Consider the following 144179-nt stretch of genomic DNA (forward strand, 5'->3'; position numbering starts at 1 on the left):
GGGAGATGCTGGGAGACCACTGCAAGTTCAAGAAAGCCATCAGAACAAGGCAGTCTTCCGTGACTAGTGGAGTTGCAAGAATTGGAGTTCCCGTCATGGCTCAGTGGTTAATGAATCCGACTAGGGACCATGAGGTTGCAGGTTCCATCCCTGGCCTTGCTCAGTGGGTTAAAGATCTGGTGTTGCCCTGAGTTGTGGTGTAGGTCACAGACACAGCTCGGATCTGGCATTGCTGTGGCGCTCACGTAGGCCAGCGGCTGCAGCTACGATTTGACTCCTAGCCTGGGAACCTCCATATACCAAGAATGCGGCCCTAGAAAAGACAAAAGAGACAAAAAAAAAAAAAAGAATTTCCTCAGGTTGTTGGATGGGGGTGGGATGAGGCCTGTGTTCAGATTCAGACCAAGGGCAAGAGTTTGAGGACCAACTGCCCTTCAGCTGATTTGAATACACACCTTACCGGATACTAAGGAGGAGCTACTACTCCCAGAAGGGAAGAGGTGGGCCTTTCCGACCCCCAGTCCCCTTGGATAATAAAACTGTGGCCCAACGGATCCTTCAGGCAGAGCTTCTTTGCCTGCCTGCTTGCATCTCTCACAAGTGTTCTATCCCAGTAAATCTGTTTCTTGCCTATCACTTTGTTTCTTGCTGAATTCCTTCTGTGTGGGGGCATAAAGAAACTGAACCTCAGTGAGTCCAGACCCAGGGTGAGTAATTCTAATTTAAAACTGGGGGAGTTCCCGTCGTGGCGCAGTGGTTAACGAATCTGACTAGGAACCATGAGGTTGCAGGTTCGATCCCTGGCCTTGCTCAGTGGGTGGTTGCAGGTTTGATCCCTGGCCTCGCTCAGTGGGTTAAGGATCTGGCATTGCCGTGGGCTGTGGTATAGTTCGCAGACGCGGCTCAGATCCCGCATTGCTGTGGCTCTGGTGTAGGCTGGTGGCCACAGCTCCAATTGGACCCCTAACCTGGCAACCTCCATGTGCCATGGGAGCGGCCCTAGAAAAGACCAAAAACTAACAAACAAACACACGAAAAAAAACCCACTGTGGGGTTAAGTGCCAATCTGGGTTTTGGCTGGGTTCAAGTCCAGGCACATGGGTTTTGGTTGTGTTCAAGTTCCAGCATGTGGGTTCAAGTCCCAATCTGTGTTCTGTCCAGGTTCAGGCCATTAGTGCTGTCAATTTCAGTTGGAAATGCAGAATAAATATTTACTAAACTGTACTAGGTCTTATCAACTCACACAGGCTTTTTCACTAATTGACCCTTCCATCAAACTGGCTAATTGTATCAATAAATGCACTTTTCCCTCACCTATTCACCACATGTGACTTGGGTTTTTTTTTTTTTTAATTTGAAAATTGTGCTATGTCCTTAGATTAAATGACCAGAATTCTGATGGGACACACTACTCCTCAGTTTGAGCCAAGTTCAAAGACTGGATAATTTTTTGCTACATTCTCAGTTTTGGCAGTAAGTGTTCCACTTTCTCTATTAGCAACACTCATGGATGATAACACCAAAAATGACCTGCTATGATGGTTACTTTTGGAAAGCGAATTTGAGCATCGAAATGGCTCCTAATTGCCCATCAGCTAAAACACTGCCCCTCACATGGTCCCATCAGTGATGGTACATAGCCAAGACGTCACCTTCACACAGCGAAGGGATGCCTTGAAGACATGGTTTGCATTGATCTCAACTCCCCTCTTCAAGGTCCTCTAGTAAGAGGAAACGTCAAACCTTTCATCTGAATGATCCAGAACTAGTGTCTTGTTTGATTAAATGTACCAGAAAATTTCTAGTCAGCACTGAGCAGTAATCCTATTGCGCCACCCAGATGGCTGAAGATGCTATGCCAACATCCTTTTTCTTGCTACCAGACATAGCCTGATTATTACCTTGAATTTCAATAGGCTCGCATGCAAACAATATGAAGTGTTATATAGTTGTTATTGTTTTTACAGCAGGCAAGGGAATTATCCCACTCGAGTCTTTATTTAAGTGATTGTGGACCAACAATTCCTGCTGACCACTAGAGTAGCATTTTGTATGCATCACCAGTAGGTGGATCCCATTCACATGAAAGCGTTAAAGTGTTTCTAAAAAGCGTCCGTTGCTAGTTGCAGAAAGTCAATTATGTCCAGACCACCAGATGACAGGGAAATAAGATCACATTCAAGTCTAATGATAAAATGCATCCAGGTTAATTTTGCACTGGCTGGAATATAAGGATTTTTTTTTCCCCAGAGAATGAGGTCTTTTGAAATAAACCACATTTCTTGAAATATGGGCCGCTGTTTTCAAATATATCGTCCTCATAACCCTCCACTGCCTTATTTCTCTCAATTACAGAGTATTTGTAATATAATGATCTGCTTTGTTCACTTGGAGATTGGTGCAATATGTATGCTAAACTGAAAACGGTTACATGAGAAATATGAATGAGAAGATGGACTCTCATGAGAAGACCATGTAAGATGTTTTTTCATCACTTTTAAGTGAAAGACTCTGATTGGTGTTGTGTTTGTTAGAGACTTGTTATTTATACCTTTTTTTTTTTTGGCCATACCCACTGCATTTGGAAGTAGCTGAGCCAGAGATTGAATCTGAGCTGCAGCTGCAACTCGGGTTAAAGAGCCCATGCTGTGATTCAGGTTCCTATGCTGCAGCTGTGGCAATGCCAGATCCTTTAACCCACTACACCAGGCCAGGGATTCAACCCACACCTCCGCAGAGACCAGAGCCACTGCAGTTAGGTACTTAACCCACTATGCCAAGCAGGAACTCGTATTTATATCAGTTTTTAAAATATTTCCTCCTAAGTATTTTTGGTACAGGCAGAAGAAAGAAGAGCACACGTTTAGATGCTAAAGACCTCCTCTGTTTTTATGCAGCTGATGTCTTCTTGATTTGACAGTGGGCTCTGATGCTGGTAAAGCTGTGGCATAAATACATTCTACTGTCTAGTTTATGGTGCCTCATATCTTTGGGTGTCCTTCATGTTTAAGATTTTTGTTTATACACATAGAGCTTTGGAATGATGTCATTAATAAATTGTATCCCTAGTTCTCTCATGAAAAAGGTCATGTCTCTACTAGCCCATTGAGTCAATTGATTGAATTAACTTCACATTCAATTCACTTCAATTATGAAAGCTCAAACGGCCATGATTAACCATTTCTCACTGTGCGTCTGCCATAGAGGAGAAAAGGATAATCGAACAAAGATAATCATCACACCCCATTTTTCTCAAGGAGAACATTCAGTGTATGCACATGGCAATAATTAAAGGGGGTAAAATTTTATACATTTAGTATGAATCATAAAATAATAGTCTCACAATTTAAGAATCTACCATGAAAACAAAGCCCTTACCCACAAACAAAAGAGTTCAGGTAAGAGATGTCGATTTCTCTAAATCTGATTTTAAGCAAATGTATGAGCAAATGATTCCTTTTTTATTTTTGGCCACACCCACAGCATGCAGAAGTTCCCAAGCCATGGATCAAGCCCAAACCACAGCAGTGACAATTCCAAATCCTTAACTGCTATGCCACCAGGGAACTCTATCCCTTTTTCTATCTGTGCTACCATGAAAAGTTATTTCACACCATTGGACCTGTGTTCCTCAGTGCCCTCATCTGTAAAATCAGAATAACAGCACCTGCCTCTTAAAGGTTGATGTAAGATATTTAAGGTATTATTTGATTACGATATTATTATTATTGCTTTTAGGTCCACATCCACAGCACATGGAGATTCCCAGGCTAGGGATCTAATCAGAGCTATAGCCACTGGCCTATATCGCAGCCACAGCAACGCCAGATCTGAGCCACGTCTGCAACCTACACCACAGCTCACAGCAACGCCGGATCCTTAACCCATCGAGCGAGGCCAGGGGTCAAACCCGCAACCTCATGGTTCCTAGTCAGATTTGTTTCTGCTGCGCCACAGTGGGAACTCCTGATTAAGATATTATTAAGATATCATTTAGAGCACTTAGAAAAATGATTGGTGCATATTAAATTCTCAGTAAATGCCAGCCATTACTAGTTGTGGAATTAGAGGGGAAAGAGCCTAAGAAGACAGGTAAAATGTCACTGCCCCAACACCGACTGGAGAGCCATGGGAACCAGTGAGTCCCAGGGATCCATGGCTCCCTTAGCTCTGTTAGTCATGACATTTCCTGTTTCTCTTCCTGACATTTCCCTTGCTTTTCCTCCCTTTATGGAAACCCACAAAGGTGCTCCAACTTCTAAATCCCACTCGTATTTTCTTATTAATCACAGATGTCTGGGCCTCAGCCTGCTTTCTTCTCCTCTTCGTAACCACACTACCCATTTCCCCCTGGATGTCCTGTTCCTTCCAATCTGCTAGAATAAGGGTATGAACTCCCCACCTCCTTCACTCATTTCTCACCTGAAAGTATGAGGCTCCTGCCGTGGTTCATCAACATAAGGGAGGACAGCATATTTGGGAAAGATAAAAGTAGGTTAATGCGGCTGGCACTGGAGCACAGGGGCAAGCGGGGAGAGAAGGGGTCAGACTGTGGATGGCCTGGAAGTTTCTGCTGAGAGGCTGGATTTTATCCTGAAGCCAAGCATAAGTCAATGAAGTACAATTTAAGCCAGGAGGGACCCGATCATTTGTCCTTTCTCTAAGGAAGACTTGGCCTATAGCATTGAGAATGGATTGGAAGGTCAGATCAATTAGGAAGAAATAACAGGAGACTCTATAAAAGCAGTGGGAACAGGAATGGAGAAAAGAAACCAATGTGAGGAGATATTAAGGAGGCCAATTAGCCAGGACATGGTGGCTCACAGGAAGTGAGGGACAGAGGGAGGCAAGGACTCTGGGGTTTCTGGTTTCTTTGTCTAAGTGAATGACAGACATCCTAAGAGGATCCAGCTCTGGGGAAGAGAATAAACCGGAAAAGGCAAGCAAAGGAACACGCATGGTCCTGCTGACACTTTGATTCATGAGATTCATTTTGAATTTCTGAACTTCAGAGCTGTAAGATAATAAATTAGTGCTGTGTTAAGCCACTAAATTTGTGATAATTTGTTATAGCAGTAAGAGGGAATCAATACGGGCCATTTTAGCTCCAGAGCTTTCTGTGGGGTCAGGCAAGGCTGCTCTGGGACCTGCATCATAGCGTGACTTCTTCCTCTTTCCATGCTGCTTCCTTCATCTCCGTTTCACACCTGTTGGGGTACAAAGGACACTTCCAGGTAAGCATTCTGCACCTGAAACTCTGTCTTGGAGTCAACCTCCAGAAAACCCACCCTGGGACAGATTGCAAAAGCTCATGGTAACTTCTCATGCCTGTAAATATAGGAATAACAAATATATAAATGTAAATTTTATCATTGTTTTTGCTTTTCAATGTCACTCAAAAAGTATAATGCCTCACGTGATCTGCACTGACCTTGATATTAAGATAATTTGAAGTAAATAAGAACATGTATTTGACAGAAACTAAAAGTTCAATTCCAGCCCCTTTACTTGATCACATTGCTTGAACTTTTTGGATTTAACTCCCCTCCTTGCCCCCCTCTACCCCATAAATAGGAATGATAAATACTTTGCCCCACTAGGCAGCATTAAGGTGGAGCATTTAGACTGCTGACCTGTAACAAGGGCTCCATGAAAGATAGTCAAGCTCCCTCAACTGTACCGCACTGTTACAACTGATGCTCTGGTGAGTTCTGTCATGGCTCAACGGTAACAAACCAGACTAGTATCCAAGAGGATACAGGTTTGATCCCCGGCCTCGTTCAGTGGGTTAAGGATCCAGCATTGCTGCGAGCTCTGGTGTAGGTCGCAGACCCAGCTCAGATCCTGTGTTGCTGTGGCTGTGGCGTAGGCCGGCAGATACAGCTGATTGGACCCCTAGCCTGGGAACTACCATATACCCAAGGTATGGCCCTAAAAAGGACAAAGCAAACAAAAAACATCTGAGAGACGAGTTCCCACTGTGGCACAGCAAGTTAAGGATCTGGGGTTGTCTCTGCAGGGCTTGGGTCACTGCTGAGGTGCCCGTTTGATTCCCAACCCAGCGCAGTGGGTTAAAGAACTGGTATTGCTGCATCTTCAATGTAGGTCACAACTCCAACTTGGATTCCATCCCTGGCCCAGAAACTTCCATATGCCGCAGCCAAGACAAAACAAAAGAACACCCGATATTCAGAAAAGTGAGAGAAAACCAGAGAGAAGGCATCATAGGGGTCCTCAGTCCAACTCCAGCGTGTAGTACTAGTTCAGGTAAACAGAATTTGTACCAGTCAAATTTGCACAGTGCTGCAATTGTTTTGGTTGTTTTAACTGGCAACATTAGACACAGAAGACAGTATATCTTACAATGTATATACAAGTGTAGTTTGATATGTACAACATAAATATGAAGTGTTAGTATAACCAAGAGGAATCTAAGAAGGAAAAAGTTGGATGAGGACCACAGTGTTAAGCTATCTACTCATCACAGATAAATATACAAAACCTTTGAAATTATGACATAACCAGTCCTCTGAGATTTATGGCTGGGGTATTGCTCTCATTCCAAGCTCCTGCTTTACATTTATCATCTTTATATTCATATGGCATCTCTATTTTCAAAGTCTTACAGATGTTTCCCTCTCCTAGTAACCTTTTCAGCTGAAATTTTATATGCTTCATATTCGCTCAGAAGCAAATTCTTTTCTGAAAGGTTAAATCTCTCTGTTCGACCATTTCTGGTTACCCAAGCATGAACAAATGTTGTTTAGGAAATTTGTCAAGATCCACTTTTTATGTGTTCAGATTTAATTTATGAGCTGTCATGTACATATTCTCTCAAAAAAAAAAAAAAAACCCACACATTTTTTGCTTTAAGATACAATTGGTTGAGGTTGACACTCCACTTTCTGTATAGAGTGTGGTTATAAAGAGATCTGGTCCTATCCTGGATTTTCAGACCCTCCTTGCATATTTATAAGAATGCTTTTTTCTTTTGTTTTCCCAAACTATCGATTATTTAGGAGAGCTTGAGGGTAACAACTCCTGTCTGGGTGTTTATTGTCAAATGACAAGAAAAGTTTTATTCTGTGAAAAATTAGAAAAATAAAGATTTTACATGTTTATTGATTGAAACAGGCATTGGTCCTCATTCTGTTATGGACAGGAATATCTATATTGATAATAGTATCTTTTAAGCAAATAATATTGGGTATATTGGCAAGACTTTTCTAAGATGGCATACTGTTCATCTTAAGATTATAAGTGTCCTGAAATACGGGGCACTTACAAAATTAAAATGAACTAAAGTAGGAATGGGCGGATGGAGCAGAAACAGGAGAACAGAGGGCAGAGACACTTTGCTTCTGAACTGGCAGACAGTCTCAAGACGTATGGACATATTCCAGTTATTGTTGTGTGATAAATCAGCTCAAAACTTAGTGGCTTAAAACCCAATCCTTTTAATATCTCTGGGCGTTGGCTGGGCTCAAATAACTTTTTGCTCAGGGTTTCTCATGCAGTTGTGACAGGGCTAGTATCCTGGGAAGGGCTAGTATCCTGGGAAGATGCACTCACTCGCTCACTCATGTGTAGCACCTGGGCTGGAAAGCCTCACACCCCTGAGGCTCCTAGGGCATTTCTTTATGTCTCTACATGGTCTCTCTATGTCCCAGTGATAGAGCCAAATTGAATCTCTATTGTCTTTTCTAACCTGGCCTGGGAAGTCAAGACAGGCGCAAAGGTCCTCTTGGGTTGGAGGGGAGGCGACAGACTCCACCTCTTGATGAGAGATGCACCAAAGAATCTGCAGATGTGTTTTAAAACTACCGCAGGATTTCATAACCTCTGGCAGAAAGTCTGGGACAGAATAACGAGTCATTCATGGAACCACAAATTGGCTCCTTGTGGTTCCCCATCTGCTGTGGTGGAAGGATACTGCCATGTTTAAGGGCTCCTGTTCTGGAGTAAGACGGCCAGCCTAGCCTGGCCTTTGTCCTGACACTAAGCCCAGAGCCTTAAGTAAGTTCAGGTGCCTCAATTTTCTTATCTGTAAGTTGGAGATAATGAGAGCTAACATTTATTGATCACAGTCGGTACCAGGCATTGCCCTAAGTGCATTGTATACGGTCTTATTTTATAACCAAGTCAATTCTATGAGATACTTTACTAAGTCATAAGAGTTGACAATAATAGACATCTTTCAGGCCTTTGGTGTGGATCAAGTGAGACTTATTAGGTTCCCTTTTGATGTTATTTAACCTGATGTGGCAAATTCTAGCCATGTCAGGAGAGCGTGCCATTTCCGGAAATGGACAAACGTGCACAATGCCACGTAGGAGCGCAAATGATCCTCGGTCTAGTGCGGGAGACCTAAGGAGGGTCAGATTTCCTGACAGGTGTTAAAAATGAATTTATAAAACTAGCCAATCCGGGTTTCATTTGGGGCTACAGAATTCAGCGCAATCCAGCAGACAGGGACCAGGAGTTCGCAAAAACGGCAGTGTTTTTCTTTATCTTAAAAAAGAGATCCACAACAGGGAGCAGTCCAAAGAGTTCTGCCCAGAGAACGCCAGCCCTCCGCCCGAAGCCTTCCCCAGGTGTCAGGGGCCCGCGTCGTAGCCGGAGACACTGACCTGACCACCTTCCCGAGGGCCTCCCCTCGCGTCCCCATCGCCACCCTCACTTCCCTGACTCCACGACCCACCTTCCCTCCTCCCTCTCCCCTAAGGTGTCTACTCCCGCGACTGCAGAGCGCCCATCTTCCAAGCCCGGGCAAAACCCGGAGAGGTGGAATCCCTCTCCCGGAGCGCCCCGGCGGCCACTGGGCATGCTCCGTCGTCAGGCAGGTTCGGGGCTGGAAGCAGCTTGTGCGCCTCGCGGATTCCTCCTGCGGCCGCGCGTCCTCCGCCTCGCGAGCAGCGAGCGGACGCATGATGGCGGCCGCGGCGGGGAGCGCCAGCGGCGGCAGTAGCGGCGGCGGCCGCGGCGGCAGCAGCAGCAGCGACACGTCCAGCACGGGCGAGGAGGAGAGGATGCGGCGCCTCTTCCAGACATGCGACGGCGACGGCGACGGCTACATTAGCAGGTACTCGGGGAGGTCCGTGAAACCGGATGCGTCGTGATGAGCCTCTCGGCGCTGCCCTTGACCCCTCCTCCGTCCCCTCGCCCCAACTTTCCGCAAGTTGCTCAGAAGCTCACGGGAAGAGTTGGCTGCGACTCTGAGAGCGCGTCGACAGTTCGGCCACTGAGGCGGGCCGAGGGGGCTGTTCTGCTCGTCTTCTGGGGGTGCCAGTTGATCCAACTTTTTCCAGTGCCGTCTTTGTCTGGGCTTTGGGAGACATCTCTTTGGGATGCGGGTCCTTCCCCCGGACTCCTGCGCTCTTACTGGTGGGCAAACGTGTTCTGGCTACTTGTCCCACGTAGAAGGTAGAAGAGACTGCACTGCAGCCTCGGGCTTCTTTCTAGGTGTCAAGACGCTGTGGCCTCTGGGCAGCGATCTTGTCCGGTTGCTCGGTGGGCAGACCCTTGGCTGGACCAGGATAGGGATGCGCTCTGAGCAACAGAGTTGAATATGAAAACAGGCTGTGAAAAACTTTCATGTGACGCAGAGCCCCTGCGTTCCAAACTTTGGAACCCAAAGAACGGGCATAGTTTGCCACTCGGTGCAGATTGAAACGTATTAACCTGAAAGGAACGAAGCGCTCAGGCGCAGACTGGGGGTTTAGGGGTGAGGCTGGCATACTCCCTACGCCGGCTTCTCGCTGTGACCAGGTGGGCCCGGGAGGGGTCTCGCAGCGTCTGTGCGCGACCACTCGCTACCCTCGCAGTGCTTGCTTCCAGCTCTCCTATAGGGGCGGTGTTGCAACATCAAGCCTCAGCGCTTGGCAAAATAATTACTTCTACCCACATTTTTGTCACCTATCAGACACTGATGGTGAAGAAGGCCCTGTTTTACGGTGTGCGTGTATGAGAGAATGCCACAGGGCTCCCATGACTGTACCCGCCGAAATTTGAATTGCCTTCAGGGGAGTAGGCAGTCTAAATTGTGTATCACATGTTTCTTTAGCCTTTGTCTTGATGATGCTGGAGATCTTCTGAAAATCCCAGGATACCTCCTGCTAATTGTCCTTGGCTACCTAGAGAGAGGGGAAAAAAAAAAAAATGGGGAATCCTTCCCCACCCCCAAATGTTTAAAAATCCGAGATGATTTGACATGTAAAATAATTTAACATTTAAAAAGTAGTTATTTATTTGGGAGTCGACTCAATTATGCTAATTCTTATTACTTTTATGAAGTAAAAATGTTATGAATTTTCTTACTTTTCTAACGTTTCATTGGGAAACGTTAGAAAGATATCAGAAAACTTCATGGAGTAATTCTATTCTGAAATGAAAAAAAATGTAACTCTAGTTGATCACATGTAGATTTTTATCTGAAAAGTCTTTCTCTGTTTTTCTAGGATAAAAATTTCATGATCTAGTTTAGATTATTATTGTTTTCCTACTTGAAAGGCCATTATCTCATCTGCAATAAGAAAGACTATTTTTCATGTTGGAATGCAAAGAGAATTTAATTTTACGTGGGCAAGAGTGCATACAGGAAACTAGCAGAATTTGCTCCTTCCCTTCCTCTATTCCTATTATTCCTAATATTATTCCTATTAATATGTTGCTTCATCTGAACTACATTATATATATTAATGTATCCATGAGGACATGGGTTTGTTCCCTGGCCTTGCTCAGTGGGATAGGATCTGGCATTGCCGTGGGCTGTGGTGTTGGAATCAGTTATGCTAATTCTTATTACTCATGTTATTTTGAATGGGGGCTGTATGAACACTGAAGGATGATGACAATTTTAAGCATGGGTTGAGAATTTTGTTTTGGAGATTGAAGCACTGTAAGGGCATGATGTTAAAGAAGGAATTTTAGATGAAGGTTGGGCAAAAGTGGGGAAAACTGTTATTATTCTTTGAGCCACATCTCCTTAATATAACTGCTTAAAAGTTGGATGGTATGTGCAGTTGTGGACCCAAAGCCAGAACTTTAACTGTGGGTAGAGTTGCTCTGAAAGTTTTTTTTAGGCTATGACGAAATTTCCATATAGGAGGTCAGGGTGGCAATCTTATTGAAAGAGGCACACACACAAAAAATTGTTTAGAACTGTGTTTACATAGCAAGCACAGTTTTACTGGAATATATGTTTATTTGGTATGGCTTGAGGAATGGGGTTAATGAAAATAATGACTCCCTCTCCAATGTCACTCCTTTGTGCTGTCCCTGTTTAATGACTTTACTGACCCCTCTACAGTGGGAAGTAAGGTGTGGAATGTGGTGAATTTTCTCTTTTAGTAAACATGAGCATTGGGCTTTCTACTTTAAAACCTTAAAAACCTTGAATTCTTCAATAGATGTCAAGTTTATACTAATGGTAAATAGCTGTACCCACTTAGGATTTTGGTTTGGCTTTGTATAACAGAAATCTAATCACACTCAAATAAGGATTGACTTTCACACCTAGAAGCCTGGAGGTGGGCCAGCCAGACTGAGGCAGCAGCTCCACAGCGGTATCAGTGGTAGCAAATCCAACTAGTATCTATGAGGATATGGGTTTGATCCTGGCCTTGCTCAGTGGGATAGGACCTGGCTTTGCCGTGGGCTGTGGTGTCGGTCACAGATGCAGCGCAGATCCCGTGATGCTGTAGCTGTGGTATAGGCTGGCAGCTGTCGCTCCGATTTGACCTCTAGCCTGGGAACTGCCATATGTCACAGGTGTGTCCCTAAAAAAGCAAAAAAAAAAAAAAAAAAAGAAAGAAAGAAAGAAAAAGAAAGAAAGACAGAAAGTTAGGGTTTTTGTCTTGAATATTCTCTTGGCTCAGCCTTCCCCGTCAGGCTGCCAAAAAAAGGCATTAGCTAACTAGAGGTTTCTGGAACTGCTGCTCTGCCCAGGAACTCCCAGCCTGCCAGAGGGACCCAGAATCACTCCCATGAATGCTTTAGCTGGCACAGACAACAACCATCAGGTGGAACCAAGCCACAGCCTGTACAGGGCAGGATTTTGGTTGTGCACAGTGTGACCACAGCAGACTCTTCTGGTGCATTCATCAACCTTACGATGATTTAACCCCACCTTTGTAGTATTGAGTTTGGGGATCCCTATTTATTATGTTATAGGAGATGGTGGTTTTATTCTATTTGTTGAAATTAATTTCCTTTTGGAATTTTAAGGTGTCTCATTCTTACCCTTCAGGTTTTTTATTTTCCTTTTTCTTTTTTTATGGCTGCATCTGCAACACACGGAAGTTCCTGGGCTAGGAGTCAAATTGGAGCTACAGCTGCCAGGCTATGCTACAGCCACAGCAGCACGGGGTCTGAGCCCCATCTGCAACCTGCACTGCAGCCTGCATCAATGCCACATCCTTAAGCCATTAAGCAAGGCCAAGGATCGAACCTACCTCCTTGGCAAGACAGCATCAGGTCCTTAACCTGCTGAGCCACAACAGGAGCTCCTTGTTTTTATCCTTCCATTTAAGAAAATATTTATGTTGAACATTTAGGCAAATAGCTAACAATTACATTTATATTTAGCCCCTGAGCCTCAGCTCAAACATTGTCCGCCTTAGAGAGCCCTTCCATGAGCACTGTGTCAAAGTGAGTTAGCTCTACCCCAGCATTACTCTCCCTCACCGTCCCAGTGGCCTTCTTCCGAAGCCTTCCCTACACCTCGTAATTACATTTCAGTTTGCTACCTCGTTTGCCCATTTATCATCATTCTCCCACTAGATGTAGCCTTCATGAAGGCCAAAATCATGTCTGTTTTGTTAAACCAGTACCCTCAGGATCTAGCACTGTATTTGCCATATAGCATCCAATCAGTAAATTCTGAGGAATAGATAACTAAAAATAAAACAGCAATATGTTCATCTATATTGAAAAATCTTTCAAGTATTTTCATTTCTAAGCATATTCCATGTTTATGAAATACTTGAAATGTGAGGATATTTAAGTATATAATATTTTCCTTTAAAAATAGCTTCTTTCCAGTTATATAAAAGATGTTTTTGCTGCTGAAAATTTGGAAAATATGGAAATATATAAAAATAAAGTCAAAATCATCCATTATCCCATAACTGAGGACTATCATTTCTATTTTCCTGGTGGCATGTCCACATCATATCCTTCCTCCAGTGCTTTAAAAATGATTGGATAAAAGGGAAGACATCTCACTTTCATGAATAGGGAGATTTAATATTGTTATGATGGCAGTATTCTCCCACACTGATCCATAGATTCAGTATAATCTTTCTCAGAATCCCAGCTGACAAAGGAATAGACATATAGATCAGTGAAATAAACTGAGAGTCCAAAAATAAACCCAAATGTCTTCAGTGAATTGATTTTCAACAAGCATGCCAAGACAAAATTATCAGAATCAAGGGAGAAAAAATAGACTTTTCAACAAATGGTGCCAGGACAACGTGATAGCCACATGTAAAAGAGTGAAGGTGGAATACTTTTCTCACATATAAAAATGTATATTCCTCATATACAAAACGTATGTATTCCTCAATTCCTCATATACAAAAATTAATTCAGATGGATCAAAAAGTTAAAATGTAAAAACAAAAACTATTAAACGCTTAGAAGAAAACATAGAACAAAATCTTTGTCATCTTGGATTTGGCAACGGATTTTTTTTTGTGTGTGCCTTTTTTTAGGGCTGCTTATGGAAGTTCCCAGGCTAGGGGTTGATTCAGAGATATAACTGCTGGCCTACACCACAACCACAGCAATGTGGGATCCGAGGTGTGTTTGCAACCTACACCACAGCTCATAGCAATGCCGGATCCTTAACCCAATGAGCGGGACCAGGAATCAAACCCGTGTCCTCATGGATATTAGTTGGGTTCATTACTACTAAGCCACAATGGGAACTACATTGGCAATGGATCCTTATATGTGATACCAAAAGTGTAGGCTGCATAAGAAAGCTAGACGTATTGGGCTTCCTGAGGTTTTTAAAACAATGCTTCAAGTGACTCTATCAAAAGAATGAATGACAGTGTAAAAGATGGGACAAAGTATTTGCAAATCATATATTTGATGAAGAATTTGCATCTAGATTATATAAAGAAATCTTGCAACTCAGCAATGAAAAGATAAATAACCTAATTAAAAATGGGTAAAGGATCTGAATGGACTTTTCTCCAAAGAAGATATACAAATGGCCAATAAGCACATTAAAAAGATGTTCAACATCATTAGCCACCAGAGAAAGGAGAAATCAAACAAATAATACAACGCTACTTTAAACCCACTAGGATGGCTATAATCAAAAATGCAGAAAATAACAAGTGTTGACAGGATGTGGAGAAATTGAAATCTTCAAATACTGCTGGTAGGAGCATGAAATGGTGCAGCCACTTTGGAAAGTAATAGCAGTCCCTCATAAATGTAAACACAGAATTACCACATGATCCAGCAATTCTACTCCTAGGTATATATTGTAAGAGAACTGAAAACATATGTCCTTACATAAACTTGTGCGCAGATATTCAGCAGCATTATTGAGAATAGTCAACAGATGTAGACAACCCAAATGTTTATCAGCTGATAAATAAATAAATAAGATGTGGTGTACTCCATGCAATGGAATATTATTCACTCATAAAAAGGAATGAAGGAGTGAAATATGCTGTGATGTGGATAGACTTTGAAAACATTATGCTATGAAAGAAGCCAGTCACAAAAGACCGTACATTACATGTTCCCACATATATGACATGTCCAGAATATATAGACAGAAAGAAGATTAATGGTTGCTAAGTGGTGTGGGTAATGGAGGGATTGAAGGATGGTCGTTAGTGTATAGGATTTCTTTTTCGATGATGGAAATCTGCTGAAGTTGACCATAGTTGCACAACTTTAGGAATATATATTTTTTTAAAAAAATTAGACTGTATACTTTACTTGAGTGAGTGAGTTTTATGTTATGTGGATTATATCTCAATAAAGCTACCACCCTCCAAAAATGATTGAAAACGTGATTCGTAATTATAATATTCTGTTATCCTCTTATACCCTTATTGTTTGGCATTTAGGTTGTTTGTAATTATTTACTTTGGAATTTCATTAAATCTAGGATGCCATATGGACTGGAACACACCATTTTATGTACCTATCAAACTATGTGAGGGTCTTGACTACAATTTGATGCTGCTTTGAACATTCATTTCTTTGTTTTTTGTTTTTTGTTTTTTTTCTTTTTTTGGATGCCCCATGGCATATGGAGTTCCCAGGCCAGGGATCAGATCTGAGCTGCAGTTGCAACCTACGTCATAGCTGCAGCAACAATGGATCTTTTAACCTACTGTGTAGGACCGGGGCTCAAACCTGCATCCTGGTGCTGTAGAGACGCTGCCAATCCCATTGCACCACAGCAGGAATTTTGTCTTTGGCTTATTTTTGAAGCAACTTTGTTGAGATAAACCTTGCATACAATACAATTCACCTATTTAAGGTATACAATTCAGTGTTTTTAGTATATCCACAGAGTTGTGCAACCATCATCATAATCAATTTTAGGACATTTCATCACCTTAGCTAGAAGCCCTGTACCCTTGAGCAGTTATTCCACATTTTGCCCCAACCTCCCCAGCCCTAGGCAACCATTAATCTATTTTCTGTCTCTAGAGAGTTGCCATAATGGATATTTCATGTAAATGGAATCATACATTATGCGACCTTTAGTTGCTTATGTTTTGGTGTCATATCCAAGAAGGTTTTGAACCCAAGGTCACAGGGATTCGCTTGTAAGTTTTCTTTTAAGAGTTTTTTAGATTTAGTGCTTATATTTAGGTCCATAATCCATTTCAGGTTTATTTTTGTTTATGGAGTGAAGAAAGGGGTCCAAGTTCATTCTTTGGGGTGTGAATATCAAGTTGTTTTAACATGACTATTGTTTCCCACTCTTGTCAACAATCAATTGACCATAAACCTAAGAGTTTATTTCCGGACTCTCAGTTCTTCTCCATTAACACATATGTCCAGCCTTATACCAGTACCACACCATTTTGAATACTGTTGCTTTGCTATACATTTTGAAATTGAGGAATGTGGAGTTATCATTGTGGATCAGTGGTTAACGAACCTGACTAGCATCCATGAGGACACTGGTTCGATCCCTGGCCTTGCTCAGTGGGTTAAGGGTCCAGCATTGCTGTGAACTGTGAAGTAGTTTGCAGACATGGCTTGGATCCAGTGTTGCTGTGGCTCTGGTGTAGGCTGGCGGCTGCAGGTCCTATTGGACCCCTAGCCTGGACGTGTGTGCAACCCTAACAAGACAGAAAAGAAAAGAAAAGAAAAGAAATTGAGCAATGTGAATCCTTCAGTGTTATTCTTCTTAAGATTGGCTGTCTGTAGTCCTCTGAGTTCCCATACACATTTTGGGATCAGCTTGTCAATTTCTTCAAAACAGGTAGTAGGGATATTTAATTGTGTTTGTGTCGAATCTATAGATCAGGTTTGTTCACATGCATTTTTTAATAACTGTATTTTTCAGGATTTTTTTTTCCCCATCAGCCCTTTATTTTTACAGTCTTTTAATTTGGAATCAGCATATTAGTGAACACCCAACTTAATATTAGCAAATGTTATAGATTTATAGTTTACAACCAGTTAGTCCATAAATTATCTCATTTAATTCTTGCAACAGGAATTAAATCTTTATTTTAAGACAAGGAGCCAAGATAACATAGCCTCTGAGGCACAGGAATGAACCTGTGGCCCTTACCACAGGCCCTTACCTTTTTTACCATATATGCTGTGCAGCTAACATAAGAAAACCTATGAAAACCCCAAAGGCCTTAAAGTTATTTTCTGTTTAATTTACCCAAGGTCTATGGTGCAGATGAATTTTCATTTTAACACTGGCTTCCTAGCATCAGTGGGAATGGCATTTAAATTCTTGGTACAGAAGGTGAGACATTTGCATTCTAAATGAATTTCCACAGGGGTCTCAGCTGGGGAGACTCTCTGTTGTTTGGTAAATTGAAAATCTCTTTAAGTGTTCATCCCAGAGTAGAAACCATATGGAGAGAAAGGGCATTTCCTTAGAGAACAGTTAATTGTCAGCTTTTCATTGTCATTTCAAAATGTCAGTTTAAATATGTAAATGAGTAATTACTAAATTTGTGCGGTTGATTATTGATGACTCTAATTGATGGGGGAAAGAGTTGGGTAGGCAGAAGGACTCTCTGGACCTCTTCATTTTTCAAACATTTGGATCCCCATCCTTTGACAGAGTGAAAATGTAAATGGAACACATTGCTAGACCAACCAATGTGTTTGTCTGATGTGACACTTGTTAGCTGAGTTTAAGTGTGGCTCTCAGTTGACTATTTAGCTGTAAAACTTTTGCTTGGAAAACTCTAGCTAGATGAGCTCTTTGTTTAATTTTTTAAGCGTTCGTACCATCATATAGAAGATACTTGAAAACGAATCTTAGACTTGATGTTGGTGTTAATTGGACGTCTATTCAATGTCATGGCAAGCGCTGTAGATTAAGACACCTGCTGTCCATTGTTTCATAGTTCAGCACACTTGGCATTCGTGATAGAGATGCAGGAAGTATAAACACAGGGTGAAGGAAGGCCTTTGCAAAAATGGAACTATGTTTCCTTTAAGTGTCAGGAATTTTCACTTACAAAAAAATCACAACTTCTTTCTGAGACTAACAAGCTTAACAGAATATTCTGCATTAGAGGTTAATGCTTCTTAGGCAAGAGTTTTACTTTGATAGTTTCATGTCCTGTAGAGTCTTCACCTGAGTGTATTTCACAATAGACAAGGCAGAAATCACTGTGAGAATGTTGTTGGGGAAGCATGTACTCTTCTAAAAACATGTTGGTGGTTTTATAGTTATTATAAGCAAAGGATGACATCATTGCTGCTCATCTCCCCTTTCTGGTTTCCTAAATTCCTTCCTCTTGTTGACTAAATGAGCATTATTATCCTAGGGTCCTATCCTGCAGGCTCGGCTCCTTGGAGCCCCTCTGCATGGATCCTGAAGTCATTTTTCTGTAACACAAAACTGAACAGTCAGCTCTTCTTAAAGTCTTTCAACAGTTGCCTGTGTCCCTTACACATAAGCTCAGATCCTCTAGAGCCATTAGATTTGAAGCACCTGGCCATCTGGCACAGTGACTCCATCCCCTCTAGCATTCTTTCACGCTCCCTCCCCCAGCATGCCCAGCTGTTCGAAAAGGCTGTGCTTCTCACCTGCAGCTCCTTCTGTAAGTCCCCTTCTCTCCCCCTTGTCTGCCTGATGAGCACCTTATTTCTTCTAGTCTCAATTCTCATGCAGCTTGGTCTTTCTGGAGACCTCCCCTCATGCCTCAACACCTTACACACCCTCCTCGGCCAGCACAGCTCACATTTGATATTCTCGCTGTTTCCACTCCTTTGCTCCCCACACCCAAAGGCAGAGACTATACTTTTCTTGCCTTTTGTCTTCACTAACTCAGCACCCGACATGTAATAGAAACTTACTAGGTATTCATCAAATAAATAAAATTGTTCGTGTGTAATGGTAATTTCAAACACTTTAGAATATTTAGAAAAAGTTTTTTTTTTTTCTTTTTCCTTTTTAGGGCTGCACCCATGGCATGTGGAAGTTCCCAGGCCAGGGATCGAATCGGAGCTATAGCTGCTGGCCTACACCACAGCTCACAGCAAGGCCAAATCCTTAACACACTGAGCAAGGCCAGGGATCGAACCCAAAACCTCATGGTTCCTAGTCGGATTCATTTCCACTGTGCCACGACGGGAACTCCAGAATATTTAGAAAAAGATTTATCAGATTTTGTCCAATTTAGAAGCTGGAAATCTAAATGTCCATTAACAGAGGAACGGATACAATGGAATATTACTCAGCCATAAAACAATGAAATAATGTCATTTGTAGCAACATGAATAGACCAAGGGATTATCATACTAAGTGAAGTAAACCAGACAGAAAAGCACAAATATCATATCACTTATATGTGGAATCTAAAATATGATACAAATGAACTTATTTTCAAAACGGAAACAGAGTCTCAAAGAAAATAAACTAATGGTTACCAAGGAGGACAGAGGGAAGGGGGTGAGGGAGGGATAAATTAGAAGTTCATGATTAGTGAATACAAAGTCCTCCTGTAGGAGTTCCCTCAGTGGCTCAGTGGTAACGAACCCAACAATTATCCATGAGGATGTGGGTTCGATCCCTGGCCTTGCCCAGTGGGCTAAGGGTCCATTGCTGCTGTGAGCTGCAGTGTTGGTCACAGATGCAGCTTGAATCCTGCATTGCTGTGGCTGTGGTGTAGGCTGGCAGCTGTAGCTCCAAATTGACCCCTAGCCTAGGAACTTCCATATGCCGCAGGTGTGCCGAAAATCATATTTTATATAATATATATATGGTTTCAAATTAATATTTATGGTCCTCTCTTCTTAGCCTATTCTGTGGTTATTGGGTATTTACAGTGAACAAACATTTGAAACCAAGAATAAAATAAAAATAAGAGAATTGCTCAATCCTAATTTGTACTATAGTAACTTTTTTTTTCTTTTTTCTTTTTTTTTTTTTTTTGTCTTTTTAGGACCACACCGGGGGCACATGGAGGTTCCCAGGCTAGGGGTCAAATCGGAGCTGTAGCTGCTGGCCTACACCACAGCCACAGCTACATGGGATCTGAGCTGTGTCTGCAACCTTGTACTATGGTAACTTTTATTTAACTTCTTTTGCCTACCAAATTACCAGCTTCATGAATGTTAACAACCATGCCTCAGGATCTCTCACACCCTCGTACATAGATGCTGTGTACGTAGATGTTAAATCAATGTTGAATGAATGAACTGATGGATTAATACTGCCTTAAGACAAAATTATGTTCCTGTTTCTACACTTGCATGATAGGATTTTGATTTTTCTCATTCCTAAAATAGAGAAAAACTTGTGCCCATGTTAATCTATCTCTACTTATTTGCTTACCTGCCTCTAGAATTACCATCAGTAAAATGACATGAAATGAGGAAAATACGAAGACAATTGCTGTGTAAATTAGTTTGTTGAAACCCTTTATTTTGGTCATATAAAATACAGGTTCCCTTGAAGTAATAATTTGTTATTCATACTGTTTTTTTTACATTATAAATTCCTCCTGAATCTTCCGTACTTGTAGCATCTGAGGACTGTTACACCAGATCAAGTTTAAGGATATTAATTTTTATTTTTAAATATTTATTGAGGAGTTTCCACTGTGGCTCAGTGGTAACGAACCTCACTAGTATCCTTGAGGGCGCAGGTTCGACCTCTGGCCTCACTCAGGGGGTTAAGGATCTGGCGTTGATGTGGGCCGTGGGCTGTGGTGTAGGTCGCAGACGCAGCTCGGAGCCCTTACTGTGGCTCAGTGTAGACCTATAAGCAGCTACAGTTCCGATTTGACCTCTAGCTTGGGAACTCCCATATGCTACAGGTGCAGCCCTAAAAAGACAAATATATATATATGGAATGCCCAGTATATGCAGAGAGGCATACAATGATGTGGGTATTATAACTGCTTTTAAGGAGTGTTTGGTCTAATGTAATAAGTATTCACAGGACCAGAAACAGGGAAATGTACCAAGCATTTCGGAGGGTTCAAGGGAGGAGGAAAACAACTGGGCTTTATAGGAGGATATTGTGCTCATAAGTTTGTTGCAAGGAATATGTTACTGTCCGGGAACTGTCATCCTAGATCATGACCTCTTTCCTTACTTCGGCCAAAGTGGCTCTGGATGATGGCCTCCCTGCTGGCCTGCTCCCTCCCACAGACAGAGGGGCCCAGAGCAGCCCTGACCAACAGGAGAGCCCACCATCCAGAGGCTCTGGCTTCCTGAGGTGTTCTACACTCACACCCTGTGACTGTAGAAGTGCCTACATTTGGAGATAAGGTCTTTAAAGAGATAATTTAGGTTAAATGAGGCTTTTGTGGGTGGACCCTAATCCAACACGTCTGATGCTCTTACAAGAGGAGATGAGGACACAGACACACACAGAGGGAAGACCTTGTGAAGAAGACGCAGGGAGAAGATGGCCATCTACAAGCTAAGGAGGATGACCTCAGAATGAAATCAGCACCTTGATCTTGGACTTCTAGCCTCCAGAATCGAGAGAAAATAAATTTCTGCTGTTTAAGCCACCTAGTCTATGGTACTTTGTTATGGCAGCACTAGAAAACTAATAAACCCTTGTCTGAATATCTGGGTTAATATATTACTAATTACCTTCTAGAATTTCCTTTGCCATCAGCAGTCAATAAAAGTGCCTACTTCCTCACATATTCAGTAGCATTACGTATTATTACCTTTTTTAGCCTTCATCAGTCTGACATCTGAATAACGGCATCACATTATCTAACTTTACAATTCTTTGAGTCCTAGTAAATTTGGACATCTTTTTCATTTATTTATTGGCTACCTGTGTTTCTCATTTGTGAATGCTTGTTTTTTTGTTTGTTTTTCTGTTAGAGAATGTATTTCTCTTTTTGGTTTATAAGAAGTCTTTGTATATTAGGGACATTAATTTTTTGGGGATTGCAAATGTTTTCTCTCAATGTCCGCTTCCTTTTAAAACTTCTTTGTGATATCTTTTGTAAAACAAAAATTTTAATTTTTATGAAACCGAATCTGTCCCTTTCTTCTTTTACTTTTGCACATATTAAGGTTCTATCTATTGAGTTCAGCAGGCAATATTGACCTTATTTTCCTATAGTTACCTTATGGTTTCATTTTAAAAATATCTAATTCTTCTGGAATTTATGTGTATATGGTTTACATAACGGGAGACATTATTTTTTCCCAAAATGGTTACTCAGTTGTCCTAATCTCGTTTGATAAATCTATCCTTTCTGTAATGATCTGAAAGTATACTTTATTATATGCTAACTTTAAAAGTCTGTGCATTTGCTTGTGTTATAGATAACTACATTTTCTTTCTTTCTTTCTTTCTTTTTTGTCTTTTTTTTTTGCCATTTCTTGGGCCACTCCCACGGCATATGGAGGTTCCCAGGCTAGGGGTCCAATCGGAGCTGTAGCTGCCAGCCTACGCCAGAGCCACAGCAACGCAGGATCCAAGCCGCGTCTGCAAACTACACCATAGCTCAGGCAATGCCGGATCCTTAACCCACTGAGCAAGGGCAGGGATCAAACCCGCAACCTCATGGTTCCTAGTCGGATTCGTTAACCACTGCGCCACGACAGAAACTCCACTACACTTTCTTTTTATTGATCTGCTTGTTCTTGTATTAATACTGCTCCTTCATAACATGGTTAAATATTCCACATAGACTGGCTTCCATCATTGTTTCTCCTCAGCCCCGAAAAAACATTTTGGCTATTTTCAGGCATTTTTCCCTTCTAAAAGAACTTTAGAAATTCCATTGACTTTTCCCACCCTCTACTTTTATCGAGATAATATGCATATAGCATTGTATATGTTTAAGGTACATAGCATAATGATTTGGCTTGTATACATCATGAAATGATTACTGCAATGAGTTTAGTGATCATGTGTCATTGCATATAGACAGAAAATAAAAGCAAGAGGAAAAACATGTTTTCCTTGCGATGAGAACACTAAGGATTTGCTCTCTTAACAACTTGCATATGTAACATACAACAGTGTCAATTATTCTTATCGTGTTGTACATTATATTCCTGGTACTTACTTATAACTAGAAGTTTTTTTGTTTGTTTTATCTTTTGTTTTTTTAGGGCTGCACCCGAGGCATGCGGAGGTTCCCAGGCGAGGGGTCTCTTCAGAGCTATAGCTGCCAGCCTACGTCACAGCCACAGCAACGCCAGATCCAAGCTGCATCTGCGACCTACTCCACAGCTCATGGCAATACCGGATCCTTAGCCCACTGAGCAAGGCCAGGGTTCGAACCCGAAACCTCATGGTTCCTAGTCGGATTCGTTGCCGCTGCGCCACAACAGGAACTCCTTATAACTAGAAGTTTGTACCTTTTGACCACCTCATCTAATTTCCCCTCCTTCCACCTCCATCTCTGGAAACTAGAAATCTGATCACTTTTTCTATAAGTTTGTTAGTTTTTGAAGTATATTTGAACAACAACACTATGTGAGTTCCTCCGCACAACGTAATGACCCAATCTTTCTATACATTATAGAATGATCACTACTATGTCTGGCTACCATCTGTCACCAAAAATATTATGTTATTATTGACTATATTCCCCACGCTGTATATTTTATGCTCGGACCTCATTTATTTTATAACTGAAAGTTTGTAACTCTCTTTTTTTTTTTTTGTCTTTTTGCCATTTCTTGGGCTGCTCCCGCGGCATATGGAGGTTCCCAGGCTAGGGGTCTAATCAGAGTTTTAGCCACCGGCGTACGCCAGAGCCACAGCAATACAGGATCCAAGCCGCGTCTGCCACCTACACCACAGCTCACGGCAATGCCAAATCCTTAACCCACTGAGCAAGGCAGGAATTGAACCCGAAACCTCATGGTTCCTAGTTGGATTCGTTAACCACTGCACCACAGACGGGAACTCCCCAAAGTTTGTAACTCTTTAATTTCCTCCACCTTTTTCTCTCATCCCCTTACCCTCCTCCCTGGCAACCACTGTTTATTCTCTGTATTTATGATTCTTTCTGTCTTGTTATGGTGGTTCATTTGTTTTCTTTTTTATATTAGGTATATGACTGAAATCATATGTTTGTCTTTCTCCATCTGATTTATTTCACTTAATAACCTCTAGGTCCATCCATGTTGTCACAAATAGCAAGATTTCATTTTCATGGCTGAGTGTGTGTGTGTGTGTGTGTGTGTCCATTCATTTATCAATGGGCACTTAGGTTACTGCCGTATCTTGGTTATTGTAGATATTGCTATGATTAACCTAGGGGTGCATATCTTTCCAAATTAGTGTTTTAATTTTCTTGAAATAAATACCCAGGAGTAGAATTTTGGATTATGTGGTAGTTATAATTTTAATTTTTAAAGGGCCCTCCATACTATTTTCCATAGTGGCTGCACCCATTTACATTCCCACCAACAATGCACAAGGGTTCCCTTTTCGCCACATCCTCACCAATACCAGTTATTTACTGTCTTTTTGATTGTGGCCATTCTGACTAGTGTGAGGCAATATCTCATTGTGGTTTTGGTTTGCATTTCCTTGATGATTAGTGGTATTGAACATCATTTCATGTGCCTATTGGCCATCTGTGTATCTTTTTTTGGAAAAATATCTATTCAGATCCTCTATCCATTTTAAATAAAATTGTTTATTTCTTTGGTATTGAGTTATATGTTTATTTTGGATATTAGCACCTTATATATTGTTTGTAAATCCTCTGCCATTCAATAGGCAGACTTTTTGTTTTGTTGGTAGTTTGTTTTACTGTGCAAAAGCTTTTTAGTTTGATGTAGAAATTTTATTGACTAAAAAAATTGTGTTATTAAAGTATAGTTGATTTACAGTGTGCCAGTTTCTGCTGTACAACAAAGTGATTCTGTCATACTTATAAATACTTTTTTTTTTATGGCTGTACCCATTACATGTGGAAGTTCCTGGACCAGGGAATGAACCCGAGCCACAGTTGCAACCTACACCACAGCTGAGGCAATGCTAGATCCTTAACCCATTGAGCTGGTCCAGAGATCGAACTTGTATACCACAGAGACAACAGCAGATCCCTAACCTACTGCACCACAGCAGGAACTCCCTAAACTCATTTTTTTTTAAAGTGTTATTTTCCATCATGGTCTGTCTCAGGAGATTGGATATAGTTACCTGTGTTATACAAAAGGACCTTGTTGTTTCTTCATTCCAGATGTAATATTTTGCATTGACTTGTGTGTGTGTGTGTGTGTGCGTGCACGTGCATGCTTTTTTGCTTTTTAGGGCCATACCTGTGGTATATGGAAGTTCCCAGGCTAGGGGTCCAACTGGAGATATAGCTGCTGGCCTATGCCAGAGCCGCAGCAACACCAAATCTGAGCTGTGCCTGCAACCTGCACCACAGCTCATGGCAACACCGGATCCTTAACCCTCTGATCAAGGCCAGGGATCGAACCTGCAACCTCATGGTTCTTAGTTGGAGTCATTTTCACTGTGCCATGACGGGAACTCCTCCTGCATTGATTTTTAATGGGACTTATGATACATTTCTAAGTTAATATGGGAAGAATTGATATCTGTGCAAGTCAGGTTTTTTTGTTTGTTTGTTTGTTTTTGTGGTTTTTTTTGTAAAGGGGATAGTATGCCTTTACATTTACTCACGTCTTTTTTTCTATCACTTAGTAGTTTTCTTTATAAGTGCACATTATTTTTTTGTTTTGTTTCTCCATCTTTCCCTCCAAATTTTATTGTAATCAGGAATGGAGCTTTTTAAAAAACCTTTTTGTTTTTCTAGTTGATAATCAATGGTATTTAGTAAAGCTATTCATTTTAGTTGTTCAAATATTTTATTTTTTCGACACGTATTTATTGAGTGCTCACTAAGTCACAGACACTGGTCTAATCACTGAGACTATAGCAGTGACCAAAAAAGACAAAGTTCTTTTCCCTCAAGAAACTTACATTCTTGAGGGTGGGTGAAATCAGTAGTTAACATAAAACAGAATATCTGTCCAATGGAGAAGAGTACCAGATAAAGCAGGGGAGGGAATAAGGAGAGTAGGTGCATAGGTTACTTTTCATATTAAATAGGGTAGTTAGGGGAGACCTCGCTGAGAAAATAATTTTTGAGCAAAGACCCAAAGAGTTAGGGAGCAGCTGTTTGTTAACATGGAGGATTAAAATTCCTGGTCGAAGGAACAGGCAGACCCATAAGCTGAGAGGTGGACGCTGGTGCATCCAGAGAACAAAGAAGTGAGAAAGGGAAGAGACGTGGATGATGCAGTAAGGAGGGCATAGGTTGTACAGCAACATGGGATCCGAGACTCATCTGCAACCTACACCACAGCTCATGGCAATGCCAGATCCTTAACCTACTGAGCAAGGCCAGGGATCGAACCTGCATCCTCATGGATGCTAGTCAGGTTCATTTCTGCTGTGCCACGATGGCAACCCTTATGAAAATCTTGACCTTGTCCTTGACACCCCTTTTCCATCAACTCCCATACTGGTTTCATTGCCAAGACTTACTATTTTACCTACTAAATTTCTCCTATCTGTCGGCTTCTTTCCATCTGTTCCTCCCACCCTAGTCCTTTCACTTGGAGGACTGCAGATACTCCTCAGTGACTTTCTTGGGTCCCTTCTGGCCCTCCTCCCGTCCAATCTTCCACGCTGTAGCCAAAAGAGAGCTTTCTAAAGTGCCAGGCTGCTCATGTCCTGCCTGAGCTGAGTGTAAATTCCTAACATGGCCAGCACAGGCCCTGCCTGGTCCCACCTCCTCCTCCTCCTGCCTCATCTTGTTCTCTCCGCTGGTCCCACCTCCTCCTCCTCCTGCCTCATCTTGTTCTCTCCGCTGCCGGCTCTCTGTCCACCAGCCTCTCCAGTCCTTGAATTTCGGTTTCTCCATTAAGTTCTGTTCTCGGTTCCCATCTTGTTCCCATGTAGCCGAGAATATCCAGCTATTCTCAAACCTCTGAACTCAGCTTCAGCTTCAGTGTCTCTTTTTCAGCCTTCCTTGGCCCTCCCATCTTTCTTGCCTTCAGAGCCCATCAGTTTGTAACAATGTGTTTGTTTGTAGGCATTTCTTTTCTTTTCTTTTTACTTTTTAGGGCTGCACCTGCAGCATATGGAAGTTCCCAGGCTAGGGATCAAATCAGAGCCAGAGCCACAGCCATGCAGGATCTGAGCCGGGTCTGCGACCTACACCACAGCTCACAGCAACGCTGGATCCTTAACCGATTGAGTGAGGCCAGGGATCAAACCTGCATCTTCATGGATACTAGTTGGATTCGTTATCACTGAGGCACGATGGAAACTCCCGTTTGTGGGAGTTTCTTGATGAACGTCTTTCTGGCCCACTCAACCACAGTTCACGAAAACAGGGACTGTCTATTTTTGTTCACCATTAAGTCCTCAGGCCTGGCACAGAAACCTGGCTCATGTAGGCACTCAGTAAATATTTGTAGAAAGAATCAATGAAGTCCTTTTTGCATCTTAGAACTAAACCCAAACTTGCATCTTTGCATAACTGGCCCACTAGTACATTTATTTTGATTTGCATGGACAGTTTATTTCTGTAAACATAAAAAGCACCCTTTTTGAAAGGTGTCTGGGTTTTTCTGGAGTTGCTAGAGAAGATGTTGCTGTGGGGGTTTTTCTTACTTTATCAAGGACTGATGTAACTCCTCTGTTGTTTGTGCATGGCCCCTGGACTCAGGATTGAGGAAATACGAGGGGTCTGGGATGAAAGCTGTCCAACGCTGTTAATGACTTTTCCAAGTATATTAAAGGTGTTGCTTTGACTGGGGTGAGATCCACTCTCTGGAAGCTTCAGGAAAATATTACAGACTGAGGTGCTATTTCCTGGTGTTTCTGTTGAACGCTGCCCAGGGGACTATGAAATAGGCAGCCAGGAAACCCAAGTCTGTGGGCAAATTTGAGATCAGAGCTGCGAGGTGTTTCTGAAGGATTCAGGGCCCAGAAAAGAAGGTAGGAAGTGGCTGAGGGCCTGGGTCTCCTGAATCACATCACCACAGAGACAGCCCAGAAGCCCAGCTCTGTGGGTCGTCTGCAACTAGTTTTGAAGTATTTTGACCTGCCTTTGACAAGCCAAGCAAGAAAAGTACCAATATTTAAAAAAAAATTTTTTTTAGTCCTTTTAGAGCCACACCTGCGGCATATGGAGGTTCCCAGGCTAGGGGTCCAATTGGAGCTCTAGCCACTGGCCTATGGCACAGCCACAGCAATGCCAGATCTGAGCTGTGTCTGCGACCCACACCACACTCACGGCAATGCCAGATCCTTAACCCACTGAGAGAGGCCAGGAATCGAACCTGCGACCTCATGGATGCTAGTTAGATTTGTTTCTGCTGAGCCACGACGGGAACTTCCCAATATTTATTTATTTATTTGTCTTTTCTAGGGCCCCACCCACGGCACATGGAGGTTCCCAGGCTAGGGGTCTAACTGGAGCTATTGCTTCCGGCCTACACCACAGCCGTGGCAACGCCGGATGCCTAACCCACTGAGCAAGGCCAGGAATCGAACCTGCAGCCTCATGGTTCCTAGTCAGATTCGTTAACCACTGAGCCACGACGGGAACTCCCCCAATATTTAAATCTTATTGGAACTCCCTGGTGGCCTAGCAGTTAAGGATCCAGCATTGTCACTGCAGTGGCAAGGGTCACTGCTGTGGCGTGGATTCTGTCCCTAGCCCAGGAACTTCTGCATGCTGCAGGCACAGCCAAAAACAAAACAAAACAAAAAAACCGTCCTATTTGTTTCCCTCAGTTTCTAATGCCTCATGTAGGCATTAAGAGGGTAAAGTTCCCTAACATGTGGGTTAAACCTTTTTAACTTTACCCTTCAAATTGATCTTCATTTCTAAAGCTGTTTTTAAATATATCACTAAAGTGTAATAATTTTTGTTTATTTAATATAATAACTTTTGTTTATATACCAAATGTCCCTCTTGCTTATCTTGGATGCCTGATCATTTGGTGGGAAAAGCTTTCACTTCCTGTAGCTTTTCCTGAATTAACAGTCCTTTTGGAGCAGAGGGTCCCTCTGGACATTGTAATCTAATCCATAGGTTCCAGAACTATTATTGTTTTCAACACCTGCAGATATTTTTTTTAATGGTGCAAAGAATCCCTCCTTTAATATCACTTCTCATTATGCAGTGCACGTCTCCAAGAGGCAAATAGCGTAGAGTTATGACATATCGAATGGCTTCTGGTGTTCTAATCCTGACTCCATCACATGCCAGCTCTGTGACCCTAGAGAAGTACTTAATATGTTTGTACCTTGGTTTCCTCCTCTGTAAAATGGGAGTAGAAGAATATCTGCCATCCTATTATAAGTTAGGTTATTCTGAGGAGTAAATGAGTTACTATTGGAAAAATGTGGTTTTAAGAGTGCTTAGCTTAATTTCTATGAATGTTTCTTAAATAGAATCAGTGTGATAAAAGTTCCATAAACCTGTACCTCTAAAATTTAAATCATCTGAGGATATTGTTAAATGGCAGATTCTGATGTGCAGTTCTGCTGTGGAACCTGAGAGTCTACGTTTCTAAGAAGCTCCCAGGTATTGCAGCTGCTGCAGGTGCACAGACCACACTTGGAGGAGCAGCAGCCAAATACACGGCAGCAAGTTACGTCTGTCTCCACAATTCTGCTCAGATGTGATGTGCTGCGTTTATAAGAAGCCAGGTTTGGAAAGGATACTTGCTCTGCAGCTCTGTGGGCACAGTGGGCACCCTGTGTGGTGTGGCTGTTAGGGAGCCCTGAGCTGTCCTCAGGCCACCAAGGTGCCCACAGCGTTCGGTGAGAGAAGCTACCACCCTTACTGCCAGGAACTCCTCCTCTGATCAGCTGGGGGTGAGCTACGCACACAGTGTGTGTGTGTGTGTGTGTGTGGTATGTTTAGGGGGAAAGAGAAGGAAGAGGGAAAGCTGATGAAAAAATTCACAGGAAAAGAGATAGTCATCCAGATATTTGTTAAAGAACCAAGAGTCATTAGAGGTAACTGTGCCTCCTCATTGACAAAGTGACTCATCAGAGGATGGGCTACATGCTTGACCTACGGTGATAATGAAAAGCTAGAAGTAATTTCCGCTACAAACACTTGGGAGGTTGTTCTTTTTTTTCTTTCCCCCCCCTTAAACTTTGTTTTAATGGTTTAGGCATGAGCGCTCTGTTTTCGCACAGGGGACCCTCTTAGGCAACCAACTTATTCTCTTTTGAGTACTTTCCCTTTCTCTCAGTTTTCCATGGATGTCCTGTGGATGAAGCAGGAGTTTACAGTTCAGTTCGCTGCCCTAGGATGTGTCGTTTCCCTTTCTTTAAAAGTTTGCACCCACGGAATACAGCTCAGGTGCACGCGCCCTGTGTGTGTGTGCAGTTTCCGTAGTCATTTGGGAATTTTTTTTTTTTTGAATGAGTGTCTGAGTCATCTAGCTTCCTTTGAAGCATTTGTCCGCCCTTTGACTTTCAAAGCATTGATGTAAAAGTAGAGTGGATCAGTAGCAACACAGGTTTCTGAGATGGCACACGGGTACTCACTGCTTCTCGTCCAAAGTGCGTCTTAAAGCAAGATTGCTCCTCCTCCCCCATCAGTCAGAGAATAACAGGGTGTTTATAGTTCAGTTCACATAAGATTCTGAGCACACAGCATACTGATTCTTTCAAAAGATCTATTTTTCCAAGATCTTCGTTCATGGTCTACACACACACACACACACACACACAGAGTCATGTAGTCTCACACACACACACACACACAGAGTCATGTAGTCACACACACACACACACACACACACACACACACACACACACACACACACACACACACACACCCTCAGCCCTGGTCTTGATCAGACCTCTCTGCTCGCCTGGATCTTGAGCAGGCTTTCTGGGAGAGGCTGGTGTCTGGCACCACTGGGATGTTTGTTCTCAAGAAAACTCTCCCATAAAGTCAGTTCCATTTTGCTAAGGCGAAAATCCTTTCATTCTCGGCAACTTTGATCCAGGTGAGTTGAAGATTCCTCTAGTCAACTCGAGTGCTGCAAGTGAGATCTTATTAAACAAGCCAGGCCCGTTTGGGTTTTGTCTTTATCTAAGGACAACCATGCCAGATACCTGCTAGGGCTCTCTGTGTATGAAAACCCACAAGCCTTCCTTTCAAAGCCCTTCTGCTCAGCCCAGCAGCTGAGGTCCACAGACAGCCCGCACGCTTGTAATTCTGGCCTACACAGCAGCACACACCAGTCTGTCCTGGGCTCATACACGTTACAGCTTTACCCGTTGGGCCTTTTAAAAAAGCCCTCATTCATTTATACCTCAAATTGCATCATTTTGACAACTTGGAAGCAATATGACTTTGTCTCCTCCTTTCACAAGTCCCTTGATACTATAAAAGAACTTAATTTCCCCTGGGCCCCACCCAAGAGCTAACACTGGAAGCCTTTAAAACCCAGTCATGAAAACCCATTGTAACACAATGGTAATAACTTAGCCTTAGCCTGCCCTGGGGTGCTGTACCCCGGGGTTAAGATCAGTGTTCATCTCTGTAAGGTAGATGACAGGTTAACTTTTAATTTATTATTTTTCATATATTTTTTATTTTTTATAAAATTTTAAAATTTACTATTTTTATGAGCATTCATTTTCATAAATAAGACATCCTGTTTTGTGTGTATCAAATGCTATATACCTTTTTAAAATTTGGGGTTCTGGAGTTAGGCATCAAATTCTAGTTTATTTGGTGTAAATTTGGGCCAAGTTACTGAACCTTCTGTGCCTCGTTTCTTCATTTCTAAAATATAGAGGGATAATTGTGCAGGTCTATACTCATTTATTTTCATTTCTGAAATCCACAAAGCTCCAAAACTGACAGTTTTTTTCACAAGGTTGCTGCAGGCTCAGTTGGAAGCAAAACTCAATTTGAACTGACCAGAGCCTACTTACAAGTCTTCATTTACTCCACATAATGTGATTATTCATATGTGTGGTTGATTATGTGATTATATGTGTATGATGATCAGTGATGCCTCAGATCCCTCTGGGGGTGTTCTGTATACTCTTTAATATAACATATTGCCTTGCTAAAATACAAAAACTTCTGAAATTCACACCATATGTAACCTCAGGAGATTTGGAAAAGTGTTTGAACTTCTACTTTCCACCTCGTGGGTAATCTATTGGGTAATCAATTGCAACTGCGTATTGTGTAAGTTATGTCAGTTGTTACAGACCCCTGAAAAACAAACAAAAAAAAAGCCATTTTTAACAGGGAAGATACGAACAACTTGGGGGGGGGGTGTTTTTGTTTGTTTGTTTTTTGCTTTTTAGGGCTTCACTCATGGTATATGGAGGTTCCCAGGCAAGGAGTCCAATCGAAGCTACAGCTGCCGACCTACACCACAGCCACAGCAACACAGGATCTGGGAGCACAGCTCGCAGCAATGCCAGATCCCTGACCCACTGAGCAAGGCCGGGGATTGAACTTGCATCCCCAGGGGTACTAGTCCGATTCGTTTCCACTGCACCATTATGGCAATTCCTTGGGGGGGGGGGATTCTTTTAAAATATTCTTTGTTTTGGGGGGGGTTTCAGCTTTTTTTTTGGGGGGGGCACATGGAGGTTCCAAGGCTAGGGATCTAATTGGAGCTACAGCTGGCAGCCTATGCCACAGCCACAGCAACACCAGATATGAGCTGTGTCTGCGACCTACACCACAGCTCATGGCAACACTGGATCCTTAACCCACTGATTGAGGCCAGGGATCGAACCCACAACTTCATAGTTCCCAGTGAGATCCCATCATGCTGCACCATGACGGGAACTCCTAAAAATATTCTTTGTTGGAGTTCCATTGTGGCTCACTGGTAAGAAACCCAACTAGGAGCCATGAGGATGTGGGTTTGATCCCCAGTCTTGTTCAGTGGGTTGAGGCGTTACTGTGAGCTGTGGTATAGGTTGCAGATATGGCTCAGACCCCACTTTGCTGTGGCTGTGTTGTAGGCCAGCAGCTGTAGCTCCAATTCAACCCCTAGCCTGGGAATTTCCACATGCCTTGGGTTCGGCCCTAAAAAGACCAAAAAAAAAAAAAGGAAAAAAGAAAAAAAATTTTATTATGAGTTTATTACTTTAATAATTTTGCGTGTGTGTGTGTGTGTCTTTTCTAGGGCCACACCAGCAGCATGTGGTTGGAGGTTCCCATGCTAGGGGTCTAACTGGAGCTGTAGCTGCTGGCCTATACCACAGCTCACAACAATGCCAGATCCTTAACCCACTGAGCAAGGCCAAGGATCGAATCCGCACCTCATGAATTCGTTCCTAGTTGGATTTGTTAACCACTGAGCCACGATGGGAACTCCACTTTAATAATTTTTAACTTAGTCCCTGCACCCTCGCCCTAGGAATCTTCTCTTCTGTGGCTTTCTTGTTATTTCACCTGATTTAACTGTGAGGACACAGAAAACAACTGGAAGGCAGCTGTCAAGTCCCTAATAAACCAGATCTGCTTTCACAGGAGGGAAACCCCTCTCTTGGTGGTTTGATTCCAGAAAGGGAATCATCACACGTGCCTTAGCCAAACAAGGTGACAGAGGCGCAGCCACTGCTGCCTGCTGCCTGCTCGTGAAGTAGGGTGGTGACGGCTCAGATGGTGACACTCCATGGGGGCGCCACTTACTCCGGGAGATTTGTGAAAACCTAAAAAAAAGTGTCGACTTTAATTTTCACTTATTTAAAATAGGTGTTCTACAACATTTTTAGTGGTAGGACTCTGTATGCGGGCTTGTGTGTGTACAAGCCGTGGCCGTGGACACGTGGGTGTGTTAGGTGAGTTAGGAATGGAGGAATTTCATGCCTAAAAGAATCTCAGCTGTAACCGTGTATCTGTCTAAGAAGAGGGTTTAATGAGGTGACCACTAAATGTGCCTTCAAGCCAAAAAATTTAATAAGACTGTGAATCAGTCACATAAACAACCTTCTTCCCATGATTTTTGCTGCCAAGTGGCTCTTTGCCATGAACGTTCATCAGCCTATCATTTGTCACCTCATACCTTGCTCTTAAAGCCCTTATTGAGAACGTTAGCGTTAGACATATTGTTAAGTCAAATTAACATACATTTATATAAGGGCTTAGGTTGATCTCTGCTTTCCAAAAAGTGACACCTAAAGGCAAAGGTACAGTCATCACCTGAGAGCACATAGGGCATTACTTTCTTGTGCCTGTGTGTGTGTGTGTGTCTGTAGTGAAACCTAACTCTAGCCTTGAATGTTAAGGAATTAGTAGAACAGTGATATTCCCACTGTTCTCCCTGAGTTGCAGCCGTGCCCTCTTGGTGTGGTAGATTGTCTGCAAATATAGCTGCCCACACCTCTTCCCGTTCCTGTATGTGCATGCAGCTTCAGCATCAACACACTGAATCTCTTTCCTTCCCCTTGAATCTGGTTGGCCATGGCTTGCTTTGCCCAGTAGAATGCAGTAGAAGTGATATTGTGTGACTTCCTGGCCTAGGTTTTCAGAGACCTGGCAAGTTTCCATTTTTGCCCTTTGGAAATCCTGCCACGTAAAGAAGTCTGGGCTACCCTGCTAGAGACACCATGAGGAAAGGGGTCTTGGGAGATGGGGTTGAGAGGTCATGTGGAGGAGAGTCACAGAGCCCTCACCAAGGGCCAGCACCTACAGCCAAACCTGAGAGGGAGGCCCTCTTGATTATTCTGGCCCCAGCCAAGCTCCCAAGGGACACTTTGTGAAGCAGAAGTGCCCAGCCAACCCAGAGTCGCGAGTCATTATAAATTGATTTTTCTGAGCCATTGCACTTTGGGGTAGTTTGTGACACAGCAGTAAATAAGTGAAACACTTGGTGTGTGACTTGGACAAATGATCTGACTATTCCGAACCTCAGTTTTCCTAATCTATAAAATGGGGATTATACAAATGATACTTGCCTCACAGTTTTGTCCTGGTGACCAGTGAGATGGGTAAATGTTCTGGATAAACTATAAATTGAATTTCAAATGCTAGTTGTTAAATTGCTTTTCCTCCTTCATCTCCCCCTGAAGAAGCACTTGTTTTTACTTTAGGGTCTTTGGTTATAGCACAGAGGGAAGGCAGGCCCCTGTGGAGGGTACACATGCAAAGACATTCCGCCTCGTTCAGGTTATTTAAAACATTGTCTCAGAGTTCCTGTTGTGGCACAGAGGAAATGAATTTGACTAGTATTCATGAGAATGCAAATTCGATCAGGGATCCTGCGTTGCCTTGAGCTATGGTGTAGGTTGCAGATGCAGCTCATATCCAGTGTTGCTGTAGCCATGGCGTAGGCTGGCAGCTGTACCTCCTATTTGACCCCTAGCCTGGGAACTTCCATATGCCTTGGGTACAGCCCTAAAAAGCAAAAAAAAAAAAAAAAAATTCTCTTGGTGTTCTTTTCTTCTCTACAATTAGCCCTTTTCCTTTTGGCAGTTTGACATGTATATGTGTATTGTGTATTTATTTGCAAATATAGACATCCTTTCAACATTTGGTTGAGAAGAGGCCCTCTAAATTATTTCATGCGGGTCATATAAACGAAAGTGTTTGGGCGTGGAAAATATTTTCTTTCCTACTTTTAAGTATGAAGCTGAAAAACTATTATTTAAGTGTGGAGCTCTACATAAATGTAAAGCCTGTAGAACAGTGTTCGGGACTTGGTAAGAGCTTAGTAGGTGTTCGCTGTTGCTTTTATAATAAAGGCCCATCACTGCTCGCTCCACAATCTCTCCACCATCCCCCACCACCCCCTCCAAGCCCTCCACAGGCATCTGGCTTCATCTCAGGGCTCCGAAGAAGAGGGGAATGGGTGCTGGGATAAAGCCTCTCAGCAGGTGCGGTTAAGCGCACGGCACCAGGTAGAAAGTCTTATTTTACTTCCTGAATTCCACGTAAAGGGCCACACTGTGTGCTAGCGTGTACTGGCCTGTGGTACAGGTAAGAAAGAAAGACACACAATTGTGGGAAAGGAAAGATGTCTGAGAATAAGCAAAGCACCAAGGATGTGGGGCAGAGAGAAAATCAAGGAGAAGAAAAGCCAAGAAAAGGACGATAGCGGCTGTCCTCAGAAAGAGTGCATTTCACCCCAGAAGGGCCTTCTGTTCGTATGATGAGGACTAAGCCCTGTCCTCTTTCAGAATAGAAAAGGCAGTCTTGTCAACGTATTTCAGAAATTTACATCTGCAGACTTGACCCAAGCTGCTGAGGGTGCCCTGAGGAAGCACTCCCTCTGGAGAGAGCCTTTTCTCAGGTGTGGAGGGCATGTGTACCGTGGAAGAGGCCGTTTAAGGGGAAGGTGTTTGAAAATGCTCATGGCAAGAAATTCGGAATCAGCTTCACAGAGGGGTGTGGAAATTCTGCACTCCCTGACAAGGCTTTCTGATCACAGTGTAAGCTGTGAGAACATCTGTTACATGGCTTCAGAAGCGTGCTGCATCTCCTAGGGGTTGTGCTTTTAGCAAATGGCCCAGCCCAAATGCTTTCTCTCCCGGGGTTCACACACACTCCTGTCCCTGATGCTGCCAAGTTCGGGGGCACCCTGTCAGTCACAGACAGTCGTATTTGCAAAAGAAGTGTCTCAAGCTGCCAGGTGCCCCAGGGCCAGACCCACACCTCGCTCACCTCCCTCCTCCCGGAGGCCCCTGGCAGCCTGAGCCCCTCCAAGGCCTCCCAGCTGCTCAGAGGCAGTGCTCCAGGCTTAATTTCATAACGGAATTCAAGGTAAGGTGTTAACAGCCAGATAAGATCTAATGTCGTTTCTCCTCCACCCAGTATTTGATTTTAACTGTGAACTTCTACTCTGACTCAAAGGAAGAGGTTAATGAAGGAACTTCATTCTTAGGGCCTTGAGGAAGGGTGTATATGGGGAAGATGACCTTCCAGTGTCCGTAAAATCATATCTTAAAAAATTCTCAAAAATGCTGGCCGTGTATTCTTCAAATTGTACATAGTAAGCTGCGTCCCTTTTATAAAAGAGAAAGTAATATATATATATATATTTTTTTGCTTTTTAGGGCATATGAAGGTTCCCAGGCTAGGGGTCAAGTTGGAGCCGTAGCCACCGGCCTACACCACAGCCACAGCAACGTGGGATCCGAGCTGCGTCTGCGACCTACACCACAGCTTGTGGCAATGCTGGATCCTTAACCCACTGAGCTAGGCTGGGGATCAAACCTGTGTCCTCGTGGATGCTAGTCAGATTCTTTTCCACCAAGCCACGATGGGCACACCAAAAGTGAACTTTCTAAAATTGAAAAAGACCAACTCTAAATGCAGCCGTATACCTCACCATGGGAGACACCCAGGTCTCCCCATCCAACCCAAGGTGCTCTCTTTTTTGTCCCATGCAGGAGTAAAAATAAAGTTTCTCATCTGGCAATACATAGACTCTTTTTTGCTTTTTAGGGTTGCACATGTGACATATGGAGGTTCCCAGGCTAGGGGTTGAATCAAAGCTGCAGCTGCTGGCCTACACCACAGCCACAGCAACATCAGATCCGAGCCATGTCTGCAGTGTACACCACAGCTCATGGCAACGCTGGATCCTTAACCCAGGGAGAGAGGCCAGGAACCAACATCCTCATGGATACTAGTCGGACTGATTTCCACTGAGCCAGAGCTGGAACTCCAGTACATATACTTTGAAAAATCATCATTTATTTGTTGTGATTTGAAGATACTGCTAGGATCATATCAGGTAAATGTGACCAAGTTCATGTCTGTTTTTGTCTTGTGGGCTGTCCTCCAGCAGCCTCATCTCACCACCTGCTGGATGACTGCTCCGAATTTGAATACCGCCTTTTTCCTGTTTCACTTTACCCTACTCTGATTTCCTCAAGAAGGAAAGGAAGAAGCTTCAATAAGCTAAATCCCAATTTAAACCTTTGTCCTTAGATAAAACTACCCGGAAATCATTACAGAGAAGTGAGGGACTGGCCTTTGCTGGGGCAACACCCAGCCAGGGTCAGGCTGAGAGTGCAAACCAGGGCTTAGAAGGGAGGGAGGAAGGAAGTGAAGGAGAAAGGAAGGGAGGGAAGAAGGGAGGAGAGAAGGGAGGGAGGGAGGAAGACCCTTCCTCACTTCCCAATTACAGTGTTGGGTCCCTGACATGGCTCTCTTGGTCTCATTTTATTCTAGTTTTTGCTTCTGTGTCCCAGCCATCTTTTCTGCTCTTCATATATGCAGGAAGGCCTTTATTAGACCATATTCTTCAGCCTTGCCTTTTCCAGGTTAAGCGATTCGTTTCTCTTTGCTTTCCTCAAAGGTCCTATTCTCTAGCTTTTACAATTAGCTGTTTCTCTCTCCCTTAAATCCCTGGTGCTGTCAGATCGGCTTCCAGTAAGGATCTGCCCTGACCTGAGAGTAATTACACAATTGATTCGTCCGTGAGCCATTTGTGCTGTTTCATTCCCAGTAACCGAGGGAGCCAGCTCCCCTGTAGGACTGTCCCGGTGACCATGAGAGATGGAGCAGGCACTGAGGAATGGCTGAATGTTACCAGTAAATCAGAGCGCAGACAAACAGTGTTGGCTTTTACCCGTTATGTGCAACATATGTGACACACAATGGATTGATTTTTAAAAATTGCGTCTATATTGTAAGCCCTCTTTACTCGAGAGGAATAAATCAAATACAGGATTGACAAGGTCACGATCAACTTTTATGCCGCCATTTAGTAGCTGCTTTGGAAATTTTTTTAAAGCTCATCCTATCTTATTTTTCCCTCTTGTTAGCATTGAAATCTTGGGACTTCACAGAGGTCATTTTGAAGGTGATAATTTTGTCATGCCAGGAAAAAAAATATTAACTAGGAAAGCCTTAATATGCAAAATGGAGTATTCCTAATATCAATATGAAGGCTAAATTTTTAAGAATCTGGAGTCTATATGCATCACAGACGAAGGGAGTATTATCAGATCTGGAAAACGAAAGACGTCCGGGTCATTGAACCTACAGCTGTTATTCTGTGTCCTTTGGTCTGACCGTCTGGGGAGGCCTCTATTCATTCTCTTTCGTTGAGGACATCACTGCCTTTTCTGTTGGTGGTGTTATTTAAACTCTATTATATCTGGCTTTACTTAAGTTTAATATTTAAACAAAATGTTTGCCCTGGATAGATCTTTCTGATGTGAAGCCAGTTGTGTCTGGAGCCATGATATTTTCACGAGTTATGTGTCCTTACCAGACTCTCAGCTCTTCCCTCAAAGGTTACTCACCAGAAAGCAGGAGAAGGAGTGGCAGCCTGCCTGCCCTGTGAGTCCTGGGGCACTCCAGCCCTCAAACAGGGCTCTGAGCCTCAGCATAATTAACAACTTTCGGAAGCCAAGAGCAAGCAAATAGCAGAAACATCCCATTGTGAGATGTCATGCGTTCCCCATTTTATTGACAGTGATGGTAAAATCCACACTTCATAAACGGGTGATTTTCAAGGTAGTTTTCGTTTTCCTTCCTTCCTCCTCCTGTTCCCTTTTCCCAGCCCCTTTCCATCTCTCCCCAAAGAATGGCCAGATTCCAGCCCCGTAGGACTCCTGAAGAAGCTCCACACAAAGCCACAGCTCTGTGCTGGCTCTCTTCCAGCGTTGCTCTGGAGTGAGGCAGCTGGTGCTCCGTCTCTGTGTGCTCCCTCGGTGGGCTGCCCCGTGGCAGTTCCAGACGCTGCGGGACGTTTGGTGGCAGCACAGAGGCCCCATGTGCTGAGCAGGCTCTCAGAGGCAGCATCTTCCATCTTTGAGAGAGCAGATCTGGAGAGCGAGAATGTGGGGAGGATGTATTTATCTGAATTCTAGCCAATATAATAGTATCTCAAGTTTTTTTTTTTTTAAGATAAATCTTAAAAAAAAAAAAAAATCCTTGGGGAATGAGCCAACTCTGAGAGATGTCAGCACGTATTCATAGTGAATATGTGCTCTCCTCCACTTATCAGGGAGGTGGTGGGACTAGATACTCCTGAGACCTCTTTGAGCTCCAAATTCAGCTGTAGGAAAGTCTCATAATGGACACAGGTACCTGTAAACCCTCAGGGAGACAGGTTCTGTCAAAGCTGAGGAACGGAGGGTGCGGGCAGGACTGGACCATTGCTACAAACTCTGTCATGTTCCCAATGGAGGACCCAGTGGAGGACTCAGAGAGAGACAAAGAAGGTTGCTGCAGCCTCTCTGGAAAGTGGGGGAAAGGAACCATACTCCAGGGTGGAGAGAGTTGAAGTCCCTGCATTGCCTCTGAGATGCTTACAATCATTCAGGAGATGGAATGATTAAAGGAACCTACATCTCATCGAATCAGTTAGATACACCACAACTCCGCCCTTCACTAACCTTGACCTTGGAAAAGTTACTTACATGCTTTGAACCTCAGTTTCCTCATCTACAGCTAACCTTCCGTGACTTAAAACAGTGTAAAGCCCACTTTTAAATTATCATTGTTATTATTGCCTTTGGGTCATTGGCCAAGAATTCGATTAAAGGCCTCCAGTAGAGAGAATTGTAATGCTAAATGAGTCACTAACCAAAAAGAGCTGTAATAATTGATGAGCAAAAGAAAGCCTTTCCATTAGGATGAATAAAAGTGCCAAGAATCAGGAGCCACAATAAGGAGATCGATGGGCTTTGAGCTCCAGTAATGAAACCACACATTGGTCTGAGGACCAGGCGTCACAGAGATGGCTCCTTAGCCCATCCTTCCTTTGATTGTTCTCAAGGTTGTATGGTCCGGATGTGGACTCTTACCCAGGTAAATCTGGGCTCCATGTGACCCAGTCTTGCTTCCTTCTTTCCTCCTTCAAAGAAACTCAATCCAGTCACTCTTGAAGAACATCAAAGTAAATCCAGCTCATAACTTACAACTCTAGTTTTAATAATTGCAGTGTGTCAGTGTCTTTTATCTCGTAGCTACCCATTATCTCTTTTCCCATCCCTCACTTTCAACTTTCAGCAAAAACCTTTTCTAGGCCTTTAGGCTCTTTCTTCTTTCTTCCTCCCCTTTCTAGGAATGGGCAAACTATGGCTCTTGGGCCAAATTTGACCTATAACTTCTTTTGTACATTCCTCAGGATTAAGAATGGCTTTTATATTTTTAAAGCATTGTACCAAAAAAAAATAATAATAAAGGAATTTGTGACAGAGCACATGTGGCCCTCAGAGCCTAAAATATTGACTGTCTAGCTCTTTATGGAAATATTTACCAATACCTGTTCTTTTCTTTTTTTTCTTTTTAGGGCTGTACCTGTGGCATATGGAAGTTCCAGGGCTAGGGGTCAAATTGGAGCTGCAGCTGCCGGCCTACACCACAGCCACACGGGATTCGAGCCGCATCTGCAACCTACAGCTCACAGCAACACCAGATCCTTAACCCACTGAGCGAGGCCAGGGATCGAACCCGTGTCCTCATGGATACCAGTCAGGTTCATTTCTGCTGCACCACAAGGGGAACTCTCACCAATGCTTGTTCTTCACCACTCTCTTTCCTCTGCTGCACGTGGAACTTGTTTCTAATTCCTCACCTGCCTTTCTTGGTTATTCACCTGCCTTATTAGCCTAATCTGCAAATACATAGTAAGGACGGGGTAGAGAGGAGAAGCAGCTGTAAACTCTTAGACACTAACAGTTCTTGTCCCTGTCACACCATGATTCCAGCAGTTTTATAAAAAACCAGATGGTATCTTTCATTAGCAATGTTGTTGTATGTTATGTTAAACTTCTCCTGGTAAAACCCTCTCTTTCTTTCTTCTTCTCTCTTTCCAGTTCTCTCTTATTCCTCTACTGTCTTCATTTGCCCACAGATTTACTGAAAATGAGCTCTTCCCTGTTCCTTTAAAGGACACAGGCATCTTTTCTTTCCTTCCCCCCGCCCCCCGCCCCTCCTCTCCCCGCCTTCCCCTCTGCCTCTGTTCCTCTTTCTCTCCTTCCTTCTATTTCTTACCTTTCTTGTTCCTTTGAACAAGTGTCTCTTGAGGACCTACAAAGCGTTGTGCACTGAGAATCCGGGGACAAAGAAGATGTGATATTTGTCATGGAAACACAGCTGGGGAGAGAGATAAGTTCAGGAACACCTCCACTGTAGAGTGTTAAGTGTCTGTGATAAAAATGAGATCAAGGTGCTGTGGCCTGACTGGGGATGGGGTGAAGAGGAAAGTCAGGGAAGGTTGCAGAGAAGACAGGGCCAGGCAGAAAAGAGGGGACCAGGCAGTCTAGGCAGGGTTGGCAGCCCATGCAGAGGCTCAGAGATGAGAGACATGGAGAACATCGTTCACTTGTGATGTTGAAGGGAGTCAGGAGAGAACAGCAGGAACTAGATGTGAAGGGCCTGAGATTTGGAAGCATCTCTGCTTTTCCCTAAGGGCAGTGGACATCTATGTCAGAATTTGAAGCAGAGGAGTAAACAATCCAGATTCGCCTTTAATAAAGAATCCTGAGGCTACACTAAGGAAAAATGCTAGACCTGAAACAGAGACCAGTCAGGAGGCTGTTCCAGCACCTAGGTGAGAAAAAATGAGTGTATCCACAAAGGCAGCATCAGCAAGGTGGCCCAGATGTGATTGGGTGACCATTAATAACATCTAACTCTAGTTAAGCACCTACTGTGTGCTAGCCTTTTGCTAAGCCCTATCCATCATTATCTCACTGGTTCCTTGCAGTAATCCTGTGAAATAGATACTGTTACTGCTCTTGTTTTACAAATGTGGATACAGAGGCTCAAAGAGATTGAATCAGTTAATGAATGGAAACCTCAGCCTGGGATTTTCCTTGTGCCTTCTCTCACCAATGGCATGACCATAGTAGATGTGTGACTGACTGTTGGATTTTGCTTCCTTGTCCTGACAGGTAGTCCAGGGCACTGAGAAGCCTTCTGAGGGCACCTGCCATGTTTTATTCATCCCCAGCTCAACTGTGGTATTTTTCATATAATAAAGGTTTGTTCCTTACTATAGGGATTCCTTTGTCTGTGGGTTTGTTTGTTTGTTTGTTTTTTCTTTTCGGTCTTTTTAGGCCACACTTGTGGCATATGGAGGTTCCCAGGCTAGGGGTGAAATCGGAGCTACAGCTGTCGGCCACAGCCACAGCCACAGCAATGCCAGATCTGAGCCGTGTCTGTGACCTACACCACAGCTCACAGCAATGCTGGATCCTTAACCCACTGAGTGAGGCCAGGGATCCAATCTGCATCCTCATGGATGCTAGTCAGAGTCATTTCCGCTGAGCCATGATAGGAACTCCTATTCCTTTCATTCAGATGTGTTTCCCTTTCCTGTCTAAGCTAGCTACAGCTGCCTGTTTAACTCTTACTCTTGTTCCAAGGCCCCATGTCTCACCTCCTCCAGGCAGCCCTCTATCTATTGTTAGCCCCTTGACATGCACTCAGCATGCCTTCACAGCCAGGTCTCAGGCTTTTCTGAAACTTATCCGGAGCCTGTCACTCACCACTCATCTCGCTCCCTGACCCCATGGCTTTGGCCTGACTGATTGACCAGTAACCTGGGTTCCTTATGACTTTACAAACTGAACTTTGGTTCCCACTTTTATGTCTGATCCCTTGCATTTTTCAGCCTGTTTATTCATGGTTTCCTTAGCTCAGACCTTGGCCCTGCACTGTGCACTGTCTGTCCAGAGTGATCCTTGGCCTCTAAAGATTATGCTCTTAGTGTCTGTTCTCTGGTTTTAAGAACAGTGGTCTTAGAGGCTGCTTCCTCCACACCCTGCCATGGGTCACCTCCCAACCACTACTTAAGTTTATAACCTCAATATTATAACGTTCATGTGTATTCTAGTGATTTTCCCAAATAAGTATAAAAGTTTGTTAAAAGATGGGGCCATATAATTTTTTAGCTTCCCCACAGTACCTAATAGTACTGAGAAAAGTGTTCAATAGATACTTGAAGCTTATTTGTTTACAGAATCCCTTCTAGAATGTTCCAGGCTAGATCTGCATTATACTGAATGCCATCTTGTACATAATTTGGACCCAGTATAGTAGGCTGGCTCTGCTTTAGACCGTTATGGCATAATGCGTATTGCCATAATGATATTAGGGTAATAAGAGGTAATGTGCCAGGAATTATCACATTTAATCTTTATAATAATTGTGTGGAGTGCATCCCTGCTTCACAGATGATAATCCGAGAAGAATGCCAGTTACTTTCCCAAAGTCACGCCGCTGATATGATATGGCCACTGTGTTTTAAAAGCAGACTTACCTGCTCTGCATCTGACATTCTTAGCCTTGCTCTGCTTTTGTGACTCTCCACATGGCAGAAGGAGCCCTTGAAAATGCACCTCTCGAGATATAGAATCACAAAGTGTTAGATGTGGAAAGGATCTTAAGAATTTCTAGTGGACATACCCCCCCCCCCCGCACAAATAAGAAAACTAAGGGGAGAGAGGCGCACATCACTTGCTTAAAGTCACAAAGTTGTCTGAGCTCCAGGACCACATTTTCCTTCCCAGATCTTCAGGATTCTGCTTGCTCTGTCACTCGGTCTTGTAGATGGGTGGTGATGCTAGGATAACTTCGTCAACCTATGGGGTGGTTTTCAAAGAGAATCTTATGAGGCACTGAGGAACAGACATGTGGCATGCAGCAGCAAAGCTGGGTGTCTTCGGGCCCCTCATCCCCACCCAAATCCACAGAAGATGTTTATCCACTCACCCTATACCCAAGAGCGATCTAGACAATAATAAAATGCCATAGTTGCAGCTCTGGAATTGCTCTATGACCTGGAGAGTAGATCAGGAGCTCTTTGTCCTGAAAGCATCTGAAGAATCAAAGGGGGACAAAAGGGGGTGGGTGCTGGAGAGTTGCTTTCTGAAGTCTGCTCAGGGAATTTTGAGCAAAAGCAGATATCATTATGAGCCCTGCAGTAGTTCTGCTTTATCTCCAAGTGTTTTGTATGTATGTCTACGTATGAGTATGCATATCATCTGTCGCCCAGATTTTCATGTAATGCACATATCCAGTGACCCGATCAGCTTAGGATTTTAGGTGTGATGTTCCTCCATAATCCCAAGGTAATTAGTTGTCCTCCTGAGTGAATACCTCACCCGTCATGGTCTTTCTCCTCGGACTACACAAAACACAAAAAAAGATCAAGGAGTAATAAAAGCAAATGGGTTTTTCCCCTCCCCTTCTGTGCCGCAGTCAGTCGAGGCAGCCAGTGTTTATTCAGTGCGTGACTGCGTGTGAGGCTCTGTGCGGAGGGCAGCCAGAGGACACACAGATGGGAAAGCCCAGTTTGCAAGGCGCTGTCTTCCTTGCCTCTCTCCTGTGTTTGCCTTTGCTTGTCTCTCCCTATTTCCTCTGTCAGATAACAGCCCTGGGACCAAAATAAAATTGTTTGAGCTGCTTTCTTCGTAAGGGTAAACATCACACTGGATGTTTGTCATGGTAGACAGCAATAAAGATAAACTTTTAAGGGGGACTTGAAAAATATTTTTCAAGGATTAAGCTGATGGAAATCCTGGAAATCTTGTGCTCCACATGTGCTTCTTTCAATATTATCTTAGGTTCTCAGGAGTAGCATAGAGACTGGAGAAAATGGGAGGAAAGATGAGAAGAAATAGAAGCTGACTGGACCTTGAGTTTAGTCCGTTTTGATTTTCTTATCTCTCCCTCTTGTTCAGATTCTGTGCTGGTAAATATTCTGTATTTGAAAGTGAGCAATTGGAAATGTTATCCACTTCTAACTCTTTTTTATTCTTGAGCCTTCTCTTTGTAACTGTTAGTGTAGCTAATCACTCTCTCTCACTCTCCCCAGAAGAAAACCTGATAGATTAAGGAAGAGGTTTTATTTTTCTTTTCTATTCATATACTTTTTATTTAAACGCTAATCTCTCATTAGTGGACAAATGCTTCAGCCAATACTATAAGCAAGAAAACATAATCTTCTTGAATAAATGGATTAGGAAGATGTGGTATATATACACAATGGAATACTACTCAGCCATAAAAAAGAACAAAATAATGCCATTTGTGGCAGCATGGATGGAACTTGTACTAACGGAAGTAAGTCAGAAAGAGAAAGACAAATACCGTATGATATCACTTATATTTGGAATCTAATGTATGGCCCAAATCAACCTTTCCACAGAAAAGAAAATTATGGACTTGGAGAATAGACTTGTGGTTGCCAAGGGGGAGCGGGAGGGAGTGGGATGGACTGGGAATTTGGGGTTAATAGATGCAAACTATTGCCTTTGCAATGGCTAGGCAATGAGATCCTGCTGTATAGCATTGGGAACTGTATCTAGTCACTTATAATGGAGGATGATGGAGGATAATGTGAGAAAAAGAATGTGTATATGTATGTATGACTGTGTCACCTTGCTATACAATATAAAATTGACAAAACACTGTAAACCAGCTATGATGGAAACAATAAAAATCATTTTAAAAAACCCCATAATTGGGAGTTCCTATCATGGCTGAGAGGTTAACGAACCCGACTAGCATCCATGAGGATGTGGGTTCAATCCCTGTCCTTGTTCAGTGGGTTAAGGATCTGGCATTGCTGTGAGCTGTGGTGTAGGTTGCAGACGTGGCTCCGATTCTACCCCTAGCCTGGAAACTTCCATATGCCTTAGGTGTAGCCCTAAAAAGACCAAAAAAACCCCATAATCATCTTGACTATGAATTTTTGATTCCTGTAGACCCTTTTACTCGATGTACGTTACGATCTTTGCTAGTTAACCTGGGCTAGTTAACTGAATGAGTATGGGTTTCTTTATCTATAAAATGAGGAAAATCGTAGTAGCAACCTCATTAGGTTAAAGTGTTTAGCTCTCATAATTTCATGGGATAGATCTTATTGTTCTTCCCATTTTATAAATAGGAAATTGAAGAAAAGTCAATTTTTTAATAACTTTGTCATATGAGAAATAAGTGACTGGACTGAGCTTAAAACCCAGACCCTTCAGCTCCAGAGCACACACACTCGACTGCCAGCTGTGGCTTCGAAGTGTATCCCTTGAAGTCCCATCCTCGTGACCTGTCGCAGGTGGGGGTAGGAGGAATTCAGAGTCCATGCCCAGGTGTCTTGAACAGTAGCACCTTTGCCTCTGTTTTCCTAGAACCTCAGAAGGCCCTGAGTTAATTGTGTGCCCCCCGGGTTTGTACTGTCGAAGTGCTCACTTCTAGTATCTCAGAATGTGACCTGATTTTGAAAGAGGGTCATTGCAGATGGTATTATTGTTATTTTGGCCACAGCTATGGCATGCGGAAGCTCCCTGGCCAGGGATGGAACCTGTGCCACAGTTGGGGGCTGTACCCTAGCTGCAGCAGCCCCAGATTCTTAACTTGCTGTGGCTGCATCACATGGGAACTTCCAGATAGAATTATTTAAGACGAGGTCATACTGGAGTTGGGTGAGCACCTAATCCACTAAGATTTATCAAAGGAAAGCGTGAACACAGGCAGGCACACAGGAGGCTGCCACGTGGAGACGAGAGTGATGCTGTTGTGAGCCAGTTAACTAGTAGAAGCTTGGGGAGAGGCTTGGAACAGACCCTTTCCTACTGCCGTCAGAAGAAGCATGGTCCTGCCAACCTTGGTCTTGGACTTGCAGCCTCTAGAACTGGGAGACAGTATGTTTCTGGTGGTTAAGCCGCTCAGTTTGTGGTAGTTACAGCAGCCCTCGCAAACACCAATGGCGTGCAGCTAACCTGGTTAGGCCCCCAGCACTGCGCAGTGAGCCCTGTCCTCCCCTGCTCTCATCTCACCTTCAGCCTGTGCACTGCTTCCCCCAGCACCTTCCCTGTCTCAAGCTCCTCTCCCTTCCTCCTCCCTCAGCAGATGATTCTACCCTCCTGAGGCCTCACCACCTCCTCCGTCCCCGCAGGCCCTTCTCTTCCTCAGCCCTAGTTGCTGCTATTATCATTCACATTCTAGCTCTCCAAGGGCTTGGCCCCTCTCCATCTTTCTCTCTCCACGTGTCCCTCCCAGTGTTCATATTCACTCACATAATTTCAAGTATCAATCCTGCACCAAACTCGGATGCTTTTTCCAGCCGCCCAGCTCCTCTCCAGAGCCCATGCCCGTCATTCACAACCACTTCATGGTCAATTCCACCTGCCGCCTCTTCAGTCCTGGCCTTCCAGCCTGGCCTAATACAGAAGTTTACTTTTTTTTTCTTTTTTGTCTTTTTAGGGCTGCACCCACAGCATATGGAGGTTCCCAGGCTAGGGGTCGAATTAGCGCTGTAGCGCCATAGCCTGTGCCACAGCCACAGCAGTGCAGGATCCGAGCCACATCTGCAACCTATACCATAGCTCATGGCAACGCCAGATCTTTAACCCACTGAGCGAGCCCAGGGATCAAACCCGCATCCTCATGGTTACTAGTCAGGTTCATTAACCACTGAGCCACGACAGGAACTCCCAGAAATTTACTTCCTTAACAGTTCTGAAGGCTAGGGAGTCCACATTCAGGGTGTCAGCCAATTTGTTTCTGGCAAGAGCTCTCTTCCTGGCTTACAGGTGGCTGCCTTCTTGCTGTGCCCTCTCCTGGCAGAGAGAGAAGTGTCTCTCTTTTCCTCTTCTTAGAAGGTCACTGTCTTATAGGATTAGTGCCCCACCTTATGACCTCATTTAACCATAATTACCTCCTAAAGACCCTGTTTCCAGATGCAGTTACATTGAGGGCTAGGGCTTCAACATATGAATTTGAGGGGAAGGGGACACAATTCAGTTCATAGTATCCCCCTCACAGAAAGTGTACATAAAGGTTTCTTCCCCTGTTGAGTAAGTGGAAGAGAGCTGATGGACAGTGAGATACTTAGATACAGTGTGAGTACAGATACAGTAAGTTCTGACCCAACATACCTACCCGATAGGTCAAGGTTAGTAGCTAGACTGGGAAGCAATTTTGCCTGATACCATCTTGTTATTTTAACATAAGTGAACCTAGGGGCTTCGAAGACAGTTATTCCAGGAGTTCCTGTTGTGGCTCAGCGGAAACGAATCTGACTAGTATCTATGAGGACACAGGTTCTATCCCTGGCCTCGCTCAGTAGGTTAAGGATCTGGCATTGCTGTGAGCTGTGGTGTAGGTCGCAGATGTGGCTTGGATCCAGCGTTGCTGTGGCTGTGGTGTAGGCCGGCATCTACAGCTCCGATTCGATCCCTAGCCTGGGAACTTCTACATGCCACCGGTGTGGCCCTAAAAAGACAAAAAAAAAAAAAAAAGGAAAGTTATTCTATTGGGAGGTCTGAATTTCATTCAATGTCTTATGAACTCAGACACCTTGAACCCTTAATCTAGAAAGTTCAGCTGTGTTTCGTTGGAATTGATGTACTTTCTCACTGAAAGCCAAACTATGCTGATGGGGTTCCCCTTAAATCCTTTCTTGAGTTCTTCAAAGGGGGTGTCTTAGGTCAGGTTCCCCAGCAAACAGACTTAGAGACGTGGGTATAGAAGGATTGTTGGGGAGCCCCTTGGGGATCAACACCCGTGGGGAGTTGAGAGAAGCAGGATTAGGAGACGAAGAGGTGGGACTGTGATGCATGTACAGGTGTTGCACCTGATCTCGTGGGGCGCTCTGGGAGTCAGACGGCCATCAACATAGCCAAGGGTTGAGGAAAGGGGGCCAGGTCTTTGTCCACCAGTTATTAGCTGCTTTTGGGGAAGGGGTATCACATTGGACAAGGTGGCTCTCTTACCCAGAGGAGGACCCAATCATGACACTCCTCGAGCTTCAGCACACAAAGGAGGGTCTGTTGCAGCATCGCTGCATCTACTACACAGGGTTAGAGCTCAGGCCAAGAAGCCTTAGTTATACATTAAAATCTGTTGATACTCCTCTGCATTTTTTTCTCTTGTGGCTAAAAGAGAACCCCTGTGCTCGAGACGAAAGATTTTTGTGTGTAAAAACCCTCTCAAAATGCGGGCTGCTGCTGGCTAAGACTGGTAATTACTTGTAAAACCGAAATGCACAATATTGTCGTGTCATTACAAGCCTATGGGAGGGAGGAGCTAGGACCAGCTGTACGCGCTTAGTCGAAAGTTACTGACAGATGATGTGCTGAGGAGCCAGGTTCAGACAAGCCTGGACATTTATTTTGGAGGAGCTGATTTTCCTCAGAGGTATATGTAGTTTCTCTAACCTTCCTGAACTTTTCTTCCCCTGAGAATGTCTATGTTCTTTTACTAGAATTAGCAGAGGTGTTACACGGATGTGGACAGTGGGTCCCCGGCCTTGTAAGTGTACCACAACACTTGACTGTTAATTGGTGTGGTTAGGGTTAATAAGCTCATTTAATAACAATATTCCTACTGAGAATTTTATTGGGCTCCAAATTCTTCAATTTAATAACGCAAAACATGTTTGTGGACTGTGGATAATGGTTGTAGGACTTGGAGAGAGTAAAATACTGGAAGGTTAAGTGTAGTAGATTAATAAGAAAACCCAAACTACCTTTCAAAGTGGCTCCATAATGATCTTCACTTTGCTTTAATGAGTAAAGCAGGCCATATCTAATGCCATTTGTGCTTGTGAGTTTAAAAGCAGCCTTCAAAGCTGGCAAATTTAGATGCGAGGAAACACAAACACAGCAAAATATTCGGTTTGGCAACCAGGGTTTTGTTTTCTGTACTGATCCATTCAATTGAATAACTCGATTTTCTTACAAGATGTCAACAATATGTTTCCTCCATCTAGAGAAATCAGTGGGAACTCTCCCATCAACTCCTAAACAGCAGCAGCCTGCATCAGCAGTGGTCCACATAAGCATTTGGGAGATGTTTTTAATTGCTTTAATTGCGTTTTAGTGAAATGACACAAACTTCTGATTATAGCTTTTCTAGAGTAAGCAATTCATTTAAGTTGGCTAAGAACTTTTAAGCTGATAATAAATGCTCTTTATGTGATACATTCTAAACTATTTTCAGCAGACTTCTCAGGATGATGAATGTATTTTGTAATTTGTTTGTAATGAGTTATTGGGATCCGGCGAAGGTATATTCCTCAGTTTTCCCATCTGCACAATAGGGATGGAGGGAAAAAGTTTCAATTAGGATGTGATAAGGCAATGTGTGATGAAGTGTGCACACTTGGAGTTCTCCAGGGTCCTCAAAGGCAATTTTATTTGAGGATGAGTTTTGTGGATTTGTTTGTGGAGAGATAATTATTCCAAACAGGAATCCTGGGGGAGAATATTCAACTCATTTTCCACTCCCAGGGGGTTACAGACTGAACCAAAAATTATAATTAGGAAAATGGGTAAAGGGGAAGTAGAGTGAATTTTGAGATTCTGAAATATTAAAAATGTCTAGAAGTCGCAGCTGCCAATCACATCCATTCCCATCATATTGGGAAGGCATATCTATTTATTTCAAGCATCAGGAATTCTGGGGTAGGTAGCTCAATCATGCTTCCAGTGAATCTTTTTCTTTTCTCCCTCCACCCCTTTATGCTCTGCATCCATAGAATACCTGCTGCTGCAGGCTTGTAAGATGTTCAGCCCACGCAAGGTGTTGCATATCCACGTACCCTGTTGCAGGCATGAGGGAGATGAAAAGAGGGAGCAGGAAACTGTGGCACCTATATCTAGAGAACAAGCTTTTCCAGGAACTTTCAATGTTTGTTTCATTGGCTGCATGTTATTTTATTGTGTGGATGCAGTACAGTTTAACTGGTCCTCAGGGAAGATTTTGTTGAGCTACATATGGCACCCAGGAAGGGACTTACAGACATTGCAAAGGAAGAGGGTGACCCCCAGCTCTCATATCTAGAGAGTGGGGTTGATTTAGTGTTTGTCCGGCCACCGAGGTTTCTAGTTGTGCTTCCTGTGTTGCTCTGTCTTCCAGGCTAAGCCTGACCCTGGTGCCTAGCTCATTCAAGGCTGAGGTAGAGAGTGACTCCAAGTCCAGCGGGCCTCGGCATCTGCTCACCTTGGCCGCCATACAGGCTCCAGCCTGGTGTCCCTGTTCTGCTCCCCAGGTCCCTGTGTTACATTGTTTCCTGGGCTTGACTCCCTGCCTTGGAAACCTACCAGCCATCAGACCCTGGAGGGCTTGGCCCGTCCTAGTTCTCATTTGCTCTCCTCGAGGGAGGGAGATCTAGCTTTGAGCTTCTGCCTAATGGCTGGGGTTCCACCCTCTGCTGACAGACTTAGTTAATGATGCCCGGAGCCTCAGAGCATTGCCAGCTCCCCTGGCACCAGACCCCTGGCCTGGCTTCCACCTACTCGTGTACCACACACACACACACACACACACACACGTGCACATGCTTGTGTGTGTTTGATCAAAGATACATGGTTTAAAATATCAGATAGATAGTCAAGATTCATAATGAAAAACGGCACTGTTCTGTCCACCCCTCCCTACTTCCAATTCTTTTCTGTATAACACTTATAATACTGTTACCTTTGCCTTCATAATTTATTAATTGCTTATATTGCTGTTTCTTCCATTTTACTTCAGTTGTAGATATTGTATATTGATTTTTTTTTCACAGCCACACCCATGGCATATGGAAGTTCCCAGGCTAGGGGTCAAATTGGAGTTGTGGCTGCTGGCCTGTGCCACAGCCACAGCAACAAAGGATCCAAGCTGCATGTGCAGTCTATGCCACAGCTTGCAGCCACACCAGATCCTTAACCCACTGAGTGAGGCCAGGAATCGAACCTGCATCCTTATGACCACTATGTCGTGTTCTTAACCCATTGAGCCACAACAAGAACCCCTGTATATTGATTTTCTTCAAAGGAATATGTGGATGTAGTGCCCTTCCCCCAAACACATACCTACTTCCTCTTTACCCATTCTTGTAATTACAATTTTTGTTTAGACAGATATTCAAATTTCTTGTTACATAGGAGAAAAGTCAACTTTCTTGCTAATGCCACTTTTACCTGGTCACTGACTGTATGCAGCTGATATACCGTGTTTCCCCCTTTACTGAGAACGCTCCTTTTTTTTTTTTTTTTTTTTTTAATTGTGGTGGGACCCTCCTCTAGTATATTCCTGAGAAAGCATCTAGGACCTCTAAATGTTTTGATAAATGTCTTAATTCTGCTGTTTCATTTGATTGATAGTTTGGGCATTGAATTTAAAGTTGGACATTGTTGGAGTCCCCATTGTGGTTCAGCAGGTTAAGAACTCAACTAGTATCCATGAGGATGAAGGTTCGATCCCTGGCCTCATTCAGTGGGTTAAGGATCCAGTGTTGCCCTGAGCTGTGGTGCAGGTCACAGATGCAGCTCAGATCCTGAGTTGCTGTGGCTGTGCTGTAGGCCGGCAGCTATAGTTCAATTTGACCCCTAGCCTGGGAACTTCCATGTGCGGTGGATGTGGCCCTAAAAGGAAAAAAAGGTTGGAAATTATTTTCTCTAGGAATTTTGAAGTGATTGTCTCAGGGTCTTCCAGCACCCAGAGCTGTGATCCAAAAAGTAGGTTCCATTTTGATTCCCAGTCCTTTGTGTGAGAACTCTTGTTTTTCTTTTTCTTTTCTGGGAGTTACAGAATCTTCTTTGCCCATTGTTCCAAAATGTCATGTTGCTGTGTCAGCACAGGTGCAGGTCTTTTTTTTTAAGTCCATCATCTTGGTCCCATGAAAGGACCCCTCTTGGGGAAACTGATATCCTTCAGGTCAGGAAATTTTTTAAAATTATATCTCTCTATGATAGTTTCCTCCTCTCTATTTTCTTTGTCATTCTTTCTAGAACCCTGCCAGTTGGATATTGAATATTCTAAAATGATCTTATAATTTTACTTTATGTCTTGTATTCTCCAGTTCTTTGGTTTTTGTTCATAATATTACTGTTCTATTTTCTGGGGAGAGTTTCCTAAAATCACCTTTTTTTTGTTTTTTGTTTTTTGTTTTTTAGGGCCACACCTGCAGCCTATGGAAGTTCCCAGGCTAGGGTTCCAATCGGAGTTGCACTGCTGGCTTACACCATAGCCAGAGTAACTCGGGATCCTAGCTGCATCTGTGACCCTACACCACAGCTCACAGCAACGCCGGACCCTTAACGTACTAAGCGAGGCCAGGGACTGAACCTGCATCCTCATGGATGCTAGTTGGGTTTGTAACCACTGAGCCATAAACAGGACTCCTCAAGAGTTTTTTATATTGGTATTCTCTGGGTGTCTTTTTAAATATCTTCCTATTCTTTTTTTTTTTTTTTGTCTTTTTGCCTTTTCTCGGGCTGCTCCTGTGGCATATGGAGGTTCCCAGGCTAGGGGTCTAATCAGAGCCACAGCCCCTGGCCTACACCAGAGCCACAGCAACTCGGGATCTGAACCATGTCTGCAGCCTATATCACAGCTCACGGCAACGCCAGATCCTTAACCCACTGAGCAAGGCCATGGATCGAACCTGAAACCTCATGGTTCCTAGTTGGATTTGTTAACCACTGAGCCATGCCAGGGATCGAACCTGAAACCTCATGGTTCCTAGTTGGATTTGTTAACCACTGAGCCATGCCAGGGAACTCCAGATCTTCCTATTCTTATTCCATGAATGTTATATCATTATTTAACTCTATACAGACCCCATGGTAGTTTGGGGGCAGTTTTCTTATGTTCCAGCATTATTTCTCTATTTCCTCCCAGTTGTTTTTTTCTTCTTTTGTTTCTCTCGCTCTCTCTTTTTTTTCGGGGGGGGTGGGGGGGAAGGAGGGGGTGTCTCATACCCACGGTGTGTGAAAGTTCCCAGGCTGGGGATGGAACACAAGTTGCTGCAGTGACCATGTGGAATCCTTAACTACGAGGCCACCAAGGACCTCCTGCTTTTGTCTCTCTTATGTTAGACACTCTCTTCAAATATCCAGTTGTTGTTGGCTGTTTCCTCACATTGAAGAGTCAGGCACAACACACCTACTTAGCAGGGGTGTGTGTGTGTGCGTGTGTGTGTGTGTGTATGTGTGTGTGTATTCAGGAGAGGAGGACTTTTTGGTCAGTGGGCTTCACCATAGCTGCCTGTTATATTCAGGTGCTTTCCCTTGGCTCAGGCAGTACCCCCAGAGGGACATTCTTCAGTCTCCTGCCTGGATGGTGTAACCTTAACAGGGAGTCTTCCCAGAGCTGAGTGAGAGAAAGGAAGCCAAGGTTCCTATCACTCAGTGTGTGGCCTTCACTCAACTCCCCATTTTCAGGACAGCACCCTTCTTCTCTGAGGGGTGCCCGAATCAGATTCAATTTGGAATCACCTTCTGTAAACCTCTAGTTTTTTGCCTGAGTTGGGAGGACTCGGCTGTGCTGGGTTGGGGCTGAGACTCAGGGGTCTCACAGCTTCTTATGTGCACCTTCAACCAATCCACCTGTTTGGGGCTTTGCCTTCACCCTCTGGCAGTCTTGTTTCCGAGCCTGTCCGAAGTGTTGCCCTGGCTTTCTCTGGGGAGCTACATTCACCCATCCATCTGCCTCAGAACTTCTGAAAGTGAATTCTCATCTTCTCTCGTTGACATTATGCAGTGGGTTCTCCTTATTTGCAGTAATTATATCCTATAAAGTTGCTCTAAACACTGAATTAGTAAATACTGAACCATTGCTCTTAGGGGGATACAGGTGAGGTACCTGCAAACCTCATCAACGAATCAACACATCACCTTGTGTCTATAATCCCTAAGATATCTACTAGATATTATTGATTCATTCACATGGAACTTACGGCCAATGGCAGGATAACTCAGGCTGCAGTGAAGCGTATCCTACACACATTTTCCCCATGTGGTGCATGGCAGCCTTCTTGTTCTTAAAAACACTAAACAGCACCTCAGTGATATGCTTGGGGCCATTTTAAATAGCAAGATCACCAACAAAGAGCACAAAACTTTGCAATACATGTCACTAAATAGTGAGAAGGACACTTATTTTGTGAGAACTGAATCAAAAAAGCAGAGGGTCTCCTTGTTCGAGCTTACGGAAAACTTGAGCATCTGGAGATTTAAAATTTTTAACCACTTGGATCATGTCCTCAAATGACTGTGAAAGCACCATGAGTATTGCTTTGGGGTTTAGAAATAAGTTTTAAAGAGGAGGCAAGTGCACAAATAAAGAATCTGCAAATAATGAGGATTGACCCTGGTTTTATGCTCTTTTTAAAAAATTCCTTTATCTTTTTAGAGTGGCTTCAGGAAGGATGGAAGGGAAACGAGGAAGATAAGTGAGCATATTAAGTCCACCACATTTATCTGGAAGTCTGTGGTTCATCCTAGTTATTTTGTATAGAACCTGCTGATGCTAATTGTCTACATGTCAGTCTTTCCTAGCTCAGTCTGCTTCTTCCATCCTTCTGCATCCTCACTGGGCTCATCCCAGGCACAGACCCCAGTACCCCTCAGGGGATCCAGGTCCTCTGTGGCAACCTGGGCTGTGCCTGACATGTCACAAAATACTAATGGTGGTGTATAGGTTTTCACTTACCCTATAATCCCTGGTGTGCTGGGCCTGGCTCATACTGGTGAACAAAAACCAGTTGCTAATTTTTCAGAAATTCTGTGAGGCCCCTGTTCAACACAACCATTGTTAAAAATCAACTCCCACGAATTCCCGTTGTGGCTCAGCAGTAACAAACCCAACTAGGATCCATGAGGACAGGGGTTAGACTCCTGGCCTTGCTCAGTGGGTTAAGGATCCAGCGTTAATGTGAGCTGTGGTGTAGGCCAGCGGCTACAGCTCCAATTCAGCCCCTAGCCTGGGAACTTCCATATGCCATGGGTGCAGCCCTAAAAAGAAAAAAAAAAAAAAATCACATGAACTTACAATTAAGTCAGTTATATTAAGAACGGAAGTAATAAACACTCAAAACTCACCACTTCCTGATCAGTTCCTGATCATCTATGTCCTTGAGGTTACTTCTCTTGTGTCTCTCTGGTGGGCTACTGCACATCTCTTCCAAATTCACAGTCAATAACCATGACAGTGATGGCTTAAAATCACCAGTAGCAGAGGCACCATGGAAATAAGCAAACGCAACAAAGCTGGGCTTTTTGCCCCCAGCAAGCCCATTGTTAAACATTCACCAACACGCCCCTGTAGCCTGAAAAATTGTGTGGAATTGAGTGAGAATAGAAATTAACTGATAATGGCCATAAGGAAAGCATCGGTAGTGAGATCCAAAGATATATCTTAGCTACCTGGATATTTATTAAGCAGACATAAAGAAGAAAATGAAACGAAGGCTGGTAGACAGTCACTGAAAAAGAATCTGAGTCTTTTTTTGCCATACATTTATTACAGGATCTGACCCCTCTGAGCTAAAGGGTCTTGTATATGTGAGCTTGGAAAAACTTTTATAATTAACAGATGGGGGTTAAAAACTGTTGCTACCTAGTTAGAATCCTAATGCCTAGGAAATGCAATATGTGGGAATCAGAGATGATTGACCCACATAATAGGTGATTTCTCTGCCCAGTTAGTACTGTTGTGAAATCAGAGTGAAAATTAGTGTTTCCCCTGAGCAATGGCTCTAGGGCAGTTTGTTGAAATAATGGTTGCAGGAAAATCCCTAAAGAAAAAAGAACCTATTTTAAATTATTTTACAGATTTTCTCCTAGTTGAAGATGTTTGGAAACTGGCTTGTAGTATAAAGTCAGTAAGTATTTTTAGGAGATTTAAATGTGTTAGATTTAACTTTGTGTGCTTACAATCCATTGATTCCAAAGAGTGAAAAAAGCAAATTGACTGGTCTATCCGGGGAAAGGCAGTTAAGGCGCGGGAGATCAATGCGGAGGTAAAAATAGAAAATAATGCCGCTGTCCGCCCTAGTGATCATTGTCATGAAAAAAACTGCTTGTATTTTCAAAGCAGAATAATTCCTCTTCATGGTCACAGCCTATTGGTGTGTATGGGAAGGTGCCCCCCTGCGCCCACTGTCATCTTGGTTCTTAGTTTTTGTCCCAACTTCTGGCTTGGGGACTCTTTAGTGTAATGTCTTTGAGGGAAAAAAAAATTGCTTGTCAGGTTTATATATTAAAATCTGCTTCACGAAGATGATCCTTGCTTCAAGTGTTTATCCCTTGAAGCCAATTGAAAGACTTAATGCAGCTGTTCAAGGGATAAGGCAAAAATGTCTTTCCTGTGTTGTTTGATGCAATTTCAACATAATGGATATTTTGCACGTAGTCCTATTCGATTTCTTCCTTTTCTTTGAACTGTTTCCAGTCTGTTTCCCACTTGCATTTGATGCCGTTGTTATTGCATCTGCTTTTTTCTTTCGTGAACGACAAAAATCATTCTTCCAAATTACAACATTCATCATAAATATAGATAATCTCTGGCACCATCAGTGATTTATTTCTTTTGTTTCCAATCGTGATATAATTTATGTAACATACAATTTGCCATTTAAAGTGTACAAACCACTGGTTTTTAGTGTATTCATTATGTTGAACAACCATCACTGCTGTCTAATATCAGGACATTTCCATCATCCCCAAAAGAAAACCCCCGTACCTATTAGCAGGTAATTTTCAATTCTCTTGGATATGTACCCAGAGTGGAGTCGCAGGGTCACATGGTAATTCTTTGCTGAACTTTTTGAGGAACTGCCAAACTGCTTTCCCGTGAATTGTCTCTTTGGTTCCCTATAAGTCTGCAACCCTCACTGGTAGGTTGTGCAGCTTGTGATGTCCTGTGAGAGAAGAGACCAGAAAACAGTACATCCCATGTCTGGGATGAGGTGCTGCTTGAGGTAGTGTGCACATTGCTGATTTTTGTTTTGTTCTGTTTGTGTGCAGCTTGTCCAGAAATATTTATTTAAAGATCCCTGTATACCCAGGACTGCTGTACATAAACTCGTGTGTGGTTTCTTGTCTGTTCTGCCTTTACCCTGACAAATGACCACATTCTGTGTTTGTCTTTTTTTTTGGGGGGGGGTGCTTTTTAGGGCCACACCCATGGCATATGGAAGTTCCCGGGCTAGGAGTCCAATTGGAGCTACAGCTGCCAGCCTATGCCACAGCAACTCGGGATCCGAGAGGCATCTACAGCCTATACCATAGCTTGTGGTATCACCGGATCCTTAACCCACTGATCGAGGCCAGGGATCAAACCCGCATCCTCATGGATACTAGTTGGATTCATTATCACTGAGCCACGAAGGGAACTCCCGTGTTGTCTTCTTGATGGTGATGGTGATGACATCGCCACTTGTGAGCTGCTTACTCTGTGTGAGGAGGTGCTGCGCTCAGAGCTTTGCATGTATTATTTTATGTAATCCTCACAATATGCTTCTGAGGTGGATATTTTAAATTCCCTTTTCACTTGAGCACACCAAGGTTTAAATCAGTGAAGACGTTCTGGAGGTCGACAGAATGGAAGGAAGGTGCTGCCACTGGAAAAGTTAACCTATGACTGGGGCCTCTGGCTCCTTGGAAAAGTTAACCTATGGCTATTCAAATGTGATTCTTTTCATTTAGTTTGTCCTACTTTATTTGAAAACCGAGATCGTAGCTACACCTATATCAAATAGAAAGGAAAAAAAGAAGAAAGCCTTAGATAAAACCACCATGTAGTTTCAAATGCTATACCTGAAAAAATAACACCAGAAGAAAAAAATGACCACAAAAGCAGCATGCAGGGAGTTCCTGTTGTGGCTCAGTGGTAATGAAGCTGACTAGTATCCATGAGGACATGGGTTTGATCCCAGGTTCTGCTCAGCGGGTTACAGATCCAGCATTGCTGGGAGCTGCGGTGTAATTCACAGACACAGCTCGGATCCGGAGTTGCTACTGCTGTGGTGTAGACCAGCAGCTGCAGCTCTAATTCGGCCCCTAGCCTGGGAACTTCCATATGCTGCAGGTGAAGCCCTAAAAAAGAAAAAAAAAAAGAAAAAAAAATCAGCATGCAGTTGCCCTTCTCAATTCTATATTTATGTCAACTATCCTTTATAAATGGCACTAGGAAGATTATCTATTGTCAGTTTAGTATGACATTTTAATTTTGCCCATTATGCAGACATCATAAACCTAGAGAAAAGTACACTAATGATTATCGGCTTTTAGATTCCCAAGATGAAAATTCTTTCTGTCCTACATTCATCATGGTTGTGGCTTTTCAACTGTAGAAACTGTTTTGTGCCTCAGTGGACCTCCCTTGCTGCACTGGTGCCAAGGACAATTATTGATTGCCTAGGCAACCGTGGTATAAGCTGCAGCAGCATTTCCCTAAATGAAAGCCTGGCCACTGGTAGCATAAAACAAGCTGCTCTGCTTTATGAGTAGGTTTGCCCAAGGTGCTTGTGGATTTTAAAACTAGCATAGGAGTTTTTTGAAAGCTATGTCTTAGGCAGAGCACAAAAAGGATGTTCACAAGAGAAGAAACAGCCAATAGGTACATAAAAACCTATTCAACCTCTCGTCCAAAAATGTAAACTACAATGACATAGAAATTTTGTGTATTTATTTATTTATTATTCAACAGGTAATACAAAATCATACAGAGTGAAAACTATATGTCTTTCTTCTCATTCTCTTCTCTGGCCCCTCCATTCTCCTCAAGAGCACCTGTTGTTACCAGTTTTTTATGAACACTTTTAATGGTTGGCCATGAACATGAGTATGTGTATATTATACTTGTTTACATGTATATATCTGTATATATGTGTGTGTGTGTATATGTATCTATATAATATATACATAATGTTACAATGTTCTACAACATACTTTTTTTCACATAGCTGTGCAAATTTTTCCATATAGCTATAAATACATGGATACCTCATTCTTTATCCCCCTAACATTTTTCGTTTTTTAAAATAAAAGTTTTCAAGCATACAGAAAGTTGAGACCTTACTGTTTTTAATAGTGGGCATGGTATTTCATTATGTAGATGGACCACAATTCATTCTACTAGGCCTCTCTTGACATATACTTCAGTTGTTTCTCATCATTTGCCTTTATAAAATAATGCTGCAATGAAATCCTTATATAGAGATAATTTGACATATATAAGAATATATCAGTATGGTAAGAGTAGAATTGTTAGGTCAGGAATATATGTATTTTTAATTTTATAGATATCACCAAACTATCTCCATGGAAATTTGTAACAATTTATGCTTATAATCAGAGTGTATAAGAGTGGTTGTTACCCCATGCTCTCACTAAAGAGTTGTCAAAAATTTGATTTTTGTCAGTGTTCCCACTGTGGCACAGTAAGAAACTGACTGCAGCGGCTTGAGTCCCCAGCCCTGCATAGTGGGTTAAAGGATCCAGCATTCCTGCAGCTACAGCAGAGGTTGCATCTGTGGCTCAGATTCCATCCCTGGCCTGGGAACTTCCATATGCCATGGGGTGGCCATAAAAAAAAAAAAAAAAAAAAGGATCTGTGTCAACTTTAATGGATGGAAAGACCAAGACAGTAGTTTTAAATAAGCGAATACCCAGTGTTGGTGTAGGTGTGACCAAAAAAAGTAAGGAAGACTCATACGTATTGGTAAAAGATTGATCCAGTCTTTCTGTAGGGCTGTTTAACATGTGTTAAAATCCTTTCTAACCATGTTTTTTTTTCCTTTAACAATTCTGCCTCTAGCAATTTCACCTTTAACCTAAGGAAATTGCCAGACAAGTGTTCAATGATGTTCATCACAGCATTTTATAAGGGAAATGATAGAAACAATCAAATAAATAGATTTTTAAACATATTATGCTATATCTATACAATGGATATCTTGTAAGTGTTAAAAATAATATGCAGGAGCTCCTGCCATGGCTCAGCAATAATAAACCCAACTAGTATCCATTAGGACATGAGTTCGATCCCTGGCCTCGCCGAGTGGGTTAAGGATCCAGCGTTGCTGGGAACTGTGGGTAGGTCACAGATGCGGCTTGGATCCTGACTTGCTGTGGCTGTGGTGTAGGCCAGCGGCAGTAGCTCCGATTGGACCCCTAGCCTGGGAATCTCCATGTGCCGCAGGTGGGGTCCTAAAAAATAAAGAAATAAATAATTACCACATTTTGATTGGTGAGAATTATCCTAATGATTCAAACATAGCATTCAAATATTTGAGTGTTTTTAATGGAATCTGGGAGGTTGCATTTTCATTGTCCCGGAAAAGAAGGGCTTTATGGCAAGATTTCAGTTTATCTTAAGAAAGTTTGGAAGTGAAGATGAGAATACGCATCTAGAAGTGTCTTTCCTAGTTAACCACATGCCACACAAGTTCAAATACATGTTTTTCATTCCCAAGTGCAGAAGAGAAGGAGAACTACCAGGCTGTGCAGTGGAATCCTAATCTGTTTTAGTTCTAGGGCCTCACTGTGCTTCTATTCCCACCCAGAGCCATCAACAGACTCTTACGACTGAGGACTTGGGTTTTATTACTTTCTGGCAGGCACTAGAATTAACCCAGGCCCTGAACGCTTTAAAATCCTGAAGCCCCTTAACAGTGAGCTTCAAGTTTTATTTTTAGGTTTTTGTTTTTTCTATTATAGTTGATTTACATTGTTCTGTCAATTTCTGCTGTGCAGCAAAGTGGCCCAGTTGTGTGCATTTGGTTAGGGTTAGGGTTGTGCACATGCGCACACACACATATACACATGTGCACATGCACACACACATATACACGTGTGTGTGTGTGTATATATATACACACATACATTTTTTTTTTCATATTCCATCATGCTCCGTCTAAAGAGACTAGAGTTCCCTGCACTATACAGCAGGATCTCATTGCTTATCCACTCCAAATGCAATATTTAAGCTGTGAAAACTTCAATAAAAGTCTTAATCTGTAGCCTGATATATATAACGGACCAGCAGGGTGGTGAAAGGGAGGTGATGGCCCTGAGACCTGGCTCACTGCCATCTGTCTCCTGTGCCCTGGCTCCCTTCAGTGCTGAAGCACAAATTGAAAGCCCTTCCCCCTGAGGGAGTCCCCCAAACAACCAATATTCATGATGAACAACCTTCAGGGTTTGCCTAGAATAGTCATTATCAAACTTTAGCCCTCATTGGACTCCCCCAGAGCACTTGGCAGAACACCCCACCAGCTTCTAATTTTGTAGGCTGGGGGTTGGGCCTGATAATTGATGTTTCTAATCAGTACCCTGATGATGCTAATGCTGCGGGTCTGGGAACCACACTTTGAGAACCTCAGACCAGCAGGCGTTGGATGGAACATTTGTTTCGCACTCAGTGGGCCATTCTGTTGTCAGGTTAAGATCAGAAAATACTGGGTTGAGAAGCCTTAAGCAGAGCTATTCTAAAGTTTGTCAGGTTAGAGTTCCTTGGTGGCCAAGTGGTTAAGGGATCTGGTGTTGTCACTGCTATGGCGTGGATTTGGTCCCTGGCCTGGGAATTTGCACGTCGTGGGTGTGGCCCCCATTTTTTTTTTTTTAATTTAAGAAAAAAGGTTTGTAGTATTTATTGGTATACTTTATTTCTCTAAGAGAAGGATCTAGTAGTTGACCAGAACACCCTTCCTTTCCCTTTTTTCTTCCAAAAATAAACACAGAAAATAGTACAGTGAAGGAATTCCCTTGTGGCACAGCAGGTTAAGTATCCAGCACTGTCACTGCAGTGGTCCAGGTCGCTGCTGTGGCGTGGGTTCGATCCCTGGCCATGTGCCACAGACATGGCCAAAAAAATAAAAGGAAAGGAAAAAAGAAAATAATATAGTGTACATACCAAAGGTAGAATTCAGAAAAACTAGGACACAAGGTAGAACGATACATGTTAAGTTTATTTTTATTGCCTCAGAAGTTTGCCTTCCTCTGGCTTAGACCACTGTCCTAGGTCCAGCTTTTACTTTAAGAAAGCAACAAATCCCTTATAATTTTTCCTTTTTTTTCTTTTTTGGCCATCCCACATCGCATGGAGTTCCCAGGTCAGGGATCAGATCCGACCTGGGGTTGCGACCTATCCAGCAGCTGCGGCAAAGCCAGGTCCTTAACACATGGTGCCGGGCCAGGGATCGAACCTGCGTCCCAGCATTCCAGAGACGCTGTCCATCCCAGTTTGCCACAGCAAGAACTTCAACAAATCCCTTATAATTGAAGTACTGGATGCGAGCATTAGATGAGGAACTTTCTCACTCCGGGGCATATATCTTTCAGATGGACTTAAAGTTGTTTGCTGGGATAATATTAGGAATTTGAATTAAAATACCTCATCTGCTCTTCCTGGCCCCTCACCTACCAATTCTCTTGAGGAGCTGAGAGGGCACTGGACTGGGAGTCAGAAACCCTTGTCCCACCTCTGCCATTAACTGGTCACTCATTTAGCCTCCAGGCCTCAGCTTCCTAATGTGTAAGGACCTTGAACCAGGTGAACGCAGAGATTGCAACTCTCATGTTCTGTAGCCAGCAGCCTCTGCTTGGCCAAGTGAATAACAGACAATGCGGAGTGTATTGAATGTTTGGACCCTGCTGTAGGGAGGCACAAGGCTCACCACTTTCTCAGACATCATCCTAAATAGAAAATTGCCCTATTCTTTGCAGACAAGGCTATAGGGACTGAGAGAGATCCGGTAACTAAGTCATCTGCCTAGAAAATGGCAAAGATAGGATCTCAACCTGTCTCTGAGTCTGAAGAATGCTTTCCACTCTGCCCACTGCAGTAATATACTTACCACCCAGCTTCTCCTTAAACTGTTTGTTTTTTAAAAAACATTTCCTGTGGAAGTTCCCATTGTGGCTCAGCAGAAACAAACCCAAAGGTATCCAGGAGGATGCAGGTGTGATCCCTGGCCTCACCTAGTGGGTTAAGGATCCGGCATTGCCATGAGCTGAGCTGTGTTGTAGGTCACAGATTCAGCTTAGATCCCGAGTTGCTGTGGCTGTGGTGTAGACTGGCCGCTGCAGTTCCAGTTTGACCCCTAGCCTGGGAACTGCCATATGCTGGTGCAGCCCTAAAAAAACAAAACAAAGCAAAACAAAAAACAAACCCCACAACAACAACAGCAAACACATTTCCTGTGGTTCCTTTGAGATCAGGTAGTTTTGGACTCGTTTCAGCTCAGCAACTTTATAGCTAACGAGTTACTCAACCTCCCTGATCCTTAGTCATTGCCTTAACTTCAAAAAGAGGATAATAATATCCTCTTCACATATTTATTATGAGGATTATGTCAAGTGCTGAGCACAAAATAACTGCTCAGTAAATAATAATTATATTAACTTACTCTGGAATCATACTCGTTGGAAATACGATTTTGTATTCTGCCTTTTTCTCTTGAATAATTTATTATCAGGTATTTCTTATGTTGTCCAGAATGTTCATATTTATATGTAGGGGCTCCATCTGTTTTCACTAAGGGTATAAATAATGTTTACTCATCTTTTCTGTTAAGACTGACATTTAGGTGCTCTTGCTCATTTTATTACCATGGGACGAACATAGATTTTAAGAGCCAGACATATCTGAGTTAAAATTTCTAATTCTACTGCTATTTGGTTTTGGATTGGTTGCTTGAATTTTCTGGCAATAACAGTACGTCCTTTGTGATCAGTGGCTGATGTGACCTCATCCTGACTCCTTTGTGATCAGTGGCTGATGTGACCTCATCCTGACTCCTTCCTTCTCTGCATCTCTCTTACATCCTCCATGGAGCCCCTGGTTTATGCAGCCCAGATCTGCCCTCTGTCCACTCAGCCACTGTCGAAGTCCCTCCTTAGAACATCAGGCTACATAGAAAGGAAGAGTAACCCAGGACCCTACACATCAGCCATTGATCAGCCAGGAGAGGCCACCCTGTAAGTTAAACCCTGTTGCAAGTTAAGCTACCTGCTGACGAGTTGAGGATGATCGGGAGGACAGAGGCATTGAGTGAAGACCACAGGAGTGAGGGGAGGCCGTATGGATTCCAGGATGACTCCAATGCACAGGTACAAGGACACGCTAACTCAGGGTACCATGTAGGTATGATAAAGAAGAAAGAAGAAACCTTAAAGTCTAAGCAGCTCTTTTAAGGCCACATGAAAACATCTACCTGTTCAAACTCAGTGTTAAACTATAGGAGTCAATTGTCCATTTGATTTGGGGGAGAGGGTCGAGAATTCTTGAAAGTGTGATTTGATCAGTTACGCAAAAAGAAGAATCAGGTTTTTTGTTTGTTTGTTTGTTTTTGTCTTTCTGCCATTTCTTGGGCCACCCCTGCGGCATATGGAGGTTCCCAGGCTAGGGGTCGAATTGGAGCTGTAGCCACCGGCCTACAACAGAGCCACAGCAACGTGGGATCCGAGCCACATCTGCGACCTATACCACAGCTCACGGCAACGCCGAATCCTTAACCTGCTGAGCGAGGCCAGGGATCGACCCCGCAACCTCATGGTTCCTAGTCAGATTCGTTAACCACTGCGCCACGATGAGAACTCCAGGGTTTTTTTAAAGTAGCTGTGTGAGAAGCTCTGCTGCAACTATTATCTGTGTCACTGTGGATGAGTCACTTCAATACTGTTAGTATTATATCTACATTTTCATTTGAAAAAAATTAATGAATTAGACTGTATAAAAATGTTTTAATAATACTCTGCAGCATTGTCCTGAGAATTAAAGAAAACAAGCAACAACTATAAAACTCTTGGCCAGGCCCATGACCTGTTGTCAAGACATGCTGGTTCTGTACCCTCTCCACCTGATGGGCGAGGCTCTAAGTGTGGAACATATAAGGCAAAGGTGCTGGAACTTGGATCTATCCCTGTCGGCTCTTCCCTGCAGACCTCACTGAGGCTCCCTGCCTGAACCTGTCAACCTGCCGTAGGAGAGCAGTGACACTCAAGTCTCTATGTAAGATGCCTGGCTCTAAACTTAAGAGTCATCTTCACTTCTTAATTCGTTTGTTACTTGCTTTGCTATGAGTGAAAATTGTTTTTCAAACATTATTCTGAATGAAAAGCCAGCTACATTTAGGCTAACTTGAAAAGATGTAGTTTAACTATGCTTTCACTAGTGGGTACAAATGTAGATTACAAACGAGATTATAAGACTTCTTTTTTATTGCTGGTTCAGAGAAGAGGGCAGAGGAACACAGCAGTTTCAGCTTCAGGAAAATCTGCATTACATTAACATAGGCAAGAGTTTTATTATATCCCAGCAGAACGTGTCTGACTTGGGTAATTTTAGGAGATTCTCCAATGAGACCAGAATTGTTATTCCATGGTATAAATGAGTTTGTGACTGCTTCAATTTTTTGGCTCAAAGAGGATATCCACATGTAAGATGATTTTAGCTGGCAACTTGTTTAGTACAGCTGGAAGGAAATGGAACAGCATAGAGCTGGGTTCTAAGATGTAAATTGCAGGGAAGAAGATGTGACTGTAATTAACTTAGAAAATACTGTTTGTGTTTAACTTCGCCATAATTTTTTAGGATGAACAAATTGTACATTAGATAGGGCAGGCAAGAAGTCAGACTTTTAACAAATGTAATTTTTTTTCCTGGTTGTACTTTTTAGGATGAACTTGTGAACTTTTAATTTATATGTTGGTTTGGAGTAATTAGCCTTGAATTGTCTAGCATTTGAAACATAATTCTTTACAAGAGGGATGGACCATGGAGAACATCTTGATTTTCTAAATCTTCGGAGGAAAAATGATACCCTTCACTGAAAATCATACAGTAATGCTCAAAAGGAAAATATAACATAATCATGGAGACGTCTGCTAGGTGCTTGATATAATATTATTTTGTTTGTTTTGCAAAAGCCACAATACATTTTGTATGATTCTTTGCCCCCTACAAAGCACCTTGCCTGGTAGACTTTCAGCACTTTTCTGTCCTTACAAAGTTTGGAGAGTGGGTGAAAAGAATTCAAATTCTCTCCAATTACCAGGCAATTAAATCCTGTTTTGATATCTTAGATAGTGATGTCTTTATTACATAAGTCACCAAAGATTTGCTAATGAGCGTTGGACAATAGAAGGGAACTGTTGTCAAGACCGAGTGTGAATTGCAAGCTACTGAAAAATCTTGACAGGATAATAGTTGGAATTACCTGTAAGCTGATACATGGTATGGAGGCATCTGGTTTCCCTCTCAGGTGGACACTGGGTGACAAAGCTAAGCTCCCAGCTTACTTTTCTCCGCCGCTGCTCTTTCGATACCAGAACTCTGTAGGCCTGCTATGTAGCTTTCTTGAAAAATACGTTATATGCAAAAACGAATCAAAATTCACAGTGTGCCCCAAAAGGTAGAAAGTGGAGTAAATTTCTGTCCCAACTCTCTCCTCCAGGCAGTCCCCTCTCCATCGACAGTCCCTGCTAACAGTTCCTTAGGTGCCTTTCCAGAGATAAGCTGTGTACATCAGGTGTGTAAGGACACCTCCTACTTTTGCTTCTTACACATGGTCACATATCATATACACGGCTCTGCATCTGCCTTTTTTTAACTTGACCTGTTTTGGGAATCATGCCATCATTACACAGAGCTGCCTCTCTTTTTAAAGGTTGTTCAGTATTCGTTGCATTGTATGGATGGGACTGTGATTTATTTACCAGACTCCCACTGGTGGTTGTTCCAATGATTTCCAGTCCTTGGCTAATACTACAAGCAGGACTGCCCTGAATAACTGTATACTCATGGTTTTTGCACACATCAGCACATCTGTGGGGCACATTCCTAGACATGGAATTGCTGGACCAAACAGTTTGCGTTTTCTATTTGGACAAATACTGCCAATGCGCAGTAGATGTGGTACCAGTTAGACGCCCCCCAACAGGATATGAGAGTGGCATGTACTTTTATTTTTTATTTATTTTTTTATTTTTTTATTTTTTTGTCTTTTGTTGTTGTTGTTGTTGTTGCTATTTCTTGGGCTGCTCCTGCGGCATATGGAGGTTCCCAGGCTAGGGGTCTAATCGGAGCTGTAGCCACTGGCCTACGCCAGAGCCACAGCAACGCGGGATCCGAGCCTCGTCTGCAACCTACACCACAGCTCAGGGCAACGCCGGATCGTTAACCCACTGAGCAAGGGCAGGGACCGAACCTGCAACCTCATGGTTCCTAGTCGGATTTGTTAACCACTGCGCCACAACGGGAACTCCGGCATGTGCTTTTAAATCCTATCCTTTGCCTTGGTCATTGAAGGGTGTTTTGTTTTGTTTTGTTTTTTGGTTTTTTTTTCTGTAACCTAATCACAGTCCCCAACCTCTGGGTTCACTTGTGTTATGTGGGTGGTTTTCTGTTTGTGCTCAGGACTCATTTTTCAGCACTCTTGTACGCTGTGTTCTTTTCCAACGATTTGAGGTCATTGCTTAAGCCTCAATAGGGAATAGGCTTATTTTTATATGAGTTTCCCCATAGATGAGGGAATTAAGGGCGGTGCTGGAGTTTTAGAGCCCTTCAGAGTTTAGGCTGTGCTGAGGCATTAGAGGGGTTTATTTTCCTTATTTTGAAAATCAGCATAGGAAGGAACCTCAAGTAAAGAAACAAACTGAAGTTTTGACCTTTAAAGCTAGTGTTGGTGATGTCACCGATGTCATATGGCTGGCACCTCACCACTGAGCTGCTCTCTGCCAACCCCACAGGACACCCACTCCAGGCGCTGGGGAGTGGGAGAGGGGTGGGGTGGACGCCTTTCCCTATTCTTGTTCCCGTCCTTCGTTTTCTCTTCTCCTTCTCATCCAAACGGCTTCTTCTGACTTCTGTTGGAACTTTACCACCTCTCCCTAAGCCATCGAAGTAATGGGACAGGTTCAAGCACAAACCAGAGCAAGCTGCCCTTGATTTTTTTTTTTTTTTTTTGGTCTTTTTGCCATTTCTTGGGCCGCTTCTGCGGCATATGGAGGTTCCCAGGCTAGGTGTCTAATTGGAGCTGTAGCCGCTGGCCTACACCACAGCCATAGCAACGCGGGATCCGAGCTGCGTCTGCGACCTACAGCACAGCTCATGGCAACGACGGATCGTTAACCCACTGAGCAAGGGCAGGGATCGACCCCGCAACCTCATGGTTCCTAGTCGGATTCGTTAACCACTGAGCCACGACGGGAACTCCTGCCCTTGATTTTTAAATCTATAGATCTTTCTCCCCGTGCGTACTGTTATATAGTCTTTCTATCGTTTGTATTCCAAACTTCTAAAGTGTAAAGAACTCTTTCTGTTCAATTATGTAAAGCACCTGGCTCACACTGCTCATTTAAATATACATTATTGAGGTTAATTGAGGGATACTTTTTCAGGATTTTGGATTTAAATTTATTTGAATTTAAATGTATTTATATTTATAAATGTATACATATATTTATAGAAAACATTTTTATTTTATGTATTTCTTTAAAATATAAATATTTTTCATAACGTTGTTAATTTAAATATATTTATAAACTATGAAACCTTGCAAGCATTTCTGTAGGTTATTTCCCAGTACAGTGTTCCCTAAGAACTGAACATGGACTTAACATGAACACGTCATGCCGTGTATATTTACTTTCCTTAGAATGGCTTGTCTAGGTAGACAAAGATGGTGAGCCACCAAGGGCATTGGTATTGATGCCAGTTGGCACCATTCTTCCCACGTTGGTCTCTCATCTATGGGGTCAGGAATTGCTTTAGTCACAGCCATGACGTCTGGAACAGAACTACTCCAAGAGTGGTCTGCAGAGCGCTGCTTTCCTTACCTGATTGCAAAGAGGTAAGCCTAGGAATTGGAAGGATGTGTTCAGAAACTTTTATACCAGTTTGATCAAATTGAACCTAAATTTTATTTATTTATTTATCTATTTTGTTTGTTTTGTTTTTTGTTTTTTTAGGGCCGCACCTGCGGCATGTGGAAGTTCCCAGGCTAGGGGTCGAATCAGAAATACAGCTGCCGGCCTACACCACAGCCACAGCAACCACAGCTCATGGCAACGCCAGATCCTTAACCCACTGAGCGAGGCCAGGGATCAAACCCACAACGTCATGGTTACATCGTGGTAATGAACCCAACTAGTATGGATGAGGATGCAGGTTCGATCCCTCGCCTTGCTCAGTAGGTTAAGGATCTGGTGTTGCCATGAGCTGTGGTGTAGGTTGAAGATGCAGGTCGGATCCTGTGTTGCTGTGGCTGTGGCGTAGGCTGGTGGCTACAGCTCCGTTTAGACCCCTATCCTGGGAACCTCCATATGCTGCAGGAAGAGGCCCTAGAAAAGCCAAAAAGACAAAAATATGTATATATGAATGAGTTGCTTTGCTGTACAGCAGAAATTGGCACAACATTATAAATCAACTATAATTTAAAAAAATTGGCACACTTCCCAGATTCTTTTATTGCCCCCAAACTTATATCTATTAGCCTTTTCCATGTATGTTCTCTTTCAGACATGAGTGCCTTACATAGTCTTTGGATTCAAGTTCAATTGCTTAGTGTTGGTGGGGTTTGGGGAGGAACATCTATATTTTAAGAACCACTTAAACATTTGTCATATGGCCCATTATTGTTAGTATATTCAATTAGTAAGGATTTACCAGAAAGTGCTCGCTGCAAGGTCTTATGTCTATCACTGAGGTTACAAAAGAGGTGCCCTTGGGAGTTCCCGTATTGGTGCGGCAGAAACGAATCCAACTAGGAACCATGAGGTTGAAGGTTCGATCCCTGGCCTCATTCAGTGGGTTAAGCACCTGGCATTGCCATGAGCTATGTGTAGGTCACAGATGCGGCTCAGATCTGGTGTTGGCTGTGGCTGTTGAGTAACCCAGGCTGGCAGCAGTAACTCCGATGTGACCCCTAGCCTGGGAATCTCCATATGCTGCGGCTGCAGCCCTAAAAAGCCAAACAGACAAACAAAAGAGGTGCCCTCTGTTCACCCACAAACTTATTAAAGTACCTGCAATGGATCAAGTACAGGGCCAGGAGCTTGGGACAGGCTCCCTTTTACAAGAAACTGATAAGACTCTGTAAAATGGAGATAGCTGTTCATGTTATTGTGAGGCTTACATGAAATAATATTTCTAAAGCACCTAGCACAGCCCCTGAGTCATAGATGCTCTGAATGAGTATTTCCCCAGGAATGGCAGAGATTCCTTTTGAGAAGTTTTTACAAACCATTGTGAAGATAGGCTGAATCTTGCTTAATAAAGAATGTTAATTTGCTGATTAAAAAAAAAATCCAGGAGTTCCCATTGTGGCTCAGCAGTAATGGGACATACTAATATCCATGAGGATATGGGTTAGATCCCTGATCTCACTCAGTGGATTGAAGGATCTGGCATTACCGTGAGCTACAGTGTAGGTCACAGACACGGTTCAAGTCTGGCATTGCTGTGGCTGTGGTGTAGGCCGGCAGCTGTAGCTCTCATTCCACCCCTGGCCTAGGAATCTCCATATACTGCGGGTTTGGCCCTAAATAGCAAAAAGAAAGAAAAAACAAAGAAAAAAAGTGAAAGTAATATTTTACTTGCTTGCAGATGCTTTCTTGTTGAATATGGGCCTTTAGTCACTCTTTGATGTTTCACTTGGAGGAGGGGAAACCATCATGGCATTGACTGATCTTGGCTATTTGTTACTTCAGTGAACTCTCAAGAAGTTCAGGCTAAACATCAGAAAGAATTAATATTACAATAACTCAAATCTAAGAAGACAAAGCTAGTCCTTCCGCTAGGGAATATACACATCTCTCTACCTGCCCCTCAAAGTCTGGTGAATCTTTCAACCAAAGTTGTTTTCCTCAGGAGGTAGTGTATTGAACATGAATTTGAATCTGATCCAGTTTCCTTAATCAAAAAGTGGGTATTTCATGTGTGTGTCCTATGATTAAGAGTGGATCCAAGACTCCAAAATCAGCTGCAAAGAAAACTAACGGATTTATGACATAATGGCTTTTCTATATTCAGGCTTCTTCTGTGTCCAGTTTTGCAGCTCATTCTTTACCTAGTAGTAATAACTGATATTTGTAACAATTTCCTTGCTTGACTGATACTATCGCTGAAGCTTTTGAGGGTGTTGTACTTTATTTTATTTTCCTAGTGCCGTCCAATAGGACTTGCTGTGATGATGGAGTGTTCTTTATCTGTTCTGTGCAGTGTGGTAGCCTCTAGCCACAGGTGGCTGTTGAGCTGCTACAACTGAGGATATAATTTTTATTGTATTTAATTTAAATTAATTTCAGTGTAAACTTAAACAGCCGCTTGTGTGTAGTGACTACCATTTTGAACAGTGCAACTCAGGCTATAAATATTAATTCACATGAGTTAAAATAGGTCTCAGCACAGATAATATTGGGGAAACTGTTAATGGGAAGTTCTGGTTTTGCAAAGAGCTTGTATTTCAAATACAAGGGATTATAGAATGAACAAATAGTAAACCCTGTCCTCTAAGAATTTTCCATCTAGTGCAGAAGTTTGCAATCTTTTTTTTTTTTAATAAAAGCCCATAGAGTAAAGATTTTTGTTTTTACAGGCCATGTAGTCTCTGTCACAAGTAGTCAGCTCAGCTGTTGTAGTGAGAAAGTAGCCGTAGACAATACATAGACAGATGAGTGTGTCTGGTTCCAATAAACTTGATTTACAAAAGCAGACAAGGATCTGGATTTGCCTGCAGGCTTTAGTTACCAACCTCTGGTCTAGTAGAAGAGAGAGAAAATAGATCAATAATTACTGTACAATGGGGTAAGTGATCAAAGCAAGAATAGATGCCTTAGTAAATAGAGAAGGGGCAGCGAATTAGACTGGGGGTTACCTGAAATATTCAGGGAAGATTGCTGAAGGAGGTGCTATTCAAGCGAGTGATGGAGCATCGGCTGGCATTTGAAGAAAGGTAAAGGAAGGATTTTCCAGGCAGAGGGGCAACTGTGTATAAAGTACGGGCATGTAAAACAACAGTGCCTCTCATGGGGCCTAAAAGAAACTGAGTGGACTAGAATGTGGGTTACCTAGTCTAGCAGGGGAGTGAGGCTAGAGGGATAAGCCCGAGCCATATTCTGACAGGGCTTGGCTATGAAGTGAAAAATATGGCTGTGAAGCTGAGACCATTGTAGGAATTCAAATGAAAAATGATGGGGGGTATAAGGATGATCAGGATGGGATGGATATGAGAGCCATTTAGAACCACAGACTCTGGGTTTGGTGGCTGATTGCATGATGGGGAGAAATGAGAAGGAAGGAACTTAGACAATTTTTAGACTTCTGCTGTGGTTGGTCGATGGTATAATTTATAATGATAGGAGGAATCACCTTGTTAAGGGGTACAAGATGATGCCTTCAGTTTAGGACTTCAAGTTCAAGATAAATGTATGACACTGAAGTGTAGCTACAGAGTCGAAATGGATTAAAACTTAACCAGAGAGGGAGACTCGGGGAGGAGGGCGTCACTGTTCATAGTGATGGATAAGGCCATCCATTTAAATTAGATCTGTTATTTATGGAGTCTATAAAGTGAACAAAGGAGAAAGGACAAGGCCTTGGGTAACATGGATATGTAAGGACAAGAACTCCAAAGGAGCAGTCTTGTAGAGGTGGGGAAGCTAGAAGATAGGGCTCTTATACAGGCTGATGCAGGAAGGCGTTTCAAGGAAAAGGCAGCCGTCAGTGTTTAACGCTGCAGAGAAGGAAAGAAATGTGTCCTTGGGATTGCTCGGCCTGAAGGCCTCTGCAGAAAAGAGGGCGACGCCATAGAGATGGGGAGTTCCACTCTGCTCTCCAGAAAAGTGGCTGAGTGTGGGCAGCTCAGACACTGTTCATGGGACTACAAATTGATGGATGCTTCTCAAGGGATGTTTGAAAAACTGTATTGATCCTGCTGTGTAGCCCTGGGAACTACATCTAGTCACTTATGATGGAGCATGATAATGTGAGAAAAAGAATGTGTACACGTATGTGTGACTGGGTCACCTTGCTGTACAGTAGAAAATTGACAGACCACTGTAAACCAGCTATAATGGAAAAAATAAAAATCATTATTTAAAAAAGCTGTATTGGAGTTCCCGTCGTGGCGCAGTGGTTAACGAATCTGACTAGGAACCATGAGGTTGCGGGTTCAATCCCTGCCCTTGCTCAGTGGGTTAAGGCTCCGGCATTGCTGTGAGCTGTGGTGTAGGTTGCAGACATGGCTTGGATCCCGCGTTGCCGTGGCTCCGGTGTAGCTGGCAGCTACAGCTCTGATTAGACCCCTAGCCTGGGAACCTCCATATGCCGTGGGAGCAGCCCAAAGAAATGGCAAAAAGACAAAAAATAAGTAAATAAATAAATAATAGAAAAATAAAAAATAAAAAAGCTGTATTGAGAGATTAGACCATTTAACAATAAGTTATTTGACTTTTAGAAAATCACACCAGGAAAATAATCAGATGCGCCATAGCCTGTAAGGATGATCATTGTCATTTTGGATCATCTAATTTGATTAACTGATGTGTCCTATACATGCTTACTGATAGGAATGACATCGTTCATTTTCTTTTATTATTTTTTATTTTTATGTTTTTTTGTCTTTTTGCCTTTTCTAAGGCCGCTCCCGCGGCACATGGAGGTTCCCAGACTAGGGGTCGAATCGGAGCTGTAGCTGCCAGCCTACGCCAGAGCCACAGCAACGCAGGATCCGAGCCGCCTCTGCAACCTACACCACAGCTCACGGCAACGTCGGATCCTTAACCCACTGAGCAAGGGCAGGGACTGAACCTGCAACCTCAGGGTTCCTAGTCAGGTTCGTTAACCACTGCGCCATGACGGGAACTCCGCATCGTTCATTTTAAATGGTTTACCTTCCAATCATGGCCTCAGACCTAATTTATTTTAAATTGGCTTTTCCTATGTTAGATTTTTTTCTATTAATACAGATTTTAAATATTGAAAATTACAACATGTAAACATACATGCACCATTATCTAGACTGAAAATATGTTAGCATTGTGTCATATTTGCTTATGATATTAAAAGCCCTTTATACCTTCCCCAATCCTTCTCTCCTCTCCCCCTCACCACTTTACAGTTGATGTTTATGCTTCTTGACCTTCTATTATTTGCCTATGTATAAATTCATATATAATTTATAGTGGTTTTTTGGGTATATTTTTAAACTTTAGATAAGTACTGTCCTATCGCTCATGTTATTCCTTAGTTTGAGGTTTTTACTCACCACTGTTTTGTGATTTATTAATTATGATCGATAGTAAATGTATTTCTTCTGAAAATTCTCTTCTCTGGTCTTTTGTTAGCTGACAGTTCCTCACTTTGTGTTTCCACCAGCTTAGGCCCTGGCACACAGGAAGCATTCAGTGAATGTCAGCTATTTTCATTAGGAAAATTATTAATATTATTATTAAGCTTTTTCCAAATCTTTGCTGTTACAGGTATTGTGCATGTCTCCTTGTGTTCTTGCATAACTTTCTTTAGTGTATCGAGCTTAAAGTTGAATTTCTGGTTGAAGGGTGTGCATTTTTTAGATGTTGCCAAATTTCTTTCTAAAGGCGTGGTACCAATTTTTCTTCCAACACCATGTGAAAGTTTCTGCTTTTTTTTGTCAACATTTGGTGTTATGACACTAACATTTGGTGTTATGACACTAACATTTTTGGCCAGTCTTAAACATATTAAAATGGTGTCCCATTGTTCAGTTTAATTTCCATTTTCACTATGTTTATCAGGGTCGAGGATATTTTCACATTTTTATTGGCCATTTGCGTTTTCTTTTTTGTCAACTTTCTCTTCATACCATTTGCCCATTTTTTGATTGTGTTGTTATCTTTTTCCTATTATATTGTAGGAATTCATTATGTCTTTAAGTATAGTCTTTTGTCTGTCATATCTCAGATTACATTAATGACTTTTTTTTGTATTTGAATTTTTTTTTTTTTGTCTTTTTGCTATTTCTTTGGGCCGCTCTTGCAGCACCTGGAGGTTGCCAGGCTAGGGGTAGAATCGGAGCTGTAGCCACTGGCCTATGCCAGAGCCACAGCAGCTCAGGATCCAAGCTGTGTCTGCAACCTACACCACAGCTCACGGCAACTCCGGATCCTGAGCGAGGCCAGGGACTGAACCCGCAACCTCATGGTTCCTAGTTGGATTCGTTAACCACTGCGCCACGACGGGAATGCCTGTATTTGAAAATTTTTTATTGAAACAATTTATACACTTGGTAAAATAACAAGATTAAATAGTAGCACATGATAAAACACAAGTCTCTTTCCCCACCCCACCCTGTCCCATGCCCAAGCCCACTCCCAAGACAATTTTTTTTTTATCGTTTATGCTTTTAGTTCTCTTGATGATGTTTTTCCATAATGTTCTTACACCACTGTTCAAGTATCCTGATTTATCACCTTTGAGCAACATCTATTTGTTCCATGCTCTGCAAGGTTAGGTAGCCCCACTCTTTGCAGCCCCCCTTCTCATTCTCATCATGCATCACTGGCCAGCTTCTCCCATATCTTTAATATCTCTCTGAAATTGCCAAAATCCCTTAGGTTGATAAGCTTATCTCCTTTTAATTGTGGATTTGTTTTCTTATTTAGTTATTTGTTTTGTTCTTTGCTTTAGATCAAGTAAACTGAGTAGCAGTGATGAAAGGCAAATGCATTTGCTCCCTCCAACAGCTATACCCCAAATTACCAACTGTAGCCCAGAAGCCTATTTTTAAATGACTTATTTATGATTTTTCACACTTGGAATATTTGTGGAACTGAAGTTAGAGTTTCATAAATTACATTTTGTGTAACTCAAACTGACCAGTTAGGGGCATAATGAACTTTTAGACTTGTTTTGAGTTCTTTCATAGGCAGCTACTTCTGATGTACCTACTGGTTCCTTAGGTGCCTGTTAGTTGAGAATTGTGAACAGAAGCATCTAACCTTTACTCAAAGTAACAACTGCTTTTGCATAGCTTTCCTTCCCACTGGGTTTAAGATTTAGTATCATTGTGAGGAAGAAGAGTGTTTTTCTCTACATCTGCCCTTGAGAGACCTAAACCCATCTTTCCCATTATCCATTTCAAGGCTTAGGATGTGAATTTCTCTGAATGATAAATTACTTCATTGAATTTTCACTTTCTACTCAATTTCTTTATAAGTTAAAGGAAAAAGAATAGCCAAGAGGCCAAAAGGCTCTTGTGTACAGAAAGGAATAGCTCTGCCTTGTAAAACCATGTGGTTTTGAGCTAGAAGCACTGATCTTCAATCATGTTTTAATTCTACTGCCTGGTGATTGGTGTTCTGTGCAGAGCAAAGTATTACCTGACTTGGCCAGTTTCTCTGCAGTAAACTGGAATCTGTTCCTTTTTCTGCATCATGGTTATATCCTTGGAAGATAAGATATACATATATGAATATGAATAAATATGAGCATTTGTAGCAATGATGAAAGGAAAATTTTATTTGGAGGAAATGTCTTTATTTAGGAGAAACTTAGAGGAAAAAATGTTTGCTAAAATTGTGTGAAGTTAATTAAACCCTTCACTCTGGATATTGCTGGATGAAAGGATGGCATGTGATTTGTATTTTCTTCTTTTTGCCTGTCTACGTTTTCAATGATGTATGGGTCTCTTTTCTGAAATAATATACAAAAGTTTGCTAGTTTTTATTGTAATGGCAGGTGCCTTTTATGATGATATTATTGCTACTGAAATAGTTCTTCACTGTGCTATCTTAGTACAGCTTAGTATCTCTTCCTCTGGAAAATATTCCTGACCCAGGGCAGACAAACTGTCATGTTGCTCTGTCACTAAGGCTACACGGTTGTTGTTTGTTTTTATGCTGCCCATTGGTCATTCATTCGTGCTGAGTGTCCCGTGTGCTGCCGCTTATGGGAAAATGCAAAGCAGGTACAGGTAGGAAAATATCAAATGAAGTAGGGACCCTTCAAAAGAATGATCATGTTTAACTTCTGAGAGTTTATGAATCCATCTATCAAAACAGATATGATGAGTTCCCATTGTGGCTCAGCAGTAATGAACCCGACTTGGATCCATGAAGATTCGGGTTCAATCCCTGGCCTTGCACAGTATGTTAAGGATCCAGCGTTGCTATGAGTTAGAGTATAGGTCTCAGACACAGCTTGGATCTGGCATTGCTGTGGCTATGGCATAAGCCAGCAGCTGCAGCTCCAATTTGACCCCTAGCCTGGAAACTTCCATGTGCCGCAGGTGTGGCCCTAAAAAGCAAAACAACAAACAAACAAAAAACAGATATGATGGAGTCCTGCTGTGTTCAGGCCCATGTGCTGAGTGCCACATGGAACTTAAGGGAGACCCATGCATGGCCACTGGTTTCTTGGAGCCTGTGGTCAGGTTGGGAAGGTAAGACTTGAGGGTGTGAAAATACTTCTTTAAAAAAAGAGGAAGAGGAGTTCCCTTCATGGCTCAGTGGCTAACGAATTCGACTAGGAACCATGAGGTTGCCAGTTCAATCCCTGGCCTTGCTCAGTGGGTTAAGGATCTGGCGTTGTGGTGAGCTGTGGTGTAGGTTGCGGACGAGGCTCAGATCCTGAGTTGCTGTGGCTCTGGTGTAGGCCAGCGGCTACAGCTCCAATTGGACCCCTAGCCTGGGAACCTCCATATGCCTCGAGTGTGGCCCTAGAAATGGCAAAAAAAGACAAAAACAAACAAAAAAAAAAGAGGAAGAGAAATGAAAGTTTAGTACAACAATCTGTAGGTTGTCCCAAGGCTGTATATAGTCACTGAATGAATGGTACAGGTGCTAAATACTAGCAGAAGACCACTTGTGGGCCCATGTGAGCGACAAGAACAGCATGAAGTTGAAAGGATTTGAGCTGACAGTGGAAGCTACAAGGCATCTTAAAGTCTGTGTTCAGGAATCCTAGAATGTCAGTTATTTCTGGCACATTTCATTGGTCAAAGCAAGTCACGAGGCCAGCCCAGATTCAAGGGCAGGGAGATAGCCTCCCTCCGTTGATGGCAGGCATGGCAAAGACACATTGCACAGGGGCATGTTGTGTATTGCAGCCTGTTTGAAACAGCCTGCACAATGGCTGATAGTAAAACTGTGACTGATGCAAGTTCTTGGGTCTCACTCTGGTATGTGAAGGAGAGCTTTGGGAATTTTTTTTTCTCTTGTGACTGTTTACCCATGCTGATGACAAATGTAACATTATTCTCGTCCATATTTAACATAGACAGGGAGCACACATATAGATGTATGTAGTCTTTCTGGTTTAGTATAAAAGTTTTGCTAGTTAATGACTGTTGATTATCATGCTGCTCCTATTCTTGCTGCCCTTAGATGTGTTCAGAGGCCAAGATTTAAGTATTGTTGACATCCAAGGGGGTGTTTAGTAGAGCAAAAGGGACAACAGCTTTGGAATTAGACTGATTTTGTTTAGATTCCTGGCTCTGCCACATATTAGCTCTGGGACTCTTTCAGTCTTCATTTTTTTTTTTTTTTTTTTTTTTTTTGCTTTTTAGGGCCACACCTGAGGCATCTGGAAGTTCCCAGGCCAGGGGTCAAAACAGAGCTGCAGCTGCTGGCCTGCACTACAGCAACAGCAATGCAAGATCCAAGCCTCGTCTGTGACCTACACCACGGCTCATGGCAACAACCAGATACTTAACCAACCTAGCAAGGCCAGGAATCAAGCCTGCATTCTCGTGGATACTAGTCAGGTTCATTACTGCTGAACCACAGTGGGAACTCCTCAGTCTTCATCTCTTCATGGAAAATGGGGATAATAGCATTTTTGCTGCCAGTTTGTTAGCCGTTGTTGCTAATTCTGCATTTCCACACTGAGAAACTTTTGCTTTAATTTAGTTTTTAGAAACTAGCACTGCTATTTAAAGATTACAGTCTGACTTAATTCAGTAGAATGCACTGTACTTTGCTTTTGATCTTTTATGTCAGCCTTTCAACGGCCCACACTTTTAAAATACAAATACGGGAGTTCCTGTCTTGGCGCAGTGGAAACAAATCCAGTTAAGAACCATGAGGTTGTAGGTTTGATCCCTGGCCTCGCTCAGTGGGCTAAGAATCCGGCGTTGCCATGAGCTGTGGCATAGGTCACAGATGCGGCTTGGATCTGGCATTGCTGTGGCTGTGGTGTAGGCTGGCAGCAACAGCTCCGATGAGACCCCTAGCCTGGGAACCTCCATATGCTGCAGGTGTGGCCCTAAAAAGACAAAAAAATGAAAAGTAAAAAAATAGAAAATAAAATAGATAAAATACAAATACAGTATTACACATTCTCCTATGAATTGGCATTTTTAGAACACAAATCCTTTTTTTGAGCTGCTTTTTGTAGAGGGGTGCTTCTCAAGCTTGGACAGACTTGGGTTTCTCACCAGAGTGCCCAGTATTCGTAAGTGTTAAGTGGGCCCCAGGCAGAGAGAAAGGCCAGCCTCTGCAGACAGATTGCTCCACTGAGTGAGGCAGTCAGTTCAGTTCAGTAAGCATTCTTTTCCCCTGAGCAGATTGTGCTTAATTACTAAAGACTTACTCTTGAAACTGGGGCATTGTGAAAGATTTAAGATCAATAATTATAAAGTAATCATAACAATGGCTACTATTTATTGAGTATGTAAGATGTGCCAAGAACTATGTTTATGTTAAATGCTTTACATGCATTATCTCATTTATCCTCTGAACAACCCTAAGAGATAGGTGTTATTATTATCCTCATTTTTAAAATAAAAAAAATGACATAGCAGTTTATGAATATACATTGTAGGAAGTTACAAATACAGATGGGCAAAAATAAGAAAATAAAAATGCCATATTCCTACCATTCAGAAAATATTAGTGTTAACATCTTATTATGTGAATGTCTGGAATTTAGAAAACTTGTCTCCTACCAAGCCTATTTTTTAGGACTGTGATCTAAAAACATAAAAAAGAAATTCTTGTATTAAAACATAGGTCCTAAACATTGACCCTTTCGTTTAATTTGCATTCCTGCTTTACCAATTCCCCTCTTGAGATGAATCCAGCTGAGTATCAGATGGGTTGTATTCAGAGAAGGGAAAAAAATAAGCATATGAATACATTAAAAATCATTCCAGTGTGTCAGCTGTTAGTGAGAAACAATCACGAAATCTCATTGTATAGACAATAAGGATTTATTCTTGATCACTCATCTTTGGGTCAGCTGAGGAGGTTCTTCTTAGGCTACAGGTCTGCAAACTCAGCAGAGGTGGCTCATTTTGAGGCCCAGGCTATAAGGTTAATAGCTAACATGGTTTGTTCTTCTTATAATGATAGAAAAGCAAAAGGGACCAGTCCAACTGGGAATAAACTGGATAAACACCTAAATCCCAGAAGCTAAGTTAGATGTCAAGTTTAGGACTAATAAATTAATCTATCATACCACCTTCCATATGTAGGTGTATATCATCCACTCATCCATCTATCTTACAAATAAAAACATAAATACGTAAACATAAGCATTATATATATGACATACCAACAAGATAAAATAAAATTGTAGCTACATATCAGAATTCTATGTATCATGAAAATGGGATGGCATATGGAAGCAAGGAGATCAGCTAAGAAGCTAATGTAATAGACCTGGTATTAAACTGAGAAGATTTGAGGAGTTCCTGTTGTGGCTCAGAGGCTTAAGAATCCATGAGCATGCAGGTTCAATCCCTAGTATCCATGAGGATGCAGGTTCAATCCCTGATTTCGCTCAGTGGGTTAAAGGATCTGGTGTTCCCAAGAGCTGTGGTTGAGGTCACAGTTGCAGCTCAGATCTGGCATTGCTGTGGCTGTGGTGTAGGCTGGCAGCTGCAGCTCCAATTCAACCCCTAACCTGGGAACTTCCATTTGCTCCGGGCACAGCCCTAAAAAGACAACAACAACAAAACTGAGAAGATTTTGGTGAGTGTTATGCATTTTGAAATAATAATATAGACTACATATAAAAGCATATGTATAATAAAGAGTAATTATAAAAGCATTTGGGGGACAAGACCAACAGAAATTTGAGGTAAATTGGATACTGGGGACAAGGACTGGGGGGATTAGAGTTAAATGGAGTGAAGGAGAAGATGTTAAAATATCTACAACTCTATGAGCCTGAGAACTTGGGGAAATCATACTAGGGTGGACCAGAAGGTATTTGTGAAGGGTGACTGGCAGAGAAGTGTCAGTCTTTTCATGGTTACATTTCAGGCATCAGCAAACATCACATTGGTCATGGTCTCCAGATGATTGGATTTGGTGGTGTGTTGAGACAGGAGCACTGATTAACTTTGTTTGTGACCGTTGCCTAGTTCCTACTATGTCTTCCAGCTCTTAAATCCGTAATCCTTTGACTTTTATTGAGATATACAGCTGGAGCAACATGAACAAAATGTTTCCCCCAAGGAGTTTAGAGAGAAAAGAACAAGACTTACGGGGGTTCCCACTGTGGCACAGCAGATAATGATCCGGCTTGTCTCTGTGACGTTGCCAGTTCAATCCCAAACCCAGCACAGCCCAGATTCTGGTTAAGGAGCCAGCATTGCCCCAGCTGTGGCATAGGTCACAGATGCGGCTCAGATTTGATCCCTGACCTGGAAACTTCCATATGCCGTGGGTGTGGCCAGTTACAAAAGAAAAAGAAAAGAAAAGAATAAGACATGTGTCCAGAGTAAAATGACGTGCTTCAGATAAATGTTCTTGGCCAACAAACATGGAATTGTTCTCTTTTTTTTTATTGTTCTTTTTCTTTGTCCTTCTTTAACTTGAGAACTTATAGTGTGGCTGTGCTTCCCTGTCCAGCCACAGACTGCACCGACCCTTCTTGTCTTAGATCCACCTGCTTCACACATTTACATTGTGTCCTAGATCCGGAAGGGGCTTTTTATTATTTATTTATTTATTTATTTTTGCTTTTTAAGGCTGCACTCGCAACATATGGAGGTTCGCCAGGCTAGGGGTTGAATCGGAGCTGCAGCTGCTGGCCTATACCATAGCCACTGCAATGCCGGATCCGAGCTGTGGCTGCGACTTCCACCACAGCTCACGGCAACACCAGATCCTTAATCCACTGAGAGAGGCCAGGGATGGAACCCGCAACCTCATGGTTCCTATTTGGGTTTGTTTCCACTGTGCCATGATGGGAACTCCCGACATTTGGGCTTTTTTTTTATTTGTTTGTTTTTGTTTTTGTTTTGTCTTTTTTTGCCATTTCTTGGGCCGCTCCCGCGGCATATGGAGGTTCCCAGGCTAGGGGATCTAATCGGAGCTGCAGCCACTGGCCTATGCCAGAGCCACAGCAACGCGGGATCCGAGCCACATCTGCGACCTACACCACAGCTCACGGCAACGCCCTGGATCGTTAACCCACTGAGCAAGGGCAGGGATCGAACCGGCAACCTCATGGTTCCTAGTCGGATTCGTTAACCACTGCGCCACGACAGGAACTCCAATTTGGGCTTTTGATCCCTGTTCTAAGGCTTAGGGTTTACTAATTGCTGATGGGAAGGGAGAAAACATTCAAAGAAAATCAGGAAAAAACAGAGGTCAGCGAGCACTGAGTCATGAAAGTCAAGATTAAATAACACTGTAAGGAAGTCCTAAAATTAGCTGATCGGTCCAGAAAGCTGAAAATTGAACTTGCTGAAATTTTTGTTGTTCTTTTACAATTTGACTAGATTTTAAACTCTTGGCAAGAGTAGAAACAATATCTTTTCTGCGGTCTGAAATTTTATCTTACTGTGAGAATACAGAGCTACCCTCTACGGTTGCTCTACCAATTTCAAAAGAAAGAAAAGGGGGGATGGGCATGGATACAGGAGACAAGAGAGAACAAAGGGTTTAAAGTTGCCTCACTCTTCCAAATAATAATAGAGTTCTTGTCTAGAATAACCCAGATGAAACATCTTTTTGCACACTTAACACTTTTACAAAAGCAATGAGAAAAGTGTGATATATTCAAGAAACACTCTTTTTTTTTTATGCACCATTTTCTCCAGCTCAAATGGCTCTACTCCTAAGTGTTTCTTCTGTTCAAACCCCTTATGTAGAAACGACTTGCTGATGGTGTGTCGCCAATTGAATATGGAAGAGTCTGTGGCAGAGATCATGAACCAGCTGGGCGCAGATGAAAACGGCAAGATTTCCTTTCAAGATTTTACAAGATGCCGCATGCAGCTCGTCAGGGAAATCCGGAAGGAGGAAGTAGGCCTTTCGGAGAGGTCAGACAACTCCTGTAAGAAGAAAAAGCTGAGGGATAGAATTGCCTCCTGGCCCACGAGCAGTGACAACAGTCTGGGTAGGTACCACCTGGCGACTGTTTGATAGTTCATCTCTAGCCATGAACCTTTGTGAGGGTGGCCGCTCAGCCTGCTACCAGCTGGTCCCCAGGCTGCCTTCTGGCCCCCGCTTGCTTGCGCAAGTGCTCACCAGTCCCCCAGTTCTGTCTTGTGGCTTCCTAGCTCCTGGTTTGCTGCTCTTCTTTATTTTGGTTCTTCCATTCCCCAGGTGTAATGATGCACTCACATAGCTCTTGGAGAGGAAAGGCAGGCTGCACGGGGGAGGTGGGAATGGCCTCAGAAACTACCTGGGGACTCCTTCAAAGCTTAGTTCAGATCTGCAGGGTGAGGTTTTTAATCATTTCTTTTTTACTTAATGTTTTAAAATGTGTCTATAGATGTTTTCCTGTCTATAAGTGCTGTTGTTTCCTACTAATGCAAGATAAGGAGCTAGAAAGAAAATTTTGCAAAAATGTTCCCAATTATTGAAGCTAAGTGATAGGAACATGGGGTTTATTGCACATATTGTTGAAGCACTCAAATACACATATTTTTTATTATGTTTATAATTTTTCACCATAAAAAGTTTAAAGGAAAAGGTGCATCTTAAAGGGATAATCTGAACAGAAGTATGCGGCAAAGTGTCTGAATTTTCTACCTTGACTTTAGAGAATGTTTTTCCCTTGGAAGTGTCTCCTCAATCTCCCTCCGTTTCTTTCGCAGCTAGGTAGATCTAGTGGCAAGAAGCAAAGCTCCGTGATTTTTTTCTTTTGTTTTGTTTTATTTTTTCAACTTGAAATACAGTTGAGTTACAATGTTGTGTTAGATTTAGGTATACAGAACAGTGATTCTGTAATACATGTATCTGTTCTTTTTCAGATTCTTTTCTCTTATACGTTATTATAAAATATTGAGTATAGTGCCCCATGCTATACAGGAGGTCCTTATTCATTATTTATATTACATATATTAGTGTGTACATGTTAATCCCCAAAGCTCCATGTTAATTATCCATTATTTGTTAAATGTACTAATTAGCATGGATAATTCTATATTGCCCCCTCAAAACACACACACTCTAAATGTTGTTCCTGGAGGCAGTAGAATCATTTGGAGCATTATTATTGATTAACTGAAATAATAATGTCCTCTTACCCCTATGCCTTACCATCATAATGGATTCCATTTTACCTGCAAATTAGATGTCTGATAATGCGTGTGCTCTGAAGTGTAGTATGTAGAAATATTTAATTTTTTGGAGTTCCTGTGGTGGCTCAGTGGGTTAAGAACCCAGCTGTGGTAGCCCACGTTGCTGTGGAAGGCAGGGAGGTTCCATCCCTGGAAGGCACAGTGGGTTCAAGGATCTGGCATTGCTGCAGCTGTAGCATAGGTTGCAGCTGTGGCTTGGATTCATTCCCTGGCCTGGGAACTGCCATATACCGTGGGTTCAGGGCTCCCTACCACCATCGCGAAAAAAGAGAAATATTTAATTTTTGAATTAACGTTTTTCTGAGTATTAAAGTTACATATGTTCATTATAGGAAAATAAGGAAAAGGGAGAGCAGAAGAAAATAAAAATAATCCTTAGTGATTAATAAGAAATAACTACCAGCCAGAAATAGTAACTACTGCTTACATCTCTCCCTCTCTCTTTCTCATGTGGTGTGTGTGTACGTGTGATTTAATTGTTTTTTACTAATTTTTTTCACATACTTCCCGTATAACTTTTTATCCTGCAGTTTTTCCTCTGCGATTTTCTCATGTTTTTAAATAGCGTTAGAGAAAGCATGACTTGCCATGGTTGCATGATGTCAAATGGACACTCAGTAATATTTATTAAATGAAAAGGTGAGTGGAATTCTCTTTGCTAAGCTGTACTTTCTAACGTTTCTGCCCAGAACTGGGACTTCTTCTATAAATACATAAGCACATACACATATTTGTACTTGAAGGATTAAGTAAACTGTGGTATGTCCCAGCAATTGAATACCACATGGCCATTAAAGTCATATATAAATATGTATCAAATGTGTTTATAGAAGGAACACTTGTATGGAAAAAAGTCATACTAACTGTCAAAGATTACATTTTAATGTGTAGTAAGTTTTTATGAACTATCCTGAAAGGAACAGTTTTGATGGAATTGCTGCCCACGTCTGATTGGTTTAATCATCTCAGAAGGTTGCCCCAACTAAAGAAAGATTTGAAACTTGGTTCCCTTTTATCCTTTTCTTAGATTTTTTTTTTATTTATTTTTTGTCTTTTTGCCATTTTTTGGGCTGCTCCCACAGCATATGGAGGTTCCCGGGCTAGGGGTCGAATCAGAGCTGTAGCCGTCAGCCTACGCCAGAGCCACAGCAAGCTTTTATCCTTTTCTATAACTGCCTGTCTTTAGAGAAAGAAGAGGTTACTGAGAGGAGGGAAATCATAAAACAGGTCTTGAATTGAGGAAATAACAGCACATGCAAAACCGTTTACCACTTTATCCTGGTAGTTAAGGCTTCTGAGGCAAGTATCAACAGTGAGTGCTGGTCCTGTCACTTAACTCTCTACACAGCACTAGACAAGTTACTTAATCTCAGTTTCCCTGTAAGTGTAACATGAGAACAGTTACTATTATTTGGAGGAATAAAGATGCTAATAGACATGGAAACATGTAAAAGAATGCCTGGCACAAAATAAGCACTAGATACAAGTCAAGGAAATCTTGTTATTATTATCACCACTCAGTTTTATTTCCCGGAGATCATCACAATTACAACTCATATGTTGGAATACAGCTTCCTACTCAGTCTAATGTAAAGCAAATACATTTAAAAATCTATACTAATTGGAGTTCCCATTGTGGCTCAGTGGCTAACAAACCCGACTAAGATCCATGAGGACACGGGTTCAATCCCTGACCTCACTCAGTGGGTTAAGGATCCGGCATTGCTGTGAGCTGTGGTGTAGGTCACAGATACAGCTCAGATCTGGCATAGCTGTGGCTGTGGCACAGGCCAGCAGCTACAGCTCCAATTCGACCCCTAGCCTGGGAACCTCTATATGCCACCTGGCATGACCCTAAAAACCAAAATAATAATAATAATAATAATTTCTTTGGTCAATTAGTCCCTCTCTTTTCTACATCTTTTCTTCTGATTCTACATAGATAAACCCTAGTATCTCCCCATCTCAGGCTTAAGCAGAAGCCCTTTCTTGATTGCATGTCCCTTCTAACTACTGCCACACTCTCAGCTCCTCCTCATAGCAAAATTTTTGAAGAGTTTGTCTACAGCGAATGCTGATCAGTCCTCACCTCTCATTCCTCCTTCAGCCCACCCTTCCCAGCTCCAGTCATCAACCCTCCACTGACCCTGCTCCCACAGCCTCCTTGCGGACCAACCAGTGATTCCTCCTCTGTCCTCATCCAGACCTTTGGAGTTGGCTCTGTGGACTCCTTCTTCATTCAGCTGCACTTTATTTTCTTGGGCTTCTCGATACCACGTTCTCCTGGGTGTCTGCCTACTGATTTGGCTTCTCTCTCTCTCCCTCTCCCTTCCTTCCCTTTTTTTTTTTTTTTTTTTTTTAACTCCTCTCCTCCTGGACCACTTCCAAGTTTTCAGGTGTTTTGAGGTTACATTTTCTCCCTAGACAACCTCATGTGGTCTCATGATTTTTAATACTAATTGTGTGCCACTGACTCTCCCTGCCCTTTCCTCTGAGCTTCAGAATCAGGGGAAATTGACACATATTCCTGGATACCCTATAGACTTCTCAGCCTTAACATGGTCCAAAAGGACTGTTGATCCTCTTCACCACCCTGTCTCCTCAGGTTGTCCCCTTCCCAGATGCTCCCATCCAGGACACACCACCTTCCACTAGTTTGCTCAAGCCAGCAAGTCCCATTATCTCTTTCACCAAAGTACTTCCAGAATATGCCCCCCTCCTTGGCTGTCCTGCCACCACCCTTTTCTTAATTTCTTTTTTAAAAATTTTTAAATTACAGTTGATTGACCATGTAGTACCCTTTTCGAAAGCATCATGTCTTACTTTGGCTGCTCAATGAGACTTCAGCTGGCCTCTAACCCTGATTCCCCCCTTAAGTCCCTACATTTCATTCTTTTCCCTGCAGTCAGAGTGGTTTTTAGCATGAAGAAAACAGGGCTTAGCTCGTTCCTGTGCTTACACCACTCCATGGCTTCATTATGACCTAAAATTAAGTCCAAATTCCTTACCCCAGGCAAGCCCATACTCACTGCTCCAAGTTGATCTCATAGCATTCACCTGACTCTTTTTCAGGCTCCAGCCACACTGGTCCTCCTGCTTGCCCACTAACTCAGTAAGCTTAGCCAGCCTCCAGCCTTTCGCCTTGGCCTTTCCTCTCCTCTAGAACATCTTTCTTTTGGGCCTTCTCTTTGCATGGCTTGCTCTTTCCTGTTATTCAGATTTCAGCTTAAATATTCCCTCTTTGGAGAGGCCTTTCTAAGCTAATATAACCTGTCCTCATTCACTCTTTCACCTGCCCTTCCTGCTTCAAAACATTAATTCTTATCTGACTTTGTATTATGTCCTTACTTGAACACTTATTTGTTTGTCTCCCCCAGTGCAATAGAAGTTCCACTAGAATACTGACAGCCTTGCTGGGATCCTGCTGTACCCCAGCACTTAGAACAGTGTCTGGCCCTGGGGCACGCTCAATGCATATTTGTGGAATGAATGAATGAGTAAGCAATGCACTGTGTTCATGCTCTTTTAGGGCTTCACAGAAGTGCGATGCAAAGTTCCAGACACTAAATAACTTACAATCTAGTTGTGGATTCTTAAGCACATGACACATTAGATAGCAATAAGGTTTAGAGTCAATGAAACTAAAAGCCACTGGGTAGTGTGGAAGATAAGGTCTCTAAGAAGACCTAAGAAATACTATGAGCAGAAGTTTCAGGAAAGGGTTGTGATTTTTACCTGCGACTGCATTGTGAAGAAAAATACAAAGGATGTTTTACTGTTGTTAAAAAAAAAAAAAAAAAGCCCGAGAAAAACTTAGGTTAAACAGTTAAGCATCATAAAGGCTTTACTGTCAGCTCTGACAGTTCATAGCACATCCACAATGGGGAGCTGTGTTAGGAGGAAAAGAAGGCCTTTCAAAATATTCCATGCTCAACTTGGAGTAATTTCAATAGATTTATTTTTTCCAAATGTTTTCCTCAAAACACTGATTTCAAGAGATGCTTATAGGGAGTTCCCATCATGGCTCAGCGGAAACAAATCTGACTAGTACCCATGAGGATGCAGGTTTAATCCCTGGCCTTGCTCAGTGGGTTAAGGATCCGGCATTGCTGTGAGCTGTTGTGTAGGTTGAAGATGCAGCTCGGATCCTGCGTTGCTGTGGCTGTGGTTTAGGCCAGTGGCTACAGCTCCGATTCGACCACTAGCCTGGGAACTTCCATTTGCTGCAAATGTGACCCTAGGAAAAAGCAAAAAAAAAAAAAAAAAAGGGAAATGCTCATAAATATTACATGAAGTACAAGTGTTCTCTTCAAAAATCTTTGAAAACTTTGAGTTACATTAGTTGAATAATTTTCTTTAGTGTGAGATATCTCATTGTCTGTAATGTGCTAATGTTTCTTGTGAATCTCCAGGAGAAGAATAAAATACATAGCATTCCCTACATTTAATTGACCATAAATTTTTATTTGCGAATCTTCTCTTTGGCCTTTCTGAAATATACTTTGGGGAAAAATTAATAATCTGACCAACTAGGTCATAACAGATTTTTGTACCTCTTTTAAGTCATCTTAGAAATAATATTTCAATAATGTATGTCTTCCAGGTACCTGCTACATAAAATTTAATAGTTACAGCAATAAGAATAATAAAAGTGGTTAACAATTACCAATATTTACTAGGCACAAGGCAGTTTTCTAGGAACATGTATTATATGCTAGAATAATAAATCCGAGGTTCACCACTGAGGAACTTAGGCTGAGTTCCCGGTTATTCTGAGCTTCACTCTTCTTATCTCTAAAGGTACAGTAGTAATAACTGACTTATAGGGTATCTGGAAGGACTTAGTGAGATATGACTTGTAAAGATCCTATGCAGTGCTTATTCACATTAGGTTTTCAATAAGAAATAACATTAATTATCATTATCAAATCTAAGCCTTTTGAGTACATTCCAAGTTTAGGGTAGACTCCTCTATATAGAGGAGGACACTGAGGCTCAGAGCAGTTAAGTGACTTACTCTAGCCACAGAACTCCTTAAGGAGTTGAGAACACTAAGACATTACTTATGGAAAGAGATAGTTCATGGTGTCCCCTGCAGACAAGAAACTTTGTCCTGATGATCAAGGTGCAAACTAAAAAGAATACTGCCATCCAGAGGCCACTCCTAGCAATTGCAGACACATGGTCCCCAGGGTCTAGAGGAGGGATCGGAGGACCATGCCTGAAAGTGAAGCCCACCTCTTCATAATGCCTGCTTCAGTGACAGCATACATTATGCCAAAATAGTTATGAGGTTGTGTGTGTGACTTCCCAGGGGAAAAAAACTAATATAGATTCATTATAAGTATTTGTAACTTCAATTGAATTTTTTTGTGATTTAAAATTTTTCATTTTAGGAGTTCCCTTCGTGGCTCAGTGGTTAACGAATCCGACTAGGAACCATGAGGTTGCGGGTTCAATCCCTGCCCTTGCTCAATGGGTTAAGGATCCCGCGTTGCTGTGGCTGTGGTGTAGGCCAGTGGCTACAGCTCTGATTGGACCCCTAGCCTGGGAACCTCCATATGCCGCGGGAGCAGCCCAAGAAATGGCAAAAAGACAAAAAATAAATAAATAACTAAAATAAAATTTTTCATTTTAAAATTTTAAAAAATTTTAAAGTTAAATCACATATGAAAATTGTGATTTAAATTTTTTCAACTTTCTCTGTGATGAAAGATTCTGGAGTTTTAAAAAATTCCTAGGCTTAGGTATTTATAAATATCAGCAATTCCAACAGAACCTTTATTCAGACATGCCCTTTTAAATAAACAACGAGTTTTTTACTGCAGCCAAGCTGTGAACTTTACACATGATTTCCACATATTCCTGTCAAATGTGTGAATTATGTGAAAAAGGTAGTGCTTCAGGGCGATGATCATTGAAAAAAAACTGCTGAATTGCCTGGGGAGAGCTGATACACGCCTGCAAGCTTGCCTAATGAGCTTGTTGCCAGTCTCCTTTTCAGATCTTTGGGGGCACTTGTTTTTCTTTGGTCAGGTCTCAGAGAGCCCAAGAACTTCTTTAAATCAAGTCCCATGGTTTTAAAACATTGTTTTAAAACAGCAGACATTAAAACCTAATTAATGCAACTAAACTCAATTTATGCTAAGATTAGAACCATGGGCACAATTTTCAAGAACCTGTATCTTCAGAGATGCTTTATTTGCCTTTCCATGAAATATATTCCCACCTAGTGTGTCAGCCTTCCTGACTGCTCGGCTGGTGCCCTGTGGTCCAAAAGGAACATATACAGCACCAAAGCTTCTCGGAGAAACTAACAGCAAGGATTTTCCTTAAGAGGAACTCAAAGTAAAAAAGTTAGATCAAAGAATGTATAGTTCAGACAGGAAGGATTCCAAATCCCACAAGCCTGAGGAAGGAAATGTAAGGAGATAGCCTGCTTCCTGAGCAGATTTAAAGAGACAAATAAGCAACCCCCCTGAATTTTGGTTTAGTGTCTTGCTTTTAAAAAACTACAACCGGAGTTCTCGTTGTGGCACAGTGGAAACGAACCACGAGGTTGCAGGTTTGATCCCTGGCCTCGCTCAGAGGCTTAAGGATCCAGTGTTGCCATGAGCTGTGGTGTAGGTCGCAGATGCAGCTTGGATCTGGCATTGCTGTGGCTGTGGTGTAGGCCGGCAGCTGTAGCTCCCATTGGACCCCTAGCCTGGGAACTTCCATATGCTGCAGGTGCGGCCCTAAAAAGACAAAAGACAAAACAAACAAACAAACAAACAAAAAAACCGGGGCGTGGGGGGGATGGATTGGGAGTCTGGAGTTAGTAGATGAAAATTCTCGCAGTTGGAGTGGACAGGCAATGAGATCCTGCTGTATAGTGCAGGGAACTATATATCTAATCACTTGTAATAGAACATGATAGAAGATAATGTGAGAAAAAAAATATATATATGTACTACTGGGTCACTTTGCTATACAACACAGAACATTGTAAATCAATCATAATAAAAATTTTAAAAGAACATCAAAAAACTAAAACTGCAATTAGTTAGTGTACACAAAACCTGCATGCTTCTGAAACATCCCAGTTTTTTTCAGAATGAATGTTACTCATATATTGTTGAGGGTTTTTTTTTTCTATGTGTATAAATACTTTTCTAAACTCTTAAAACAGGTTAAATTATGTGAGACAAGAGGACATTTTCCAATCCAGTTGAAATGGTCTTAGTATATAGAGTTCTGGCTGGTAAATTAAGAAATTCGGATGTGGAGTTCCCATCATGGCCCAGTGGTTAACAAATCCGACTAGGAACCATGAGGTTGCTGGTTCCATCCCTGGCCTTGCTCAGTGGGTTAAGGATCTGGCATTGCCGTGAGTTGTGGTGTAGGTCACAGACACGGCTTGGATCCTGCATTGCTGTGGCTCTGGCGTAGGCCGGCCGCTACAGCTCTGATTAGATCCCTAACCTGGGAACCTCCATATGCCGCAGGAAGTGGCCATAGAAAAGGCAAAAAGACAAAAAAAAAAAAGAAGAAGAAGAAGAAAGAAAATCATATGTGCTTTAAGTCTTCTATGTACTCTGGATGATGAATTAATAATTAACACAGAGGAGTTCCCGTTGTGGCTCAGCGCATTACAAACACGCCTGGTCTCCATGAAGTGCAGGTTTAATCCCTGGCCTCCCGCATTGGGTTAAGGATCCAGCATTGCTGCAAGCTGCAGTGTAGTTCACAGATAAAGCTCAAATCAAGCATAGCTATGGCTGTGGCATAGGCCGGCAGCTGCAGCACCAATTCAACCCTAGACTGAAACTTCCATATGCCCTAGGTGTGGCACTAAAAAAAGAAAAGAAAAGAAAAGAAATTAACACAGAGCCTTTTAAATGAAATCACTCATGAGAGTGATTCCTTCTTAAAAATACTGCCCAGCTCACATTAAAACCTGACTAAAGTCACAGTAGTTTTTAGCCCAATTGAAGGTTTTAGGAAGTTTGTTTTATCGTTGGTGGTAATGGTAGTTTTTTACATACTCTGCGACCTATGTCATAGTGTGAACAGTATGTTTAATTATTCTACTTCTAAATTGAAGATAAGAACAGGCTTCTAAGTTCTTTAAGTAATAGGTACCACATTGCATTCTTCTGTCTCATTCCGAGAATACTGTCAACAACTGTCTGTAGATTGACTATTTATAGACTTAGTTTGGGTAGACTTAGTTCTTGATTAACTCAGTCCACTTGTATCCCTTTTTATTAATCATCACCCTTCCTGGCCGTAGGAGTCCCTAATCTCCCTCGATGCATCCATTCATCCTTCTCGGTTTGGCATTGCCTGGCTCAGATCTGGGTCCTCCTCCCCATCCTCTGAATTATTGCAGTTTCCTCCCAACAGTTCTCCGCCTGATTCCAGTTGATGCTGCTCTGACTTCTGAGTATTTTAAACATGTACTCGTGGTAAAAGTGCACTGATTCTCTTCTGTCTACTTAAGAGTCTCTACTAGATGTCAAGACACATCACCATCCGGTTGGCTCATCCTACGTCCTACCTTATTTCGTCTTGTTCCCCATTACTTCTTCGCATGGTGCTTAGCTTCAGTAATAATGGCCTTCTTATTGATACATTCTCCTCAAACCTGTTTATTTTGTTGTTTTTTAGGGCCACACTTGAGGCATATGGAGGTTCTCAGGCTAGGGGTCGAATTGGAGCTACAGCTGCTGGTCGACACCACAGCAACGCAGGATCCAAGCCATGTCTGCGACCTGCACCATAGCTCACAGCAATGCCACATCCTTAACCCACTGAGCAAGGCAAGGGATCAAACCCGCAACCTCATGGTTCCTAGTTGACTTTGTTTCCATTGCACCACCAACTCAAACCTGTTCCTTCTGTACTATGTTTGAGTTTTTTGGTGACACACAGCAAACACTCAACATTAATATTTTGAAAGATAAGGGGAACAGGAGAAGGACAGGGAAGAGAGAGGAAATGTCAGCATATTGGAGAAGTCCAGGCAGGTAGAGCCGGCATGAAAAGCTCTAGAGACTCAAATGCCGTCAATCATCTTCTCTCCCTGTGTCAGCCCTTTGCCTCGGAAGTGGCTTTGTTCTCAGGGCTACATGTTGTGGTGCACAGCAGCCCAGGATTACTCCCTTCCTGCTGAGTAACCACAAGAGAAAGAGGGATTTTTCTCCTCATAGAAGCTCCACACAAATCCCTGGAATTGAGCTCACTAGATCTTCTTGGGTCACACACATATCCCTGAACAAGTCTCTCTGGCCAGAAGGATGCAGTGGTCTGATTGGCCAGGCCTGGACCACACACTCCACCTGTAAGACTGAAGCTGTTTCTGTCCACATCAAATGGACTGAGAGTTGAGGAAAAGAGGGAGGGAGTCAAGGTGCTGTCAGCACAGAAAGGGAAAATGGATGCTGGGCAGGAAATAAGAGCAGATGTCCACCACATGGTCCTACATGTAAATCTTGCCTCCTTTCTTTTCTTTGAATATGTACCCTTACAACCCCCAAATGGCTTTAATAATGCTACGTAAATACGCATGTACGCATATATAGTTAGCAACTAGGAGATCCAGTGTGTCATGTCACACAAACAAACCGTGAAATTTTTAGTGAATTTTAAAGTATGCTTCTATTACATCCTATGCCTGTTTGTATTCTTGTAATTATAAACCATCCTACGTTAACATTTTACATTTATATGTCTGTCTCCTCTACTAGACTAGGTATTCTGGGTGAATAGCAGAGTCTCACACATGCCAAACACTGGATGGATGTTTGATCAATAAATGAACATATCGATGAGCAAAACTGGTACCCATAGTACCTGGTCTTAGGTTTAGTAGGTTTAGTAACTGTTTGCTGATTTATTGTCGACCTTCAGACCATGGGCCTCTTTCTTTGAGGTATAGCTGTTCCTTTCGAATACGACATACATGTTTGGATCTGGGCATTTCTTCAAAGAAACCTAGTCCAAGAAATGAGTTAGAGATCAAACTCATATATAAAATAGATAAACTGGCACAGTATTGTAAACCCACTATACTTCAACAGCAACCAAAAATAAATAAGGCAGAGAAAAGCAGACACTCTATGTTCTAACTTACATGTGAAATCTAAAAAAGCTGAACTCAAAAAGAGTAGAACGGTGATTGCCAAAGGTAGAGGATGGGGAGGAAAGGAGATGATGGTCATGGGGTACATGCTTTAGCTGTAAGATGAAAAAGTACATCACGGGCACTATGATCATACCGTATTACATACCAGACAGTTTTTAAGAAAATAGGTCTTTGGAGTTCCTCTCGTGGCTCAGCAGTTAACGAACCCAGCTAGCATCCATGAGGACGCGCGTTCATTCCCTGGCCTTGATCAGTGGGTTAAGGATCCAGCGTTGCCGTGAGCTGTGGTGTAGGTCACAGATGCACCTCAGATCCCACGTTGCTGTGGCTGTGGTGTAGGCCAGTGGCTACAATTCCCTTTCGACCCTTAGCCTGGGAACCTCCATGTGCCATGAGTATGGCCCTAAAAAAAGTCAAAAAGACCCCCCCCCAAAAAAAAGGAAAATAGATCTTCAATGTTTTCACACAAAAAAGTAATTATTTGAGAGGGTGAACATGTTAGCTAATCTTATTGTGGTAATCATTTTGCAATATATGTATGTATCAAATCATTTTGCACCCCTTAAACTTACATATGTTGTATGTTAATAATAGCTCATTAGGAGTTCCCATTGTGGCTCAGTGGGTTAAGAACCTGACATAGTCTCCATGAGAAGACTGGCTCAGTGAATTAAGAATCCGGTGTTGCTGTGAGCTGCGGCATAGGTTACAGATCTGGTATTGCTGTGGCTGTGCTCTGGGCCTGCAGCTGTAGCTTGGATTCAACTGAACCCCTAGCCCAGGGAACTTCCATATGCCACAGGTGCGGCCATAAGAAGAAGAGAGAGAGAAAAGTGATATCTCATTAAAGCTAGAAAAACAAGAGAAAATATATAAATATATCTACTGCAAGATTATATATGATCAGGTGAAAAATATGTGAAGTAAACAAGATGTGCTGAGGGTGATGAGATAGAAAAATCATTGTTGGGCAGGGAAACTGCAGAAGACTCCTGGAAAAAATAAAGCCCACATTGATTGTGGAGAGCTGGAAGAATCGGAGGGATGTAGGAAGAAGGAAACGCACCTAGGTGGTGATGAGTTAGAGAAGAATTCTTTAGAAACGAATTAACCTACACTTAAATTGAGTGTCCCTGTACCCCATACTGTTGTGTGAACATTTGGGGAGCACATGGAAGTGGTTGGGGGTGGGGGAGGACTAAAGCCCCTAAAACAACATGGTGCATCTTCTCAAGCATCAATTTCGTTGATTATTTGAAGGAAAAGTTGTATAACTTGGTAATTTAAAGAAAATTATATTAAAGCAAATGCTGGTGTATGTGGAGTAGAATTAAAAATTCAAATGGGAGTTCCCTTCATGACACAGCGGAAATGAATCCGACTAGGAACCATGAGGTTTTGGGTTTGATCCTTGGCCTCGATCAGTGGGTTAAGGATCTGGTGTTGCCGTGAGCTGTGGTGTAGGTCATAGACGTGGCTCAGATCTTGCATTGCTATGGCTGTGGTGTAGGCCAGCAGCTGTAGCTCTGATTAGACCCCTAGCCTGTGGACCTCCATATGCCGCGGGTGTGGTCCTAAAAAGAAAAAAAAAGAAAAAAAAATCAAATAAATTTTCAGGATAAAACATGAGACTTCAGAGAAATCTCTGGCTTGGAGGTAATTCAGTCTATCCCTCAGACTTCCTTGACTCTCCTCTCCCTTCGGGTACTTTGGTGGAAACAACTGAGAAATACCGTATTGAAGGATCTGTTTAAAGGTGTATAAACTTAAGAACTTCATTCTCTTCTAGTTTGTTTTCTTGAGCTGTTTAAGGCTCTTGACATTTGAGCTGACAGTGGCTCTGGTACCAGATAGTAACCTACAGAGCCCATCAAGGTCAAGGCTTTATTTAAGAGCATCAAAGGCTGCCCAAACACTGTTAAGGTCACCACCAAAGGCATTTTCTAGAGTGGCTATTGCAATGACTTTGATATTTAAAAAAATTTTTTTTAAAAAGCAGAATCAAAGTTCCAACTCAGCATATACAGGGAAGCAATCTTGCCAGAAAATCTTGATTATCCAGCAGCAGCTTGTATGTGGCAAATCTTGCTTTCAAATTTGAGCATATTTAAGGATATAACATAATGTCTTTAATATATCTCACAGATTTAGTAACCCAAAGATCAGCAGCATCCATTAAAACAAAACATTTTCCTTTTCCCTAACCCAGAGGAAGTACGAAACACTGAAATTGAGTGAAAATCTATTTGGGTTTAATCTGAGAAGTCGTGTCATTTGTTGTGAAGAGATTTAAGAGATTTTCCGAACAAGGCACTGGGGTAGGAAATTGTCAATCATTTCTCCCTGCATCCCCAGCATCACCAAGTATCCTCATTGGTTGGTTAAGGTTTTGTGGGTTCTCAAATAATTGAATACATATATTAAAAGATTAGTCCAAAACAGCTAACGAACCCAGAGACATCATTTGAGAAAATGATCAAGCGTCATTTTATGTTATTTATCTATCAGAATGAAAATGTTTCTGTATTGGGTGTATATATGTGTGTGTGTGCGCGCGCGTGTGTGCGTGTGTGTATGTGTGTGTGTGTGTGTGTGTGTGTGTGTGTGTGTGTGTGTATACATATATAGTCTTTTTAGGGCCGTATCTGAAGCATATAGAGGTTCCCAGACTAGGGGTCAAATCGGAGCTATAGCTGCCAGCCTATAACACAACCACAGCAACTCGGGATCTGAGCCACATCAACAATCCACACCACAGCCTATGGCAATGCCAGATCCTTAACCCACTGAACAAGGCCAGGGACTGAACCTGTGTCCTCATAGATTCTGGTCAGGTTCGTTAACTGCTGAGCCGTGATGGAAACTCCTGTACTGGGTATATTTGAACTTCAGCTCTGTGTGTGTATGGGTGCATGCACATGTGTAAACTTTAAATTCTGCACTTAAGATGTCAAATTCTATTTATATTACCTTGGCTTTCATCTCTACATTCTGTAGTCACTGCAGACAGAAGAAAGAAAATGTATTTTTTTTTTTAACTTCTAAGCAAGCATGTATGAGATCACTGGATTCTGAGGTATTTCTTGGAATATTAAATATTATAGACTCCTTTTGTAGATTAGTATCTCACGTAATAAAATAGACTCTTCTGTGGTAGTCTAAATTCTTGTGAAATGATGTCTCAAGCAGTGCAGACTTGTTCTGTCTTACTTCCTAATTTTGTCTTTTATCAGAATTTCAAGCGATGTGATTCTGCTCTTTTTGGATATATTATTTTAGCCTGCTTCCCAGTGGCATTAATCACACTTTATTCTAGTCAGCATAAAACAAAGAGTTCATGGAAATCCAGGTGTGTTTATCTCAGGTGGTAATCCTAGGACGAAGGGTGCCAGTGATTACCTGTGTTGATTATATCTTTTGAACCACACAGAACACAGTAAAATTGTTCATCTGTTTTCTCTCCAGCATGATTTAACTGAAGCAATTCATTAAGTGTCACTGTTTTTATGGGATGTTGACGCTATTCCAATTTCAGTGGCAGTGATACAAGTTGGCAGGATTTTAGACACTTTTCATGAAATAAAAATGATTGCTTGGCTGAGATAAAGGCTCAGTCTGCTCAAGGCAAGTGTTTGGTTTGGCCAGACTCTTTCATTGTCCATTGTTCATTCTAGAGAAACTGTCACTCAACGTTATGAACACAAACGGCTCAGGAAGGCTTATTTTGCTTCCCGTTTTATCTCTTGTAAGACTACTGCAGGTTCACTGAAGAACATAAATGAAGGGCATGAATAACTGACTGTTTCAAGCAGTTAAATTTTTATGGTTCTTTTGGAAGAATTTTGTACGGTTTCCAGTTGATGCATTTAAGTTTGCTATCTGCAAGAAAATCTAGTTGAAGGAGAATTTAATCCCATACCTTGTGTATTTACTTAGCTTTCATTTTATGAAGGTATATCAGTCAGTTCTAGATAAATTTTAATGTAAAAAATCACCATGTCAAATTTCTCTCTTGGTATTTATAGTGTTTCCTTTGATTTATGTGACTTAAGGTTTAGAGTACTTTGATAAAATTTTGCCCTTGAATTATAAGATTACGGTTTAGAGAATCTGTTAAATATCATCTAGTTTTACTCTGTATATAGTCCAGATAAGGAAATGGAGAACTGGAGGATTAAATAATAATTGTCAAGTCACAGAGTTAGTGACATGGCTAGAACTAGACCAGAAGTCTCCTGGCTCCTGGTTCATTTTTCTACTAATTCATGCTGCTGTGTTCTTTCCTCTTTTTCTCTTGCTATATTAATAAAACTTTAGAATTCCAACATCTAAGATTGTTTGTTTTTTTCTCTTAGGAATTTCTATGTAGATGTAGAATTTTAAACTCTCTGAACTCCTAATTTCGTTACCAATCTCACCTACTTCAGTTGCTTTAATGCCAAAACCAAGACACTTGAAATGCTTATATTTTTCTAACACTTTTCTTTTTATGTAGGTTATATTAGTCTTCAAAGGATTTTTTTTTTTTTTTTTTTACTTAATGTATCTCATTTGGGTAATAGTGCCCAGGACTAGAATCAGGAATGTCAGCATTAACATTTTCACCTTGCCCTGTGTATGTCAACATGGTACTTAGATGTCATCCATCTCCAAACTTGCCCCTGGATGTTTCTGGCTCTTGGGCAAAAACCCTTATAAGAAAAGAACCCCATCGTTAATGTTCTAATTATTAAGTGTATGAATATTGAGACTATAGTATATGGTACATACTTAAGTCTGCAAGGCCACAGCCCTGGGATGCATGGAGTCTCCCCTGAAGGGGAAGGTGATTTCTGATGGTTCCTCCCAATCCGTCACCTGGGAAAGAGTAGGTCCTCAGATACAGAGCTGCAGCTCAAAAGGAAGGCTTGCAGATGCTTACCGAGGGCAAATAGACAGTGTAGATGAGTGAAGCTGACCTGGTGGAGGCTCCAGAAAACTGGAGGACATGTGCCCATTTGCAAAGAGGCAGCCAGGGCTCAACTACAGCCAAATGTGGGAATGGGAGCCATGGTTCCAGACCTTGTGTGTATCTTCAATGCCAGAAAATGTTTTTACTTTTTAAAAATATGATCTCTCCAAATTTTCAATATGGATGACTAAATTTTTAAAACATGATTTTTTTAGGCGTTCCCATTGTGGCTCAGTGGCTAATAAACCCAACTAGTGTCCATGAGGGTGTAGGTTCGATCCCTGGCCTCGCTCAGTGGGTTAAGGATCTGGCATTGCTGTGAGCTGTGGTGTAGGTTGTAGACGTGGCTTGGATCCTGCATTGCTGTGGCTGTGGCATAGGCCGGCAGCTGTAGCTCCGATTCGACCCCTAGCCTGGGAACCTCCATATGCTGCGGGTGCAGCCCTAAAAAGACCAAAAAAAAAAAAAAAGATTTTTAAGTAGAGCAGAATCAACAAAATGTATCTGTGGGCTATGTCTATAGTTCATAGCCCACCAGTCTGCAGCTTCTGTCAGAAGAAAGTCTTGAGTCAGCGGAATAGGAGATGACTTTTTTCTGAGCCTTCACCCCTTACTTTTGGAATAAGAGGAATCCAACTATCTAGTCTATGCTCTTAAACATTGGGAACTGGGATAATATAATATAGGGCCAGACTGGGAATTAGGATGGGATAGAAGTAGTACCCACAAAAAGTAAATCTCCTCTGATATGCCTGATTATCTAGTTTCATGCCATTTTTATGTTAATTGTCTTTAGTTGTTTATCAGAATCTCTTATGAATGCAGCCACTTCGCTGTGTTTGGGGTGTGAAGGAGGAACAGTAGTGCATTCCCGGACCACAGTGTCAAAGGGGAAACAACTGCCTCTTCATGGTCTGGGAGTGGGTGTCGGGGTCATGAGAGGGAAATCCCAAAGGGGAAGGTGAATTCCGGAGGATAACAGTTGGGTTATGAAGTCCTGCTACGGCATCTGTTGTGGAGATTCTCCCTGCCTTACTAGCCTTGCAGGAGAAGAAGTTTGTTTTTATTAAGCAAGTTGTCTATCTTCTTACACCTTTCTGCTGATTTTCTGTGTCATTGACTAAGTTATACCCTTAGAGTCTATTTCTTTGGTCTTTGTCCCCAAGAAATGCGTTTGTCCTCCTTTTTCTTGGCCGTGCAAGTAGAAGTAGAAGTTCCGGGGTGAGGGATCAAACCGGTGCCACAGCAGTGACCCCGAGCAGTGGCAGTGCCAATGCCAGATAGACTGCTAGACCGTCAGGGGAGCTCTTGCCTTCAGTTTTTTTTTTTTTTTTTTTGCCTTCAATTTTAAAAAGCCAAATACTAGAAAATATATTTAGCCTTATCCATCGTTCCTACTGTGTATAAATAAGTTAATCAGGTTTTTTATTTGAACTGGCTCTAATGAGGGAAATCCAAGGGAGTGATCCTGCAGGACAGAGGTGGGAAGAGGGAGAATGAATGTGGACGAAGCCTGAGGAAGGAAGGAGGTAGGGCTCAGGAAAGACAATTTGTCCTTCTCACTTCTGCCCTTGCCTGGTCTGATAAAGTTCCCATTTGTTATTTCCTAAGCTGGGCCTCCTAGGCTACCATTGTTTTGGAAGTGATGAACCAAGATCTTAGAGCTGGAACAGGTCATGTGACCCAAAGGAGCAAACAACCCAGGAGCACCAAGACATCTGAGGAATTCCTTTGAAATGAAAGATAGAGACTAAAACAGGGCAACAGAGACTCTGCAAGGAGAATGCTCAGAATGGTCCCTCTTTAATATACTGTGAAATAGAGAAGAAAATATTGTATCCACAAAAAAAAAAAAAAAAAGAACAGAAGAAGAAACACTTTTTAAGAACCTACTCTGGGAAGAAAAAAAAAATAGCATAAATTATAAGCCCAACACAAAGTATGAGAGATAAAGATAAGAATATCTTGTAGAAAGAGAAGAAGAGAAACAAATGTAAAATAGGAAACAAAGATAAGACACATTAGAGGACTGGTGCAAGATGCTTACCACTCAAATCATAGGCTTTCTCAAAAGAGCAAAGAAAACACAGGGGAAGAAATTGTCAACAAAATGGCCTATGAAATTGTCCTCCAAACTGAAGGATGTGAGTTTCCTGATAGAAGGGGTCTACCAAGTATTACCTGTCACAGAATCGTAAGGCACATGTCATTGTGAAATTTCATAAGGGACAAAGAGATTTGTCAGACTTCCAGAGGAAAAATAAAACAGGACAAATGTAAAAGATTTGGAATCAGAATGGCATCCGAGTGTTCCTCTTGTGGCTCGGGGGTTAAGAACCCAACACAGTGTCTGTGGAGATGTGGGTTCGATCCCTGGCCTCGCTCAGTGGGTTAAGGATCTGGTATTGCCACAGGCTGTGGCATAGGTCACAGATGCCGCTCAGATCTGGTGTTGCTGTGGCTGTGGTGTAGGTTGGTAGCTGAAGCTTGGATTCGACCCTTAGCCCGGGAATTTCCATATGCTGCAGGTGCGATGGTAAAAAGAAGAGACAAGAAAAGAATGGCTTCTGACTTCTCAGAAACAATGACAAACATTAAATGATCACTCATTGTCTTCAAAATTTTGAAGGAAAATTGTTTCCAACTTAGAATGCCTTACAAATGATTCATTAAGTATAAGGATAGAATATAAATGTTTTCATGCTTGCAAAGTCTCAGAAAATGTATTTTCCATGCCTGACTTCTTAGAAATCTACTAGGTCTCCAAAAAAAAGAGTTAACCTAGGAAGAGAAGTACTTGGAACCATGAAACAGAAAGTGAAAACAAGTTAGAAATGAAGTACAATGGTCATTTGAACCAATCTGGACTAGAGCAGGTGAAAAGGCTCCAGGAGACATTTTTATTACCAAATTTGATGAAATATCTATGCATCTTAAATTATTATGAGGAAAATTACATAATTATCTAAGAATCTGAGCCTGAATTCATGAAAATATAAAAGCTAAACCAAAAAAAAAGTATTAACTTTAGGAAAAACAAAAAATTGTTCAAGACAAGAAAAGTAGGGCATTCCTGTCATGGCTCAGCAGAAACGAATCTGACTAATACCTATGAGGATGAGGGTTTGATCCCTGGCCTCGCTTAGTGGATTGGGGATCTGGCATTGCTGTGAGCTGTGGTGTAGGTCGCAGACACATCTCAGATCCCACATTGCTGTGATGCAGGCTGGCAGCTGTAGCTCCGATTTGACCCTTAGCCTGGGAACTTCCATATGCTGCAGGTGTGGTCCTTAAAAGGAAAAAAAAAGGGGGAGGGGGGAGAAAGGAAGGAAAGAAAAGAAGAAAGGAAAAGAAAAGTAGGCATGACCCATTTGTGAATATGTAGCTTTTACATTATCATAATTCACACAATCATATTTTAAAGAAAAAAAACTGATTTCCATATCAAGTAACATGGTTAAATACCAGGACCAGTCTCCTAGCTGAAACACTTTATAAAACTGAAATAGCTTTATTTTTAAGCCATCCTATAACATACTAAATATCTAGTGAAATAGTAAAATTTGAGTCTAAAATCTAAGAAAATGAGGCAGCTTGGAGCATCAAGCCACTTTTACTTTGAGATTATTTTCTGAAACTGGTAAAATTGAATTTTGGATTACATGATCTTGTGGGTCCTAGGAACAGAAGCCAAATTCCAAGGACTCCTCAGGTAGGGAAAATTTTATAAAATATACTCTTTTTTTTCCCAAATGCTATATAATACTGGAGGTCTCAACCCTCTGTGTAAGGTTGAACCAGAAATCTAGCAGCTCATATACTACCCTCAGGGTATTCTAAGGGAAGTTGCCTTGGAGGTGAGTTAAGCAGTTCTAAAAGTATCACCACAAATAATTTTCTAGAGAATGTGGGAAATTCAGTATCTAAAATTACTAAGTATATAAGGAGACTGCATACCATGAGTCGGAACTAACATTAAAAAAAAAGCCACCAAGATTTCATTTATTGGAATTATCAGACTCAGAATATAAAGTAATTATGTTGACTGTGTTCAGAGAGAAAAATCTAAGGTAGGAAAAGAAAACCAAGGGAGTCCCCTAGTGGCTCAGCTGGTTAAGAATCCAACATTATCACTGCTGTTGCTCTGGATACTGCTGTGGGGCAGGTTTGATCCCTAGCTCAGGAACTTGAGCATGCTGCAGGTGTGGCAAGAAAGGAAGGAAAGCAGTTCCTGTCGTGGCTCGGTGGTTAAAGAATCTGACTAGAAATCATGAGGTTGTGGGTTCGATCCCTGGCCTTGCTCAGTGGGTTAAGGATCCAGCGTTGCCATGAGCTGTGGTGTAAGTCGCAGATGCACTTTGGATCTGGTGTTGCTGTTGCTCTGGCGTAGGCCAGCGGCTACAGCTCTGATTCGACCCCTAGCCTGGGAACCTCCATGTGCTGCAGGAGCAGCCCAAGAAATGGCAAAAAGACAAAAAAAAAAAAGAAGGAAGAAGGAAGGAAGGAAAGAAAGAAAGAGTGAACGAACAGACTAAAAATCAAGCAGATCTGAAAAAGAACAAAAGAACAAAATGGAATAAGAAATGTTATAATTGAAATAAAATTCAGTTAAAATTAACAACAAATCAGAGATGAAGAGAGAATTAGTGAAATAGAAGAAAGGTTAGATGACATTATAAAGCATTGAAGAAAAAACACATATAAAATGTAAGATATGAAAAAGACTTAGAGTCAGGAAAGTTTAACATAGCATAAAATTGGATTCTCAGAAGGAAAGGAAAGAGTGAAGCGGAAGTAATGGCTCATAATTTTTGAAAACTAATAAAAGACACTAACCTGTAGTTTTCAGAATCCCAATGAGTTCTAAGCATGAAAAATGACAAGAAATGTACGTACCAAGTAACATACTTAAATAATTAGACACATTATAGTGAGCCTACAGGACACCAAAGATAAAGAAAAATCAAAACACTAAAGATAAAGAAAAAGACAACTGTAGCTCTAATTGGAGCTATAGCTGCCAACCTATGCAAGATCCAAGCAGCGTCTCCGACCTACACTACAGCTCACGGCAACACCAGATCCTTGGCCCACTGAGTGAGTCAGGGATTGAACCCGCATCCTCGTGGATACTAGCCAGGTTCTTTTCCACTGTGCCACAATGGGAACTCCCCAGACTACTTTCAAAGGAGCAACAATTAGGGAGTTCCTGTCATGGCCCAGCAGAAGCGAATCTGACTATCATCCGTGAGGATGCAGGTTTGATCCCTGGCCTCGCTCAGTGGATTAAGGACCTGTCATTGCCATGAGCTATAGTGTGGGTCACAGACACGACTCGGATCTGGCATTGCTGTGGTTGTGGTGTAGGCCAATGGCTACAGCTCCAATTGGACCCCTAGCCTGGGTGTGGCCCTAAAAAAAAAAAAAAAAGGCAAAGAAGCAACAATTAGGCTGAGAGCAGCCTCTCGAGAACAGTGGAAGACAATAGGCAGTGGCATCCTGTGTCCTCTATGTACTGAGAAAGATAATTGACAAACTAGCACGCCATACCCGGTGGAAGTATCTTTCAAGAACCAGGGTGAAATGAAGATATTTAAAGGTAAGCATAAACCTAGAGAAGACCTTCGTTAAAGGAAATTCTAAAGAATATACTTAAAATGAGAGTGGTTCTAGGTAGAAGTTCTGAGTTGGAAGGGAGAAAGAAGAATAAAGAAAGTGGTAAATATGTGGATAAACTTAAATTAAGACAGTATAGGAGTTCCTGTCATGGCTCAGTGGTTAACGAATCCGACTAGGAACCATGAGGTTGCAGGTTCGATCCCTGGCCTCACCCCAGTGGGTTAAGGATCTGGTGTTGCTGTGAGCTGTGATGTAGGGTGCAGATGAGGCTTGGCTCCTGCATTGCTGTGGCTGTGGTATAGGCCGGCAGCTGTAGCTCCGATTCGACCCCTAGCTTGGGAACCTCCATATGCCGCAGATGAGACCCTAGCAAGAGACAAAAAAAAAGGTATAAACAATAAAACTTTTCTTGGAGTTTTAAAAGAAAATAAATATACAATAATACAAGTATATAGGTTGGGAGTGGGATGAAGAGGTTTGCTAAGAAGCTAGAATCGCATTCATTGTTTGTCTTCAATTTGTGTATTCCATCCCCTCCCCACAGTATTTCTCATTTAATTTTCAGATAAGACATATGATAAGCTCTGGGCACACCAACCAAAGGATGTATGTGATACTTCTTACCACAGAGAGCAAGTCCAGATTAGCATTTTCCCCATTCAGTCTTATGGTACTTAAAAATCAGTGGCTACCACAAGTTCCCGTGTGGCACAGCAAGTTAAAGATCTCTCATTGCCCCAGCTGTGGCACGGGTTGCAACTGCAACATGAGTTCCATCCCCAGCCCAGGAACTTCCACGTGCTGTGGATACAACAAAAAAATAAAAATGTAGCGACTACCAAGATCTCACTGAATTTGTGCTCCATTAATATGCCTTATAAGAGAAAGATAATTTGATCCAAAATATAGTACCTGCCTTCTAACCAAAAGAGACAAATCTTTTAAAAACAACAACAACAAAAAACCCTTAAATTCTTGTAGATGGGAACTCCCATTTCTTCATTTCTTTCTTTCTTGTCTCGGAATAGAGGAGAAAGAGAATTGCACTTCAAAATACATCTATGCTGAAACATGGATGCATCTAGAGATTCTCATACTAAAAGTGAAGTAAGCCAGAAAGAGAAAGACAAATGCCATATGATATCACTTATATGTGGAATCTAAAATATGGCACAAATGAGCCAATCTATAAGACAGAAACGGACTCACAGACGTAGAAAACAGACTTCTGGTTGCTAAGGGGGAAGAGGGAAGGAGTGGGATGGATGGGGAGTTTGGGGTTAATAGATGCAAACTATTACATTTAGAATGGATAACCATCGAAGTCCTACTGTACAGCACAGGGAACTGTATCCAGTCTCTTGTAATAGCACATGATGAAAGATATGAGAAAAAGAATGTATATATATATATATATATATATGTATGACTGAGTCACTTTGCTGTACAGCAGAAATTGGCACAGCATTATAAATCAACTGTATCCTAATTTTAAAAAAATTTTTTTAAAAAGAAAACAGGGAGTCCCTGTCATGGCGCAGTGGTTAACAAATCCGACTAGGAACATGAGGTTGTGGGTTTGATCCCTGGCCTCGCTCAGTGGGTTAAGGATCCGGTGTTGCCGTGAGCTGTGGCTTGGATCCCACGTTGCTGTGGCTCTGGTGTAGGCCAGTGTCTACAGCTCCAATTAGACCCCTAGTCTGAGAACCTCCATATGCCATGGGAAGCAGCCCTAGAAAAGGAAAAAAAGACAAAAAATAAAATAAAATAAAATAAAATAAAATAAATAAAAAAGAAAAATACATCTTCTACTCTATTCCCAATGTGTCTTTGAAAATTCAGTGCATTGTCCCCAGATGTGACACATGTGACATGTATTCAAAATAGGACACTAAGAGACTCACTTCCAAAAGATTGCCAAAGGCCAAAGAACTGATTTTACCACTAAGGGAAGGTAATATAATATTTTTTACCTCCCCTTAGTAGGACACGTGCTGTGAATTGCTTTTTGGTGTTTGTTTTTTCCCAAGAGAAGGATACATAGGCTCTTTTATCTATCCTTTCCCACCCAGTTTTCCTGGTGGCTGCAGACACAGAGTTTAAGACAGTTGGCCTGTGTTTGCAATGTAATTTGTCCTGGAGGAAGCTGGAGGCCCTCTTGGAAATTGAGCTCCTGAATTTTGTACCAAGAATTGACATTAATAAATGACCAAAGACTCATACAGTGGTTCTGCTTCGGACTGAAGGATGGACTGGGGCTTCTGTTGATGTCAGTATTATCTGGAAAGAGTTAAATGTGCTACGGCAGGGAAAGCTGACACCTGGCAGCCAATTTGTTCAAATTCCCCCAGACTTCTTTCTATTAGTGTGATAGGTCTCAATTCAGAAAGGTAGCTGCTTCTGGTGTTTTGAAAGGAGTGTTTTCTCTCTTGCCACTGAGGGGAATATATTAGGCAACGTTCTCTAAACAATCCACAGAAACGAAAGATTAATGACCACTAAATACAAGCAATACACAAAGTTATATTAATACAGGCTCGGGATCCCGCAAACACTGTGCATTATCACCTGCCTGTCATATGATGAGAGGCTCCTGCCATGCAGATGAAAGATGGAAAAGAAAGAGCTGGAGGTAGAAACCAGAGGGGTGGCCGGGGTGGCCAGAGTCTGATGAATAAATCACACCTACCCTGCCTCCAAGCTGCTGCCACCCCTGCTGCTGCTGCTGCCTGGCTGTGCAGGTTTCCCCTGCACATAAGAGCTGGCCAAATAGGATAGGGAAACAAAGTCTATCAAACCCAATAATCAAAGACTGTGACTTATTAATGGAATATTCCAAACTCAGACATAACTTTGGTTCTGACCTAATTCTCTGTTTTCATTATCTTTCACACCTACGCATCAGGATAAAACTCTTGATGAAATTTTAGCTACTGGTTAGGTACCAACAATTTGTTTTTAAAGAATTAGTCGCTTGGAGTTCCTGTCGTGGCGCAGTGGTTAACGAATCTGACTAGGAACCATGAGGTTGCCGGTTCAATCCCTGGCCTTGCTCAGTGGGTTAAGGATCCAGCGTTGCTGTGAGCTGTGGTGTAGGTTGCAGACTCGGCTCAGATCCCACGTTGCTGTGACTCTGGCGTAGGCTGGTGGCTACAGCTCCAATTCGACCCCTAGCCTGGGAACATACGCATGCTGCAGGAGCAGCCCTAGAAAAGGCAAAAAGACAAGACAAAAAAAAAAAGAATTAATCACTTTAGGAGTTCCCTGGTGGCCTTGCAGATTAAGGATTTGGTATTATCACTGCTGTGGCATAGGTTCAGTTCCTAGCCCAGGAACTTTTGCATGTCATGGGTATTGCCCCCCCCCAAAAAAGAAAAGAATTAGTCAATTTAAAAGGCAACTTTCAGAACCTGGACGGGTATAGCTTTCTCTCATATATTTAGTCCTATTAAATTGTCCAAAATGGCCTTCTAAATAACTGAAATTATGAGGCGTGACCAGATAATTGCTCATGTTTGTTGAAAGTTTATCATATCCCAGGGATTGTCTAATATGTTCTTCATATTTTAATCATATTTAACTTTCACAGCACCTCTATGAAATACATGTTATTATCCCCACTTTAAAGGTGGGAAAACTGGGGAGTTCCCTTGTATCTCAGTGGGTTAAGGATCTGGTGTTGTCTCTGCTGTGGCATAGGATCAATCCCTGGCCCGAAAACTTCTGCATGACGTGGGCATAGCCAAAAAAAATTTTAAAAAAAATGAGAAAACTGAAGCTTAAGTTAAACAATTTGCTTGCAGTCACATAGCTGGTCATGGTGACTTTTGATTTGTCATCAAAGAATCTGACTACAAACACCAACTTGGGAGTTCCCATCGTGGTGCAGCAGAAGTGAATCCAACTAGGAACCATGAGGTTTCAGGTTTGATCCCTGGCCTCGCTCAGTGGGTTAAAGATCTGGTGTTGTCGTGAGCTGTGGTGTAGGTGGCAGACTTGGCTTGGATCTGGCGTTGCTGTGGTTGTGGTGAAGGCCGGCAGCTGTAGCTCTGATTAGACCCCTAGCCTGGGAACATCCATATGCTGTGCATGTGGCCCTGAAAAAAAAAAGACAAGACAAAACACACCAACACTTAACCACTCTTCTGTGCAAATGAGCAGGTCCCCAAAATGAAACTGAAAGATTAAAAATGTATTTTTCTAAAAATGGAAAAATGAATTAGTATTCATAGATGAATATTTGACATAGATCTAAATAAGATAACACTAGTAAGGTTCTCTGAAGAGTGCCTGGCTTTGAATAAATCTCAGCTATCATGATTGTTGCATCTGCCAGGTAAATCTCAGGTGTCTCAGCTGTTGGTTTGCCTTATTTTCACAGGGGGCTTGGCCCATGGGAAGGTGGCATAGTGCCTTTGGTGAATAAGCACAGTAATTGCAGGCTTTGGAACCAAACCTGGGTGGCACTTTGAAAATGGGATTAAAGCCCTAGCATGTAGCTGCCAAGTACCCAGCAGAGCAAGGATCTCAGTCTTGGGCAGATTTTCTGTTCCAGCGTCATCTCTGAAAGCAGGGTTTTCCCAGTGATGTATTTTATAAACATGTCAAATTGCCACTTGTTTCTGTACTTTTCTGATACGAGAAACATTTGGAATCTTGTACTCTGTTGTCTTTAAATGCTAAATTTAGTTTTTAAAAAGAATACATCTTACCTCTTACTTTAGAGCACCCTATAGCATTATGATGGCAGATATTATGGCCTCCTTTGGTTCTGTGTGTGCAGAGACCTCTGGCCTTTGGGACTTAAAGGAATAACAAATAGTCACTTTCCTTACGGGCCTGGAGAGCAGCTGCTCAGTGGTTACTGTGGACTGAATGTTTGTGTCCCCCCCAAATTCATATGTTGAAGCCGCAGCCCCCCATGTGATGGTGGTTGGAGATGGGGCCTTTGGGAGCTGAACAGAATTAGAATTAGATGAAGTCATGGTGATGGGGCCCTTGGGATTAATGTCCTTAAAAGAAGGGACATCAGAGGGAATTCCTGCTATGGCTCAGCAAGTTAAGAATCCAACTAATTTCCATGAAGATGCGGGTTTGATCCCTGGCCCCACTTAGTGGGTTGCTGTAAGCTTCAGTGTAGGTCACAGATGTGGCTCGGATCTGTCCTTTGCCATGGCTGTGGTGTAGGCTAGCAGCTATAGCTCCAATTCGACCCCTAGCCTGGGAATTTCCCTATTCTGTGGGTGTGGCCCTAAAAAAAAAAAGACAAAAAAAATCCCCAAAACAAAATGAATGGGACCTAATCACTCTTACAAGCTTTTAAACATTAAAAAAAAAAAAAAAAATACAGCCTGTAGAATGGGAGAAGATAGCTACAAATGATGCAACCTTGACTTAATCTCCAAAATATACAAACAACTCATACATCTCAACAACAAAACAAACAACCCAATCAAAAAATGGGCATAAGAACCAAATAGACATTTCTCCAGAGACTATATATGGATGGCCAGTAGGCACATGAAAAGGTGTTCAACACCACTAATTATTAGAGAAATGCAAACCAAAACTACAGTGAGGTGCCACCTCACGCTGGTCAGAATGACCATCATTAATCTTTACAAATAACAAATGCTGAGAGGGTGTGAAGAAAAGGGAAACCTCCTATACCACTGGTAGGAATGTAAATTGTAAATTGGTACAATCACTATTGAAACCAGTATGGAGTTTCCTCAGAAAACTAAATTTAGAACTAGCATATGATCCAGCAACCTCACTCCTGGGCATATATCCAGACAAAACTACAATTCAAACAGTAGGTACACCTGTTTGTTCATAGCAGCACTATTCAAGATAGCCAAGACATGGAAACAACCTAAATGTCCACTGACAGATGAGTAGACTAAGAAGATGTGGTACATATATACAATGGAATACTATTCAACCATAAAAAAGAAGGAAGTCATGCCTTTCACAGCAACATGGATGCAACTAGAGATTCTCATTAAGTTAAATAAGTCAGAGAAAGACAAATACCATATATCATTTATATGTGGAATCTAAAATATGGCACAAATGAACTTGTCTACAAAACAGAAAGAGACTCAGACATGGAGAACAGACTTGTGGTTGCTGAGAGGGAGGGAATTGTATGGACTGGGAGTTTGGGTTTAGTAGATGCAAACTATTACATTTAGAATGGATAAGCAGTGAGGTCCTATGTAGAGCACAGGGAACTATATCCAGTCTCTTGGGATAGGCAATGATGGAAGATATATAGGGAAAGGAATGTATATATGTATAATTAGGTCACTTTGCTATATGGCTTAAATTGGCAAAACATTGTTAATCAACTATAATACAAAAATTTAAAAAGAAAGAAAAATACAGCTTCTACTCTTCCCAATGTTTCATTGTTTCACTATACTTTACTTTTTAAGTGAAACAAATTTTAAAAATAAAACAGTAATAGGGATAGTCCACTGTATTTTTAAAATGTGCTTTCCTTTTTGGGGTCCATTGTATGTGTTTGCTTATATAATTGCCTGGTTCCTTAGCAAAGGATCTGAGATCTCAGCAACACTTCAGCAGAAATCGTTATGCTAATAGTGTGAGGGCCTTTTGATCTTGTGATTAACATGGAGCTTGACTAACCTGATTATATGACTCTGCTGGAAACTGAGTTACAGTCTGTTAATACAGCATAATAAATTCAAATGAGACTTCCTTGGGCTGTCTTATCCTAGAACTGTCGTGTTTTATTATTAGAAAATGAATCTCTCTGTTCGCATAAAGAAAAAGTTTAAGAGTGTGTCATTTATTGTGATTTCCACACCCCCACCTCGGGCCCCACAGGCAGCATGTGGAGGTTCCCAGGCTAGGGCTCCAATTGGAGCTACAGCTGCCAGCCTTATGCCACAGCTATACCCCCAGTACCTAGCATGGTGCCTGTGTGTAGCCCTTTGTCGTGTTTTCTGGTGCCCAAGCCTTTTGAATACTCTTCCTATGTTTAGGTAAGGTCTCACTTTACAAATCCTACCTCCCAAAAGTGGAAGCGAGAAAACAAATTTCCTAGCCTCCCTTGCAGCTAAGACAGAGCCATGTGACCCATTATCCACTGACCCACTGCATCCAGAAAGGACTTGAGCTTTACCCTCATCTCACTTTTCTAGCAAAGGTATTGACTGAAGCATCAGGCTTTCTCCTCGGGTAAGCTTTCCCTAAGCACCCCCCATCCCTCTCCAGGACAGTCAGGTTTGATGCCCCTTCTCTAGGTCTACTTTTTCATTGTACTTTCCCATGGTATTATAATGGTTAGCATTTTTATTAGGTTCTGATCTGCTGTGACAGTTATGGTAATCCTAGCAGTTCTTACAAACCCACACCAAAGACAGATAGTGAATCAAACACAAAAGAAGTTTCCCTTTCCTGATCTCGTAACGTCAAAATGGTACCTGGGCACAGCAGCCAGCCCACCTGCAGGAGGTTCACGGATCCAGGCATCTTCTATCTTCCATCGCACGGCTTTGCCATCTGTACCATGCAGCTTCCAAGGCTCATCTGAAGCAGGCTAGAGGCAAAGGGCATGAGGAAGCATACCCCAGGGCTTTTATAAGCCAGGCTCTGAAGCTCTGTGTATCACTCCTGCTCACGTTCTGTTGCTCAGAGTTCAACCGCATGGCTATACCTAACTGGCAAATACAGCCCTGCTTCCTGCACCTTCTTCCAGATAAGAATACGTGGACACTAGAAAAAAAAAATTTCTTTTTAGGGCCACACCCACAGCATATGGAGATTCTCAGGCTACGGGTCCAATCGGAGCTACAGCTGCCAGCCTATACCACAGCCACAGCAACGCAGGAGCCTAACCTCATCTGCAACCTACACCATAGCTCACAGCAACGCCAGGTCCTTATCCCACTGAGCAAGGCCAGGGATCGAACCTGCAACCTCATGGTTCCTAGTGGGATTTGTTTCTGCTGCGCCATGACAAGAACTCCGACACCAGAAAATTATGATGAAGAGCCATATCTAACTTTGTGTCTTCTCACTTGCTTCCTTCCTCCTCGACTGGGAAAAAGGATGACAGTAAGAAGGCTAATCATGCAGTAACACTGTGTAAATCACAGACAGCTGTAGCTCTGATCTGGATTCTCTTTTCTTGGCTCTTCGGTGCTTTTTGCTAAACGTTTCTGTTTGGGGGCACATATTCATTGGATGGTTATTTCTGAATACTCTGCCTAGAACTGCTTTTATCTCCAGGCTCCCCATGTGTCACTTTGAAAGGGAAAGTGCTTAGCCTGCAGCCTGGGCACCACATGTGTTCTGAGGGGCTGGCAGGCGGAAGAGTTAGGAAGTTCCAAATCATTGCCTGTTGGCCACCCACAGGCTAATGAAGGAAACATCTTTTTTTTTTTTTTCCCTTCTCTCCCTCTCCTGGATCTAGGTGCTGTATCAGCAGCCAGGGAGAGCTGGGAATACGACTCCGGTGCCAGGGACCTCCAGAGCCCGGACTTACAGACTCAGTCAACCCTACAGAAGCTTCTGGAGTATGGGGGGAGCTCTTGGCACCAGCAGGCTGCCGCTCTCTACAAGCTGCTCGCACAGTCCCCGCGTTTTGGCAGCTCTGTAGGAGGCAGCTATCTGGAGCTGGCCAACACGGTAAGTACTTTCCGGTTCATGGAACACATCTCTAGGATGGTGTGTATTCCAAGGCAAATATTTAAATGCTGCGCTCCAGGGGACGTATCGGATATTGTCTTTTTTATTAATCTACACCTTGTGCCGTTGCCAACATTGCCAATGATGTTGAGTGTTCCAAATATTTATGATTGGCAACGTCACTGCCATTATTCAGAGAAGAGTTGTCTCCTAAAAAGTGTTTTAAGTCTGTACCTTATCCCGATTTGATTACTAGAATATCTCCAGTGGCTTCACCTTAACTAGAATGCTTTTCTGACACCAGACGCTACACATTAATCAGTTATCATCCTTCCTTTATGTTCCCTAACTTGGACTTGACTCATTTGGAAAACAAAGAGGAAAATATGTCATTGAAAGCTTGGTAATTGTTTCTGCTTGTACTTTAAGAACATATTCTGGGAGTTCCCACCGTGGCGCAATGGGATCGGCGGTGTCTCTGGAGCGCTGGGACTCGGGTTTGATCCCCCGCTGGCGTGGTGGGTTGGGGACTCTGACATTGCTGCAGCTGTGGCTCAGATCTGATCCTTAACCTGGGAACTCCATATGCCACAGAGCAGCCAAAAAAGCAAAAAAAAAAATCTGTCGAAAACTATGGAACCACCTAGAATTCCACTGCTTTAAGTTAAACTTCCCTTTTACCTCAGGATAAATCATTTCCATGATGGCCTTTGGGTGACAAGCTATAATATTCCCTTTTAAGTTGGAACTGGGGGATGAGAGTGGGTGGCTAACAGCCTGAGCCATTTTGGGGTGACATGCAGGTAGTTTATAAATTGAGATTGCTGTCTAACCACACTGTGTGAAAGGTCCAGAAACCTACCTTGCTTTTTGAAGCTGAAGTTTGAAACAGAAGGTGGTGTGAGCCTCTTGACAACTTCATTTATGCATATTTTCAATCCATTTTGAGGTAGACCGGTGGTTTTCAGACTCTGTGTTTGAGGTATATTTTCTTTTTTTTTTTCTTTTAAGGCTACACCTGTCGCACATGGAAGTTCCCAGGCTCGGGGTTGAATTGGAGCTACAGCTGCCAGCCTACACCACAGCCACAGGAATGGGGATCCGAGCCACGTCTGTGACCTACACCACAGCTCACAGTAACACTGGATCGCTGACTCATTGAGGAAAGCCAGGGATCAAACCCACATGAATTCATCCTCACGAATACTAGTTGGATTCGTTTCTGCTGCGCCACAACGGGAACTCCGAGGTATATTTTCTAATTCTGGTATTTTTGGTGACATGTTTACAGGCACTAACAATCCTAAATATACCAGCAATAAATAAAATACAAATCCCAATTATTACACATCCCATGAAATACTTGCCCAGTACTGCTTGGAATTGTCAAGGATATCAAAAGTAAGGAAAGCCTGAGAAAGAGCAACTGTCACAGCTAAGGGGAGCCTTACATTTATAACAACTAAATGTATTGTTGGACCCTGGATGGGACATGAGGTGAAAACTAAAGAAACCTGGATAAATTATAGATTTTAGTTAATAATGTATCAGTATTGATTTTACTAATTGTGACACTATATCATAATAATGTAAGATTTTCATAATAGGGGAAACTGGGTGTGAAGTATAAGAGAACACTTGGTCCCATCTTTGCAACTTTTCTGTAAATCTAAAATTATTATAAAATTTAAAAAAATTTAAACACATTTTCTGCTAGAGTGTTATTATATCTCATAAAAGCTATAAAAGCATCCATAGTTATTGCACTGTTTGTCGCTCAGATACCCTTCAAGGACATTCTTGCTCAGTTTGCGTTGAACTTTTAACTATCCTAATCTCACCTTCCTGAGCACCCAGGAGACTAGGCAAGCAGCAGGAAATATGTCATCTTTCTCTGGCGTGGACCTGGACTTAGGCTATGCTTTTACAGATAACTCGCACCAAGTAGGCCTTCCCTTTGTGCGCTATCAGTTCAGGCTTTTTCAAGACAGAGAGTGCCATAGCAGTATGGGTTATAGCAAGAATCAGTGTTACACACTGATCAAAATTTGTTCATTTTTTTATCCTTTTTTTTTTTTTTTTTTTTAAGGGCCTCATCCACAGCATGTTGAAGTTCCCAGGCTAGGGGTCGAATCAGAGCTGCAGCCCCTGGCCTACACCACAGTCACAGCAACGCCAGATCTGAGCTGCATCTTCGACCTACACCACAGCTTACATGCTGGATCCTTAACCCACTGAGCGAGGCCAGGGATGGAACCCTCGTCCTCATGGATACTAGTTGGGTTCGTTACCACTGAGCCATGACGGAAAGGCCATGTACTGATCCAAATTGAGTGGCACTCCCTCGGAAGGATTCAGGCTTGAGGCCCACCAGTTTTCTACAGCAAACCTACTGGTGAAAACTATAGAAGTTGGCTTTTCCTACCTCTTTGTGACTCCTTGATTCCGAACCTCTGCAATAACTACTTGGATTTGGTTCTGTTCTCCCTTTTCTCCTGGGCAGAAGCCTACTTAGCCCCTGGTCCCACAGCCAGGTTCCCTTTGCGTATCGTTGGGGAAGCTGTATATTGTTTGAAACTGATGAGAGTCTGCCTGCGATGGCCTCTGCAGAGGCCAGTTTGGGAAACCCTCCCTTAAATTTGAGCATCCAGCTCACGCAAAAGTGTTCACTTTATTAAGAATCATGAACTGGAATTCCTGCCGTGTCTCAGTGGTTAACAAACCCAGCTAGTATCCATGAGAATGTGGGTTTGATCCCTGGCCTCGCTTGGTGGGTCAAGGATCCCGTGTTGCTGTGAGCTGTGGTGTAGTTTGCAGACACAGCTCGGATCCAGCGATGCAGTGGCTCTGACATAGACCGGCAGCTACAGCTCCACTTCAACCCCTAGCCTGGGAACCTCCATATGCCTCGGATGCAGCCCTAAAAAGACCAAAAAAGAAAAAAAAAATTACGACCTGTACATTTACAGTTTACACCCTTTTCTGTATATGTGTTGTCACATAAAATAATCAATAAGCAGAAATTCCCTGGTGCCTTAGCAGGTTAAGGATCTGACATTGTCACTAGTGGCACAAGTTCGATCTCTGGCCTGGGAACTTCTGCATGCCACAGGCACAACCAAAAAAAAAAAAAAATCAGTAAACAATCTGTAATAGAAATAGGAAAGAGGCCAAACTGAGGACTATAGCCCAGAGCAGTTCTGAGGAACTTCCCTAGAGAAACATGGTTTTTAATACGCTTCTATATCTTGTCAGAACACGCATTAGGAGTTCCCATCGTGGCTCAGTGGTTAACGAATCTGACCAGGAACCACGAGGTTGCAGGTTCAATCCCTGGCCTCGCTCAGTGGGTTAAGGATCCGGCGTTGCTGTGGCTGTGGTATAGGCCGGCGGCTACAGCTCCAATTAGACCCCTAGCTCGGGAACCTCCATGTGCCGAGGGTGTGGCCCTAGAAAAGACAGAAAGACAAGAAAAAGGACAAACATTAAACAAGGCAGAGGTACGTTTCTTTAAGGTTTCCAAAAAACAGAGCAGCATGTACACAGCACCTCAGCCTGGCCTTGGCACCTGGGAAGGAGCTTTTATGACTGTAGGAGAACCAGCACTGGCATCTCAGGAAGGAAGGCATTTCATCTTTAGTTTTAACACAGACATTCTTTACTTCTGGTCAGTGCACTCTTTTGCTTAATAAATAAAGCAGATGTATAGTGTATGTTTGATATGCTACAAACAGGCTGTTTTAGGTAACAGAAAATTCAAGTTCACTCATGTTTTGAGAATGAGTTATCTGTTATGTAAAAATTTCTTTTATCAATGTTGTATGTCTCTAAGAGCTTATGATAAACACAGAATCAATGGCAATGACTGGTTCATTGGAATGCATTGAATACGTATTTTAAAAAAGCTAATAATGGAGTTCCTGTCGTGGCTCAGTGGTTAACGAATCCGACTAGGAACCATGAGGTTGCAGGTTCGATCCCTGGCCTTGCTCAGTGGGTTAAGGATCTGGCATTACCGTGAGCTGTGGTGTGGGTTGCAGACTCAGCTTGGATCTGGTGTTGCTGTGGCTCTGGCATAGGCCGGCGGCTACAGCTCCAATTAGACCCTAGCCTGTGAACCTCCATATGCTATGGGTGCTGCCCTATAAAAAGACAAAAAGACAAAAAAAAAAAAAAGGAAAAGCTAATAACTCCACGAATGAACAAATAAGGTTGTACGTGTTCACCTATGGTGATCCTTGGAAGGAACCAGATTACAAATGCACATCCAGGCACTTGAAGTCTGTGACAGCAATTATGTTCTTGGTTTTTACTCTGAATTGAAAACACACAATTTAAAAATGCTGTTTAGGAGTTCCCGTCGTGACGCAGTGGTTAACGAATCCGACTAGGAACCATGAGGTTGCGGGTTCGGTCCCTACCCTTGCTCAGTGGGTTAAGGATCTGGCGTTGCTGTGAGCTGTGGTGTAGGTTGCAGACACGGCTCGGGTCCAGCGTTGCTATGGCTCTGGCTAGGCCAGTGGCTACAGCTCCGATTTGACCCCTAGCCTGGGAACCTCCATATGCTGTGAGAGCGGCCCAAGAAATGGCAAAAAGACAAAAATAAATAAATAAATAAAAATGCTGTTTAAACTCGTAAACCCTTGATACTGACCTTGCACCATGTGGCAGAGTGCCTTTTGAAACTTGGTTCTTTATTCTTTACTCTCTCTTCACCATTTGTCATTTGTAACTTTGGAGTACCCCTGTTAAAATGTGAGAAATAATAAGTCATCGCTGTTTTAACCGTTGCATTTAGGGAGGTTTGTTTCATAACAATAGGTAACTCAGAGCCTGCTCACTGGGGTCCATGGAGCCCAGTTTGAGAAATACCCCTTTTAAGGAGCCAAAGAAAGCAAAGACCCTCTCTCAGCTGCAACTTGGGCACACTTACACAATCTCATGAAAACTAATTTATGTTTGGAGTTCCTCCTGTGGTGCAATGGGTTAAGAATCTGGCTGCTGAGGCTCAGGTTGCTTCAGAGGCTCCCGTTGGATCCCCTGCCTGTGGCGTAAAGGGTCTGGCGTTGCCACAGATGCAGTGTAGGTTGCAGTTGCAGTTGTGATTTAATCCCTGGGCCACGAACTTCCATATGCTGTGGGTGTGGCCATAAAAAAAAATAGTTTATGTCCCTTGTAAAACAAAATCCTGAACTAATAAAATTAAATTCTAGGGTTTGGGAGCTTTTTACTAAATAGCTACTGAAAGGCTTTTGACATTTTAGCAGTGGCCAGTTAGGAGACAGAAAGCACATGGCAATTCACAAAGGGTAAGTTTAACATGAAAATGTGTTAACTAGTAGCAGGGGCTTACATGCTGAGGAGTAGAGAAAATCTGATGAATATAGCAATGGCACATGCGAAGAGCAGTCGCTCCCTCTAAACCTGCGTCAGGGTACCTGAAGCAGGAGCATGTTGGGAAAAGAGCCCTCCCTTTTCCCAGGGCCGAGATTCAGATCCCATTAAGAGAAGTGACTGGGCTCCACTGGATGGCAGGAAAATTCCCCTGAGATGCCACAGACCAGGGTTCACATTGGGAAGTCAGCCCCCCGGAGTGTCGGCCCAACTGACTAGAAGTTAGGAAGGTGCCTACAGAGGAATCACTGGGAAGCAGCCTGCTGGAGTGGCAGCAAAAGCCACCAAGAAGTCCCCCCAATAGTGCCACTGAAACTTCCTGGGGATGAGTGCCCCTGGATGTTCTCGGCCACTGGCCCCCACCTACCACAGGAGCAGGCAGGGAAGATAACAGAATCTGAATCCCCTTCTCTCACCAGTGTCCCTCCAGGGCCCCTATGGCCAGAGGAGAGATGTCCAGCTTCGGTACCCTAAAGCAGGACACAGAAAGGCAGATTTGGAGATGAGGGATGATGGATTGATAACTGGCAAAGGCACTTTTAATGTTGGGCAGTTTCTAGGAGCATCCTATAGAAGATTAACCTTTCTAATAAGCATCCCTTCTTTTCTTCTGCAACCAAATACGTGTTTTCTCCTGCCAACAAAGTGACTATGATGACCTCGAGGCTTAATGCACTGTTCAAAATGCAGATGCAACAAAATGATGGACCTAGAACTGGTAGCGATTTCGAGTTTTATCTGAGAGGACGAATGGCTCCCCATGATATAGAATAAAGGATGTATGATGGAGCAGTGTATGCAGGCTGTTGATGCTGCGTCTGTGTGGAGTCTGAAGTTAATTTGGGTCTGTCAAATGAGCAGATACGAGGGAGGATGAAGAGGACAGCAAGGACGAATGGAGATGCATGAGCACAGATTGGGACCCAGGAGGACAACCTAGCACCCAGTTCTGTCTCTGAACCATGTCCAACCTCAATGCTATGGGTGACCCACAGGAGAGCTAGCAGCCATTATCAGGGAACCACACACACATCTGGCCCTGGACTCAGAGAAGCTGCAGGAGGGGCCTTGGGGAGTTGGAGTTGCTACAAGTCTGATGCACCAAGTAGGGAAGCAGTGGATTGGCAACAACTTTCAGAGCATAAAAAGAATGGCTTCTTCCCTTTGACATTCTGGCCTTCACACAGAGTGTCTCTCATGGCCGGACAGAACCATACAGAAAACACAGTTCAACTTAGCTAAGTGGACTTAGCACCATAGAGCAGCAGAGAAACTGCCACTGCAATCTGCACCCTGTTCCTAAAGCCATCAGCAAAACAAAATGAGACTTTTTGGTTTAGTAAAGAAGAGATGTAGTGGGAAAGATGTACTGTCTGTTCTTTGATGAATTTTCTCAGATTTGCATTTCAGGAAAGAGTCCAAGTATAAGTTATAATGCTATAGATTCTGAGTAGTGACATATTTAAGTCTTATAAAGCACAAAACACAACGAAGGGTTTTTGTTTTGTCTTTTTTTTCCCCTTCTTCTTCTTTTTCAGCCACACCCACAGCATATGAAAGTTTCTGGGCCAGGGATCCAATCTGAGCTGGATTTCATAAAGCACAAAAAGCAACGAAGGGTTTTTGTATTGTCTTTTTTTTCTTCTTCTTTTTCAGCCACACCAAAGTTGCAGCAACACTGGATCCTTCACCCACTGCATTATAGCAGGAACTCCCAAAGTTTTATTTTCTAGCTGCAACACTGTTAAACTTCTGAAAAAAATTCCAATTTCTCCATAGATTCTTGTAGCCATGCTATTGGTTTTTAAGTATTCATTCCCAGGTTTATTAATTTTTTAAGAAAAATATTAATTCATTGATGATTAGGTAATTATGACCAGTTATACCATAAAGAAGTGCACAAGATATAAAATATTTGAACCAGTATAGAAAGTTGATTAAAAGATAAAGCCATCATTTGCCCTGGTTCTTCATTCATTTAAAAGGTCTTCAATTTTTTTTTTTTTTTTTTTTTAGTGTATCCCTGAGCTGCTTTTATTTATTTATTTATTTATTTTCCTTTTTTGGGCCGCACCCGGCGGCATATGGAGGTTCCCAGGCTAGGGGTTGAATCTGAGCCACTGCTGCCGGCCTCCAGCACAGCCACAGCAATGCAGGATCCGAGCTGAGTCTGTGACCTACACCACAGCTCACATCAGTGCCAGATCCTTAACCCGCTGAGTGCCAGGGATCGAACTCACAACCTCATGGTTCCTAGTTGGATTCATTTCTACTGCTCCATGATGGGAACTCCCTGAGTTGTTTTTAAACCAAGGAACTTTCCATTTCTCCCTTGGTAGTATTAATTAATGTGATGCTAGTGATCCTAACATAACATGCTATGATTATTCTGGTACTTGCCAACCTTGGGATTGCCATATTGAAACTTTTGGTCAAGAGGATGTGTCCTGGCTCTGTGATCCAAGCAAGGCTGATGGTTCTGCCAGCACTCTCTTCTGGACGTTGTTCAGAATCCATGACAGGAAATCCTTAAGCCTAGGGCATGCTTCTTAACTTTTAGATTTTCAGAAAGTTAGGACCAGTACAAATGAAAGTTAGGACTCTTGAGAGGACCTAAGGGAGGATCTGGAAAATCGAGTGATAGGAAAAAATTTGAGAATCTTAAATGGTCCCTTCTAAATGATTGAAGCCAAATTTCAAAATAAGTCATCAAGGAGTTTGAAAATTCTTAAAGCGTTATCAAAAATTTGGAAGTGAAAGATCACTGGTTATCCTTTCAAAGTCCTATCAGAACACTGTACAATAGGGTGCATATGATGAGCTATTGATGCTACAGGAGATGTAGCCTTGTTTGGCTTACTGTCTATGAACAAAGGGTAGTAGAATATACCACCCAGATGTGACTGTAAGAGTTCAGGACATGGTACCCTAAAATATACCACTTTGGTATTTTGATTATTTTGAGCTGCAGCCACTTGATTAACAGCAAATGGAAGGAGAGGCTCTCCCTGAATCCCCCTAACCTGCCTAAAAACTGATCCTCCAGGAGGGCCTCAGTTGTCATAGATGCCCTTCCCAGAGTGTCATCAACCAGGGAAGACTGACTCCTGTCCCAAGAGAAAAGAGAAGTCAGCAAGCACCACACCCTCACAGACTTTGTCAGAAACCATCACACCTCCTGCCTGGCATCTTTCCTGAAAATCTTTTACTCTGCGCCCTAAGAGCCCCACATCCCCCAGCCCTTTCCATAGTAAGATCGTATTTAATCCTGGGGAAGGTACTCTTTTTTCCCCGCCCCCCCCTTTTTCTCTCAGGTGCGCATGAGAGAAATACATGTATAAATAAACTTGTTTGCTTTTCTCTTGTTAATCTGTCTTTTATCATAGGGTCTCAGTTAAGAATTCAAAAAAATTATTTTCCTTCCCCTACACTGTTAATTTGGGTCCAGTTTTTTTGTTTGTTTTGTTTTGTTTTGTTTTGTTTCTGTTTTTTTAAGGGCCGCACTTGCGGCATATGGAAGTTCCCAGGCTAGGGGTTGAATCTGAGCTATAGCCACCGGCCTACACCACAGCCACAGCAACGCAGGATCTGAGCTGCATCTGCGACCTACACCACAGCTCATAGCAAAGCTGGATCCTTAACCCACTGAGTGAGGTCGGGGATCAAACCCACATCCTCATGGGTCCTAGTCGGATTCATTTCTGCTGACCCACGACAGGAACTCCTGGGTCCAGATTCTTTAAGTGTGATTGTTATTTTGCAGAAGGCTGATGAATTATCAAAGGTTTTTAACTGCTATAAATTATTTTTCTCCAACAGAAAAGGTAACCTCCAGTGCTACATTTTATTTGCCTTGGTAAGGCATTAACTACTTTCGTACCTAACTGCGATCTTATTCCAGCATTCTTTTTCATCTACTGTCAATCAGCTTTATTCCTCTAGGTTCCAGAATGAATTATATAAATCTTAAGAAAAATGGTCACCCTGTATTTATCTGAAAGTCCTGTTTTTTTCCTTTTGTGAAAATTACATTTCCACACTCTATCCTTTTGTTTGTTTGTTTACCACTAGTGAAAATAGAAAAGCAGATAGGAGTTAACAAATGAAGCCCTTTTACAGAGATAATTTCTGTCTAAATTACCTCCAGTTGTTACCTTTAGATTAGGCCTTTAGATCAACCTCTTACTGACTCTTTCCCGTTCTCATTTCTCTTAATGGAAAATCCTTTCATGCTTCTTTGCCTTTTATCCTCAACCCCCCCCCCCATCAACCTCACCTCCCTTCTATGAGAAAAATCCCCCCGCATGATCCTGAGAGTGGCTACTTCCTGTAGGGAATAGAAAGAAATAGAGTCCTGTGAATTTTTTATCTCCAAGGAAATGCATCACATCCCTGGGGAGACTTGGAACTAGTGGCATCAAGCTGTGTCACCTGGGTTCTGTCCTTGGTCAGTAAGAAGGAGAGTACGGATGTGTATACAAAGCTGTCATTTCAGCTCATATTTTTGTTAACTATGTGACATGAAAGCATCCAGAAGTTGCCTCCCTCCCCTCCCAAAAAAGGGATGAGAGGGAGATTTTTCCGGATGTTTATTGGCGTTTTGGGAGATTTCCACAATTGTACAGGTGTGATTTATTATGGCATATTCTAATTCTTCACAAAGACTGAGTTTTTAAGAAGTCCTAATAAATACTTTTTAATCTCAGAATACTCTGCAGTCATAAATTTGAGGTGAAGTTCTAACATCGTTTTGAAATGACAATACTCTTTTTGGGAAGACCTAACAATTTGACAAAGATCTTTATTCATGAAAATGAAGATAGAGTATCTTCAATGTTAAAGGTTGTTGTTATTATTATTATTACTGCTATTAATAGTATAAAATCTGCAAATGCAGAATCTATGGTTTATATTCTTTATTTTTTTTTCTTTTTTCTTTCTTGTGGAATGATTTTCTGTTCTCAGTCAGAGGAATCTGAGCTTACTTACTGTTACTTTCCACTGTTCTTAGCTTTGCTTCCGTTTCCACCATGTCTGTGTCATAAATGGAAGAACTTATATAATGGTCGGAGGAATCCTTCTTTTCCTCCCATATCATCTTGCGGACTGTGAAGAGATAATGTGACTCTCCTTACCAACAGGTTATCATCAACAAGACATACAAAGAACCAGCACACCACCTTTCAGAAGCTTTTGAACCTTGGGAATTGTCATGGTCCATGCCCACGAATCAGAAAAAGAATTTTCCAGGGAGTTCCCATTGTTCAGTAATGAACCCACCTAGTAACCATGAGGATGTGGGTTTGATCCCCAGCCTTGATCAGTGGGTTAAGGATCTGGCGTTGCCATGAGCTGTGGTGTAGGTCACAGACGAGGCTCAGATCCTGCATTGCTGTGGCTATGGCGTCGGCCAGCAGCTATAGCTCCAATTAGAATCCTAGCCTGGGACTCTCCAGATGCAGGGAGGGCAGCCCTAAAAAAGAAAAGAAAAACAGAGAAAGAAAATTTCCAGCATAGCCCAGTGAAGAGAAAGTAGAGTTTATTGAGGTAAGAGATGCTGCTAGGGCAGTGGGATGACTTCTGATGATCAGGGAGAGTGGACTCCGAGCTGTTTTTATAACCCAGGGAGAGAGGAGTGGTCTCAAAATACACCTGCTGACCTGCTGATTGGTTGGGAAAGAGGGGTCTTATGATACACTTGCTGGTTGATTGGGGGCATATAATGCCCCTATGGGGGTAGGGTCAAGAGTGGGCCACATACCTTTCCTGGTAGGGGGTAGGAACAAGTAAGTCAGGTCACTCAAGGTAGGGGAGGCACCATTACCATGAGACTGGTGGGTCCATGATAAGGTCTGGTAATTTTTGTCTTGGCCAGAGGCTTTGAGTTCAATCTCCTTGAAGAGGCCTTCATGTCCAACAGGAATAAACAGCACCCGCACAACAAATGCTCAAACCACGAGGAACAATTGCTCCCAGATATTGCAATTTCATGGACGGGTAAGATTTCAAGATTGACACTTGCCAGATTTTTATGTTGCTGAAAATCAAAAGCCATTCTGGGGAGGGTGGAACTGGATCAGGAAGAATGGTATAAAAATGAAAAACATCAACATGCACTTCAAATGTGACAAGAAGAGCACAAGGGCTGTCATGATTGCTTGAGTTCAGACTTTATACTGGAAGGAAGTTAGAAGTGAACCCTAATTTCTTAGTTCTAAATAAGCATCTCTTCTTGGGAACTGGAAAAAAAAAAAAGGAGTCCTTTGAAGAAAAATGTGTTTCTTAAATCAACCCCAGTGACTTCTATGCAAAAAAACTCTTAAGGATACTAGCAAAAGCCACCCTATCTACTGCCTAATATCGCTGTCTACTATCATTTCATAAAAGAATGGACTTTTTAGCACCCAAGGTGTTAGGTCTTGCTAAATAAGTAAATAAATGAAAAGATAAAGTTAACTTTAGGGGGAGTTCACAGTTGTTCGTGGTTCTAACATTTCTTCACTAACTGAGGGGAGTAGCTGAGGCTGTGGACTTTGGCCACACACATCCTGCTCTTAGGTCTGACTTTGGACAAGTCACTTAACCTCTTTTAGCCTCTGCATTAAGGAAAGTGGGAATAATAATAATACCTCCCTCTTATGGTTGTCATAGGAATTAAATGGATAATGCATGTAAATTGTTTGATACAGTGCCTCATATAAATAGCTGCTCGGCAAAGAGTAGTGGTTGTTAGGGGTGTTTCCCCAAGCTCATTAGCAGAAACAAATCCTGAGAGTTACTTACAGGTGGATGCATTTGGAGTACAATTGGGAAGTAAAAATTCAGAAGAAATGTCATGACTCAAGGAGATTTCAGGGTATTTACTGAGCACTTTTTTAGGAGCTAGGAGCTGCCTCAAAGATGTCATTAAAAATTATAGTGAAAAGGAGTTCCCTGGTGGCCTAGTGCTTAAGGATCTGGCATTGTCATTGCTGTGGCTCAAGTCACTGCCTTAGCACAGTTTCCATCCTTTGCCGGGGAACTTCCTCAAGCACGATTAAAAAAAATAATAAAATATATATATATATAGGGAGTTCTCGTTGTGGCTTAGCGGTAACAAACAGGACTAGTATCCATCAAGATGTGGGTTCTATCCCTGGCCTCACTCAGTGGGCTAAAGATCATATGTTGCCATGAGCTGTGGTGTAGGTCACAGATGCGGCTTGGATCCCATGTTGCTGTGACTGCGGTGTAGGCCGGCAGCTGAAGCTCCAATTCAACCCCTAGCCTGGGAACGTCCATATGCCGCTGGTGTGGCCCTAAAAAAAATTAAAATAAAAAAAAAATTTAATGGGGATATGTTATCCCACATCAAATGATCTGCTTAAAGTGACAGTGGGAGGAGAAGGGAGACTAGATTGAGGGCAGGTGTCCTGACAGCCCAGCACTGACACCATCTGGCCGGTGCCCTGCACTGGGGTCCATGTCTCCTGTCATTGGCAGAAGAAATAGCTGCTGGTGGGAGGCAAGGATCCCTGCCTCTGTCCTTAGCATCTTTGCTATTGGACTATAGGTTGCCCTTCTCCCTGCTGGGTGGTACTGGGTTGCCCCTCTTCAGGTTCTTTAATCTCTTTTGTGAGTAATGTTCAGGCAGAACACTCTAGGATAGACACCCATTTGTTCAAATCTTGGTGTACTTTTTTGTTTGTCGTTTGTTTGTTTGGTTGGGGTTTGTTTTTGTTTTTTTGTTTTTTGGTGTATTTTTGAGGCAGAATACTAACTCAGATGGTCAGTGTAGGAGCTTGGGCTTCGATGCATTCTTTGATATGGCCATTGATTAACATTTGCGGCTTAAGGGCTCCAGGGAGTAACATCCCCACAGACCTTGTTTACTATAGGGAGGGTACCAACGCCCAGATGGACATTAATCCCTAATCCCCTGTGACTCAGTTTACGGGAAGAGAAGGGCAAAGAAACTATGAGACTTATGGGACATTTCCACCCCTGTTGGACAAGGACTGACATAGGTAACTGGGCAAGGCCAATGGGAGAAAACCACATCTTTCTGGACCCCACATTGGCACCCGGCCATCTTTAAGGGATCAAAACCCCTATAGGACAATAGAGAGGGGGACTCTTGTTCCTCCTCTCAGCCTGTCCTGGGAGCTGTTTGCTTTCCTGTAATAAAGACTTTGTTTGCTGCCTGTGTGCTCACGAAGGTCATTCTTCCGCTGCCAAACAAGAACCCGGATTCCGGTAACATCTTTCTGGCATCACTTTTGTGCCATCGCGCCCCCGCCCTCGCCGCCCCGGAACATGGTACCCTCTCCCAGGAGCCCCTGTTTCCCCATGATTCAGCCTCTAAAAGGTGAAATCCTGGCCCTGCAGGGGCCCCAGCACTGCTGCCAGCTGGCATCTTGCAGGCATCTGTTCTGGACGCCAGTGTCTGTGCCACACCATTTGTCAAATATTTTTAATACCTCTTCTGTCCTTTTGGCAATCTGGTAGACCAAAAACAATAAATCTATTTTTTTAGGGCCTGATATGAGTGTGTGGGTACAGATAGGAAGATGATAGGGAGCCATCGAATCTCACTCTCTTAATAATTTCCATTATTTTTAAAATGATTCTCCTGCATAGTTCACCAGGGTGCAGGTTTTATTCCGTTTTCCACCGTCTTTGGGGTAAAGATCTCTGCTTTCCTGCGATAAAGGTATTTTGCAAATTTTAAAGTACACACTAGAGGGCAGTGGCCCCATATCTAGACACCTAGCAATTACCACTGTCTTATTTCTCTGCCCTTCCTGTGCCTGGGGGCAGGCACGGGTGGGGCTCTCCTCCACATCATACAAATGCCATTTATGTCTGAAGTATTTTATGAAAACAGATCAGCTGCTTGGCAGTACCCTGTCTATCATTTCTTGTTTCTTTTCCATCCTTCTTCCAGCGATTTATCTCTGCAGTTTTAGTAACGGAGTTGTAGTGACATCTTAATGACCTTTTTCTTCTTTAAAGACAAGGCAAAGGAGAGGTGGGGACCCTACGTTCCTCTTTTGGAGTAGAGAGGTTTTTTATCTCTGCATCTTTGCGAATTAAGAATGAGGAAGAAGAAAGGAGCGGTGAGGTGTTCTTGCAATTTGTATGTGCAGAGGCAAACACCATTTACAGAAGTCTGCAGAGCTGCCCCCGTCCTTATGATCACTAGGGAGAATCATGTTTCAGTTCAACCTTTACCCTTCCAGCCTACTTCTAAGTAGGAGAGTCCTGCGCACTAGGAGGGGCAAAGCTGGCCTGGACCATCAAGAGCCGGCTGGGCTCAGGGGACTGAGAGAGAGCAGAGCCCCTAGGCTGGGTGGGTGCAGAGCTCTGTGGTAGCCGAGAGAGGTTCCAGTGCATCTGAACAGGGTGGTGAAGTTCAAGAGGAAAGCAAAGGGACCTTGAGAATTTAGTGGATTATTTAAGCATCTGCCTTTGATGGCATCTGAGGAACCTAATGGATTTGATTTATTTTTAATTACTTTTGGTTGTCGGACTGTTTCTTTGAAAAGAATAACCCTCTGAAACCGGATTATGTGACTCCCTCAATGTATAGGCCTCCCTCAGACGCCTGCAGTAAAGCACATATCGAAATAAAGGGAATCACATGAGTGTTTTGGTTTCCCAGTGCTTATAAAAGTTATCTTTACACTATACTGCAGTCTTTTAAGTGTGCATTAGCACTATGTCTTAAAAAAACAAGGTACATACTTTAATTCAAAAATATTTTATTGCTGAAAAAGGCTAACCATCACCTGAGCCTTCAGCAAGTCTTAGTAGTAACACCAAAATCACTGATCACAGATCACCATAACAAATGCAATAATAATTTAAAGGTTTGGGAGGTCCCCGATGGTGCAATGGGAAAAGGATCTGGTATTATCACTCCCATGGCTCTAATTACTGCTGCGGCACAGGTTTGACCCCTGGCCCTGGAACTTGCACCTGCTGTGGGCACAGCCAAAAAAAAGTTTGAAATATTACAAGAATTACCAAAAAGTAACACATAGAAACAAAGCAAGTAAATGCTGTTGGGAAAAGGACATCTAAAGACTTTTTGCCACAATCTTTCAATGTGTAAAAAAAAGAAAATGCTGTTATCTTTGAAGGGCAATAAAGCAAAGCACAATAAAACTAGATATGCTTGTACAAATGTTATGTATTGAATGAATTTGCCGGTGGTTGCTTTTGAATTTGTGAAATCTGAAGCAGTTGTGTTCCTTTCTATTTATTTTTAAGTGTCGGTTCACTGCATTTACTCTCAAATACAGGAGGGAGGTAAGATACTCTTTTTTGGATTCACCCAACCAGGTCCTGGGTGGAAGAAAAGACACCTGGACCGTCTTAGCAGCTTGTGCTTTGTAACAGGCTGCAACATGAGACTCTGTCTGCATTTCTCTCAGCTAATATTTATTGAGCATTTACTATATATTACATATCGTGTTAAGTGCTTTGCAGAGATTATCTTGCTTAATTTTCACAACCTCATGCCATAGGCATGGTTATGATCTATTTCCAGATGAGGAACTTGAGAATTAGAGAGGTTGTCTGGCATGAAACAGTGAGGATGCAGTAGGCTGATGTTTGAAACCAGGTTTGTCTGCCTCTGAGCTTATTACCATCGTTTATATGCCTCCAGGGGACAGAAAGAGGCTGCTTGCGGTTCCATTGTGAAATTAACCCTTATCCTGACCAGCCCTGCAGAGTGCGTTGCTGTCTCACACACCCTGAGCTGGGTATGGGTTCCTGATCTTGTTCCTTCATAGGACAGCAAACCATGCCCTGGCTGTTCTGGGATAGCCTGGGCCAACACACACACACACACACACACACACACACACACACACACACTGTCACTGGTTGGGTTTTCATTTCTCTGATTTTCTGTAAGATGCTATCATTGGAGAGTAATTAAAACTTCTTGTGGATTTACGGTGGGGTCTCCTGACGTGGTTGTGTAGTTATTTATGCCTAGATGACAGGGGAGATTAGCATCAAATGCTGAGAGAAATGCACCTGCCACTTTGATGCAGTTAAAAGCATCTATCAAAGATGCATTCGGAACCCAAAGACCTCAATTTAACTGCCAAGAATGCTGTAGGCTTTCTTCAGCTGGAGAAAAAGTAGTTAGTGGGAACAGGGGTGGGCCTCAACTTGTCAGTAGATTCTTCGGGGGCAGAGGAGACATCCCTTGCCCAGTCTTGTCTCCCTTGGTCTTTGAGGTAATAGTCCTTGTGCCACAGAAGAGGGCAAAACCCTCTTTCAAAGATGGAAGCAGGCAGAAGGACTTGTGTGTCCGTACTATTACTCTTACTAATAATTGGTCGCGTGTGTTAAGTGTTTATTATGTGTTCAATATTGAGGGGAGGTCCTTGCCCGTATCATCTCATCCACTCCTTAGATGGCCAGCCCCTCTTTCAAGCCTGACCCCTCCCCCTACTGTGCCATTTGTTTCTCTAGGGGAAGCGGAAGGGCCCTGCTTATTTATAACATTGGCATTCAGCTAAGCTCAAGAAGTCAATATTGCTGGTGACTAAGGCACAAAAAGATCAGCAGGTCTATAATTTATGGTGTCCATAAGAATAACTTGTTAAATTTTATTTCATGTGTACAGATGTATGTTTCCTACTAGAATAATAAGTAGTAGTAGTAATCATATTATTAATAACCCAGATGTCAACCGCCCCTTTGTCCTGCAGTTTCAGTGGCTGGTCATCTCTGATTTTGCCCCATTGAAACCCAGATTTGGGACCCAGGGAGAAGATTCCATGATCACAAAAGAATTGGTGAGCAATACTGATTTCAGTAAGTGAGGAAGAATGGAGGAGATCTGTATCACCCCATACACAGGCATGCATCCCTCCTGTTAGGCAAGGAACTTAAGTCCATATTAGACACCCCTATCTTCCAGGGACCCTCCCTATCCCAGGTCTGAAGGTTTTCTCTCTATGCTCCAATCTCTTCTCCCCAGCAGTGCCCTTGCTCACTCTTCTCTATGTCCTTCTTCTTCTTAGAAAGGATGCAAATTGCTCTCCTAATATGTTGTAGTTTATAAACTATTTTTTTGTCTTGTTAGGGTCACGCCCACAGCGTATGGAGGTTCCCGGGCTATGGATTGAATTGGAGCTGTAGCCTATGGCCTACACCCCAGCCACAGCAATGTTGGATCCGAGCTGCCTTTGCAACTACACCACAGCTCATGGCAAGGCCAGATCCTTAACTCACTGAGCAAGTCCAGGGATCAAACCTGCATCCTCATGGATGCTAGTCAGATTCATTTCCACTGAGCCATGAGGGGAACTCCCTATAAACTACCTTTTGTTACTAAGCTTGTCCTTAGCATCTAACACTTCGACTCTTTGTGATTTTGAACTGTTGCTTTCAAAGAATCTTTCCTTACAAGAAATTCTAGGAGATTAAATTTTCATTTTGTTATAGAAACAGGCCTTATTAAGACAAATCTGAAATGAGGGACCATTTACAGAACTTAAATTCTAAGTAGTCTGATATACTACACCCCAATTCAGATTCTTGAAGGGGTTCATTAGCATGGGAATTTATGAAAATGACAAAAAGAGTGTTGAAAATGGCTAAGTCCTTGCTTTATAGTGAGAAGCATAGAAAATTCTTTGTAAGAGCTCCGCAGTGGCTCCTTGGGTTAAAGATCCAACATTGTCACCACTGTGCCATGGGTTCTGTCCCCGGCCCAGGAACTTCTGCACGCCATGGATGTAGCCAAATACCCTCCCCCAGAAAAGAAAGCTCTCTTTAAAAAGAAAAAAAAGAGGAGTTCCCGTCATGGCACAGTGGTTAACGAATCCGACTAGGAACCATGAGGTTGCGGGTTCAGTCCCTGCCCTTGCTCAGTGGGTTAATGATCCGGCCTTGCCGTGAGCTGTGGTGTAGGTTGCAGACGCGGCTTGGATCCCGCGTTGCTATGGCTCTGGCGTAGGCCGGTGGCTACAGCTCTGATTGGACCCCTAGCCTGGGAACCTCCATATGCCACGGGAGCAGCCCAAAGAAATAGCAAAAAGACAAAAAAAAAAAGAAAAAAGAAAAAAGAAAAAAAAGAAAATTCTAAAGAACTTAATACAGCACTGAAATTATATGTAAATAATATACACTGATTTCTGTAATAATAATAACTTTCTCCCTACAATGAAACCAGATATAACCTTTACTCTTGTCCCTAGTTTTGATGCATAGTTAGATGTGAGAAATTCATACCATATCACAGTCAAACACATTTCTCCTCTTGTGCCCACTAATGCATTTAACCAAGACAGAACATCTAATTTACAACCAAAGGTGTAAATGAAACCCTAATTCATTTATTTGCTCCTTGCCATCCTCCTCCCCCCACCCCCCGACACCCAGAGGCTTCTCACGTTACCTTTTTATAAGGCAGTGCAAATTCCCAGTTTCACCACAGCTTTCCAAGGTTCAGGCACATTAAGATCATGTCTCTGTTAGACCCTGATGGCTAAAAATATTCCCAGTGAATCCAAATAGGTAATTAGGGTATCAGAGTGTAAAACTATATCACAATTGGCTATAGATGGGTGTTTGTAAAGTCCTGTGAAATATAACTGTAGTGGTTACAAAATGCAAGTTTAGGCTCTTAAAAGTTGAAAGTCTGCCTTCAAATGAATTAAACCTCCATTGGAATGGCATCATGCATGGTAATACTTCCCATTAAGTAAATGGCTTTTAGTTGTTCAATAAAATATTCAAGATTATCACTGAGATTTAAGTTTTCCTGGGCCAACAGCACTTATGATTCTGGGCGATTGCCTAAGATAGCAGCAAAAGATTTTGCAGGGGAGTCCAAGAAATAATATGAGAATAAGAATGGCCGATGTCCAGGAGGGGAAGAATTTTTACTACAAACTTGGATTTGGGTCATTAGGAATATACTGAGGGAAACGTAAGTAACCAGGACAACCAGAATTTAATGTACTTCTCCAGACAGATGTTACTTTGAGGTTGAAAATTGAGGTGAGCGTACTCATCGTGTGAATTACTGTAAGTTTATCCATCTCTTCAAGCATTGCCCCTATGCTGTATTACGGAGGAGAATTGCTGACTAGGGTTTGTGGTGAGAAGGAACTTCTTTTTCCTACCCTCTATACCTTATTTATCACCAAATGAGGTATAAAAATGGTGCCAAACTCATCTACAGTGAACAGTCCTTAACTTTTAGTTTCCTTTTCTAATGAGCCGAAGGGGTAGGCTGAAAGTCAGGAAATGATTATATGTAAAATGGCAGCTCAGAGTGACAGCTGCAGACTTGAATGAGTCTCCAGCTGCCTTAGGACTCTCAGCAAGAAATAGAGGTCATATTATTGGTACCCTTTATTTATTTTTAAAAATATTTTCTACATCTTCAAAACTGCCTAACACTAGCATTTATGGTTTTCATAATGTTGAAGGACAAAAATCTTCTGTATTTTTAGTCTTTTTTTTTTTGTTTTTTCCGAAGAGTTTGAAAAGGTTTGGTATTAAATCTTCTTTGAACATTTGGTAGAATTTGCCAGTGAAGCCATCTGGTCCTGGACTTTTGTTTTCGATTAGTGATTTAATCTCCTTATAAGTCTCATTGGTCTGTTCAGATTTTCTGTTTCATCATGATTCTGTCTTGGTAGGTTCTATGTTTCTAGCAATGTATCCATTTCTTCCAGGTTGTCCAATTTGTTAGCATGTAATTGTTCCTAGCGGTCTCTTGTGATTCTTTGTATTTCTACTGTTTGCCTTTAATACCTCCTTCATTTCTGATTTTATTCATTTGTGTCCTCTTTCTTTTTCTCTTGGTATAGCTAGCTAAAAGGTTGACAGTTTATCTTTTCAAAGAAGCAGTTCTTAGTTTCATCTACCTTTTCTGATGTCTTTTTAGTCTCTATTTCATTTTTTTTCCTGCAATCTTTTTTATTGCCTTCCTTCTATTAATTTGGGGCTTTATTTTTTTCTTCATCTTTTTTCTTATCTTTTTAAGTTAAAGTATAGTTGATTTACAATGTTGTGCTAATTTCTACTGCAGCAGAAAAGTGATATTTATATATTTACATATGCACATTCCCTTTCTTTTTTTTGTCTTTTTTTTTTGTCTTTTTGCCATTTCTTGGGTCGCTCCCGTGGCATATGGAGATTCCCAGGCTAGGGGTCAAATTGGAGCTGTAGCCACTGGCCTACACTAGAGCCACAGCAACTCGGGATCGGAGCCACATCTGCAACCCACACCATAGCTCATGGCAACACCAGATCGTCAACCCACTGAGCAAGGGCAGGGATCGAACCCGCAACCTCATGGTTCCCAGTCGGATTCATTAACCACGGCACCATGACGGGAACTCCCCCTTTCTCATATTATCTTCTACCACAGTCTATCCCAAGAGACTGGATATAGTTCCCTGTGCTCTGCATTGGGACCTTGTTGTTTATCCACTCTAACTGTAATAGTTTTGGTCTCCTCACCCCAAACTCCCAGTCCATCCCACTCCCTCTTTTCTTCTTGTTCGAGTTCCTTCAGGGGTAGAATTACTTTGAACTCTTTGTCAGGTAAATTACACTCTCCATTTCATTCAAGTTTCTTCCCAAGGCTTTATCTTGTTCTGTCATTTGGAGCATATTCCTGTGTTCCTTCCTTTTGCTTTACTCACTGTGCTGGTTTTTATAGATGAAAAAACCACCTCTTCCTGGCTTGAATGGTTGGCCTTTGTGCAAGAGGAACCTTGTCTTTCAACCGAACCTCAATGTCTGGTTGTCTCCCCAACTACTGTGCTTGTTCAAGCAGCCTTTTGTGTTTTTAGTAGCTCCAAGTCATTGAGGATGTGTCAATACCTGTCAGTGTCCCAAGGGGAAGGCACTCAGCACCTTCATTCAGGCTGACTGGAAGCCAGACCCTCAGGAATCAGATTTTAAAAGTACTCACATAGGAGTTCCTGCTGTGGCACAGTGGTTAACGAATCCGACTGGGAACCATGAGGTGTGGGTTTGATCCCTGGCCTTGCTCAGTGGGTTAATGATCCCGCATTGCCGTGAGCTGTGGTGTAGGTTGCAGATGCGGCTCAGATCCCGTGTTGCTGTGGCTGTGGCATAGGCCAGCGGCTATAGCTCTGATTGGACCCCTAGCCTGGGAACCTCCATATGCCGTAGGAGTGGCCCTAGAAAAGGCAAAAAGACAAAAAAATTAAAAAATAAAAAATAAAAGTACTCAAATATATACGTTCTGTGGGACTGTGAACATAAGCTTGCTTGGCCATCAGAACTTAAGTGATCAGTGGGTATTGCCTGAGTGGAGCTACAAAAACCAGCACACCAGACCCAAATCCCAGTGTACCAGGTGCATGTAAAGCGCCTCTCCAGGAGACTGTGGCACTCTGGAGTGTGGAAAAGGGTGAGCCCCCAAATAGTACCCACCCACCAAGGTCTCTGAAAAGGATTAGACTTGGGCCCAAGATGTATGCCTAATCAGAAGCCCGGCCCAAGGCCATAGTCATGATCATCAGCTCCTAGGTCTCCTTCACAGAAAGACCAAGCTTTGGGCCCATTAGCTCTTGCTGTGCCCTGGATGTGGTACCTGTTTAAGAGCACTTTTTCCATTGGTCACAGTCCTGTGGGACCCATAGTTGTAATCCCCACTGGATACCAGTGCCAGGCAATGTAGAGTTGTCTCCTGGCAGCAGTCACAAAAACTGGGGCAACAGACAGGGCCGTGAGCTCCTTTGGGTGACATCAATTATTATATTCCCAGAGTTCCTGTCCTGGCTCAGTGGTTAACAATCTTGACTAGGAACCAAGAGGTTGCAGGTTCGATCCCTGGCCTCACTCAGTGGGTTAAGGATCTGGTGTTGCTCTGGCTCTGGAGAAGGCCAGTAGCTACAGCTCCAATTAGACCCCTAGCCTGGGGACCTCCATATGCCACGGGTGCAGCCCTAGAAAAGACAAAAGAGGAAAAGAAAAAAAAATTATTATATTCCCATGGGATCAGGAACACAAGCTCCCCTGTTTCCAGAGCCAGGCTATCAAGAGGCATCCTCTAGGTAGGAGCCAAAAAATTGGGACACAAGATGTGTGCAAAAGCTCCCCTCCAAGAGACACGGTTTTCTGGAGCATGACAAAGGGAGGGTGCAACTACAGTGCCCCTCAGTCTCCATCCCAGAGATTGTTCAGGCAGACTCATAGATGTGTGCATTAATTAGATGCCTGCTGCTCAGGCTCTGCTTTAATATAAGCAGTTGAGCCTCCTTCATTTTAAGTATGGGCACCATTGGCTGCCATTGAGGGTTGAGGTGGGCCTTGGGATGGGTGAGTCCAAGCACATAAGCTCTTTAAGAGTGACTTCTCAGATGGCTAGAGTCTTATGGGTCTCCAGATATAAGCACTTTTGGTTTTCAAAGCCTGATGTGATGGGCGCTTATCTCTCAAGTGTATGTTCCCAAAGTCAGGATGCACAATGTGAGGGTATAAACCACTTGCTCCTCAGGGAGAAACTCTTGTTTTTTAGGTCCTTCCTGGTTGTGGGATGCCACATTAGGGGTGGGGTTCCTGGCGAGACTGTGTCCTCGCCTCTTCCACCCACCTTCATGTGGTTTTCTTCTCATTTGCACACTAATGTAGTTGTCACCTAGCCAGGTTTTAGGTTTTTCTAAGAGGAAATTGTTCCATAAGTAGCTGTAGACTCTGTGTCCATGGAAGGGATATATATATATATTCTTACATAAAAGTAAATAAAAATATAATATATAAATATTTTATGTATGTAAGTAACGTATAAAAGTAAGCTCATGGACAGAATGGACTTGTAGTTGTCAGGCTCAGGGGATGAGGGGGTAGAAGAAATGAGCTAACTTTTTGGGGTTTTTTTAAAGTTTAAATATATTTGTTTTTTTTTTTAATTTGACAATATGAATCTTAGTTGTAACCAGTATATATTACATATAGTCATAGGGATACTAGAAGGATAATTAACAACATGAAAACAGTATTTATCTTACAGTAATCGAGTGGTGGATAATTTTTAGTTTGTTCTCTTTTGCACACTCCATTTAAAAATTTTTCTGTAATGCACATTACCTGCAATAATGAGCATTGTCCTACAATAAGCATTATCTACAAAATAACAAAATTGTTTGTTTGTTTATTTATTTATTTTATGGCTGCACCTGAAGTATATGGAAATTTCCAGGCCAGGAATTGAATCCAAGTCACAACCATGACCTATGCCACAGCTGTGGCAACACCAGATTCTTTAACCTACTGTGCAGGGACTTGAGCTGCTGCAGTTGGATTCTTAACCTAGTGCACCACAGTGGGAACTCCAAAAAACTGTTTGTATTTTTAAAAATCATATCCATACCAAAAAGTAAATGTGTTCTTCTTCCACATTAACCTTTTAGACTTCAGTTTCAGTTGTTCTGAGGATATTTCAGTAAAACACAGGAAACGATTCCTAAACCATAAATGTATGATGAAATGTCGCATGGCCATGCTTTTCCTTTTACGTAAAAATTTAGCCTTAGGAGTTCCTGTCGTGGCTCAGCGGTTAACGAACCCGATTAGCATCCATGAGGACAGCGGTTCAATCCCTGGCCTTGCTCGGTGGGTTAGGATCCAGTGTTGCTGTGAGCTGTGGTGTAGGTCACAGACGTGGCTCGAATCCTGCGTTGCTGTGACCGTGGTGTTGGCTGGTAGCTGTAGCTCTGATTCCACCCTTATCCTGGGAACATCCATATGCCACAGGTATGGCCCTAAAAAAAAAAAAAAAAATTGGCTTTAGAAAATTAGAGCAATTGACTTCCCCAAAGCTGCATATATAATTGTGTCAACCTAGGACGTGTGGATATTACAAATATTTGAGAAAGTATCATTAGTGCTGTATTGATACCTTGTTAGAGAGAAATAAATGAATTGGCATTCAACTCAAATCTCTCTTCACATTTCCAAAATCTGGCTGAACGATCTTATATTTCAGAGCAAGACCTCACTTACATACTAACTTCTCTACCATGATTTTTATTCAGTAAGGTCCATGTGCTAGTCACGGAGCCCAGGCTTGAACTGCCAAGGGGAGGGAAACACTGTTTTTGAAGCAATAATTTGGTCAGGGACCTCTGTTGATAATTAAGCTAGTAGCTGGCTCCTGAAACTTTTAAGATGTAAGCAGTATGCTCTCCTAATTCTAAAATATACATGTATTTCTCTAAATATAAACATTCAGAACAAGTAGAAGGCTTGTAGTTTATCAGTCATCTTTGCCAGTTAATATCTGTCCCTCCCAGGGTGATAACCGAAATTGGTTTGTTGGTTGGTTGATTGGTTGATTGGGTTTTTTCTTTTTGTTTTTTTGGCAGTGACTCTGGTGCATTTTCTTAAGTAGTCTTGTATCACAAACAATTTTATCACCATTGGAAAATCTGTTTCCTGACATGACCTGAATTTGTATTTCTTTCATTTTCAATGTATTTCTCACTTAAGATCCATTCCCATCTCTGCTACTGAAATTCCGTTTTTTGAGAGAAATAGGTGTGTGTGTGTTGCTATATAGATAGTAGGTTTGAATTCATGCATGTGAATGTGGGTTTTTCTGAGAAAACATGGTACATGTACATAAAAATACAGAAAGCCGAAATATTGTTTTTATTTTTGAAGTAGCTTATATACATTATTAAACATGCTAGGGAGTCAAATGATAGAATTTAAGAAACAAAATACTTTTTTAAATTTTTTAAAAGTTTTGGAGTTCCCATTGTGGTGCAGTGGAAATGAATCTGACTAGGAACCATGAGGTTGCGGGTTTGATCCCTGGCCTCTCTCAGTGGGTTGAGGATCCAGCGTTGCTGTGGTGTAGGTTACAGACTTGGTCCGGATCCTGCGTTGCTATGGCTGTGGCATAGATGGCAGCTGTAGCTCCAGTTTGACCCCTTAGCCTGGGAACTTCCATATGCCGTGGGTGGGGCCCTAAAAAAAAAAAAGAAAAGAACAGACCCAATACATTTCCTTCTGTCTTTACTCACCAGAAATGCTCAGCCAATGGCATATGCTTCCCCGAGGTGGCCAGCGTGCCACAGGTGGCAGGCGTAATGATTCCAGTGGGACACCCACGTGTGCCACACACCGTTACCAGACAGGATAGGAATGGACTTCTCATTTTAATTCTCCTTCAGTCCTTCTGCTTACATCAAGATAAAAGCCTCCTTTTAGTGCACAAAGGGCTTTCATACCTTGCAAATTGTCCAAACCCTCCTTACAAGGAAAAGGCAGGCCTCAGGTTCAGAGCTTTGTGTAGGCAACCATGTTTAGCTAGAACTTAATTAATTTTTCATTTGCCTTTTGCTTATGGCAATGATATCTCCATTAATAATAGTATTATAATTTTTTATTTGAAAATGCATATTCTAAAATATAAATCTATGAATTAGAGAAAAAAATATTAAGTAGCCGTAACACACAGGGTACACAGTCTTGTCAAAGTTATAAGGTTGATACATGAAAGACTGCCTTGGTAAATGCTTGTGTAGAAAAACAACAGGCTTTAGAATCAGATGAGATAGATTTTGAATTCACATCTCTATTCAGGCACTTACCAGCTTTGTGACTTTGGGGAAATTATTTCATCACTGTGCTTTAGTTGTCTTCATCTCAAAATGGCAATAAACAGTGATACCATGTATGTGTGTAAAATGTAGCCCAGTGCTTTAAAAAATGAATGTACTCAAAATGCAGCTTGCTCCCCCACTAACTAAACTCTTTAAGACTGCATAACTTATATCTAATTTCTTTCACAAATCCATCTCAATCCATCTCCCAACGCTGCGGTATCAATAATTGGAAATCATCTGATTGCCACCTCTTTATAATTGATTTGCTTCCCTTTTGTCCTTATATGATTTATAAAGCACTTGGGTCTCCCTCTGCATCCTGGGATGCCTAAGCTATGTAAAGTAGTACCTCTAGAGACTGTCAGTAAGGAGGCTGAAATTAGATTCTGATCATATTTTTTCTTTTGATAGTCATGAAGTGGCTCTGGAATTTCTGGGTCCTCTGGGTGTTGTGAGGTAGCCAACTTAATAGTATACCTTTTCCCCATTTGCATCGTCATTAGCCCATCTACGCTGCCATTGCTGAAGATGAGGATGGCATCAAAATTTACATGGCCATATGCTCCCATTCCATTTTGTAATTCTATTTGTGGAATGAAGATTTTATGGAAAACGTTTTGCTACAGAGTTATGAATGTGCTTAGGAAGAGCCATGTCATACATCATGACAGCCCTTTTCTGATCATCACCACATGCACTCGCCTCCTTATTTGAGGTGCCTTCTTTAGCATCTGGCCATACACATCCCTTTTTGGTATTAAACTGCTGGTAGACCTGTATAAATTTGAGCGATGGCACATTTGATTAAATAGACATGCCCATTAGACTGTCATATGCTCAAATAAATCTCCCAATGTCCATTTTAATATAATGCAATAAACTCACTTTTCCGGCAAACTCAGAAATTGCAAGCCACGCTCCATGTTGACCCAAGAGTCTGTTCATTCCACATATGGCCAATTTCCTGAAGGGAGATGTTTGGATACAGGATTTTTATTTTTTAAGTGGGTTAGCTAACAGAAAATTTAATTCACATGCTAAAGTGTGTCAGGCAGCATTCTGTTCATCATTATCTTGAATTGTGGGTTTAATCAAGTTCCTTCACTTCATCTGAATGTTTGTGTTCAAAACCTAGCATCCTGCTTTAAGGAAAACCCTCACCTTTTATTTCTTTTGGATAGTCCCCAGTTTCATGAAATCTGATGAAGGCAGCCAGTGAAGTGACTCTAATTTGGGTGGTTGAATACTGAAGTGGAATCAGGAGGAGCACGTGAAAGTGTTGCTTTCATTAAAATAGCTTCGTCCAAGAAGACATTTTCACCAGACTTTTGCATCTGTTCCAGTGTTATTTCCATTTTGCCTTGCTGAAGTTAAAAAGGAATGCTATTACAATGAAAACTTGGATATATATATATATAATATTCAGCTCAAGGCAGTGGGTTGAGCTGAATAGTATTTGACAGATTTTGCATGTCTGCCCCAGAATGAGAAAGCAGTTCAGTGTACCCTTTGATACACAGCCACACATGTAATGGAGTTTATTTGTTCAGAGCTGGGCATCAGGTAAGAGAATTATACTGTGTTTATGTGACCCTGCTTTTTTATAGCCCTGTAGTTGCTCATTCATTCATTTTTCAGATGTAAATGAAAACTGGAGATTGTAGATTAGATGTGCCAGGGCTCATGTGGGTTCTGTGAAATGTAGTTTCTCTCACTCTTGGAACTTACTGGATCATGACAGAAATATAAATGAGCTCTAGGACAATATTCAACTCTTATGAGAATTCATTTCCGTCAAGAGTAGGTAGTTGCCTTGGCTAGCAGATGAAGCCTGTACATGCATTTTTTTCCCCCCGGTTTGGTTATTTTAATTCAATTAGCAATTAAAGGACTTTAAACAATATTCTCAAGTTATCTCTATAATCTTTCAATTATAAATATGACTAATGTTAAGTAGATTCTCCTACTTAATAGAAGAAACATCCTTTTTTTTTTTTTTTGGCCCCACTGCGAGGCATGTGGAAGTTCTAGGGCCAAGCATTGAACCCACAACATCACAGAGACCCGAACTGCTGCAGTGACAACACCAGATTCTTAATCCACTGTGCCATAGAGAACTCCAAAGAAATATCTTTTGAGAGTCTGTGCCCAACAGTGTCTGGGTACTTCACAAGGAGAAAGAATCCAGGAGTTCCTGCTACGGTGAAGTAGGTTAATGATCCAGCTTGTCTCTGTGGAGGCACTGGTTGGATCCCCAGCCTGGCGCAGTGGGTTAAGGATCTAGCATTGCTGCAGCTGTGGCATAGGCTGCAGCTCCTGCTTGGATTAGGTCCCTGGCCTGAGAACTTTTTTTTTTTTTTTGTCTTTTCTAGGACCATGCCCGTGGTACATGGAGGTTCCCAGGCTAGGGGTCTAATCAGAGCTATAGCCGCTGGCCTATGCCACAGCCACAGCAACACTAGATCCGAACCGCCTCTGCGAACTACGCCACAGCTTAAGGCAACGCCAGATCCTTAACCCACTGAGCGAGGCCAGGGATTGAACCCACAACCTCATGGTTCCTAGTCGGATTCGTTAACCACTGTCCCACAGCAGGAACTCCTGGCCTGAGAACTTCTATATGCCACTACACCGCATGAGCAGGTGGAAAAGGGAAGGAAAAAAATAATAATAGATAAAGAATCCAATTATTCTAATCTTCTGCTGTCATTTTTTCAAAAGATCAGTGAAGAATATTTGATCTCTTTGGATGCTATCAAAATCACTTCCTTACAGGAAGTTCCCATTGTGGCTCAGCAGTAACAAACCCTACTAGTATCCATGAGGACTCAGGTTCAATCCCTGGCCTTACTCCATTGGTTAAAGATCTGCCATTGCTGTGAGCTGTGGTGTAGGTCACACTCTGAGCTCAGATCCTGAGTTGCTGTGGCTGCAG

General features: G+C 42.3%; 1 protein-coding gene across 1 annotated transcript; it reads left to right on the plus strand.

The window, feature by feature from the left end:
* Positions 1–7318: 7318 nt before the first annotated feature.
* LOC125124712 (uncharacterized) lies at positions 7319–115845 on the plus strand. The gene is made up of 4 exons (XM_047774735.1): positions 7319–7386; positions 8522–9082; positions 84442–84689; positions 115024–115845. Exons 1-4 carry the CDS (start codon positions 7319–7321, stop codon positions 115485–115487), a joined length of 1341 nt encoding a protein of 446 aa, XP_047630691.1. The 3' UTR covers positions 115488–115845.
* Positions 115846–144179: the final 28334 nt, after the last annotated feature.

This window comes from Phacochoerus africanus, chromosome 4, assembly GCF_016906955.1.
Source record: "Phacochoerus africanus isolate WHEZ1 chromosome 4, ROS_Pafr_v1, whole genome shotgun sequence".
In the NCBI taxonomy this organism is placed as follows: Eukaryota; Metazoa; Chordata; class Mammalia; order Artiodactyla; family Suidae; genus Phacochoerus; species Phacochoerus africanus.

Excerpts from the sequence above, each read along its gene's own strand:
- LOC125124712 (XM_047774735.1), top strand. The coding sequence starts at position 7,319 with ATGGAGCAGAAACAGGAGAACAGAGGGCAGAGACACTTTGCTTCTGAA. Across the intron at positions 7,387-8,521 it reads CTGGCAGACAGTCTCAAGAC|AGATCCACAACAGGGAGCAG; the intron begins GTATGGACATAT and ends ATCTTAAAAAAG. Across the intron at positions 84,690-115,023 it reads GAGCAGTGACAACAGTCTGG|GTGCTGTATCAGCAGCCAGG; the intron begins GTAGGTACCACC and ends TCCTGGATCTAG.